This window comes from Pseudophryne corroboree, chromosome 1 (genome assembly GCF_028390025.1).
Source record: "Pseudophryne corroboree isolate aPseCor3 chromosome 1, aPseCor3.hap2, whole genome shotgun sequence".
In the NCBI taxonomy this organism is placed as follows: domain Eukaryota; kingdom Metazoa; phylum Chordata; class Amphibia; order Anura; family Myobatrachidae; genus Pseudophryne; species Pseudophryne corroboree.
In genome coordinates this window covers 347,944,744-348,088,922 of record NC_086444.1, presented here as the reverse complement: position 1 = coordinate 348,088,922, position 144,179 = coordinate 347,944,744, and the positions used below count along the sequence as shown (strand labels likewise).

Genomic DNA, 144,179 nt, shown 5'->3' with positions numbered 1-144,179 from the left:
ACTTGTCAGCACCTATACGAATAGTAATTTCACTCTCTTGTAATCTAGGCACCTCTTGCGTTCCACTGCAGCCCTCTCAAATATGGCGGTGCGTTTCACAGCGGATCACATATATTATAAATTAATCACAACATCACCTTCTACAAATCACTACATCACTATACCCCACTTGGTCTCTCGTATCTATAAATTTATTGCTATTTAAATCATCCAAATGCACTATTATTCCACCATTTTTTTGTTCAAGCACTTCCTTGTTTACAAGGGAAGTGACGTTTTCAAAATGGCGGTGCGTTTCACCACTATCCGAATACTATTAACATGTTTCCACCCTTGGTTATATAGATATAAACCCCTCTGTCGTTATAATACAGTCCACTAGATATTATTTTTGTCAATGTTCCCTTAACCACCGCAAGCAACTCTCTTTACGACGGCCGGGACTTTTCTAAAATGGCGGTGCGTTCCACCGCGGCCATTTACGGCGGTGCGTTCCAAATGCGTTCCACCGCCGTCTCCACACGCGGGGAAGCTCTTGTAGCTTGTCTTATACACTTTTTTAATCTTTTCACTTAATAGCTGGATATATATTCACTCTTGATCTCTGTATAAATGCTATCACTGGATGAATTACTTTTTTAAAGTTAATCACTCAATAACTCAGGAGTACAGGAAGTGAGGTCATAATTATTGGACATTGGAAATCACCACTCTCCGGTATAAATAGGACCTCCAGACTCACTGTGGTTATCCCCTTGATGAAGTCCAGACACTGACGGACAAAACGCGTTGGTATGCTTTGCAGATATCCAATTTATGGACAGATAAGCTTTATATGTTTTTAATTCTTGTACGTGTGTTATTCAGCCATTCTTATGTTATTGTATTAAATTTATGTTTTAAAATTTTACACTGATGTGGCTAAGAAGTTTTTACTAGTGGGAACTTGCTAATTCCCTAATGATGCCGCTTTGATTCAGACAGTGTTATGTGATATATTTATGAATGGTACACACTATGTTTTGCTGTTTTTTATTTCCATGTACTGAATCCAAATGAAGGCTGAAAGATCATTGCATATATAAACCAGATAAGTGATCAAGCTAAACTTACCACCCCATATACTTATATATATATATATATATATATAAATAATATGTGTGTGTCTCTATCCCATTTACGGAAACCCCCCCATACGAATCCTGCATTTGCCCCTGCAGGCCCACCTATTAAGCGACGTACTGCTATGTGCCGAACCCAAGCTCCTCCTCCACAGTGCTGCAAGTGTGGTGGTATGGGGCGGTACTGTGTACCGGTAAGAAATTCCCAGCCAGTACGCAGTACCGCTGGGCGGAATCCGGTCTGAAGGTCGACACTGTCTAGGTCGACAATGTTTAGGTCGACCACTATAGGTCGACAGTCACTAGGTCGACATGGATGGAAGGTCGACAGGGTTTCTAGGTCGACATGTGCTAGGTCGACAGGTCTAAAGGTCGACATGAGTTTTAAAAAAAATTATTTTTTGGCATTTTTTCATACTTAACGATCCACGTGGACTACGATTGGAACGGTAATCTGTGCCGAGCGAAGCGAAGGCACCATGCCCAAAGCGTGGCGAGCGAAGCGAGCCATGCGAGGGGACGCGGTGCACTAATTGGGGATCCCGGTCACTCTACGAAGAAAACGACACCCCAAAAAAAATTAAACCTCATGTCGACCTTTAGACCTGTCGACCTAGCACATGTCGACCTAGAAACCCTGTCGACCTTCCATCCATGTCGACCTAGTGACTGTCGACCTATAGTGGTCGACCTAAACATTGTCGACCTAGATACTGTCGATTTGATGAACCACACCTGGGCCGCCACCTTGCAGACTCTGTTTCGGAGAGAGGACAGCGCAGCATACTCCTCTCCTCTCCTGCCCCTCTCCTGCCTGCCCAGTCAGCCCTGACGCCAGTGACCGGCGGTCTCTCCTCCTGCGGCGGCAGCATCCTGTATCTTAGATCTGGCGCTGGTTTGCGAGCTAATCAGAGCTCGCGGATCAACAATCAGGAGCCGCCGCCGGACCGCGAGCTCTGATTGACTCACATACCGGCATCAGATCTAAGATACAGGATGCCGCCGCAGGAGGAGAAGAGACCAGACTGAGCGTGCAGGAGAGTCGCATGCTGCACTCTCCTCTCCCTGACATTCACAGTGCACAGCCGGCCCCAGACAGCAGCTACAATGGTGAGTTGCACTGCTGGGGGCATATCTGGCACTGTGGGGGCATGTGTATTTGGCAACGTGGGGGCATATCTTGCACTGGTGGCATGTGTATTTGTCAATGTGGGGGCATATCTGGCACTGTGGGGGTATGTGTATTTGGCACTGTGGGGGCATATCTGGCACTGTGGGGGCATATCTGGCACCGTGGTGGCATATCTGGCACCATGGGGGCATATGTGTATCTGGCACTGTGTGGGCATATCTGGCACTTTGAGGGCATATGTGTATGTGGCACTATTGGGGGCATATGTGTATCTGGCACTATTGGGGTCATATGTGTATCATGCCCCCGTTTTCATTGGCCATGCCCCATGTCACCACACCCATTTTTCTGCGCACGCACACGTTACCACTAAGATTTTTTTTCTACTTGCACCACTGCTCCTCCGCCAACCGCAGCGCCTACATCCCTGGACCTCCCGGGCTCTTTTCTATTATGCCTCCTTATTTGCCTGTCCTGGTACCGCCTCCCCATCCTCTGTGGCTCCGCCTCCAGGTCTGAGGACTTCTCAGTCCTCACAAGGCACTGAAGGCAGACACCACTGTTCTGCAGCATAGGATATCTGATTTCCCGTGGTGCTGTTATTGGCTGCAGCAGAAGCACCATAGCAATACCACAGGTATGTTGAAAGGGGGGTTAAATGATATATAATATAAAGAATAATAAATATAAGGTTACTAAATATAAGGGGTTATTAATATTATTATTATGGTTGGGTAGTCATTATGGAGGTGAAAGGGTTAAGATGAAGAGCTATTGCTTTTATTGGACTTAAAGAAGATTAAATACTGTACTTATTTTGATTGTAGTGAGGGAGGTAATGAAGAGGTTAATATATTAATTCAATGAATTGATTAGTGAGGGCTGATGTTGGTAATGAGATGGGATGCCGTTAATATCCCAGCTGTCGGGATCCTGGCATTCAGGATCCGGGAATGCCGACAGCGCTCACCAAGGCTATTCCCACTCGTGGGTGTCCACAACACCTATAGAGTGTGAATAAAACCTGTGGCAAGCACAGCAAGCCACTGCTCCCCCAGCATGGCGAGCGCAGCAAGCTCTCAAGGCAGAGGCGGAACTACCGCCAGTGCAACCAGTGCGTTGCACTGGGGCCCGCCTCTGTCCAGGGGCCCAAAGCATGTAATGAGTCAAACTGACTCATTACATGCTGCTGCGTGCTGCGGGCAACCGCTGCCCGCAGCGTACAGCCGCCCGGAGAGGAGAGGAGCAGCGGTACGGGGGAAGGAGGAGGAGGGAGGTGGAGGAGGGAGCCGCAGCAGTGCTTTTTTACTGGTGGAGGCGCTGCTGCCCCTCTGCTTCACTATAGGCTGTCTTCCGAGAACAGCCTATAGTGAAGCAGAGGGGCAGCAGCAGCAGCGCCTCCACCAATAACACAGCGCTGCTGCGGCTCCCTCCTCCACCTACCTCCTCCTCCTTCTCTACTGCCCGGGAATCGTCAAGCTGCACCGAGAGAGGGTAAGTATAATTCTTCTTTCTTTCTGTCTCTTTCTTTCTTTCTTTCTTTCTTTCTTTCTTTCTTTCTTTCTTTCTTTCTTTCTGTCTTTCTTTCTGTCTTTCTTTCTGTCTTTGTTGGGACTGCCTGCCGCTATGTGTAAAAATGGGGAATCTGCCTGCCGCTATGTGTAAAAATGGGGAATCTGCCTGCCGCAATGTGTAAAAATGGGGAATCTGCCTGCCGCAATGTGTAAAAATGGGGAATCTGCCTGCCGCTATGTGTAAAAATGGGGAATCTGCCTGCCGCAATGTGTAAAAAGGGGGAATCTGCCTGCCGCAATGTGTAAAAATGGGGAATCTGCCTGCCGCTATGTGTAAAAATGGGAAATCTGCCTGCCGCTATGTGTAAAAATGGGGAATCTGCCTGCCGCAATGTGTGAAAAGGGGGAATCTGCCTGCCGCAATGTAAAAATGGGGAATCTGCCTGCCGCTATGTGTAAAAATGGGGAATCTGCCTGCCGCAATGTGTAAAAAGGGGGAATCTGCCTGCCGCAATGTGTAAAAAGGGGGAATCTGCCTGCCGTAATGTGTAAAAAGGGGGACGCTGTCTGCCATAATGTGTAACAAGGGCACGCTGTCTGCCGTAATGTGTAAAAAGGGGACGCTGTCTGCCATTATGTGTAAAAAGTGTACGCTGTCTGCCGTAATGTGTAAAAAGGGGACGCTGTCTGCCGTAATGTGTAAAAAGGGGGACGCTGTCTGCCGTTATGTGTAAAAAGTGTACGCCGTCTGCCGCTATGTTTAACAAGGGCACGCTGTCTGCCATTATGTGTAAAAAGTGTACGCTGTCTGCCGCTATGTGTAACAAGGGCACGCTGTCTGCCGTTATGTGTAAAAAAAGGGGACGCTGTCTGCCGTAATGTGTAAAAAGGGGACGCTGTCTGCCGTAATGTGTAAAAAGGGGTACGCTGTCTGCCGTTATGTGTAAAAAGTGTACGCTGTCTGCCGCTATGTTTAACAAGGGCACGCTGTCTGCCGTTATGTGTAAAAAGTGTATGCTGTCTGCCGTTATGTGTAACAAGGGCACGCTGTCTGCCGTTATGTGTAAAAAGGGGACGCTGCCTGCCGCTATGTGTAAAAATGGGGAATCTGCCTGCCGCTATGTGTAAAAATGGGGAATCTGCCTGCCGCAATGTGTAAAAATGGGGAATCTGCCTGCCGCTATGTGTAAAAATGGGGAATCTGCCTGCCGCAATGTGTAAAAAGGGGGAATCTGCCTGCCGCAATGTGTAAAAATGGGGAATCTGCCTGCCGCAATGTGTAAAAAGGGGGAATCTGCCTGCCGCAATGTAAAAATGGGGAATCTGCCTGCCGCTATGTGTAAAAATGGGGAATCTGCCTGCCGCAATGTGTAAAAAGGGGGAATCTACCTTCCGCAATGTGTAAAAAGGGGGAATCTGCCTTCCACAATGTGTAAAAAGGGGGAATCTGCCTGCCGTAATGTGTAAAAAGGGGGACGCTGTCTGCCGTAATGTGTAACAAGGGCACGCTGTCTGCCGTAATGTGTAACAAGGGCACGCTGTCTGCCGTAATGTGTAAAAAGGGGATGCTGTCTGCCGTTATGTGTAAAAAGTGTACGCTGTCTGCCGTAATGTGTAAAAAGGGGACGTTGTCTGCCGTAATGTGTAAAAAGGGGGACGCTGTCTGCCGTTATGTGTAAAAAGTGTACGCTGTCTGCTGCTATGTGTAACAAGGGCACGCTGTCTGCCGTTATGTGTAAAAAGGGGGAATCTGCCTGCCGCAAAGTAAAAAGGGGGAATCTGCCTGCCGCAATGTGTAAAAAGGGGGAATCTGCCTGCCGCAATGTGTAAAAAGGGGGAATCTGCCTGCCGTAATGTGTAAAAAGGGGGACGCTGTCTGCCGTAATGTGTAACAAGGGCACGCTGTCTGCCGTAATGTGTAAAAAGGGGACGCTGTCTGCCGTTATGTGTAAAAAGTGTACGCTGTCTGCCGTAATGTGTAAAAAGGGGACGCTGTCTGCCGTAATGTGTAAAAAGGGGGACGCTGTCTGCCGTTATGTGTAAAAAGTGTACGCCGTCTGCCGCTATGTTTAACAAGGGCACGCTGTCTGCCGTTATGTGTAAAAAGTGTACGCTGTCTGCCGCTATGTGTAACAAGGGCACGCTGTCTGCCGTTATGTGTAAAAAGGGGACGCTGTCTGCCGTAATGTGTAAAAAGGGGACGCTGTCTGCCGTAATGTGTAAAAAGGGGGACGCTGTCTGCCGTTATGTGTAAAAAGTGTACGCTGTCTGCCGCTATGTTTAACAAGAGCACGCTGTCTGCCGTTATGTGTAAAAAGTGTACGCTGTCTGCCGCTATGTGTAACAAGGGCACGCTGTCTGCCGTTATGTGTAAAAAGGGGACGCTGCCTGCCGCTATGTGTAAAAATGGAGAATCTGCCTGCCGCTATGTGTAAAAATGGGGAATCTGCCTGCCGCAATCTGTAAAAAGGGGACGCTGCCTGCCGCATTGTGTAAAAATGGGGAATCTGCCTGCCACTATGTGTAAAAATGGGGAATCTGCCTGCCACAATGTGTAAAAAGGGGGAATCTGCCTGCCGCAATGTGTAAAAATGGGGAATCTGCCTGCCGCAATGTGTAAAAATGGGGAATCTGCCTGCCGCTATGTGTAAAAATGGGGAATCTGCCTGCCAATATGTGTAAAAATGGGGAATCTGCCTGCCGCAATGTGTAAAAAGGGGGAATCTGCCTGCCGCAATGTAAAAATGGGGAATCTGCCTGCCGCAATGTGTAAAAAGGGGGAATCTGCCTGCCGCAATGTGTAAAAAGGGGGAATCTGCCTGCCGTAATGTGTAAAAAGGGGGACGCTGTCTGCCGTAAGGTGTAACAAGGGCACGCTGTCTGCCGTAATGTGTAACAAGGGCACGCTGTCTGCCGTAATGTGTAAAAAGGGGACGCTGTCTGCCGTTATGTGTAAAAAGTGTACGCTGTCTGCCGTAATGTGTAAAAAGGGGACGTTGTCTGCCGTAATGTGTAAAAAGGGGGACGCTGTCTGCCGTTATGTGTAAAAAGTGTACGCTGTCTGCCGCTATGTTTAACAAGGGCACGCTGTCTGCCGTTATGTGTAAAAAGTGTACGCTGTCTGCCGCTATGTGTAACAAGGGCACGCTGTCTGCCGTTATGTGTAAAAAGGGGACGCTGTCTGCCGTTATGTGTAAAAAGTGCACGCTGTCTGCCGTTATGTGTAAAAAGTGCACGCTGTCTGCCGTAATGTGTAAAAATGGGGGCGCTGTCTGCCGTAATGTGTAAAAAGGGGACGCTGTCCGCTGTAAGGTGTAAAAGGGTCTCTACCTGGTGTAGTGGTGCTACTGTGCGGCGTAATTTGAATAATGGAGACTACTGTGCACCGTTTTATGAACTGGTATTATTTTGTGGCCACACCCCTTCCCCACGAAGCCACGCCACTATGTATTTTTGCACGCGCCTACGACGCGCACTGCCCCTGTTTTGCATGCAGGGGTGGGGCTCCGATGCCGTTTCTTGCACACAGTGCTAAAATGTCTAGTTACGGCACTGTTGCTAGGTATTCATTTCTCTGGCCCTGAGCAGGTCCCCCTCACCAGATCCTCTCCAGGGGTGAGGGGGTGGACTTGGATGGGATGGGGGGGGGGGGGTCCCAAAGCATTTTGCCGCACCTGGGCCCACCGCTCGCTAGTTCCGCCACTGTCTCAAGGGGACTCTTTGCGCTCACCCCGCTGCTGGCATTCTGCAAGACGGGATGCCGCTGTCAGTATATTGACAGCCGGCATCCTGTCTGCTGGGATATCATTACCATCCCATAAGTATATACGGATGAAGCCACGCTCATCGTTGCCGTATGCGCTGCACTGTGACTGTGGGATCTATTTACTAAGCCTTGAATGGAGATAAAGTCAACGGAGATAAAGTACCAGCCAGTCAGCTCCTAACTGCCATGTGTTTGAAAAATGACAGGAGCTGATTGACTGGTACTTTATCTCCGTCCACTTTATCTCCACTCAAGGATTAGTAAATAGACCCCTAAGTGCAGCTGGCGATCACATTTCATTAACTAAGAGGCATTAACTATGAGGGGGTGAAATTTAGCGGTTCAGCAATTTAGGGGCACCAAAATGATATTATATATTGTCCCCCCAACCTAAATACGTTCTGACACCCCTGTGGTTTATTTATTTAGTTCATGCTCTTTCTCATTATCGCAGTTATTCAGTTCTTTATATAGAATTTAACTGAAAGCCAGTTCCGAGCCTTCAGCACTTGGGTTTCAGCCCTTAGGCACGCATCACAATCCTTCTTGCCCGGAACTTTGCAGGAGTGGATGAACTGCATCATGTGTCTTTCAATGGCTCTGACTTCTGCTGGGGTCCAGTGTTTCCTCTTAGCACCTCTGCTGTCACCTAAGTGGGAGAGGAAAGGTAAGTCACCCTGCAAAACCATCACCAGCCAAGGCCACCCTCCACCCATTCCCACCGGTATGGAAGGTTGCACCTACATTTAGGAGTGGCTCCCTCCACTGCCACACTGTTTACTTCTTTATCGATGTGCACCACTGTCACCTCACTGGCTTGCCTCTCTGGCTCATCTCCAGAGTCATCACTTGCCACCTGGATTTGTTCTGGAAATAGAGATGGACAATGAACCCCATCACATCAGCCCACTTACAGTGTCAGTCCCTGGAGCCATCAGTCAAGTGATACCTACCATCTGCATTGATGGAGATCTCCTCCAGACTGCGGACCCTACATTCAGCCATTTTCCCTTGCTTGAGGGCCACAAAGAGCTTGCTTAACTTGGACAGCTGCAGGGTACCTTTTGGAAGACGGTAATACCGCCGATGCACCCAGAGGAAATCGGCTAGCTGGTCCATCTCATTGTCGCTTAGGTTGAGGACCCTGGAATGGGTGGCCACATGCTTCCAGAAGCGGATGGAGGACAGTGCTTCGGGATGCTTGGCCCCACACTCCGTGGCATAGAGTCGAATGCAGTCGGATTCCCTGAAATGTGATAAGGCAGCTGGCATGGCAAACATGTAGAAATTGTCAGGGGTGACACCACACTCTGCCCACTTTTTGCATGCACGGGGATAACAGGACGGGAACCTTCCTGCCTCTTTTCCCAGGTATCTCAATACGGGTGAAGTGGTGACAGAGCTCCTTCTCCATCTCCGAGAGGGCCTGGGCCACGTCGTCCTGCAAGTCAGCTGTGTGCCGTGATTCAAAGGAGAATAGTCACATCTTGGAAACCTCACCTTCCCTCCTGCGGTTGAAGAGGATCAGCTGCATGAGGGTGACCTTGGCCAGCATTCACCACTGCTTCATAAGAAGGTTGGGCAGACAACCTGTTGATGTACTCCTGCGGCCAGTCAAGGAGCTATAGGTTCAAATGCTTCACAGCATCAGTGAAGGGTAGGAGGAGTGGGGCAATCCATTTTATCTCTCGCAGGGTCTTCAGGGCAGCAGTGGAGATGAGCTCGCTCCACCTCTCCTTGTACAGTTTCCTAAAGCTCAGTGCTCTCTCCACTGTTAGGGCACTGCTCTCCATCAGTGCCTGGCACTCCATCATGGTGGAAATCTTTTGCAAGCTGTGGCCCACCTTCAGGTCCAGTGAGGGGACCTTATAGGTGTTGGTCTTGTCATCGTAGCTGGCCAGGCTCCTGGTGGCATGCACCACATGGAAGAAATGGGTGGGAAAATGAAATCTTCCATGCTATGCAATGGAGAGACCTTTATCGCATGCAGCAGAAGCCACCCCACCTCTCTGAGCATCTGGCGGATGTACTTGTGCTTGCCAACATCAGACCCTAGTCGGTTGTATAGGTGCTGCCCGAACTGCATGATGCAGTGGTCCCCCTTGATCATGGGTACCACGTCATCATAATTCATTTGGCTCAATAACTTCCACAGGCTGGTGCAAAAACCTGGTGGAAAGGGTGTGGTGTGAGTGCACAGGGACTGGACCCTGGTTCTACTGGGTTTGGGGTGGCCACCCCTTTTGCGAAGTGGGCACCTCTTCACATGTCGCCACAGGTGTCGCCTGGAGAACAGACCTTGGCAGTGTACGCAGTGCATGAAATCTTGGGGAGCTGCTGCTTGGCTGGCTGCTTGCATGGTAGTAGGACACCACTGCCCTTGCGGAGAACACCAATAATATGTGCAAAGTTCCCCCGGTGGCAAATCAGGTCCAGCTGCACTGACCATTCCCTGGAGTTCTTATCAAAGCTCAGTGCCCTTGCTACCTCCGGCTCACTGCGATGGACGGCTTCCACGTGCCTCTCAATTTTTGAGTATGGCCTCTCGCACCATAAGCAAAAGTTTTTCTTCTTGCTATATGTTCTGGAACCACATCCGTTTCAAGTAAAAACATGTACTGACACACCGTGATGCGTCCATCGGTTCAGGTTGCCCACTGCAGAGGAAGCCTCGGCTTCTTCCAGCATCTGTCTCCCGTGACAAGATGTCTCTTCCCTGCTGCTGTCATCTGAACTGCTCAACTGAGATGAGTCAGGGAGATAGTCTTCGTCACTGCCATCCGTTTACAGTCTGCCCCGTCTGCTTTCATTTCATTGTCTTGAGGAAACAAGCCAAGGACTTCCGGGAGTGGTAAACAAACCAAGGACTTCTGGGAGTGGGAGAGAAAATAAGGACTTCCGGGAGTGTGTGATTCTGTATGTTTTTTGCCCCCCAGTTTACAAAAAAAAAATGTATGCAGCTGGGTTGTTCAATATCCCCATCCACTGCCAAAGCACCAGGGGTAAAAAAAAACACACACACACACAAAACCAAAACGACACCCACCCACCCCCCCACAAAAAGAAACTAAAAAAAACCACACAAAAAACAAAAACGTATAATTTTTTAAAAAACCACCCCCAGCCCAAAAATCACAAAAAAGAACAAGAGCAAGAACAAAATGCCGGGGCTGGCAGCAGGTTTGTCCAGCCCCTGGGGGGAAAACAAAACCTTCCCCCAACAATCCCCCCCAAAAGAAAGAAGAAGAAAAAAGAACACACTCACTGAGAGCACCCTCCCCTCCCCCCCCAAAAAACAACAACACGGGAAAAAATTCCCAGGACATCGGCCATAGGACAGTCCAGTATCCCCATCTGCCATTGCCCCTCCGTCTGGCGTGAAATCCCAACAGTTAAGCCTGGGGAAGGAGCATTCCCCCCGCAAATATTAAGCCCAGGGAGGGAGTCGTGGGGGACGGGAGGACCAGGGGAGAGACCCCCCCCTCCACCACCGACCCAACCGGAGGCGCCGGGCCGCAAGTCCCCAGTCAAGTTCCCATCTGCTGAGAGATCCCGATTTATAAGCCCGGGGAAGGAGCATTCCCCCCGACTATTAAGCCCGGTGAGCAAGTGGGGCGCAGCCGAATATTAAGGCTAGGGAGGGGCCAGCCACGGGGGGACGGGAGAGACCCCCTGCCAACTGGCTAAACCGGCACTGACGCTAGGCCGCGTGCCTGCAGGCTAGTCCCCAGCCAATTACACAGGCCTGGACTCTATGCCCGCTGGAGAGCCCATGAGATCCTGACTGTTAATTCCGGGAAGGCGCATCCCCCCTCTGACTTTTAAGCCCAGTTAGCGAGTGTGGTGCCGGCCGAGTATTAAATCCGGGGAGGGACCGGCCATGGGGGGACTGGCGGACCAGGGGAGACCCCCTGCCACCCATTCCAGCTGGCATCAGCGCTGGCCCTTGCGCTGACCATGGAGTCCTGACCCTGATCCCCACAGTCAAGGCGAGGCAGAGTCATCAGCCCCCAGGGAACCCTGCTGCCCCCAAACCACCACATCCCGATCTACTCTTGGCGACTTTCATCTTGTCCCGGGGCAGTGAAAGGTTGTAAAAGGTTCATCTCACATAGTGCTACCATCATTCTCTGGAATACCATTGGAGGCACCTGGGTAATCCTGGGCCCACTCAGCACGTGGTTTCCACCAGCTCCCTCTGAAGAGGCCTCCTGCTCTCCCTTTCTCTACTGGACGGTTTCCTGCTGGCCTCACTCAGAGCCTGCGCTTCTCTCTCACACCCTGCGAGACTCGCCTCTCTCACGCACTCTCTCTCTTGCTCTACGTCCTCCCTGACTAGCCCTTCTCTCCATGGGGGCCCTGCAGCCAACTCGCCATGGCAATGCACTGGGCCTTCTCCTGGGGCTCGCGAGGAGCAGCCATCAGCTAGCCGCGTCCTCAGTACATGGTGGTGCTCATGCAGTTCCCGGGAAATCATGTGCTCTACCAGGGTCCAGGAGTCAGCTTTGCTCAGTGATGAATCCGCTTCACCGGTACCCCTGGCATTGTCGAGTGCTTGCTGTGCTGACGGACTGAGCAGACCGCACAGCCTGGAGTTGGAAACGGGACCTGCACAGTTCTGACCCAAAGCACTGGGAAAACGTCTGGGGACCGGACACCCCCGCGGCAGTCCGGGCGCGCCGTGGGCAGGAGGGTCGGGTTTACCTGGAGTTGGTCGGAGTGAGTATACCCTTCCCGATCGGATTGCGGGACAAAGAAAGAGGCCCTTCTCTCGTGTACCTTGCTCTCTCTCTTTTCCCAGCTGGACAGTGGTCACCACCTGTGTATTTCACAGAAAGGTTCTCTCGGGCATTGCGGGATGGCACCACTTTTGTGGCTCACTCTCTGATTTTCCCTGGGCTCGTGGAAGCACTCCCGGCCCAAGGGGTGCCTGTCACTCATTGGGGTGACTTGCACAAATCGCAGAACCTGGCTCAGCCCGGGGGAAAGGTAGCCTGGCAGAGCCCCCTCGCTATCTCGGAGGGGAAGGCAGGGAACGGGAGACTGGAAGACCGGGAGATCCTGCGATTCTCCCCGTCTGCCAATAGGGGGCACTGCACCCAGGGGGGAGGGAGCCGGGCCAAGCCTGACTGGCGCCTCCACCAGACGCCCAGCGGAGCCCCCTTGTGGCCTAGGAGGGGAAAGTGGGGTACAGGAGACTGGAAGTCCCGGTGAGCCTGCACTTACCCCACATCTGCCTCCGGGTTCGCTGCCTTCGGGGGAGAGGGAGCTGTACCAAGCCTGGCGGGTGCCTCCGCCGGATACCCAGCGGAGCCCCCTCGTGGCCTCGGAGGGGAAGGCGGAAATAGGAGACTGGAAGTCCCTGAGAGACTGCTCTTACCCCGTCTACAACTGGGGGGGGGGGGGGGGGGTGCTGCGCCCAGGGCCCAGGGGAGAGGGAGCCAGTCCGGGCAAAGAGAGCTTACCCAGGCTCTTGGAGCCCTGCCTGGGTTGCCTCTGAAAGGAAAGACCCCTCTCTATTGCTTTGCCTGTACAAAGTCTCTGAGCTCCAAGGCATTTCTGTCACAGATCCTTACAGGCAGATTCCAGACTAATCCAGTCTACAGTCTCTCAGCCTCATCACCATCCCCAACAGACGAAACCTTGTTACGACATATCAATATGCCCGAGGGGTTCTTTTGAGCGTAGAAGCACAGGTGAAGCAAGCGTCATTCTAGTGGGCCACACTCAGATTTTACCCTAGCTCCTGGAAGCGCGTCCAGGCACGAGGGATACCCATCCACACTCATTTGGGGGAGTTCCAGGATGGGAAATTCAACATTTTTTATTGAGCTAAGCCAAATAGCTCCTCTACAACGCCCGGGCAAATTATAGGAGGGGCCCCGTCTAGGGCCCCTGCTGGGAAAAGTGGGAGGAGGGCCCATTGTGGCATCCCCCGATGGCCACCTGGCAGAACTGCAGCGGGGCCCAAATTATGGGAAGGCGTCCTGGGCCCCAAAATTATGGGGAGGCGCTCTGTCTGAAGCTCCTGCAGGGAGCAGAGAGAGGGGGCATGTGCGGCGCCCCCGGTGGTCACCTGGTGGAACTGCAGCAGGCCCCCAAAATTATGGGAAAGTGCCCAGGGCCCCAAAAATTACAGGGAGGTGCCCTGCCTGAAGCTTCTGCAGGGGGGCAGAGGGAGGGGGCACGTGTGGTGCCCCCAGTGCACACTTGGAACTGCAGTGGGCCCCAAAAATTCAGGGATGGTGCCCTTGCTGAAGCTCTTGCAGGGAACAGAGGAAGGGTGCACACACGCTGCCCCCACCTCCGGTGGCCGCCTGGCAGAACTGCAGTACCCCCTATAATATATAAATCAATATTTTATTGGGGACCAATCAATTGCTTTAACACACAATCTGCATTGCACACTCATACACACAGTATGGTCTGGTAAATGTGATTCTCGAGGACATGCCCGATTTTGATGCTGGTTAATTGGGACATGCCGTTACTATCACCTCCTGGGGTCTGACTCGATGGGACCTCATTTCCCCACCATGTTGAAAGTCCTACCAATGTTGGTGTGCTGTCCGGTTGTGTTGGCAGCAGAGCTTCTTTTGTGTCACCAATGACACATTGGCATCTGGAGGAAAGGACTCTTGGAGAGGGAAGGGGCAACCACCACTGCTGCTGACTGTGCAGCACTGACAATTAAGAGTGCAGTGTCGGGGGCTGGGAGAGTTCCTGAGGCTTGAAACCTTGGTAGCTTTGGCCCTGGTCATCAGTAGTCCCAGCCGAAAGCATACCTCCCAACATGACCAATTCCAGGAGGGACAAAGTGCTCTGTTCCTAGACTTGCCACTTAATTTATTAGTGCCATTACCTGTGTTGAACTAGTTAATTAATAAGAAAGGTGTATCAGTTCAATTGATGGCAATCATAAATTAAAAGGGGAATCCAGGAACAGAGCATTTTGTTCTTCATGGAACAGATCATGTTGGGAGGTATAACTGAAAGTGATAGCCTTCAGGGTTTTTTTTTGTGGACTCAGTGGTGCCCCCTGTGGCTGGCACCCCTAAGCAGCTGCCTAAAGCTGCCTAATGGTAGAGGCGGTCCTGATCAAACACCTTTTTGCTCCTTGAGCCGGATTAAGACTTTGGGGGGCCTGGGGCACTCAAGACAAGGGGGTCCCTATGGACTCAAAGTGTGTGTGTGTGTGTGTGTGTGTGTGTGTATACATATATATGTATATATATATATATATATATATTTTATGTGTATGTATAAATAATATATACTGCATCTCTGTCTCTTGTTCACACACACACACACACACACACACACACACACACACACACACACACACACACACACACCAGTGGTGCCAAGAAATGGGGAAAGAGGGTGCAAATTAGCCGGGCCCAGGTCTGATGGAAGGGCCCAGTGAGGGTCCAGTAGGGGCCCAGGCCCCCTCCCTCTTACCTAACAGCAGCAGTGTGGCCATGATGGTGCTTAAAATACTATTTCTCATACGTCCTAGAGGATGCTGGGGACTCCAAAAGGACCATGGGGGTATAGACGGGATCCGCAGGAGACATGGGCACACTATAAGACTTTGAATGGGTGTGAACTGGCTCCTCCCTCTATGCCCCTCCTCCAGACTCCAGTTAGACTCTGTGCAGGGCCGTCTTTTCGTATGGGCTCAATGGGCACTTGCCCAAGGGCCCCAGGAGTATAAGGGCCCTAGCCTGATAGCTGAGGGTCCCCTCTTTCCAGGGGTACCAGACTTTTGAAAATCGGTCATGGGGAACCGGAGATATCCTGCTTGAAAGTAGTTGTCCCCATTCAAGCCTATTAATTACTCTTCCCAGACAGATTTCTCAGGTTCTGTCTTACTTATAGTTTTTCTGAGTATATACTCCAAAAGCTGGGACTCTCTCCTTTTGGTGGACACTGACAGCTTGTTTCTGCTATGCCCAGAACCAGAGATATCAGCCTTCCAGCAGCTGGTCCCTACTCCAGCTCCACACGCCTGGTATGCAGTTTTATATTTTCATTGGTGGATTGCTCTGGCTCCAGAACTCTGATCCCCAAGTCTCTGTACCTCCTGAAAGGTGGGACTCTAGTTTTTTTTATACCATTTAAAGCTAAGAAATCTATTTTCAGGAACTTGGGATATCTGCAGTCAAGCAAGCTGCACTCCAACCAGAAAATTATGATTATTAATCCCACTCCACTATCCACCACTCCCCTATGTATTAAACACCCCCTACCACCCTGGAAGTCATGTACCAGGGCCCCTTCATTCAGCCCAATGCCCACTTTTACAGTTTAGTGTTCTCCATCTGACCCCATCTGTGCAGTAAAGTAGTAATTAGCAGAAATTACTGCTCCAAGTCCTACATGCTGAGCGGAAGATAGAACACCCCCTACCGCCCGTGGGACAGCAAAGCTGATAGCACCTACCACCCCTACCGCTGGAGGATGGGTAGGGAGTCCAGTGCATTTCTGTGCCCAGGGGCCCACACTGCTGTTCAGACAGCCCTGACTCTGTGCCCAGAGAGACTGGACATACACCAGGGGAGCTCTCCTGAGTTTCTCTGAGAAAATACTTTTTTAGGTTTGTTGTTTTCAGGGAGCACTGCTGGCAACAGGCTCCCTGCATCGTGGGACTGAGGGGAGAGAAGCAGACCTACTTCTGTGAGTTTCAAGGCTCTGCTTCTTAGGCTAATTGGACACCATTAGCTCCAGAGGGTCTGATCACTTGGTTCGCCTAGCTGCTCGTTCCCGGAGCCGCGCCGTCACCCCCCTCACAGAGCCAGAAGAAAGAAGCCGGGTGAGTATTAGAAGAACAGAAGACTTCAGTGACGGCAGAAGACTTCAGAGTCTCTGAGGTACCGCGCAGCGGTCGCGCTGCGCGCCATTGCTCCCACACTCAAGCAGCACTACACGGGTTCAGGGCACAGGGGGGGGCGCCCTGGGCAGCAATTATACCTCATATATACATCCTGGCAAAGAGGTATACAGTGCATAGGCACTGTATACAAACCCCCGCCAGTATAAAAACGTGAAAAACTAGCGGGACTGAAGCGCGCCGATAAGGGGGCGCAGCTTAGCCCTCATAACTCTATCCAGCGCCATTTTCTCCTCCCAGAGATGCTGGCCCTGCCAAAACACTGTTGAATAGATCACAGTGTAAAACGCGGGGGGGCACAGTTATTTAGTGCGATATAGGTACAATTGATGCACTGTATATATATATATATATATATATATATATACATATGCATGGATAGGCACTCCAAAATGCTTAAATATGAGTAATGCCGGTGCCTCCGTGAAGATACAACATAGAAGGAAAAAGACGTGGCACTCACGGCAAGTTTGCAAAGAATCACAAGGACATCAGTCGCTGAGGTAGAGCAACGTTTCAGTGGCAATCCACTGTCGTCAGCCTGAAGGGAAGCCTGGTTGGTGATGGCCTTGTTCATATGCTCTAGGCAGGTGCCACGGGTAAGTTTACCTTTCTTGCCCTATGTTCCCTCACAACGGGTGGTGACGCATTGTGGTCATTGTGCTGTCATTTCGACCGAATAGATAAGGATTCCCCTTTCTTTGCAGGTAAAGGAAGGTAAGGAAGGTAAGAGGTCAGCTACCTTTTCAGGAACAGAAATCAGTTGGTTTCTGCCAAGTCCACCGTGGGACGTTGGGTCTCTCTTGCGGGGGCCCACACAGAAGGGACCTCGTCTAATACTCTTAAGTCAGTTCTGGAAAGAACATGGACCAGTGAGTTAAGGATAGAGTCCCTAGGGGGACATGCGGGGGTTCCAGACGGTCCCCTCACTGATTTTTTCAAATCAACCTTACCGATCCTCCTCATGACAGGGAGGTAGTATGTGACGCAATACAAGAGTTGTGTCTAGTTCAGGTCATTGTCCTGCTGTTCCGGTCGTTAAAAAAAAAAGAAAAAAAAGAAGATGTGGTTCAAGCTTTTTCGTACTCCCGAGGCCGGACAACTCGGTCAGACAAATCCCAATTTTTCCTACTTAATCTTCATGAGGGAATATCTCATGGCAAGGTTCTCCACTCTGAAAGTGGAGTAGGAAGGTCTAATTACGGTTTCTTCCGCTTTAGGCTTACCTGAGGTTTGCGATTCAGGATTGTTGTTACCATTTCACCAGGGTGATGCCGGTGGGATGGGTTTCCTTCGATAGTAAAGAGTCATATTTATTCTGTACTGGATCGCTCTCCGAATTATGGAGAGATCAAGAAGCCAAATGGTGCAAAACTTTGTTTTCTCCTTGACTGTTCTTCAACAACAGGACTGGCCAGGATCCCTGTTGGTCCCAGCGACACGGTGGTCGGCTTGGGCAATATTATTAGAGGCAGTACTGAGGAGAGTTTATTTGCTTTCATAAAATAAAAGAAAAAAAAGAAGCGCTGACAGACCTGTACCGGTGTCAATCCGTCGATACAGTCAGTTGCTAAAAATGATGGTTGGGGCCTACGAGGCCATTCAGTGGGCAGGTTCCAGACCTGAGTGTTTAACGGAACCTGTTGGACAAGTGGTCCGGTTTCCACCTGGGATAATCATGGTTTCAAGTCCAGTTTGTTGATCCTGTGGTAGCGACGCAATTCTCACTGAGGACAAGTGTCATGTTAGGTTACTTGTCGTCCCATTAACGGTCTAGAGTTAAGGGCCATTATAACAGTTTTCTACAGGCAAAAACCGGAGAAGAAAGGGCAGAAGCCAGCAAGATTTTCCGCTAGGAGACGAAAACATTTACGCGCTATATCAGCAATGTTCGTTCCAAGAGTGGACAACTGGGAAGCAGACTTCCTCGGTGGACATGTTCTCCGTTCAGGAAGGTTGAGTCTTCATCAAGCGTTTTTTTCACAGAAGTGATAAGTCTTTGGAGAATTTTGCAAATAAACAAAATGGCGTCTTGCCTCGACAAGAAACTTCTCAAAAATTTTTTTGTTACGGATCGGGGGCCCCTCAAGCAATAGCAGTGGACACCCTAGTGACACTGTGGGTGTTTCGTCGGTCTATGTGTTCCCTCCACTTCCGCTCTTTCCAAAAATGTTAAATATTATAAGAGGAACAAGAATTCAGATGATCCTCCTTGTTCCAGACTGGTCAAGGAGGGCTGGTATCCGGATCTTCAGCATTTTACTCATAGGAGATCCCTGTCCTTTTTCCTCTGCGAGAGGATCTGTTATGGCAGGGGCCGTGGGTGTTCCAAGGCTTACCGCGATTTCCATTGACGACTTGGAGATTGAACGTCGGATCCCAGCCCGGAAGAGTATTTCCAGTGAGGTCTTCCCTACTCTCTTCAGTCAGAAAAGAAGTAATGTAATAACATTACCACCATATTAGGGGGAAAATTTTGTGTCTTGGTGAGAATCCAAGAAGGTTCCTACGGAAAAATTTCCAGTTGGATCGTTTTCTCCTTTCTTTTCTTACAAGATCGTGTGGATGCGATCTTAGGTTGGGCTCGTTTACGGTTCAGATTTCAGCTTTATCGGGTTTCTTCCAAGAAACAATTGGCCTCCTTTCCAGAGTTTAATACTTTCGTAAAAGGAGTCTAACACGGCCATCCTCCCTTTGTGCCTCTGTGACACCATGGGATCTTTACGTGGTGTTGCAGTTCCTGCAATTTCTTTGGTTGAACTTTTCAGTATGGTTAAGTTGAAATTCCTCAATTGGAAAGTGGTCATGAGGTTGACCTTGGCATCCGCAAGGCGGATGTCTGAGTTGGCGGTTTGGTCTCACAAGAGCCATGTTTAATCTTCCATGAAGATAAAGCGGAGTTGAGAACTCGGCAGCAGTTTCTGCCAAAAGCGGTTTCATCGGATCCTTGAACCAACCTATTGTGGTGCCGGTGGCTACTGACGCCTGGGCGACATCGGAGTATCTCGATGTGGTTGGAAATTTGAAATTTTGGGTTGACAGATTGGCTCAGATCAGGAAAACGGAAGATCTGTTATCCTATATGCTCCCAACAAGATTGGGGTTCCTGTTTCCAAGCAGACTATTGCACGCTGGATCTGAATTACGATTAAGCTTGCTCGTTTTACGGCTGGATTGCCATTACCGAAATCGGTGAAGGCCCATTCTACCAAGAAGGTGGGCTCATCCTGGGCGGCTAACCGAGGGGTCTCGGGTCTATAGCCTTGCAGAGCAGCGGCTTCGTCAGGTTCAAACAATTTTGCAAATATTCTACAAGTTTGATACCCTGGCTGTTGAGGCCCTCTTGTTTGAGCACTCAGTGCGGCAGAGTCATCCGCACTCTCCCGCCCGTTCTAGAGCTTTGGTATAGACCCCCATGGTCCTTTTGGAGTCCTCAGCATCCTCTAGGACGTATGAGAAAATAGGATTTTAATACCTACCAATAAATCCTTTTCTCTTAGTCCGTAGAGGATGCTGGGCGCCAGTCCCAGTGCGTACTGTATCTGCAGTTATTGGTTATGGTTACACATGTTGTGTTTCCTTTTAGTCAGTCTGTTGCTGACGTTGTGCATGCCATGGCATGCGGTATGCTTTTATTGGTCGTGTTTACACACAGGTTGTGTTACATTTTCGGTCAGCATGTTGCTGTATATATATGTATATTTCATGCCGTCGGCTGGTGTTCTATTGAATGCCACGTTCTGCGGCATGTTTGAGGTGTGAGCTGGTATGACACTCACCGTGTTTAAACAATAAATTCTTTCCTCGAAATGTCCGTCTCCCTGGGCACAGTTCTAACTGGAGTCTGGAGGAGGGGCATAGAGGGAGGAGCTAGTTCACACCCATTCAAAGTCTTATAGTGTGCCCATGTCTCCTGCAGATCCCGTCTATACCCCCATGGTCCTTTTGGAGTCCCCAGCATCCTCTACTGACTAAGAGAAAAGGATTTACCGGTAGGTATTAAAATCCTATTTTTTTTCCAGTATTTTTTTCTAAGGGTACATGACCACACCTCCTGTGATTAGACCACGCCCCTTGACAAGTACCTGGGCCCATTCCGGCTCTCGACTGCCCTGCACATACCGTACTACATACATACATGCACGTATACATACATACATACATACATACAAACATACACACACACACACACACACATACCCGGGGCCGGCTGAAAGGAGGAGACAGGTTACCAGGACAACGCAGATTGAATGGAGTTGTGTGGAGAGAGAGCTCTTCCAAATAGAGCTCCCTGCAGCAGCAGCTGTGATCGCGATCTCTGTAGCGGTTTGTATTGAGCGTGAGACGGAATCACAGCTGTCTCCATCTCTGAGCCCCCTCTGCATGTGCCACTGCCCGCCCCGACGGAGCAACACTCCTGGACTATAACAGCGGCAGGACCCAGGTAGTACAGTAGCTGCAGTCCTGGATGAATAGGCAGCCACTGCATTAGAAAAGACAGCTTCTCTGTGCCTGCCTGTTGCAGATGCAGCAGCGGTTCCACTGCCCAGGGCCACAGAAGCACAGAAGGCCCCTAAGAAAGTGGGGCCTGGGGTAATGTACCCCCTGTAACACCACCCCCCCCTTAATCCGGCTCTGCTTGAGTGGGTGGATCTCTCCAGTCACACACTGAAACACCTGCTCATCAGCGCCATCTTTGGTGATACTGCCACACAATTTATATCTCAGTTGTCTGTATAATTGAAACAACCATATATCTGAATACCATCCCTGTTTGCTACCAGCAATCTCGCACAGCACGTTAGTGCCTGTGTCAGTTATGTCTATCAGTTAGTTGTCGGAAGCGACTGATTTGTAACAGAAGCCTTTGCTAATTCTGACTGGACAGAGCAAAGAGTTTAGTATACCCAGGGGTGTAGCGAGGGTGGCTCCGGTGGAGCACGAGCTCCAGGCGCCAGAAAAGTTAGAGGGCACTCTGCTAACCCCTCTTCCCTGCTGTGCCGTGGAGAAGCTGTACAGGCACCCGCAGAGCAGGAGGATCAGAGGAGGCGCACACTGAAACTAAGTAGGGAATAGGGCAGGCCAGAGGCATAACGGCATAACGTAAAAGCGGTTCTACTGTGGCATAATGTGTATAAGCAGCTCTACTGTGGGGTGTAACTTGTATAAGTGGCTCTACTGTGGCATAAGGTGTATAAGTGGCTCTACTGTGGTGTAAGGTGTATACGGGGCTCTACTGTGTGCCATAACATGTAAGGGGTACTACTGTGTGCTGTAATGTGAATAAGAGACACTACTGGGTGGTGTAGTGTGAATTGGTACTATAATGTGGCCATGCCCCTTCCCATGAAGCCACGCCTCTATTTTTTAGTTGTATGCCTTTGTTGTGCACTGTCCATATTTTAAACGTGGGGACACACAAAGGAAATTTTCGCACTAAGCTCCACAAAGTCTAGAACTGGCCCTGTCACCAATTGAGGATTTGTAAATATTTTTCTTTTTAAATGTAACATGCCCCCAATTAAGTACAGGGGAGGTGGGCGCCAAAACATACCCTTGCTCCAGGCACCATGGCACCTAGCTACACATCTGAGTATACCTGATGATCCACACAGTGTAATTGTGATTAAGCAGATGAATGCAGTTAAATCCAGCAGCAGGTAAAACTGTCGGAAGCAGAAAATGATCAAGCAGGTGCAGGCGACCGCTGTATACAGAGCTGGCCCTAGGCATAGGCAAACTAGGCAATTGCCTAGGGCATCTGGTATGCCTAGGGGAACAAGCAGCTTCTGCTGATTAAAATGATATGTGGCATGCCTATATTCCGTGTATAGCATTTCGTATGCAGATACAGCCACAGTCGCACACAGTATATAGGCATGCCGCATATCATTTTAATGAACAGAAGCTGCTTTTGCATCCTAGCCACATAGCAATGCAAATAAGATGCATTTTCATAAAAAATAGGCACCCAACGTTAACAGAGCTGCCAGTTGACTCACGCCAGGAACTATATGTGTCATTATGTGTATAAGGACATTAATAATGTGTAACATATGTGTAAGGAGCATTACTGTGTGTATTATGTTTATAAATGCATTACCAATGTGTGGCATTATGTGTACAAGGTGCTCTACTGTGTGGCGTAACGTATAGAAAGGGCACTACTGTGGGGTCTAATGTGAATAAAGAGCAATATGGTGTGGTGTAATGTGAATAAGGAGCAGTATGGTGTGATGTAATGAGAATAAAGAGCAATATGGTGTGGTGTAATGTGAATAAGGAGCAATTCAGTATGATATTATGTGAATGAGGGTGTGACAGGACGATCCCGTACGAAAGCACTTGCCGCTTTCGCGTCCCGTTGGCTGCGCACAGAATGGAAGGTCAAGTCACACGAGGCCTGACCACATAGGGGATTCCCGCTTACCGTCAGTAACTGCCTGTTACTGACTCCACCCACTGCGTTGTGGGCGGGTTTATGCTGCCACCACCAAACTCCTAACCTGCCGTGGCGTTTGGAACCACGGTTCTGCTCTGTATGTGCCGACGCACTGCCTTACCACACCTGTGTGGTGCTGACGAATCCCCACTAGCCACTTGCTAGGCCTCTACCGGTAGCTGGCGGAAGGCGGAAATTGGAGACATAGGCGTGCGCAGCCAATGTTATTAGTGGGTGCACCGCAGAAGGGGTGTGTCTAGCACCGCCTTATGGGTGTGTCTAGCACCACCTTTTGGGCGTGTCTAGCACTATTTTACATTCTCTCAGTAGATTCACATGGCTTAATCCAATTTCTCCCTAGTTCCTAATACTACAAGTAGACATAATACTCCCAAGAGAAATAAAATGAAACATAATGGTGTGACCACCGCCCAGTACTGACTGTCCGCTATGGCATAACTCTTAGTCCTAGCTGCCGCTGCACCCTATCACTGCTTACACTTCACCAACCTATCCCTGACCCAGCGGCGGAACTAGAGAGTGGTGGGCCTAGCTGCATATGAATTCACACACACACACACACACACACACACACACACACACACACACACACACACACACCACCCTTTGCACCCGCCAGCACCTACACCTCGATTTTGAGTGGGTCACTCTGAAAAGTACGAGAGATTTAGATGGCTGAACATTTCAGTTTTAATATAACACAAGTCAAGTTTAAAATATACACATGCCATTAGAGCCACATCTGCCTCTTTCTATGCCATCAACCTCCTCTGCAGGACACCAGCATTTGTCATACATGTCCTCATGCTCACCAGCTACTGACAGTAGTGCCCCTTACTCACATTACGCCACACAGTATGAGTCGAAATTCATATTACGCCACACAGTATGAGCCAAAATTCACATTATGCCACACAGTATGAGGCAAAATTCACATTATGCCACACAGTATGAGCCGAAGTTAACATTACCCCACACAGTATGAGCTGAAAGTCACTTTACACCACACGGTATGAGCCGAAATTCACATTATGCCACACGGTATGAGCCGAAATTCACATTATGCCACACAGTATGAGCCGAATTTCACATTACCCCACACAGTATAAGCAAAACTTCACATTACGACACACAATATGAGTGTCATCTATATTTCTATATGCTAATACTAAAAAAGAGGTGGTGCTACAATACCAATCTTATCATTGTATATAAATAAAGTTACTAAAAAGGAAAGAATGAGATCTATAAGTGTACTCTGGAAACAAGTGAATGCTAACATATTTATGTGGTCCTTCTTTATTTTTTTATGAGTGCATCCACAGATATTTTTTTTTCCGTGTGTGTGTGTGTGTGTGTGTGTGTGTGTGTGTGTGTGTGTGTGTGTGTAACTTCATGCATACATAGTAATAGTATATATAGTATATACATGCCCCCTGGCTGGCCTGGCCAAATACCCCCTGGCTGGCCTGGCCAAATACAGTATGATTTTATTTTTTATTTTTTAAAGAAAATAATGAGATATAAGAAAATGCACTCATTAAAATAAAAAAAGAAAAGGGATATATATATATATATATATATACATATAAATATATATATATATATACACATATAAGCTGAGCCAAGCATTCAGTAGTTTCCTGAGTGCACCGATACACTATACTGTAGGTGCACTCAGGAAACTACTAAATGCTTGGCTCAGCGTGTGTGTGTGTGTGTGTGTGTGTGTGTTTAAAAAAAATAGAGCCAAAGTAAAAAAGAATAAAAGAAAAGAATGACAGAGTATCACCCTCTGCTGTCTCAGGCTCTGCTGTGTCCTCCACTCCGGCAGCGGCTCCGAGTCCTCCTGAGAAGAACGCTGCCTGAGCTGGGCCTGCGGCGCTGGCGGGACGGCAGTGGCAGGGCACACTGAGAGCCGAGTGAGAAGGGAGGGAGCACCATGTGACACCGATACGTCACACCAAGAGGCGCAGCCTGACGTGAGTCCCCTCTGTGCGGCCACTATACACTTGCTGCTGCGCATAGTGTACATCGTCCGCGGCGGGAGGCCGGCGCTGCAGGGGGGATCGACGGCACAGTGATTATGCTGTAGCAGCTGTGGCGTGTGGGGGGTGCCGGACATTAGGGGGTGCCTGTGCGCACCAGGCACCCCCCGTGCGCACGCCTATGCTTGGAGACGTTAGGTGCTTCCCTGGACAGCCGGAGGACGGGGCTAGGTTTGGCCTAACCCTGTTGGTCACAAGATGAAGCAGTCTTCTTGAGGCAATGATGTTTATTTGCTCAATGATAAATAACCTTTAAAAAGGCTCCTCCTTATTGCTAGGGGCAACAGCATACAATCAGATGTTTCAGCAGAATAAGATGGTACAACTACAATACTACTCTGGAGGCACGCAGGTCTCCTTTTTATGTCAGTTTTCCACACAGTACCACAGGGGGGTAAGCCCTCCCTGTCTTCTCCAACCAATCTGGTTATCGCACAAAATATAAATAAATTACATTTGACAAGGATATAAGTGCAATAAAACAATATCCTTCTTCCTGTGACACAGACGTTTGGTATCAGATTAACATTCACTATTGATAAATTTATCACATAGCTTCAAAATACAAATGTTTCTGGTCATTCTTATCTCCAGGCAAACCCAGATCCCCCGTGATTAGCACCTCTCTCTAAGGAACTTACACATCAAAAGGTATTGTCATTCACACCTCTCTGCTAGGACAGGGCCATTAGCATGCCACTTCCTATTTCCAGAGGATAAGAGATGATTATTCAGACATCTATAAGAGTAAGTGCATTTTCCTCTTTAAATATACAGATGACCACATCTTGAATATAAAATAAATACAGTTAAACATGCAATCCTACAATTGTGCACAGAGCACTACATATGACATGTTAAAACACATCATTAAACAAACTTTTAAACAGTCCGTGCCCAGCGCCGTAAGTACGTTTAACAGTGACGCCAAGCGCCTATTGTCCGCAACATGGCGTCGGGCACTAGGGGTTAACCCCTTCAGTGCCGCCGCGGCCATTTTCCACGTGGCTGAGGCCTCTCCGGCCACACTCCTCCCCCCCCATTCAAGCGGGTCAACCAGGGACCCATGTCCCAACGATTTGGGTCCTGGTCCCGCAGTCCTTAATGAGGTTACCGGGAGTTCTTTGGGGGTTCAGGCTCCTCCTGACGTGACAGTCCATCCGCCTTGCTCTGAGCCTTGCCTTGCTTGTGGATAATATGAGAGTCATAAACCTGAAGAGCAAGGCTCCACCGCAACAGTCTGTCCAATTTCCCCAAGGTAGGTTGCAGCCACCCAACAGGTAGGTGGTAAGTCACCACGGTGGGGGGCCGGTTACAAACAAGTGCCTCCCAAGGTGTCCCAATTGGGGCATACCCCACCTCCCCCAATAGCAGTATACTGCTCAACCAGGCCACAGGGTGCTCCTGCCCATATGGCTCTTTCTGGCTCGGTACTGCTCCCAGTCCGTGCAGTGGCGCAATAGTTCGTAACACACAGTCCTGGTCAAGAATGTGCGCCATCAGCACTGGAGCGGGTACCCGAGCCTCCTTCAATGACTGGAATGCCAACTCGCAAGCGGGTGCAAAGTCCACTGACTTGGGAATGCCCTTCCTAGCCATCTCTGTCAAGGGGTTCACTACAGGACTAAAGTCAATGACAACGTGTCCGTAGGGCCTTACAGGTTCTAAGGTCAGTACCGGTCGGTCTGGGTGATGTGGGTCGGGGACAGCCTATGGTTGCCTCCACCCCCTCTGGTTTTGGCCTACCCCTGTCTCCTCCCACATGATGCCCCAGGCACTGCACCTCCGTCATACCTATCTGGCAACTGTCTGCCCGAACTGTCAGACCTGCCCTCCAATCCTCTTCTGTCGACCTATGACTCGGGAAACCTACCCTGTCACCTAGGCCTACTCTTCCCTCCTCGTCCGCTACCTGTGCCACAGTGATGGCGGCCAGACCACCAGCCTCTGGATCCTGTGTGGCATCCACTACAAGGAGGCTGCGTGTCTTCCCCGATCAACTGCGCACAGGCAGGGGACCTGCTATGTCCACAGCAACTTGCTGTAAAGGTTCTCCTATGGGCAGAGGCCCAGAGACAACACGACCGCTGGAGTGCCCCAGCTGCCAACGCATGGCACCAGCCTTACAGTTGGTCTGGGCGTCATCCGACATTCCAGACCAGGGTAAGCTCTGTGTCAGGCACTTCAGGGTACAGTCTGTCTCCGGGTTACTGTCCAAAGCGGTTTCGCTGGCAACCGACACCGGTTGCGCAGGAACGTTCCCAGGGGGGACCAGTTGGACACCTTCCCTATCTGGTCTATCCCCTCCCACTTTCCTGGCTACCCTGTACCTTAACCCTTCCCGCCAGGTCAAACTTCCCGCCCCAACCCTGTCAAGGCCGCTGCCAGAGTGGCACCTCATGCCTGTCGGGGATGGGTCAGAGAGTTGAGCCTCCCTAAACTCCTGCCTGTGGCCCTCAATCTCTCCTAAATTGGGACACTCTACAGGGGGATCTAGGTGGGGACTACTAGGGTCAGTCTGGTAGGGGTCAGTCATGGAAAAGTCAGGGTGGTTTCTCATACTCACCGCCGGAGTTGGCAAACCACTTGGGTCAGGAGCATCAGTGGGCACCCCCACAGGATCAAATGAGCTGGAACCGACATCCTCTGCGTTGCTAGGGGACGTAGGCATACCAGAGGCAAAAGGCATGCGGGGTCGATGTACGGATCTAGCCGCTGTAATCTTTTCCTCTGGGCTGGTTGATGCTGTGGTTGGCTGTGCTGGCAGTTGTCTAGCAGCTGTAGTCTTTTCCTCTGGGCTGGGCTGTGCTGTAGCAGCTGATGTCAACGGTGGTTGTGGAACTTGACTCCGGGGAATGGCGCCAACAAACGTAGTGACGATCCCACCACCCAGATCATTTCCTAGGACCACATCAGTTGGGAGACCATCCATGACGGCAACTTCTCGCAACTCTGGTCCAGCTCCCCAGTCCAGGTAGACTCTTGCCATGGGAACCGCTTTCTCCATTCCATCTGCCAGGGTGACCTTGGCAGTGCGACCCTGCAATACTGCAGCAGGACTTATAAGGTGGGAGCTCACCACAGTGATTGAGGCCCCAGAGTCTCTTAGGCCTTCCCCCTGCAGGGGTCCCACGTGGACCGGCTGCAGGTGCCTCCACATGTTGTGTAGGGGCTGTTTGGCCATGCAGGTGACTCTCTCCGCAGAGTGCACCTGTCTCTCGCCACACTCCATCGGACTGACTGGAGGGGGAACAGTCTCTGTAGGCTCATCTCCTCTCGTCAAACAAGCGAGCCGGGCTCCAGCACTCGGATTTAGGGCACGAGTCTGGGGTGCTTGGGATGCAGGACAGTTCATCCTCAGATGTCCGATTTTCCCACAGCCGTAGCACTTCTTCTCCAGTCGTGGCACCGATGATCTCTGATCAGTTGCAGGGACGCTGCGGTGCGGTTGCTGGCCAAGAGCACCCGGGTTGGAAGATGCTTGCTTTTGGGGGTGATGAGCTGAAGAGGGGGGTTCCCTTGGGGGTACAGTCTTTTGGAGCTGGCTGCTGGCTGGGCGCTTCTGGCCCTGTGGCCGAATTGCCACATACTTGTCTGCTAACTGGGCAGCCATCTTTAAACTGGGTGGCTCCCGATCTAGCACCCACTCCTTCACTTCTGGGGCGCACCTGCGGTAGAACTGCTCCCTGCAGATCAGGTCGATCAGTGCGTCCCATGTAGTGGCTTCAGAATCCTTCACCCACTTCACCACGTACTGCCGCAGCTGGGTGGCGAACTGCCCATGGGTGCTGCTAGGATTCTTGGGCAAGTCTCTGAACTTCTTCCTGTAAGACTCTGGAGTGATGAAGAATCGCTGGAGGAGGGCCTTCGCGACTTCGTCGTAATCCCCACAGTCCTCCGTGGCCACTCCTCGATAGGCCTCCAAGGCCTCTCCATGCAGAGTGGGCACAAGGTGTCTTACCCACTCCGACTTGGGTAAATCATGTAGTTTACAAGTCCTTTTAAAAACTTGTAAATGTCCATCAATGTCCCCATTACTGTCTGCAAACTTGGCAAACTGAATGCGTCCCGATCTGTGTACAACAGCTGACAATGGATCCCGGGGTACCACGGCCTGTGGTACCCGCTCATCACGCCACATATGGATGATGATCAAGCGCTCTTGCTCCGTTGCCCTTTCCCCCAATTCCGCTAGCCTATCTGCTAGGGTATCCGGGCCGCCCCCCCTGGGACGTTGGGATCCTGGCCCTGCTAGGGATTGCTGGGAAACATGGCTGCTGTGAGAGAGGGCGGGGCTTGTGGATCTCACCGGTTCTGTACGAAGGTCCACTGGTGGGCCGTCCTCTGCGATGCTGACGCCGTCAGTGCTTTCCACCTCCGCCCGATGGGACTCCTCCCAGCTCCTGAGCGCCGCCTGCATGACGCTTCTGGACGCGTTGAAAGGGATATCCACACCCTTCTCCTGGCATACGATCTCCAGATCATCCTTGGACATTCCGCTGAATTCCGCCATCTTGTGCGTTCTCCTGCGCTGCAGTTACTCCTCTCCTGAGTAACTCGGCTTCTCCAATCGGGTGATGAAAAGCCGCCTGGGAATATCCCACCGCTATGCCAACAATTTCTGTGACAGGACGGTCCCGTACGAAAGCACTTGCCGCTTTCGTGTCCCGTTGGCTGCGCACAGAATGGAAGGTCAAGTCACACGAGGCCTGACCACATAGGGGATTCCCGCTTACCGTCAGTAACCGCCTGTTACTGACTCCACCCACTGCGTTGTGGGCGGGTTTTTTGCTGCCACCACCAAACTCCTAACCTGCCGTGGCGTTTGGAACCACGGTTCTGCTCTGTATGTGCCGACGCACTGCCTTACCACACCTGTGTGGTGCTGACGAATCCCCACTAGCCACTTGCTAGGAATCTACCGGTAGCTGGCGGAAGGCGGAACTTGGAGACGTTAGGTGCTTCCCTGGTGTCACGATCCGGGTATCTGGACGCCATTACTTACCCTTCAGATGCCTCCTAAGGCGGGCTCAGCGTTCCAGGACCAGATTCCGCTGTTCCTGAGTTTCCACATGCAGAGTGTCAGAGTGGTGTTTTCATCAGCCGCGGCCTCCGCTGTGCCCGCGTGGTTAAATGTGCATCTATCAGCCTGGCGTCTCCTGTCTCCGGTGGCCGGCGCCGCCATTACTGTTTCCCAGACCACATGGATTACAAACCAAACTTCCCTCCAAGTGTCTGCATGGGCGCAGCCATCTTGGATTCTGTCATCTGATCATTTCCACCAATCTGCTGTTTGTATTGTTGATTTGCATAATTGCCTAGCCAACCCCTTCCTTGCTGCAGGTATAAGTAAGCTGTGCCTGAGCAAGGAAGACGTCAGTGCTTTGGTTGTCAAACCTAGTTCCTGTTTGTCTCTCTTCTATGATTGTCTTCCAGGTTCCAGCTCCTGTCTCAAGACTTCCACCATAGAGACCCGCACCAGCATTCCACCTGCGGTGTAGCCTGACTCTCCAATCCATTGTGGATTCATCTGTTTCCAGCTACAACACTACCTGCTTCCAGCCTCAGCTTCCAGCAGAATACAGCTTCCCTTAAAGGGCCGGTGTCCTTTCTACACTTTACCACTCTCCACCGGAATTATTATTTCTCCGCTCTCAAGTTCTACATTTCAGTTCACATTTCATCGCTCCCAAAGTTCATTTATTATTTAACTGGTTCCAGCCAGTATCCACTCCGTGCTAACAACAGTCTGGTTCCAGCCAGTATCCACAGCAGCTGTTTTACCTTCAGCAACCCAGCTCTTCCTGGAACACCAGCTGGTACAATCCTGGGTTATCTCCATTGCTACAGCCGGGCCTGGTAAGGACTTTCCATCTAGAAGATCATAAGAACTATCTCACACTACCAGTGCCCTGTGGCTCCTGCCATGCTGTAGTACTCAGGAACTGTATTTATTCTTTGCTGACTTTTACGTTTTCTTTTATTGCTGCTGTGATGCGGAGTTGTCATAATAAACATCATTGACTTTTATCTAAGTTGTCGTGGTCACGCCTTCGGGCAGTTATTATTCATGTTACTTACATGTCCAGGGGTCTGATACAACCTCCCAGGTTCCGGTACATCTCAGCCCCTACAACTGAGGCTGCCTCCCGTCAGCTCAGGCCCTCAGTTGTGACACCTGGACAGCCGGAGGACGGGGCTAGGTTTGGCCTAACCCTGTTGGTCACAAGATGAAGCAGTCTTCTTGAGGCAATGATGTTTATTTGCTCAATGATAAATAACCTTTAAAAAGGCTCCTCCCTATTGCTAGGGGCAACAGCATACAATCAGATGTTTCAGCAGAATAAGATGGTACAACTACAATACTACTCTGGAGGCACGCAGGTCTCCTTTTTATGTCAGTTTTCCACACAGTACCACAGGGGGGTAAGCCCTCCCTGTCGTCTCCAACCAATCTGGTTATCGCACAAAATATAAATAAATTACATTTGACAAGGATATAAGTGCAATAAAACAATATCCTTCTTCCTGTGACACAGACGTTTGGTATCAGATTAACATTCACTATTGATAAATTTATCACATAGCTTCAAAATACAAATGTTTCTGGTCATTCTTATCTCCAGGCAAACCCAGATCCCCCGTGATTAGCACCTCTCTCTAAGGAACTTACACATCAAAAGGTATTGTCATTCACACCTCTCTGATAGGACAGGGCCATTAGCATGCCACTTCCTATTTCCAGAGGATAAGAGATGATTATTCAGACATCTATAAGAGTAAGTGCATTTTCCTCTTTAAATATACAGATGACCACATCTTGAATATAAAATAAATACAGTTAAACATGCAATCCTACAATTGTGCACAGAGCACTACATATGACATGTTAAAACACATCATTAAACAAACTTTTAAACAGTCCGCGTCCAGCGCCGTAAGTACGTTTAACAGTGACGCCAAGCGCCTATTGTCCGCAACATGGCGTCGGGCACTAGAGGTTAACCCCTTCAGTGCCGCCGCGGCCATTTTCCACGTGGCTGAGGCCTCTCCGGCCACAGAGGGACACTACTGTGAGGAGTAACGTATATAAGGTAGAGTGGTACTACTGTGTAATGTAATGTGAATAAGGGACACTATCGTACGATAAATTGTGAATAAAGTTGCACTACTGTGAGGCAAAATTTGAATTGGGGGTACTATTGTGTGGCCATGCCCCTTGCCAGCAAAAACACATGCCTTTTGGTCTGTGCGCCGAATGTGCACACTGTTCTTATTTAAATTACAGGTGGTAGAAAAACAAAAAAAAGGACTGTTATGGGTGGGGAGTGATGGTGCTGAGAAAGGGGTGCAAGGTCAGAGGCGGAACTAGCGATGGTGCTAGGGGGCACCAGCCAAAATCTTGCCTAGGGCATCATATTGGTTAGGGCCGGCTCTGGCTGTATATACCAACCTTGCACATAGCATGAATAAAGTGTAGTCGGATGATGAATTGTTAGCAAGCCTGAAGCGGGCATGAAATGGGAAGTCACTGTGTGTGGTCCAGCAATGAAGGAAGCCCTTTTGCCACGATCAGGGGTGACGAGAGATCGTGGGACGATATTGAATTGTCCCTCGTTATCGCACTGATCATTTCAGTCGAGTTTAGCTGCATAAAATGACAAAACCCAACTAATCGATACGAAAAGTCCCGCTTAGGTGCCCAAACAGGTCACTTTTTGCGCATTTCAGCTCACTACCCCTGAAATTAAGGTTTGACTCGCGCTCATCTGCAGCAATATTTGAATATCTGCCACCGGGTGCTGGGACCCATGATAACATTTGAATTCCCCCCATAGAATGGGTATACAAAAACCGAAATAAAAATCCATCTAAAGCATTTCTGTTTTGTGTAATTTGTGAATCAACTAAAGCACATCGGTATACAGTAAATGAGTTCCGTATGTGGTCAGCAGAGGGCGCACCGACTGTTGTCCCAATGCAGCAGGTAATTGACCCATGTGGGGAGGGAGAGAAAACGAGAGAGGAAGGTTGAGCCAGTAAGAGGTCCTGGGTGGGGAAGTCACAGTGTCTAACAGCCCGCAGAGCTTCCCATCATTACTCTCCTATCTCGGAAGAACTGCAGCTCCCGATATGGGGACAGCCCCTGCAGCATGGATCTTTCTGATCTTTTCCCTTTTGAGTACAAACCCAGGACAATGCAAGGTAATTTCTGATCACATCATCATATTACCCTTTAAGTGTTGCATCATGACTTCAAAGCCTAGCACGCTGATACATGTTACTAAAAGAAAATAAATGTTTAATGATGTTTAAATGTCAGGAGATATTTAATATGAGGCTCTGCAGCGAGGGCTATAATCTCACCCAATATGTGATACAACACCTGGTTCTTACAATTCTATGTATGAAGTTCCATGTTATTATCAGGCAGGACACTTTTGGATGTAGGAGAAGGAAGTTGGAGCATGATACCTTTCCTCCGGAGTATGGTAACCTTAATTTGAGCTTCAAGGGTGTGTTGTTGTTGTTGTTGTTTTTTTTTTATTACATTTAGTCATAATAATCTATTTTATTATTGATATTTTACTTAAGATATATAAAATAAAACATGTTGCTAATTTATATTCCGTTCGAGCACCATGAGAGGCTGACTTCTGTTATCCTGTTGCCATACTGCCCCATGTATAGCATTAATTTATTACTCAAACTTTCCTGGTTCCATCATTCTGTGTATAGTATATATTCATGTTTCTACAAATATGCGGCATTAGCCCGTGCATTACTGACTATGCAGCAGAGCTGAGGGTTTATCCTGTGAGAGAATGTAGCCGCATGCGTTGAGAAGTAGTGTTTTGGAACCTGAGCCTGTCCTTTCTCCTGCTGCTCTTAATCAATTTCACGCCTACCTTTGCCAGAGAAGCGCACCCCCCTTTGGAATGCAGTCCAGTTATTTGAGGACACAGGGCTGCATTGATTCTGCAGCTCAATCTAATTAAAAGTGCATTTCTTGGCTAAAGGAATGGAGGTGGGTAAAAATGAAATATACATATTTTTCTATATGAAAATAAACATCCAAAATCAGGATGAATCTCTGGAGAAAGTGCTTTTTGGAATGTTTGTAATAAGTAAAGCAGTATAGTATAAATACAATCACAGCATGTGTTTCCTATATTCCTGTCTATTACTGCTGGGCCAGCCAGATATGGGACTGTTGGGTTGGCATTTGGTTGTGGTTTTGACATTAAACAGATCACTGTAGTCTGTTCAGCTGCATACAGGTATATAGCGAGATTCAGTCCAAAATAAGCAGTTATATGGGGATACGGTCATTAGGTTGTCACACTTAGGTCGACAGTCATTAGGTCGACCACTATTCGTCGACATGCATTAGGTCGACGTGGTCACTAGGTCGACATATACTAGGTCGATGTGGAAAAAGGACGACATGCATTTTGGACATTTTTTTTTTTTTTTTTTTAAACTTTTTCATACTTTACGATCCACGTGGACTACGATTGGGAATAGTAACCTGTGCCAAGTGCAGCAGTAGCGGAGTGAGGCACCTTTCCCGAAGCATGGCGAGCGAAGTGACCATGTCGACCTAATGACTCATACCCGTTATTTTGTTTAAATACATTGTATATACTAATTAAGGAAATTAATGGAAAATTGCTCTGGCTCTGTATTGCTTCAGACATTTCTGTGGTTTGTATGCACAGATGATGTTGCAGAAATATTACCATACCTCCCAACATCACCCTCTCCAGGAGGGACAGAATGCTCTGCTTCTGGACTTTTCTCTTAATTTATGATTGCCATCACCTGTTTTGAACAGGTTAATGGATAAGAAAGGTGTTTCAGCACAGGTGATGGCAATCATACATTAAGAGAAAAGTCCAGGAGTAGAGCATTCTGTCCCTCCTGGAGAGGGTCATGTTGGGAGGTATGTATTACATAATATTGTAAAATAATGGTTCTGTAGTTTTGCTTTGAACTTTTGATTGTTTCATTATTCTGTATTGAGCTGGAGAGTAGTATATGGAGTATACATTGGGTCAGCTGCTAACTTTGAAGCACAGTTGTTTTTACACTTTCCTTACAATTCTGTTAATTGCGAGTCACCAGTGTAAAGAGACATTTTGTACCCTGAACAGTTGACATTTAATCGCTTTTAGTTAGTCCACTGCTCAAACCATGTATTTGCGACATATATAGTAAATACTGTACAGATCTACTGTACAATAAGTTATTAACATCTTTTCCCTTTTAGTTGTTCATGCATATATCAAAGAAAACATTCTCCTGAAATAATGTAGGACAACACCATGTTTTGGGTTGCACAGAAGTTAGCATTGCTGCCTTACAGCACAAGGTCTTATGCTGGGTACACACTAGGCAATGTATCGTTCACACAGTCAAATGACCAATATACCACCAAGTGCATTGGCTTGTGTGTATAGCAAATATGCCTGTGCACTGTGTTGTACACAGACATATTGCGTCGGCTCTGCAGATGCCAAAATCTCTCTCTCTCATATATATATATATATATATATATATATATATATATATATATATAATTCCAAAGTCATACCGGCACTCCTAATAGGGTAAACGGATTCCTTTGCTGCGGTGCCCTCCAGGTCAACAGGTGACAAACATAGAGAGTGGAAATTGGTGGCACTCAAGCAGGCTTAATCAATGTGAAGATAAAATTTCCTTTATTCGCCTACATGTTTCGGGGAAAATCACCCCGTCCTCAGGGCTTAGACAACAATAAAAGCATGTACATATAACACTTAAATACATCACAGACAAACGACATTAGTGCAGAGATTGTACTCACCTGTCCTCACGGCGCTGCCGCCCGCCCGCACATGCTGCACACTTCCGTGTCGCTGAGCGATGACGTCACGGTGCGCCGCGGGGCAGGGAGATCGTCATGGAGACCAACAGTAAACAATTACAAGCGTCCAGAGAGCCTGTACAAAAAACATAATACAGTGAAAGACAACACATTTAAAATACATGTAAATCATCGCTTAGGGAGGGATCTTAACAAAACCTAACTTAAATAAAGTTAATAACTCAATAGTGACATATCCCCTGGTGGCCTTAACGAAAATCTGGGTCTCCAATGTTTCCTTTAGGGTCATATAACTCTTATAGTGGAGCCGGTTAATTGCTACCTGCTAACTATTAACATCTTGTCTGTTTAATAACAGAGGAATGCAATATGTCACTATTGAGTTATTAACTTTATTTAAGTTAGGTTTTGTTAAGATCTCTCCCTAAGCGATGGTTTACATGTATTTTAAATGTGTTGTCTTTCACTGTATTATGTTTTTTGTACAGGCTCTCTGGACGCTTGTAATTGTTTACTGTTGGTCTCCATGACGATCTCCCTGTCCCGCGGCGCACCGTGACATCATCGCTCAGCGACACGGAAGTGTGCAGCATGTGCGGGCGGGCGGCAGCGCCGTGAGGACAGGTGAGTACAATCTCTGCACTAATGTCGTTTGTCTGTGATGTATTTAAGTGTTATATGTACATGCTTTTATTGTTGTCTGAGTCCTGAGGACGGGGTGATTTTCCCCGAAACATGTAGGCGAATAAAGGAAATTTTATCTTCACATTGATTAAGCCTGCTTGAGTGCCACCAATTTCCACTCATATATATATATATACATCTGCCTGTGTGTATGGTTGACCGACTGACTAACTGATCCATTTTTGCTGGTCGCAGGAATCGCCATTAATTACATCACAACTAGAGTGGAAAATGTGAGTTGTGATGTGGGCCGATTGGTAAGTATGTATGCTTACCAAAATTGGTCCATGAGTCCGTCGGTTGGTGGCACCTTCAGACAAGTGTATATCCAGCCTTAATCCCAGTACCCACGGGCTGATGCATGAGAGATGTGTGCTGAGCGAACCGCTCAGCACACATCTCTCCCGCCGCTCAGCACAGCACGATCTGTGCTGAGCGTGCGGGTGGAGACGGGGGGCTGCTCGCTTCACCCATCGGGTGAAGTGAGCGACCCACTAGATTGGCCTGCATGCAGGCCAATCTAGCAGCAGCGATAGCGATGCGCGGAGCTGCGCATCGCTATCGCTGTAAGGGGTACTCACGGAGCGATCAGGCTGATATTCTAAGCAATCTAGTCAGATTGCTTAGAATATCGCTCCGTGAGTACCCCCCTTTAGGTTTAATTCCAACCAATGTCCTATCTTCATGTACTTTACATGTTCTCCTCATGTTTACTTGGGTTTTCTCGCACTGTTCAAAAACATTTTGGTAAATGAACTGGCTTCTGACAAAATGGATTGTGGAATTTAGGGTCAATTTACTAAACTGAATTTACTAAGCTGCTGTGATCAGACTGATTCTCCACAACGTACTAAGGAGAGTTTGCTGAGTGAGATTCATTTACTCATATTGGATTGTGCTTTATTTCAGTTGTGAAGCACAACATAATATGCTGGAGCTTCATAAATGTTAATAAATAATATGTGCTGATACTTTGCTTTCCTGCAAGACTGGCTGGCAGCAGTAGTAAGGCTGTGAATGTTTGCTTTTCCAAACAGTCTGGATCCCTATATGTAGGTTTGCCATAATATCTCTTTACTTTGGGACACCTATGATTTACACAGGTTCTGTGGCTGATTAAAACCAGGTGAAATGCAGGCTTGAATTTTGCCAGGCAGCCCCAGAACCTGTGTGAATCATAGGTGACCCAGATTAAAGAGATATTATGGCAACACTACTTATGTGCATAAGTGAACAGTCTTTGCTGGTTCACACATGTACAGTTGATGGGCAGTCTGGCTTTGGCTTACAGCTCCATAGTCTTTAAAAAAGTTGCTAAAGAAAATAGGAAAAATTTCTAAATATTCAAAGAATTTTCTTTCTGTTATCCAGTTTTATCTATAAAGAATTGTGTAGGCCATACTTGCCTACCTGACCCTCTCAATGATGGAGAAAATGCTCTGTTCCTGGACTACTAAGAACTACTTTACTAGTGCGTCTCATTACGCTACATACAGTATATACAGCGTCTCATTATGCTACATTATTTCATACAGTATATACAGTACAGACGCAAATAGTACAGCATATATGATCCATTTACAGTACTTTAGGAATATGTGAGCATCCAAGTCCCGCAGATAAATCAACATTAAACCAGTAGTGTACACAGACGCAAACGGACGTGTTACAAGTACATTGTTGCCTATTAATGTTAGGGATATTGTATGTTAGCGTCCTAATCCCGTAGCCATTACGGCATAATCAAAACCAATGGGCTTATTCATCTGTCGGCGGCGAAGTGTCCGAGTGGTAAAGTGTTTCGCTTCTCATGCTTAGAGTCCCGGGTTCGATTATTAAAGTACGCATGCATGTTAGTTTCTTCCAGACACTTTATTTTTTTTATATCTATCGTACTGTGGTATACTTTCACATTCAATACAAGTCTGCACACAAGTTTTACATAAAGCAGGGCAAAGCTGCAGGAGCATTTCTACTGTTAAGGTTCTATGCACCGTACGGTACACATACAATTCTGTAGCAGGGCAGACTCAATTGAAATGGCTACCGTCTGTGACTCCTTGCCCCATGGAGGCACTCGGCTATGGAGCAAGAAACAGCACAGGTTTTGCAGGCTATGGGTCAATGCTGAAGGAGCGTCACAATCCCCTAGCTATAATACACAGGGCGATAAGGATAAGCGAGCTGTATGCACGTAGCGATACACCGGACTCGATCGCATAGCACACTGACAAAATGGCCACCGCCCAATTCCCTCTGCATCATGGCAGCCCTCAGCCATGAAGCGAGCAACGGCACAGGTTTTGCAGGCTATGGGCCAATGCTGAAGGAGCGTCATAATCCCCTAGCTAAAATACACAGCGGCAATAGGGATAAGTGAGCTCTATGCACATAGCGATACACCAGGCTCGATCGCATAGCAAACTGACAAAATGGCCACCGCCCGTGAACCCCCACCTCGTGGCAGCACTTGGCTATGGAGCGAGCGACGGCATAGGTTTTGCAGGCTAAGGGCCAATGCTGAAGGAGCGTCACAATCCCCTAGCTAAAATACACAGGGGCGATAGGGATAAGCGAGCTCTATGCACATAGCGATACACCGGACTTGATTGCATAGCAAACTGACAAAATGGCCACCGCCCAATTCCCTTCCGCATTGTGTCATTGGTGTTGGTTTATGCTTTAGGGGACTCGGGCGCTCATACCGTACATGTATTTCAAAAGCATGGTATTTTCCACCGCCTACCCCTACCCCATCGCCCTTCTCCCCCCCCCTCCCCTGGGATCCTGCACAGTTCATGCAGTAGACAGGGAGGGAGTTCAGATCAGGCACAATACACAAACGCCGATGATCTACAGTACTGTGTTGCTCAGTTAGTTGCGTCAGAATGCACTAATTTATACTCATTACCGCTGTGTATTGTATATAGCGGAATGAGTCGCTCCTGCAGATTTACTCTGATTTATGTGAACCCTGTGTGCACCCTTCCATTGAATGTATTACAAAGAAAAAAATAATAATAAAGTGAATGTCACTGGAACACATAAAAAAAAAGAAAACAAAAAGGTTTGCACTTTGGAAATCGAACCCGGGACTCTCAGCGTGGGAGGCGGGAGCCTTCATCGCTAGCCCACGATGCTTCATGGAAGATTCACAAGTTCATGTGTAAAAGTACTGCAAAGAGCGATTCCTTCCCATTAGTGTTGGTTTATGCCTTAGGGACTCGGACGCTCATACATGTACATGTATTTCAAAAGCACGGTATTTAGTGCACTGTACATACTTTAAAGTCAATGAGCTACATTATTCCTTTCACACAGTTGCATCTGCATACACAATCTTGCGTCTGCATACACAAGTGTTTTAACATGTTCGTTTGTGTCTGGATAAACTATTTTTTTTAACTGTCCTGTTGACCATTGGTCACCATCTATTGACATTACAGTCATCACTGACCGTTTGCCAGAGCTTGTAGATCAATCTGCCACTATTCGATCTAAAGTACTGGATTAGTGGAGCATTAGCCACCCAGTGGTGGAGATGTGTATTGCATTCTGAGTATCTAGTCGCGCCTCAACGCGCCTGTCCGTGATTAAACTCAGCAACCTAAGCTATCACCTAGGTGTGACTAAACCTCCGTCTAGGCGCAGAAAGAGCCAAGATAATGGAGGACCCATCTGTAGTATATACTGTATATTTCACGCGGATTGAATAGCATTAGGAGCCAGGGGCGGATATAGACTTCTCCTATAGGGGGATCGGTTTTAAAATGAATCCGGACTCCTCCCCCTTCCAGTACAGTACGCTAGGCCCTAGTGATACACCATGCATACACTACTAACACACACAGACACTAGTGATACACCATACATACACTACTAATACACACACACAGACACTAGTGATACACACTAGTGATACACCATACATTACTAACACACACAGACAGTAATGATACACAGCACACATAACCCCTAGTAACACTCCATGCACAAAAATAATAAATACTGAATAGAAATTGGTTATTGGGAAATAGTTTGACCCATAAATAGCTACACATGTAAGAAGTCTTGCACCCACTCACCTGGTGTAGCCAATGAATATAGTTTAGTGCATTAATTACTGATACACAGGAATTTGTTTATTTATATATATATATATATATATATATATATATATATATATATATAAAGGCTGAGGTAGCAATGGGCTTTTAGTTGAAGGGGTGCTTTTGTATGAGGTGTCAGGATGCCCCCTTTTCCCTGGCTGGCAATGGGAAGTTTGTGAAGAACTGTGGTGTGTGAACTCCCTCTCACCCTCTCCTAACTCTGCTGCCATTTACATACCAATGGATTATTAGGATTTCACAGTGCAGGGAGTTGGATATAAGTCCGGTGCCCCCCACCCATGGACAGCTATAGCAGTGACCTGTGCCAAGCACACACCACCTCTGGGATAATCACCTCCACACTGATCTCCACCTGAGGATAGATCCAGGTTGAGTGCTGCTATCATGCTCCACAATCCTGTCTTCCCTGGCTTTGGGCACCACCTGGTCCATGCTGTTCCCAGTCTTGCCTCCGGAGTCTGGTGTAGTCAGACATGGCGGCCGCTCCTCCGCGGCTGGAGGAAACAAGGCCGCTGCGCGCGCCGCGCATAGACTTGTGCTGCTGCCCCTGGTAGCAGTGGCAGGGACACACTGGGTGGTCCCACGCGGTGTCGTCTCTCTGCTGCCCTGACTCAATGCGGCCAGGTCCTGTCCATCACACGCAGCTCCCCCGACCCCCGGCCTCTGCTGCCCGCACGAACAACAAGGGGACAGGGCTGGGTCGCTGAATTACAGGGGGCGATCGTCCTCATCGCCCCCTGCTGGACCTACCAGTGTTGAGTGCGAGCTACCAGAGTTATTCAATTCAGCGAGATACTGTCCCCGACTAGAGGATTTCTTCTCACACTCCTCCGGAGGTGTGAGCAGAAATCTGACAAAACTAAGGGCCTAATTCAGACTTGATCGCAGCAGCAAATTTGTTAGCTAATGGGCAAAACCATGTGCACTGCAGGGGAGGCAGCTATAACATGTGCAGGGAGAGTTGGATTTGGGTGTGGTGTTTTCAAACTGAAATCTAAACTGCAGTGTAAAAATAAAGCAGCCAGTATTTCCCTTGCACAGAAACGATATAACCCACCCAAATCTCTCTGCAAATATTATATCTACCACACCTGCAGTGCACATGGTTTTGCCCATTAGCTAACAAATTTGCTGCTGCGATCAGGTCTGAATTAGGCCCTAGGTCAGCAATGCTGTTTTTGTAACTGTTTGTGCACAAAAAGCATTGCGGTGAAGCAGTTTAGTCGGATAATGCCCATCCTTGCGACTAATCACCCTATTTAGTCCGGGAGTAAGGGCATTCTCCGACTTAATATTGTGCCGAATTGAATAGCTCCAGGAGCTCCCTCCTGATGCTATTCAATCCGTGTTGAATTAAAATGACCCCATAGATAGGAAGGCCTAACTTGGTGGAGTACAAATAGACCAGTTAAGCATGTGTGTTATGTTGATAGCTGGATATATGGTCATTTAGGGGGACATTTACTAAGCAGTGATAAGAGCAGAGAAGTGAGCTAGTGGAGAAGTTGCCCATGGCAACCAATCAGCACTGAAGTAACAGCTATAATTTGCATACTATAAAATGATACAGAGCTACTGATTGGTTGATGGGGCCACTTCTACACTGGCTCACTTCTCCACTCTTATCACTGCTTAGTAAATGTCCCCCTAAGTCACAGGGGGGAAAAAACATAAATAGGCCAAGTAAATGACAAACAAACAAGTACCAAAGTTACAATTAAATCAAATTAGGACTTAACAAAATAAAGTTTGCTCGCCTCCCCCTCCCCTTCTATTACACTGAAAAAAATATCTATCTATCTATCTATCTATCTATCTATCTATCTATCTATCTATCTATCTATCTATCTATCTATCTATCTATCTATCTATCTATCTCCATCATCACCCCTTGTCTACATAATCATTTATTTTTCCCCTTCCTTCCAACTCTATCCCTACCCCCTAGTCTCCTACTCTCTCCTCATCCTCATCTGTTTCCCCTCCTCCCTTTCTGCCACCCCACTTTCAGTCACTTCTGCCCCACCATGTTCCTACTACCCCACCACTCAGCCCAGTCCCCTCCTTCCATTCTGTCACTTCACTTCATCTGCACGACACTGCACTCCCTCCCTGTCCTCCTCCTGCAGTTTCCTCTTCTATCTTAGAAGCCCGCACCAACACTATGCCCGCTTAATTCCTTTCATTCAAATTAATATCGCCTCAATGCTACAGCAACCCTGATAATCTGATCTCTCCCTCAAACTCCCACCCAATATCCTGTTCCCTATGGAATGCCATATCTGTTTGTAACAAACTGGTCCTCGCACATAACCTTTTCATCTCCAACTCCATGCATCTCCTGGTCAATACAGAAACCTGGATTACTCCCTATAACACCACTTTTCTTGCTGCTTTCTCTGCTGGGGGCCTCATATTCTAACATACACCCCAACCTGGGGTCGGCAAGTCGGTGGTGTTGGGATCCTCTTACCCTCTAGCTACTCCTAACAACTCATACCCCCAGAACCATCCCTAGTATTCTCTACATTTGAGGTACATGCTATATGCCTCTTCCAACCTGTCCATCTTCGAGTAGCTGTCATTACCGCCAACCTGGCATGCCCTCCAAATTCCTTGACAACTTTGCTTCCTGGCTTCTTCACTTCCTTCATTCTGACATTCCCTCCATTATCTTAGGCGACTTCAACATCCCAATTGATATCCCCACCAAATCCCATGCCTCTATAATCCTTAATTTTACATCTTTGCTTGATCTGTCCCTGTGGACCTCCTCCCCCTCCCATTTACCTTCTCAGACCACCACCTGCTCTCTTTTAACTTATCTCTCCCTGCTACTGCATCTCTACCTTCTAAAGCTACCATCACTAAATGTAACATTGAGGCTATCGACACCACTTCGCTATCCTCCCTGCTTGACTCACTTCTCTCTTCTATGCTGTCTCTCTCATGCCCTGAACAAGCCACACCACTATACAATGCTTCCCTTACTTCTGCTCTTGACTTTGTTGCTCCACCAACCAGTATTTCCCCTTGCAGATCAACACCTCAACCCTGGCACACCAAATGCACCAGATATTTGCAAAAATGCTCACAAACTGCTGAGCAACAGTGGGGGAAATCGCGCTCTAAGACGGACTTCCTCCATTTCAAAGTTTGCTCTTGTATTTCAGTGCTGCCCTTTCCCTTGATAAACAGTCATACTTCAAGAAGCTCATCTTATCCCTGTCTTTGAACCACTGGTGCCTCTTTGCCACTCTCAACTCCCTCCTCTGCCCATCCCGCCTTGTCTTCCCTCCTCACTCTCTGCTCTTGACTTTGCCACTTACTTCACATCCAAAATTTACTCCATACGTCATCACATCCCACAAAACCATCAGTAACCGGCCACCTCCTTTCTCTTGACACCCCTCCCCATCCCTCTTACCAACTCTGACATCTTACTTCCATGTATCTGGTGAGGAAGTCATGGCCTTCATCCATTCCTCACCCCCCTCTGCTACCTCTCTCTTTTTGCCTGCTCCCATCTTGCCCACCGCCTCAATATCTCCCTCTCATCAGGCACTGCCCCCTCTGCCTTCAAGCAATGCGCTCGTTCCCCTATTCTTTTTTTTTTTCTAACAGAAGAAACTATATCCATTTGTACATAAGTTTTATAAATCAGTACACAAGTCCCCTCTTCTTAAAAAAAACTTACCCTTGATCGACACTCTCTCTCTCCAACTATTGACCCATCTCTCTCCTCCCTTTTGCCTCCAAACTCCTTGAGTGTATTGTCTATAACCGCCTTTCTTTCTTTCTTTCTTTCTTTCTTTCTTTCTTTCTTTCTTTCTTTCTTTCTTTCTTTCTTTCTTTCTTTCTTTCTTTCTTTCTTTCTTTCTTTCTTTCTTTCTTTCTTTCTTTCTTTCTTTCTTCCCACTCACCTCTTGACCCATTCCAGTCTGGCTTCCGTCCTCTCCACTCCACTGAAACTGCTCTCGCAAAAGTTTGCAGTGACCTCCATTCTGCTAAATCCAAGAGCCACTACTCTGCTTATTCTCCTTGACCTCTCTACTGCTTTTGACACTGTTGACCACCCTCTCCTTCTGCAAAGTCTTCACTCTCTTGGTCTGCATGATACTGCCCTCTCCTGACTATCCTCCTACCTCTCTGATCATTCCTTCTCTGTCTCCTCTCATGGCTCCACCCCCTCCCCCATTTCCACTAACTGTAGGTGTTCCCCAAGGTTCTGTTCTAGATCCTCTCCTTTTCTCACTCTATAAGTCCTCTTTAGGTGAACTCATTAGTTCTTTTGACTTACAATATCATCTTTATGCTGATGATACTCAAATCTACCTTTCCTACCCTGACCTCTCGCCTGCTCTCCTCACTCGTGTATCCAACTGTCTCTCTGCTATCTCTTTTTGGATGTCCCAGCACTTTTATAAACTTAACATGTCTAAGACTGAGCTGATCATCTTTCCACCCTCCCACAATTCATTATCTATTGATGGCACTACTAACCCCCAAGTGTGCTATCTTGATGTAATCATTGACTCCTCCCTCTCCTTCAAACCACACATTCAGCACCTCTCACAAACCTGTCAACCTGTCATTTTCATTTCAACATTTTTTTCCAGGATTAGACCCTTTTTCACCCAGGATGCCACCAAGACCCTTATCCACTCACTGGTCAACTCCCGTCTGGACTACTGTAATCTTCTCCTATGTGGCACCCCTGACAAATATCTCTCTCTACGCCAATCTATCCTCAATGCTGCTGCCCGGCTCATCTTCCTTACCAAACATTCTACATCCACCTCCCCTCTCTTACAAGCCCTACAATAACTCCCGTTCGCCTTCAGAATCCATTTCAAGCTTCTCACACTCACTTACAAAGCTCTCAGTCACTTCACTCCCAGTTACATCTCTGACCTTATCTCCCTCTACACTCCTGCCCATCCTCTTTGCTCTGTTATGCATGCTACCTCTGTTGCCTACTGATTACCTTCTACCACTCCTGCCTCCCAAGATTTTGCACGTGCTGCTCTTTCTTTGGAATTCAATACCTCTCGCCCTCAGACTCTCCACCTCTCTACAAAACTTCAAATGGACTCTCAAGATACACTTCTTCACCAAACCATCTCTCATCCTAAACCCTCTGTGGCCCACGCTACCTTTCTATCCCATCTGTGTCACCCCTGTCTGTGTGCCCCTCCCCTTTAGAATGTAGCTTTCACAAGAAGGGCCATCTTCCCTCATGTGCTTTTACGTCTCTTACTTATCACCTATCTTCTTTTTAGTACTCCTCTTGATGGCACCTAATCCCTCGGTTTTATGCCACTCTGATACTTATTTCAGTGTTGTCAGCTGATGCAGCCATGTTTATATACACTGTATTGAATTGTAAGTTACTGATTTCTTCTCTTTGCTTATTTGTTAATGTACTCTGTAATTGGGCGCTGTGGATCCCTTGTGGCGCCATTTAAATAAAGAAAAATAATAATCATCATCATCCGCTGTAGATACCAGGAAGTATTACATAGGAAGTTTCAAATTTGTATTTGAATAGCTGTGAAAGATTCACAATGTGCCCTCTTTTTCTTGCATTACCTCCTTCCACGAAAAAGGTAAAACAATTTAGTTTTGAAAAGAGATAATGTTGGGTGCTCAGGATGTATCCACAGCTGCAGAATAGACTTTCTCACAATAACGTTTTAAAGATTTTTCCCTCGAGTTGCTTTATTTTTAATAACGTCTCTATATAAGTTGTAATTTTTTACAATCATTATTTTCTGTACTTTATAAGTTAATACTATATAATGGAGAAATATTAAATGTGCCTTTTATAAAGATAATGCTCGGCCTTCAAGGCACCTTAACGGGTCCAGGCTATAGGGATAACCATGCTTGAGCACAGGTGACTTCATTAGTACCTCAGACAATTTGATTTAACCATCTTTGCTCATGCATGGATATAATTAGAACCTGGACTACTAGGGGGCCTTGAGAACCGAGTTTGGGAACCACTGGAAAGGATGTAAAAAAAAAAAATCCACTTAGATAAGCCTGTGGTCTATTTATACACAGAAGGGTGATCATAGGCACTTACTCTGACCTCTTCTCTGCCTGTCAGAGCAGAGCAGATGTAGGAGCAGAGGCAGAACTCTGGGAGGCAACGGAGTCATCTGCCACCGGGCTCCTGCTCTGAAGGGGACACCTCTCTTCCAATTCTGTGACACCATTGAATTAAGTTAATTGATAGCTGCCGCTGTCTTTTCAGTAGCCAATTTCCTCACTGGTCCTGCACCTTACAAGTCACACCCTCTTTATTATACTGTAGAGACACATTTTACAAGTGTCATAGCCAGGATTAGAAACCACAACCTATTACACTGGAAGCAGACACCTTACTGATGAAGCTGTTTGCTCCTGTATAGGAAATATGAGAATTTTAACTATATGAAGCTACTTCTCTGTCAATTACACGTAACTTCATACAGTTAGAATTCTCATGCTTCCTATGCAGGAGCAAATAGCTCCATCAGTAAAGTGTCTGCTGTGATCGTAACAGGTCATGGAGTCTAATCCTGGGTATGACTGCTAAGAAATGTGTGATTTAAAATAAAAGACAGTTAAATGTATACAGTACATAAATATATTTTAGAACACACACACACACACACACACACACACACACACACACACACACACACACACACACACACACACACACACACACACACACACACACCTTAATATAGGAAATAGAGGGGCACCAATATTTATCTTGCCTCTGGGCAACTGGGACGAACTTACGCCACTGTGTAGTAGTAACAGGGGGAAGCTTATATAGCACCATCTGAAGATGACATTATTATCATAGGACTCCATCTGGTATTTTGTTTACAATTTTAGTTTAGTAAATTTGATTAGATGACATTTCCCATTACAAGTATGGGAAATGTGATCTGATTACTAAAAAATAAGAAATGCAAATGTAAGGGCTTGGAGGAGAATTTTGCTAATTTTCCTCCAATTGCTCATTAGTACGTTCATGGGATTCTAAAATAATGTGAAAAGGGTGTGACAAATATGCCCAGTAGTAATGTCCTAATCACATTGCAGTGTATTTATTTATTTTATTTATTTTATTATATATTAACAATTATATAGTGCTAGCTTATTCTGTAGTTCTTTACATTTGGGACATCATTATCTGCTTGGACAGCGCTTGTGCATAACTGAATAAAGTTTCCATGACTTTTCTATGAAGTTTCTATGACTTCTGCAAACAGAAATGATGGTGGTGCCCATTTACACCCTATTGTTGTGTACCAGTATTTTAAAATGTCCCCAAGAGCCCCTACATAGAAAAGCAAGTTGGCCACTTTACTTCTTATTTGTATAGCGCTAACATAATATGCAGTGTTTTACAAGACCATTGTATCACTCACAAGAATCCCTGCTCCATTGATGCTCTCAGTCTAAATTCACTTTGGATTCTGATTTTTTATATTTTTTTAATTACTGTGCTAAATGCGAATGCTAATGCTTAAATAAAACTGATCAGTATGCTAAACGGCCTATCTCTTTGCTGGCAGTCACAGTTTTTAAAAGCTGCTTAGAGGGAAAGCCTCTGTAGCTGTTTTGTAGGGCACTTTCTTGTAGTCCTTTTTCCTTTTCAGTTGTACTGTTCAAGCTACAGGGACGGGGTGTGAAGTAAATGTATAATGTGGTCACGGCTTCTGTCCATTCATGCAATGTATTCACAGTTTACATGTCAATTGGGAGTTTGACTCTTCTGCCCAGTTTCCACTGAAATAGTTGTACAACACACCCACTGAAATAGTTGTTTAACACACTTCATGCACACTCTTCGGTATCCATGTCTTCCAGCTGTCCCAATGTTGGCATTCGCAAATCACAAAAGGAAATTCGGGAGAAATGGATGGGTTTATTCAACTAAGGGCAGGGCTGATTTGTTCCTAATTTTTCCATGTCTAAATATAGGTACACACTATGCAATTTTTTTAATAATTATGATTATTATTTATTTATTTTTACAAGAACCATAAGAGTCGATTTTTGTGTTACTGGAAGGTCCCATTATCTGCGCTACACTTTTTTAAATTATTTCTCTAACGTCCTAGTTGATGCTGGGGACTCCGTAAGGACCATGGGGAATAGACGGGCTCCGCAGGAGACTGGGCACTCTAAGAAAGAATTAGTACTACTGGTGTGCACTGGCTCCTCCCTCTATGCCCCTCCTCCAGACCTCAGTTAGAATCTGTGCCCGGAAGGAGCTGGGTGCATTTTAGTGAGCTCTCCTGAGCTTGCTATTAAGAAAGTATTTGTTAGGTTTTTTTATTTTCAGAGAGCTTCTGCTGGCAACAGACTCTCTGCTACGTGGGACTGAGGGGAGAGAAGCAAACCTACGAACTGCGTCTAGGTTGCGATTGTTAGGCTACTGGACACCATTAGCTCCAGAGGGTTCGAACACAGGAACTTAACCTTGGTCGTCCGTTCCCGGAGCCGCGCTGCCGTCCCCCTCGCAGAGCCAGAAGACAGAAGCCGGCGGATGAAGCAAGAAGACGTCAAAATCGGCGGCAGAAGACTCCTGTCTTCACATGAGGTAGCGCACAGCACTGCAGCTGTGCGCCATTGCGCCCACACTAACCCACACACTCCGGTCACTGTAGGGTGCAGGGCGCAGGGGGGGGGGGGGGGGGCCCTGGGCAGCAATTGAGTACCTCCTGGCAAAAGCAGCATATATACAGCTGGGCACTGTATATATGCATGAGCCCCCGCCATTTTTTACACCAAATCGCGGGACAGAAGCCTGCCGCTGAGGGGGCGGGGCTTCTTCCTCAGCACTCGCCAGCGCCATTTTCTCTCCACAGCTCCGCTGAGAGGAAGCTCCCCAGGCTCTACCCTGCAGACTCACAGTAGAAAGAGGGTAAAAAGAGAGGGGGGCACATAAATTTAGCGCAATAATCATATATACAGCAGTTACTGGGTAAACACTAAGTTACTGTGTGATTCCTGGGTCATATAGCGCTGGGGTGTGTGCTGGCATACTCTCTCTCTGTCTCTCCAAAAGGCCTTGTGGGGGTCCTGTCCTCATATAGAGCATTCCCTGTGTGTGTGGTGTGTCGGTACGCTTGTGTCGACATGTTTGACGAGGAGGGCTATGTGGAGGCAGAGCAGGTGCAGATGAATGAGGTGTCCCCGCCGACGGCGCCGACACCTGATTGGATGGATATGTGGAAGGTGTTAAATGATAATGTAAACTCCTTGCATAAAAGGTTGGATAAAGCTGAAGCCTTGGGACAGTCGGGGTCTCAGCCCATGCCTGATCCTACAGCGCAGAGGCCGTCAGGGTCACAGAAGCGCCCACTATCCCATATTGTTGACACAGATATCGACACGGATTCTGACTCCAGTGTCGATGGCGGTGATGCAAAATTGCAGCCTAAAATGGCTAAAGCCATCCGCTACATGATTGTAGCTATGAAGGATGTATTGCACATATCAGAGGTAAACCCTGTCCCTGACAAGAGGGTTTATATGTTTGGGGAGAAAAAGCAAGAGGTGACTTTCCCCCTTCACATGAGTTAAATGAGTTATGTGAAAAAGCTTGGGATTCTCCTGATAGGAAAGTGCTGATTTCCAAAAGGTTACTTATGGCGTACCCCTTCCCGCCAACGGACAGGATGCGCTGGGAATCCTCCCCTAGGGTAGACAAAGCTCTGACACGCTTATCTAAGAAGGTGGCCCTGTCGTCACAGGATACGGCCTCCCTAAAGGATCCTGCGGATAGGAAGCAGGAATGTATCCTGAAGTCTGTTTATACACATTCAGGTACCATACTGCGGCCGGCAATTGCATCGGCCTGGATGTGTAGTGCTGTAGCAGCATGGACAGATACACTGTCTGAGGAACTGGATACCTTGGACAAGGATACTATTTTACTGACCCTGGGGCATATAAAAGACGCTGTCCTATATATGAGGGATGCCCAGAGGGACATTTGCCTACTGGGCTCTAGAATAAATGCAATGTCTATTTCTGCCAGAAGGGTCCTGTGGACTCGGCAATGGACAGGCGATGCCGACTCTAAAAAGCACATGGAGGTTTTACCCTACAAGGGTGAGGAATTGTTTGGGGACGGTCTCTCGGACCTAGTTTCCACAGCTACAGCTGGGAAGTCAATTTTTTTGCCGTGTATTCCCTCACAGCCTAAGAAAGCACCGTATTACCAAATGCAGTCCTTTCGATCACAAAAAGGCAAGAAAGTCCGAGGTGCGTCCTTTCTTGCCAGGGGCAGGGGTAGAGGAAAGAAGCTGCACCATACAGCTAGTTCCCAGGAACGGAAGTCCTCCCCGGCTTCCACTAAATCCACCGCATGACGCTGGGGCTCTACAGGTGGAGCCGAGAGCGGTGGGAGCGCGTCTCCGAAAATTCAACCACCAGTGGGTTCGCTCACAGGTGGATCCCTGGGCTATACAGATTGTGTCTCAGGGATACAAGCTGGAATTCGAAGTGGTGCCCCCTCACCGTTACCTAAAATCAGCCCTGCCTGCTTCCCCCATAGAAAGGGAAGTAGTGTTAGCGGCAATTCACAAATTATATCTCCAGCAGGTGGTGGTACAGGTTCCCCTCCCTCAACAGGGAAGGGGTTACTATTCCACAATGTTTGTGGTTCCGAAACCGGACGGTTCGGTCAGACCCATATTGAATTTAAAATCCCTGAACATTTACCTGAAAAGGTTCAAGTTCAAGATGGAATCGCTCAGAGCGGTCATTGCAAGCCTGGAAGAGGGGGATTTTATGGTGTCTCTGGACATAAAGGATGCTTACCTGCATGTCCCCATTTATCCACCTCATCAGGAGTATCTCAGATTTGTGGTACAGGACTGTCATTACCAATTCCAGACGTTGCCGTTTGGTCTCTCCACAGCACCGAGAATATTTACCAAGGTAATGGCGGAAATGATGGTGCTCCTTCGAAAGCAGGGTGTCACAGTTATCCCATACTTGGACGATCTCCTCATAAAGGCGAGATCCAGAGAGCAGTTGCTGATCAGCGTAGCACACTCTCAGGAAGTGTTGCAACAGCACGGCTGGATTTTGAATATTCCAAAGTCGCAGCTGATCCCTACGACTCGTCTGCCCTTCCTGGGCATGATTCTGGACACGGACCAGAAAAAGGCGTTTCTCCCGGCGGAGAAGGCTCAGGAGCTCGTGACTCTGGTCAGAGAACTCTTAAAACCAAAACAGGTGTCGGTGCATCACTGCACGCGAGTCCTGGGAAAGATGGTGGCGTCATACGAAGCCATTCCCTTCGGCAGGTTCCATGCGAGGACCTTTCAGTGGGATCTGTTGGACAAGTGGTCCGGATCGCATCTTCAGATGCATCGGCTGATCACCCTATCCCCCAGGGCCAGGGTGTCTCTTCTGTGGTGGCTGCAGAGTGCTCACCTTCTCGAGGGCTACAGGTTCGGCATACAGGACTGGGTCCTGGTGACCACGGATGCAAGCCTCCGAGGATGGGGAGCAGTCACTCAGGGAATAAACTTCCAAGGGCTGTGGTCAAGTCAGGAGGCTTGTCTGCACATCAATATCCTGGAACTAAGGGCCATATACAACGCCCTGAGTCAAGCGGAGCCTCTGCTTCGCAACCAACCGGTGCTGATTCAGTCAGACAACATCACCACAGTGGCTCATGTAAACCGCCAGGGCGGCACAAGAAGCAGGGTAGCGATGGCGGAAGCCACCAGGATTCTTCGTTGGGCGGAGAATCGCGTGCAAGCACTGTCAGCAGTGTTCATTCCGGGAGTGGACAACTGGGAAGCAGACTTCCTCAGCAGGCACGACCTCCACCCGGGAGAGTGGGGACTTCATCAAGAAGTCTTCACACAGATTACAAATCGATGGGAACTGCCACAGGTGGACATGATGGCATCCCGCCTCAACAAAAAGCTGCAAAGGTATTGCGCCAGGTCAAGAGACCCTCAGGCGATAGCTGTGGACGCACTAGTAACACCGTGGGTGTTCCAGTCGGTCTATGTGTTTCCTCCTCTTCCTCTCATACCCAAGGAGCTGAGAATCGTAAGAAAAAGAGGAGTGAGAACAATACTCATTGTTCCGGATTGGCCAAGAAGGACTTGGTACCCGGAACTGCAAGAAATGCTCACAGAGGACCCATGGCCTCTGCCTCTCAGACAGGATCTGTTGCAACAGGGGCCCTGTCTGTTCCAAGACTTACCGCGGCTGCGTTTGACGGCATGGCGGTTGAACGCCGGATCCTAGCAGAGAAAGGCATTCCGGATGAAGTTATTCCTACGCTGATAAAGGCTAGGAAGGACGTGACAGCAAAACATTATCACCGTATATGGCGAAAATATGTTGCTTGGTGTGAGGCCAGGAAGGCCCCTACAGAGGAATTCCAGCTGGGCCGGTTCCTGCACTTCCTACAGTCAGGAGTGACTATGGGCTTAAAATTAGGGTCCATAAAGGTCCAGATTTCGGCCCTATCCATTTTCTTTCAAAAGGAACTGGCTTCGCTTCCTGAAGTTCAGACGTTTGTAAAGTGAGTGCTGCATATTCAGCCCCCTTTTGTGCCACCAGTGGCACCTTGGGATCTTAACGTGGTGTTGAGTTTCCTGAAATCTCACTGGTTTGAGCCACTTAAGACCGTGGAGCTAAAGTATCTCACGTGGAAAGTGGTCATGCTATTGGCCTTAGCTTCGGCTAGGCGTGTGTCAGAATTGGCGGCTTTGTCATGTAAAAGCCCCTATCTGGTTTTCCATATGGACAGGGCAGAAAAACGGACTCGTCCGCAATTTCTGCCGAAGGTGGTGTCATCTTTTCATTTGAACCAACCTATTGTGGTGCCTGCGGCTACTCGTGACTTGGAGGACTCCAAGTTGCTTGATGTAGTCAGGGCTTTGAAGATTTATGTAGCCAGGACGGCTGGAGTCAGGAAAACTGACTCGCTGTTTATCCTGTATGCATCCAACAAGCTGGGTGCTCCTGCTTCAAAGCAGACTATTGCTCGCTGGATCTGTAACACGATTCAGCAGGCTCATTCTGCGGCTGGTTTGCCGCATCCAAAATCAGTGAAAGCCCATTCCACAAGGAAAGTGGGCTCTTCTTGGGCGGCTGCCCGAGGGGTCTCGGGATTACAACTTTGCCGAGCAGTTACTTGGTCGGGTTCAAACACCTTTGCAAAGTTCTATAAGTTTGATACCCTGGCTGAGGAGGACCTTGTGTTTGCCCATTCGGTGCTGCGGAGTCATCCGCACTCTCCCGCCCGTTTGGGAGCTTTGGTATAATCCCCATGGTCCTTACGGAGTCCCCAGCATCCACTAGGACGTTAGAGAAAATAAGATTTTACTTACCGGTAAATCTATTTCTCGTAGTCCATAGTGGATGCTGGGCGCCTGTCCCAAGTGCGGACTTTCTGCAATACGTGTATATAGTTATTGCTTAATAAAAGGGTTATGTTATGTTGGCATCTGTTGTTTGATGCTCTGTTGTTGTTCATACTGTTAACTGGGTATGTTATCACGAGTTATACGGTGTGATTGGTGTGGCTGGTATGAGTCTTACCCTGGATTCCAAAATCCTTTCCTTGTAATGTCAGCTCTTCCGGGCACAGTTTCCTTAACTGAGGTCTGGAGAAGGGGCATAGAGGGAGGAGCCAGTGCACACCAGTAGTACTAATTCTTTCTTAGAGTGCCCAGTCTCCTGCGGAGCCCGTCTATTCCCCATGGTCCTTACGGAGTCCCCAGCATCCACTACGGACTACGAGAAATAGATTTACCGGTGAGTAAAATCTTCTTTTTTTTTAAGTTTGCTATTTCCTGCTTTCCACTGAACTTGCATATGTCCTCCCACAAGGAGGATGAGGTAATTAGGCTAAACCATAGGAAATATGGGCATACTATTGAGCATGCACACACTGCATGATGTCGGGACCTTTTTGATAAAATCTATTGTCAAGACTGATCGATCGGATATTTGAAGCGGAGCGTTTCTGCCCATTTTTTGGGAGCTTATTCGACGTTTGACCAAATCACTCATGCCTGCACACCATTATTTAAAACACACCAATCACCCGATAATTGCATAGTGTATACCTAGCTTAACTACTTGAGAGGTAAACATGTCTGCTCCTGGACACACATTAATGGCTTATTTAAAGCATACACAACTATACACTATTTTCCACTTAAAGTAGGCCCATTTTATTTTATAGGTTAATTTCCAAGGACCAGTAAGTGGGTGTGCAACTGCACTTGGATGACGAAAAGGGAAATGCATGTATTTTGCAGATTGTGAATGAGCCATAAATGTGATAACTGTTCACGGTAACACAGAGGTGCAGATTTGTCGGTCACTACCATGTTGAGGTAATTTGGTACTTGCTTGGAGATAGCAGTAGGAGGTGCGGGGTGCGATGCCTGCAATTGTGTAAGGCAAGTGTGCATTAGGTTTTGGATGACCTGCTTGTTGATACGATCATTTCATGACTGTCTTCATAGCATTCCTCATCTTGCATGCTGCGAAGCAGCACTATGGATAAATCTCTGACTACGAACTTATTTCAGCTAAAAAAAATAAAATCGACAAATAAGTGACAGCACCAAAAATAATGGATGTGCAGCTATTTAAGACAGTACTAATTTAAAGGTTTCATGCATTTGTGTGATTGCACCCTTCTCTGAGGAAGTGGGCTTAAAAGTCGTTTATATATGAAAACTACTTTTCGCCACAAAAATGTGTAAATGTATTCCGCAATTAGTAAAGAATGTTGTCTAATTAGTAAACTATTGCAACTTGCAGTTAATTAGTGAAATAATATAATACAGAGCAGCCCTAACATTGTTACTCTGGGAATTCACAGATTGGGGTTAGCAGAGCATTCAGGAAAATCCAGGGTTCAATACAATAACTATTGCAGGAAGAAACTGCAAACACAATCCCCCTCCCTCCCCCCCCCCCCCCTTCCCCACACAAACGTTACATAGATAATTATAATGCCTGTTAGAGGAACTTTCTTTGGCCATAGACAGAAAAGATCTACTGTTACCTAGACACCATTCTTCTACGTTCCAATCAGATCAACCTCATTTTTTATCACAATTTAATTGTTCCTCATCAAAAATTAGAAACATCATTGGTAAAAACTACCCTATTCTCCTCACAGACCAGGTACTTAGATCTGAATTGGAAAACACACCATCAGTTATATTTAAGAAATCCACCAATCTTCAACGATCCCTTGCCCCCAGTTTATTTATAGATAAAAGAAACTTGGGGGATTCTATAACTTCTATGAACAACACCCAATGGTTACCCAGAGTAGTAGGTTGTTTCAAATGTGGCGCAAGCCAATGCCTCACATGCTCCTACATTCAGAACAATTCCAAGACCTTTTCTTCCTCAGATTCATGCAACTTCGATATCTCTTCACATATTAATTGCAATAGCTCCTTTGTAATATATATACTCATATGCAAATGTAATTTAATCTATGTTGGTAGGACAACACGTAAACTAAAGATCAGATTTCTTGAGCACAGACGCAATATCCAGAAGGGCATTGTTTTCCACAGTGTCTCTCGACATTTTTTAGACAAACATCAGAAAAACCCAGAAGGTATTCAACTGATAGGCATTGAACACATCAAACCAACAGTAAGGGGTGGAGATAGATACAGAAAATTATGCCTCAGGGAGAATTACTGGATTCATAGACTGAGAACACTCACCCCTGATGGACTGAATGAAGCCATTGAATTTGACCTTACATAAATTAGACATGGCTTAGGCTTCACACTATCTTGTTTTTTCTTTTGTTTTCATCATCTGGGCTCAATAGTTCATATTTCACCTTTGTTCTTTAGTAATAATATTATATTCATATAATAAGTGGGGGATTTTTTTATGTAATTTTTTTATGTAATTTTTCTTTTTTTTTTTATGTAATTTTTTATGTAATGATTTATCATAATATACAAAAATTTATTTTTTATACAGATTACTTCTTTTAGGTTTCTTCTTTACCAGTCTTTTATATAATAACCTTCTGATCAGTTTATTAATTTTATATAAAATTAATTTTTTCTGTTTATTATTAATCTTTTTTGGTCCAGATTTCCATTTAAAACAATAGCCCAATATAAGCTTATGGATACATTGATGGATCCGCTATAACTTAATTTTTAGCTACAGAGATGATATATTCCATTCAGTTTCTCTATAGATATTGTGCGTACTCAGTGGCGCATAGAGTTGAGTGATGTTCACTCACTGAAAGTAGGAATGACACTGAGTTCGATTCCGACCCTAGTCCCTTAGCTGACAATAGTTATTTTGAATTCAGAAGTCTGTTGGTTTTTTATATTTTTTTTTTTTATTATATTTTTTATATGTTTTCTATATAGATAAATGTCTCCTCTCTAAACCTTTTTTAGGGGGACATATATGAACCTTCTCTATAGGCTAGATACATGATGTTAGAGTCCCATATTAATTGGAGATATAAAATACAAGTTAAATGATATTTCTTTTGGCAGTGCCCTCGGCCATACATAAGGGGTTAAATACTTCAGTCTGCATATCAGAGAGATTGTAATGATTCATGCCTGGACCACTATCATATGTGGCTCAGTATCTCATTTTCCTCCCATTATGTTATTAGTCATTATATATATATATATATATTTTACTAATTATTGTCATTATTATTTATAGATTTACTCTGTGTATATTTCTTTATATATTTTTTATGTATCTTATTAGCAAGTCAAGTCCGCATTAGACATATGTATACTACACTGTAAGGAGAGAGCCATATGGTTTTAATCAATATCTGTTACTAATTGGATACTAAGTGAAGACAGCTGTTTTCTCTGGACCCACCACAGTTAAATACTGGGGAACCTGGAGGCAGGAAATCACCTTTGAAAAAGTCACGTGGAGCGTGACGAAACGCGTTAGGACCCGCCTCTTGAACACCTGCTCAGGTGTCTCATATGTGTTACCATCTCAGCGCTTTCTGACGATCTCATTCCGGGCGGCTTCGAGACTTCTAAACAGCCGCTGCCGTCTCATGCTGCTACAGCCAGTTGATTCCCGGGCGGCGCTCGCTCTCCTCTCCGTGACACTGCCGCTGTGTGTGGGTAACGCAGGATTCCTGTCCGGGGACGCCCGGTAGACGGACCAACCCACTGGAGAGGTAATCGTCCATTACTCACGGACTCACTGGCCCCCCTACGTGATCCAATATTGGAATCTCATACATTGCATTTTTTCATGCATCATTACTGAGCATCACGAACGGCACATAATACCTGGTATGGAATTTGGACTTTAACACACCACATTTACAGAGGCAATTCTGTATAAGTCCAACACACTGCTGACACTGTGAGACACCGGACTGTGTTATTATTCATGCAATATGTTTATTTATTTATTTTTTAACACGTTATTATGTTTTAAATAAATCTTGCTGTCTTTTTATACTGATACATTGGCTCTCTCCTTCGTTATTTGAATCCGTCTGAAATTCAGCGCAGCCAGTTCCCCTTTTTCAGTTTTTCTTTGGCCATAGCCTGGTATAGGACATGGCTCTTCAGTATCTCTGCAGCGATATCTCATAGGGTTAGTTGTCATCAAGTTGATGCCTTTCTTATATCCTGTCTTTAGCCCAATGTCTTTGATGGGCTGTTAGAAAAAAAGAGTCTTCTGTTTAAAGCCAAAAACACATACACACAGAGCATACGTTGTCCGCAAAAGCACAGCTGCGTTGTACAGTATTTTATGTCCCTTCACTCACATCAATAGCCTGCATTGAGATAAAAATGTTAAACGGCTTGCTGTGTTACACACAGTACAATGTATTTTGTAGAGTCTCATTGGTCAGCTAAGATTTAGGATAGAGCTCTGTTGTTACAACGGATGAGAACGCATCTTGCTTTTTAGCCTCCACAGAATAGTCAGAATGCATTATTATTGGGGTAGCCAACATTTTTCTCTTTAGGCACTAACCTCTCAAGTTACAGCGCAAAACAAATGTCAGGATTGACAAGATTATTACAACGAGCATCTTTATTATTTATTTTAAATGTATAAACTGAACAAACAATTGTATTCCTAATGATCAATATTACTTTGTAAGGAAACAATTATCATTTTTATTGCAAATGTGATTTTGAACTACATTGTCTTAACAATAAAAACGTGTTTTTTTTTTAAATATGGGTGTCTAAATGTGTAAAGTCATCCTCTCTTTATCTAGGAATATTCAACCTATCTAAACATACATTAAGTATGGCTGAAATATCTTTACTTAGTAAAGGATTAAAGTTTGCACCGTCAAACCGAATTAATAAATACGAGACTATGACTTATGTAAGGTATATTCCTGCGCACTCTAGCTGCTGCCTTTAGTGGGATCCTACCCTGATGTGTCACCACACACACCTAGGAAGAATTACAATAACAAACAGTGGGATAGGAACCCGCTGGTGGCGCAAACACTGTACGGTTACCGTGATGAGTTGCCGCAACGGTCAAATGTCCGTAAGAGAACGTTGGAAAAGTCCAGAAACTTCTTATAAGTGGTTCTCATATAGATCCAAGTTCATAAGGTAATATGTAAAAAAACACAAATGGTATACAGAGATTCAATTGAAATCCCAGAAGTAATTGATAATAAGAAGGTGACTTCTTCCAGGATTCCTTATACTGTAGTGACTTTGGGGGGATGTTTCTATCTATATAGGATCACCATAGTGTTGAGGGAAAAGGAGGCTCCTCACATGTGTGCTTACTTTCAAGTACCCCAGAAAAAAACCTATAAAGGTTTCTTTAAAGCCTCTGAGAGTGAAGTCTCTTCCACCCGGTACCAGTGTATCACAGATAATCTCGTGCAATCCTTATAAAAACAAATGCTCACATTCGTGCTTACTTTGAAAGACGCCGTTCTTCCATATAACGGTTTCTTTATCAGTAGGCCGTCCTTCCATCTTCATACACTTCCTGGCTTCGTATTAGGCTCGGTATTAAGCATAAACACGAAGGGATGTGTGAAGATTCATATAAATTTATTGTAAAATTACTTAAAAAGCCAATTTGGTAATTCACCACGAACAGGAAACCAGTAAAACAGATGGAATACAGCACAGTACAACAGTAACATAAGATGTTAACCCGGGATATCTCACCGCTAACTGGCTGGAAGAACTGGTAACAGTGGTGTTCCAAAATCTCACATGCTCCACCAACGCGTTTCAACTAGTTAGTCTTTGTCAAGGTGCATGTGAACTGTTCCATACCCTCTATTTATACCTGGTATGGTGAAGATATCCGCCCCTTCCTGGGCGGGATAATATTAAAATAATTACAGCTGTATTCTAGCTAAAATATCTTTATACTGGAGAGAGAATAAACCTGTAGTACATTTCTATGCACAGTATATAAAAACATGTGTTTTAACATTATAAATGATCCTAAAAATAAATTTTTATCCTATTTTTGCGCTGTGCGTTCCAACTGTGTGGAACGCACTGTATTTCCGCCGGATTTCCGGCGGAAGCATCCTTCCCATACACGGATGTCGTGCCCCGACGGATGAGATTGTGCGGCTTCTGTCCTCCTTGTAGACGTGCCGCGTGATAGACCCCATGAAATGTGCATAGAAATGTACTACAGGTTTATTCTCTCTCCAGTATAAAGATATTTTAGCTAGAATACAGCTGTAATTATTTTAATATTATCCCGCCCAGGAAGGGGCGGATATCTTCACCATACCAGGTATAAATAGAGGGTATGGAACAGTTCACATGCACCTTGACAAAGACTAACTAGTTGAAACGCGTTGGTGGAGCATGTGAGATTTTGGAACACCACTGTTACCAGTTCTTCCAGCCAGTTAGCGGTGAGATATTCCGGGTTAACATCTTATGTTACTGTTGTACTGTGCTGTATTCCATCTGTTTTACTGGTTTCCTGTTCGTGGTGAATTACCAAATTGGCTTTTTAAGTAATTTTACAATAAATTTATATGAATCTTCACACATCCCTTCGTGTTTATGCTTAATACCGAGCCTAATACGAAGCCAGGAAGTGTATGAAGACGGAAGGACGGCCTACTGATAAAGAAACCGTAATATGGAAGAACGGCGTATTTCAAAGTAAGCACGAATGTGAGCATTTGTTTTTATAAAGATTGCACGAGATTATCTGTGATACACTGGTACCGGGTGGAAGAGACTTCACTCTCAGAGGCTTTAAAGAAACCTTTATATGTTTTTTCTGGGGTACTTGAAAGTAAGCACACATGTGAGGAGCCTCCTTTTCCCTCAACACCAGGGTGAACCTATATAGATAGAAACACCCCCCCAAAGTCACTACAGTATAAGGAATCCTGGAAGAAGTCACCTTCTTATTATCAATTGCTTCTGGGATTTCAATTGAATCTCTGTATACCATTTGTGTTTTTTTACATATTACCTTATGAACTTGGATCTATATGAGAACCACTTATAAGAAGTTTCTGGACTTTTCCAACGTTCTCTTATGGACATTTGACCGTTGCGGCAACTCATCACGGTAACTGTACAGTGTTTGCGCCACCAGCGGGTTCCTATCCCACTGTTTGTTATAATAAATACGAGACTTTTATTGCTCATAACAAGTTGGTGAGGTCATTAACACTTGAGAGACACTTTGCAAGAAAAGACCCAGAAACCACGCTGCCCCAACAATCCAAATCTGTCTTAAAAAGAAAATCTAAATTCTACCCTCTGGAATCAAAAGCAAGTTTTCCAATTTGAAAAACGCTGGAAAAAGAAGCTCTAAAACAACTACAAGAAAACAGGAACATTGTCATCAAGCAGGCAGACAAAGGAGGAGGCCTTGTAATAATGGATCAAGATGCCTATGTGAAAGAAGCCTCCCGTCTCCTCAATGATGATCTCTCATACAAAAAACTTCTGAATGATCAACAATCAGCTTTGTGGAAGAATTGAGAATTCTATTAGTACAGTCCCTTCATAACCAAATATTAGAAAAAGATGAATTTCAATACCTGATGACATCAAGCCCGGTCACACCTATCTTCTATTTTCTACCAAAGATTCACAAGACACTTGATAATCCACCCGGTAGACCAGTCATCTCTGGAATAGACTCATTGACAGCACACATGTCAGAATATATAGACATTTTTCTCCAGAAGTACGTGGTGCAGCTTCCATCATATCTCAAAGACACGAGTAGTGTACTGGACATTATATCTACGATACAGTGGAAGAACTCCTACATATGAATAACCATAGATGTCCAGAGTCTATATACCTGTATTGTTCATGAAAAAGGGATTGAAGCATGCCAGAGGTTTTTGGACAGAGATCCAGATTTATCTACACCTCATAAAGAGGCTATTTGTGACTTCATTAAGTTTATTCTTCGCCACAATTACTTTAAATTCCAGGACACCTTCTTTCTTCAGACAGCCATGGGGACAATTTTTGCGCCAAGTTTCGCAAATCTCATGGGAAGCTGGGAGGAGGACCATATTTATTCCGACAATCCGTATACCGATCAGTTGATACTATACAAACGTTACATTGATGACATTCTCATAATCTGGGAAGGTAAAGAGGAGGACTTCATGATATTCTTTAATCAGCTATATACTAATGACTACAATCTGAAATTTACACATCATATAGATAAAGTGAAAATTTACTTTCTGGATCTAACTCTATCAAGTACCAACCAAAAAATCAGCACCTGCAATTTTATAAAAAAAGTTGATACTAACAGTTATCTGCACTACAAAAGCTGCCATGCAAAGAGTTGGAAAAATAATATCCCGTACTCTCAATTCCACCGTATCAAACGAAACTGCAGCAATCCAGATGACTGCACTAAGCAACTTGAACTTTATGCGGGAAATTTTTTGAAGAGAGGCAGTACCCAGAGAATACCATCAAGAAAGCACTTGAAAAAGTACGTGATGCGAATACGGTGACTGCACCCAACAACAAGAAACTAAATGAGAAGTTCGTCCCCTTCATCACTACTTACATCTGCCAGGAGCATCTCATCAAGAAATCTTTTAACAAACATTGGAACCTCCTTTTACTTGACCCCATCCTCAAAGACATTATCCCAGCACGACCAAAAATTGTCTTTAGGAAGAATAAAAGTCTCAAAGACATTCTGGCCCCAAGTCTTTTGAAGGAAGAACCCACAAATAAAACGGGTATGCCAAAGTGTAAAGGAAACTACAAATGCGGCAATTGCAACATGTGTAGGTTTGTACATCCTGTCAGAAGATCTTTCTCTAATCACAACAACTCAAGGGAGTATTCGATCAAGGACTTCATGAACTGTAACTCAACCATGGTCATATATCTTCTAGAATGCACATGTGGCCTAAAATACGTGGGCAAAACGAAACGACTGCTTAAAATTCAATTACAGGAACATGTCCGCAACATAAAGAATAAGGTTGAGAACCATGCAGTTTCTAAACATTTTAAAGAAAAACACAATTCCAACCCCGAAGACCAGACGTTCAAAGCCATTGAACAAATTAAATCAGGAGAAAGAGGTGGAGATATACTGAACAAATTATCGAAAAGAGAGATGTACTGGATCTTCGAACTTCAAACCATGGCGCCCTTGGGATTTAATGAAGCGTTTGAAATCGCTCCTTTTCTATAAGAGATTTTAAAAAAACATTCTTTACCTCTGCACCATTAATATTTTTTAATCTTCATAAATAATTTTAAGTTATATATAAATTAGAAGAATTTTTGCACAATCTCTCACATACCACTTTATTTATCGCACTTTATTGATCTATTATGGTCATAAGAATTTTATGAGTCACCATGTCACTTTTTTATCTTATATTCTAACCAATAAAATGCACAATAGGATACAATCACTACGCATGCAGCACTGCACTAGTTTGGAACATTCCAGGTAAATTAATTATTCTTTTTCCCACATTCCAGTATTTTGGTGAAAAAACAGCTTTTTTTCCAGCATTTTGGACAACGTCAAGCTTTGCGATCTCTTGAACTGTCATGTGAACATTTGTGAACTACTGATGGAACTGCTCATTATGGATGAAAAAGAGGGGGACATATATATACATATAAAAAGAACCCCTGTTCTCCACTTTATTGTCTTTTACTGTATGCTATATATATTCATTATTTATTATTTTTTGCATATTATATTTCTATACCTTTGATTGGGTATGTTTTATAACTTATAGATCATGTTTATTATGGTGTCTTATATCAACTGTCCGTTCTACTATCTAATATGGTGGCTATTAACATCTTTAAAACATCAGGGTGCTGCAGCATCTATGTATTAGTTTATCAATGCACTGTGCGCTCCACCAGCTTTAATGTATGTTGCGCATCGTCATGGCTATGACGATGCGCTCCACAGTGCGTTCCACCGGCCGGCGGAAGCGCCTCCCTAGTTACCGGAAGTGACGCGCGGTGGACCACGCCAGGAAGCAGTTTGCGTTCCAGCGTGCGTTCCACCGCGCTACACAGCGCTATATGAAGCTATTAAGCTTAGTTTTTTAATCCTTATTAGCTACTTGGTTGTGCTCCATTTTATATATTTATGAATCTATTTATTGCTGATTTAAACAGAAGCTTGTTGAATATACTTGTTAAATAGAAAAATCCCCTAACAGGAAGTGATGTCACCAAATACCTGGCCATGTGCTGGGACCATATTATCTCTGCAGGTATAAATGGAGCTTCATTTCTCACTGACCTTATCCCCATGATGAAGTCTAATTACTGAATAAACGCGTTGGGACTGATGTACCGGAACTTCTTTTATGGACAGATAAGCCTTTTTAATATTTATTTCCTGTACGTTTGAATTTTTACCATTTAGTTGGATATCTATGGAAAATCAGATGTATTCGATCTCCGATATGGATAGATAAGCTTGTTACACTTTTTTATCCTGTACGCTTGCATTTCTTCCATTTTTCTGTACTATATGTGTTGTATTAAACTTTGTGAAAAACTTTTTAAAAAATCCCTGGCTGTGGATTTTAAATTGTGGGATTTGCTCATACCCACGAAAGTTTTTTTTATATACAACTGGTTTTATTTGTGGAAAGAAAACTGCATGAAAACTGTATGCGCTATGTTACTCTGTTCTTATCTTTTTCATGTACCTATATTGGTCCTATGACTGAAAGAAAAGTCTTGTTGTATACCAGATAAGTAGTGTCCTGTTCCTATTTACACTGGGTTTACACTTCATATAATTTTATTAGACACTAGAAGGCGCCCTTTCCTCCACTTACACACATATATATATATATATATATATATATATATATATATTCAGAAAAAGTATTATCATTAGACAAATAATTGCCTAATACGTTAAAGAAGTGCGCTCCACAGAGATATCATTTGTGTGTGTGTGTGTGTATATATATATATATATATATATATATATATATATATATATATATACAAAACAGATACTCTCCCTTTTGCGCTATTAAACAGAAAGTGAGAAAGCCCATTCCTCTATTGGCACATACATATATATATATATATATATATAAAACGATCTAGAATACAGAATATCAGAGGAACAAGTGGCTCGTGCCCGTGAGATCTACATGCACATCCTAAAGAAGTCGACAACACTTGCAAGTTTAGAATGTCAGATTTCACAACATATTGTATGGAAAATACTGCAGAAACGTTTACAAATATTTCCGTATACACTACAGTTACTTCAATGTTTAAGTAACAACGACAAACTCGTACGTCATTCTTTCTCTTACATCCTAGAGGATGTTGGGGACTCCAAAAGGACCATGGGGTATAGACGGGATCCGCAGGAGACATGGGCACACTAAAAATACTTTGACTGGGTGTGAACTGGCTCCTCCCTCTATGCCCCTCCTCCAGACCTCAGTTAGATTCTGTGCTCAGAAGTGACTGGACACACACTAGGGGAGCTCTACAGAGTTTCTCTGGAAAGACTTTTGTTAGGTTTTTTATTTTCAGGGAGACCTGCTGGCTACAGGCTCCCTGCATCGTGGGACTGAGGGGAGAGAAGTCAGACCTACTTCTTCTTAGTTCAAAGGCTCTGCTTCTTAGGCTACTGGACACCATTAGCTCCAGAGGGTTCGATCACTTAGTGCGCCTAGCTGCTTGTTCCCGGAGCTGCGCCGTCACCCCCCTCACAGAAGCCAGAAGAAAGAAGCCGGGTGAGTATTAGAAGAACAGAAGGCTTCAGACGGCAGAAGACTTCAGTGACGGAGGTACAGCGCAGCGGTAGCGCTGCACTCCATGCTTCCACACACACACCAACGATACAGGGTGCAGGGCGCTGGTGGGGGAGCGCCCTGGGCAGCAGTTACTGAAGGCTTTGTGTGCACTGGCAAAGGCAGATTCGGTGCCCGGGCACCGTATACATTACCCCCGCCAGTATAAAAAAATTCAAATTTGAGCGGGACTACAGCGCGCCGGGAAGGGGCGGAGCTTAGCCGCACAGCTCACCAGCGCCATTTTCTCTCTCCACAGCCGCTGCAGAGACGCTGGCCCAGACCTCCAAGCTCCTTACAAGTAACAAGGGAGCAAAACGGGGGGGGGGGGGGGGGGGGACACATGCAATTTGGTGCTTTTTATGTTTATATTACAGCGCAAACCACATATATTATTTATTTGTAGTATATGGGCGCTGGGGTGTGAGCTGGCATACTCCCTCTGTGTTTCTCTCTACAGTCTTCCCTGTGGGTCTGTCCCCTTGATTTGGCCGGTGTGAGTGTGGGTGTGTCGGAACTACGTGTCTAAATGTCTGAGGCTGAGTGTTCCTACCCGGAGGAAGTTACTGGGGGCGCAGAAAAGGATTTGGGAATGACTCTGTCGGCACAGCCGACTCCTGATTGGATGAATATGTTGAGTACACTGAATGCAAATGTGGCTTTATTGTCTAAGAGGCTGGATAAATCTGATTCTCAGACACAAACATGGAGGAAATCCATGGAGGACGCTTTGTCTCAGGTACAGACCCCCTCAGGGTCGCAAAAACTTTCATCTACCCAGAGGGCAGATACAGATACTGAAATAGACTCTGATTCCGATGTCGATTTCAATGAGGCTACTCTACATCCAAGGGTAGTTAGGAGTATTCAGTACATGATTGTGGCTATTAAAGATGTTTTACATATCTCTGAGGAACCTGCTGTTCCAGACACAAGGGTTTGCTTATTTAAAGGGAAAAAGCCTGAGGTGTAGTTTCCCCGCTCTCATGAACTGAACGCTCTTTGTGAAAATGCTTGGGAGTCGCCTGACAAAAGGTGGCAGATTCCCAAGAGAATTTTTATGGCATATCCTTTCCCCTCTGACGACAGGGAGAAATGGGAGTCGTCTCCCAATGTGGACAAGGCTCCATCCCGATTGTCCAAGAAGGTGGCGCGTCCGTCTCCTGACATGGCTGCTCTCAAGGATCCGGCGGATCGCAAGCTGGAGACGACATTGAAGGCCATTTTTCGTTAATACTGGTGCATTGCTCAGACCTGCTGTGGCGTCGGTATGGGTGAGTAGTGCTATTGCTAAGTGGGTTGATAATTTGGCTTCTGATATGGATACCCTTGATAAGGATAACATTCTTTTGACTCTTGGTTATATCAAGGACGCTGCAGATTACCTAAAGGATGCGGCGAGGGATGTTGGCCTCTTGGGATCAAGAGCCAATGCCATGGCGGTCTCGGCCAGGAGGGGGTTGTGGATTCATCAATGGAATGCTGATGCCGACTCTAAGAAAAATATGGAAGCTCTCCCTTTTAAAGGTAGTGTCTTGTTTGGTGACGGCCTTGCTGACCTGATGTCTACTGCTATTGCGGGTACGTCATCTTTTCTTCCTTATGTTCCCACACAACAGAAAAAGGCGCCCCATCATCAGATGCTGTCCTTTCGGCTTAATAAATACAAAAAAGGAAAGGGCTCGTCCTACCTCGCTTCAAAGGGTAGAGGAAGGAGAAAGAGGTCGCCTGCCGTGTCAGGCACATAGGAGCAAAAGTCCTCCCCCGCCTCTACCAAGTCCACCGCATGACGCTGGGGCTCCCCTGCGGGAGTCTGTGTCGGTGGGGGGCCGTCTCCGATTCTTCAGTCAGGTCTGGTTTCAATCGGCCCTGGATCTTTGGGTCTTAGACATAGTGTCCCAAGGGTACAAACTGGAGTTTCAGGAGTTATCCCCCGCCACTTTTTCAAGTCGGCCCTACCAGTTTCTCTTCCAGAAAGAGTAGTAGTAAATGCTGCGATACAAAAGCTGTGTCAACAGAGGGTCATTGTGCCGGTTCCCCCGTCCCAGCGGGGGGAAGGTTTCTATTCGAGCCTCTTGTCGTGCCGAAGCCGGACGGCTCGGTCAGACCGATTCTGAACCTAAAATCCCTCAATCCATACTTGAAAACTTTCAAGTTCAAGATGGAATCTCTTCAAGCTGTGATCTCCAGCCTAGAAGGGGGGATTTTATGGCGTCAGTCGACATAAAGGATGCCTACACGTCCCGATATATCCTCCTCATCAGGCCTTCCTGAGATTTGCGCTGCAGGATTGTCATTACCAATTTCAGACGTTGCCATTTGGGCTTTCCACGGCCCCGAGGGTTTTCATCTAGGTAATGGCGGAAATGATGGTACTCCTTCGCAAGCAAGGGGTCACAATTATCCCGTACTTGGACGATCTCCTGATAAAGGCGAGATCAAAGGAACAGTTGCTAAGAAATGTGGAGCTCTCCCTGTCGGTTCTGCGACATCACGGTTGGATTCTAAATTTGCTAAAGTCTCAGTTGATCCCGACAACTCGGCTGCCCTTCCTGGGCATGATCCTAGACACGGAGCTTCAAAGAGTGTTTCTTCTGGCGGACAAAGCTCTGGAAATACAGACCATGGTCAAGGAGCTTCTGAGGCCGACAAGAGTGTCGATTCATCAATGCACTCGAGTGCTAAGGAAGATGGTTGCGGTTTACGAAGCCATTCCGTTTGGCAGGTTTCATGCCCGGGTGTTTCAGTGGGATCTGCTGAACAAATGGTCCGGGTCTCACCTGCACATGCACCGGAAAATAAGTATATCTTCCGGGGCCAGGATTTCTATCCTGTGGTGGCTTCAAGGTTCTCACCTTCTAGAGGGACGCCGATTTGGAATCCAGGACTGGGTCCTGCTGACCACAGATGCAAGTCTCCGAGGCTGGGGCGCAGTTGTCACAACTGAGGGTTTAGGCTGACGGGAGGAAGCCTCAGTTGTAGGGGCTGGAATGAAGTTAAACTTAGATGGTTTAATCAGACCCCTGGACATGTAAGTGTGGAAGGAAACCCGAAGGTGTGACCATGACAAGCAGGTTAAAAGTCAAATGAAAGTTTATTAAACAGACTCCGTATAATCACAACAGCGTTCACAGTCAGTATTAGCAGTGGCAGATAATACAGTTCCTGGATCACTAAACCATAAAAGGTATAACAGGGCACTGGTAGGTTGCAGAACGGATGTTATAGTCCTTGGGTAGGATAACCTTACCAGGCCAGGCTGTAGTAGTGGAGACAACCGAGGAACACGCCAGTAGGTGTATGAGATGATGCTGGTAACTGGAATGCACTGTAGGAGTCACTGGACGGAACCAGCCAGATGGTGGAGACACGGAGTTAAAACTGAAAGATGCTAGGGTGCGTGGAAACAGATGAAATGAAGAGTGGTTACTGGTGGTAGTGGATACTGCTGGTAAGTAGAAATCCACTGGGAGAACACCGGCTCTTTAAGGAGGCTGAATTCTGTTGGAAGCAGGTTGCTGGAAACAGATGGGTTAATAGCTGAAAGCTTGGAAGCTGGAAGAAAACGAAGTAATAGCTGAAATCTGGATCAGTCACAGAGGATTGCAAAGTCAGGCTGCACCGCAGGATGGAAAGCAGGTGCGGGTCTCTTTGTGGATGCTGGAGACAGGAGCTGGAACCTGGAGAAACAAGCCACAGGAGAGAGAGACTGGAACAAGGTATGACATTCAAAGCACTGACATCTATCTGGCCTAGACACAGGATACTTATACCTGCTGCTATGCAGGCATTGGCTGGGCAATTATGCAGATTCCAGAGATGGTGGATTGGAGGAATTGGAGCATGTGATCAAATCCAACATGGCTGCGCCCATGCTGGAACCTGGAGGGAAAACCTGGTTTGGAATGATATGTGCAAACATAGTGATAATGGCGGCGCCGGCCGCGGAGGGCAGGAGACGCTATATAACAGTTACATGCTGGGACACATGAAGGACAGCGGAGACTGCGGGAGGCATGATAAATTACTCTGAGAACCCGCAGCAATAACACAGTAACGGCGGCGGAGGCCGCGGAGGACGGGAGACGCCATGTTGGATTCAAACATGGCGCCGCTGTGGTAGTGTCTCAGAATGACAGGAGGGATGTGCAGAGTGTTGACACAGATGAGATCCGGATTTGGAACGCTGGGCCAATCTCAGAAGACACCTAAACGGCAGGTAATGGCGTCCAGATACCCGGATCGTGACAGCACCCCCCCCTTTAGGAGTGGCCCCAGGACACTTCTTAGGCTTTAAAGGAAACTTTGAGTGGAAATTTCGGACCAAGGCAGGAGCATGGACGTCTGAGGCATTGGTCCAAGAGCGTTCTTCAGGACCATAGCCTTTCCAGTCAATGAGATACTGTAGCTGACCGTAACGGAAACGTGAGTCCAAAATCTTGGCCACCTCGTACTCGACTCCCCGTTGAGTCTGAACTTTGGGAGCTGGTGGAAGTGCGGAATGAAACCGATTTAGGATCAGCGGTTTCAACAAGGAAACATGAAATGTCCTGGGTATTTTCAAGAAGGGTGGTAACTGTAATCTGTAGGCAACAGGATTGATGACTTGTTCAATCTTGAAGGGACCGATGTAGCGAGGTGCAAATTTCATGCTGGGAACTCTCAACCTCAAATTCTTCGTGGACAACCACACACGATCACCCACCTTGAGAGCAGGAACCGCTCTACGCTTCCTATCGGCAAACTTCTTATACCTGGATGAGGCTTTAAGCAGGGCTGCGCGGACGTTCCTCCAGTTATTTGAAAACTGACGCAAGGTGACATCCACTGCTGGAACAGAAGTTGCGGGAAGCGGTTGGAATTCTGGGACTTTAGGGTGGAATCCATAATTAATGAAGAATGGTGTAGAAGAAGATGAGGAATGGTATTGATTGTTGTGGCTGAACTCGGCCCAAGGAAGGAGTTGAACCCAGTCATCTTGAGAGGAAGACACATATATACGGAGGAAGGCCTCCAAGTCCTGATTCACCCTCTCGGTTTGACCATTGGTCTGAGGATGGTAAGCCGTGGAAAACTTTAACTTGACTTGGAGGGCTTGACACAAACTTCGCCAAAATTTGGCTACAAATTGTACTCCACGATCCGAGATGATCTCTTCAGGAAGACCGTGAAGTCGGAAGATCTCTTGTATAAATACTTGAGCCAACTTGGAAGCTGACGGAAGACCGGTGAGAGGGATGAAATGTGCCATCTTGGTGAACCGGTCAACTACCACCCAGATGGTATTAAACTTGTTGCAGATAGGTAGATCGGAAACAAAGTCCATCGACAAATGGGTCCATGGTCGACGGGGAACAGATAATGGAACCAGTTGCCCCGCAGGCTACTGGCGGGAGACTTTGTGTTGGGCACACTTTGGGCAGGAGGCAATAAATTCCATAACGTCCTCCTTCAGAGTTGGCCACCAGTAGGACCTAGAAATAAATTCAAGGGTTTTCTGAATGCCTGTATGTCCAGCAAAACGGGAAGCATGGGCCCAATGCATGAGCTTCTTCCTTAGAACTGGCTTAACAAAACTTTTCCCTGGTGGAGGCGTAGAGTCCATCCGTACCGTGGAGAATGCCAACGGATTAATAATAGGATGCTTGTCTGCAGACTCGGACTCATTTTCTTGCTCCCATGAGCGGGAAAGGGCATCGGCCTTACGATTCTGAGAACCCGGACAGAACTGGAGTTTAAAGTCAAACCTAGAGAAGAGAAGTGCCCATCTGGCCTGACGAGGATTCAGACATTGTGCGCCTTTGAGATATAAAAGATTTTTGTGGTCGGTAAGTATGGTGATTGAGTGGGAAGCTCCCTCCAACAGGTATCTCCACTCCTCCAGAGCGAGCTTGATGGCCAGCAACTCCTGATCGCCAATGGCATAGTTGCGCTCAGCTGGGGAGAACTTCCGGGAGAAGAAACTGCAAGGATGTAGATGTCCATCTTTGGCCCTCTGGGATAACACTGCTCCTACTCCAACGGAGGAGGCATCTACCTCTAAGATAAAAGGAGAGTCGGTGTCGGGCTGTTTCAGAACTGGTGCAGAGATGAACCGTTGCTTCAGAAGGTGAAAGGCCTGCGTAGCTTCCTCGGACCACTTGGACGGATTAGCACCTTTCTTGCTTAATGCAGTGATAGGCGCCACAATGGTGGAAAAGTCTCGTATAAATTTTCTATAATAATTGGCGAACCCTAAGAACTTCTGGACCCCTTTGAGGGTTAAGGGTATAGGCCAATTCTGGATTGCTTGGAGTTTCTCAGGATCCATCTCTAGTCCGGAACCGGACACAATGTAACCTAGAAACGGAATGGTTTTAACTTCAAACACACACTTCTCCAATTTACAATAGAGGTGATTGACACGGAGACGGGAAAGAACCTCTTTTACCCAGAAACGATGATCTTCGAGATTATTAGCAAAGATGAGGATGTCATCTAGATAAACCACGACATGGCGGTACAAGATGTCCCTGAAGATCTCATTCACGAAGTGCTGGAAGACTGCTGGAGCGTTGCTCAATCCGAAGGGCATGACGAGGTACTCATAATGTCCGTCACGGGTGTTAAAGGCGGTCTTCCACTCGTCACCCTCACGGATTCGGATGAGATTGTAGGCACCCCTCAAGTCCAGCTTTGTGAAAATGGTTGCACCACTAACTCTATCAAAGAGCTCGGTAATCAGGGGTAAAGGGTATCGGTTCTTGACGGTAATGTCGTTCAGACCTCTGTAGTCGATGCACGGACGCAGACCACCGTCTTTCTTCTTAACGAAGAAGAAGCCTGCGCCGGCTGGAGAAGAAGATGGTCGGATGAAACCCTTCGCCAGGTTCTCTTTGATGTACTCTTCCATGGAGTGTGTCTCAGGCAGAGACAACGGATAAGTTCGGCCTCGCGGTGGAACCTTCCCTGGAATGAGGTCGATTGGGCAGTCCCATTCTCTATGAGGAGGAAGGATATCAGCAGAGGCTTTACTGAACACGTCCGTGAAGTCTTGATATGAAGGAGGCGGAACATCAGATGACCTGGGGAAGGAAGAACAAACAGGAAGAACTTTGGCTAAACAAGTCTCAGCACAGGAGGGACCCCATGCCAGTATTTGCGTAGTCGTCCAGTCAATTGATGGGTTGTGGAGACGGAGCCATGGAAGGCCTAAAACCACTGGATGTGTGGCTCTTGGAATCACTAGAAAAGAAATATACTCATAATGAAGAACTCCCACTCTCAGACGAACTGGAAGAGTCCTTAAGGAAATGACTGCGTCAAAAATCTTGCTGCCATCCACGGCAGTCAAAGAGATGGACGAGGACAGTCTCTCGGTGGGTAGGGACCACCGTTTAACATAAGCTTCGGTTATGAAATTCCCAGCTGCTCCGGAATCAAGGAGGGCAATGACGTTCCTGTAACGTTGAGCAATTTGGAGCGACACTGGGAGGTTACAATCATGAGGAGATGGAGAGGAGATCATTACTCCTAGCCGGCCCTCTCCTTGGCGAGCTAGGATCTGGAGTTTCCCGAACGTTTGGGACAGGCGTTGATAGTGTGCGACGGAGCTGCACAGTAGAGACATAGAGACTCGGAGAGGCATCTTCGGCGCTCAGCGGGAGATAGACGGGAACGACCAATTTGCATAGGCTCATCCTTGGATGGAGATGGTTGACGAGGAGGAGAAGCAGAAGATTTAGGAACGGATGATCTTCCTCGCTCGGTTGCTCTCTCTCTGAACCGTAGATCAACCTTCGTGCATAGTGAAATTAGCTCATCCAACTTAGAAGGCAAGTCTCTGGTAGCTAACTCATCTTTAATGCGTTCTGACAAGCCATGCCAGAATGCAGCGTACAGGGCCTCGTCGTTCCAGGCCAGTTCAGATGCCAGGAATTTGAACTGTATAAGATACTGTCCCACAGTACGTGTTCCCTGGCGTAGACGGAGAATCTCAGATGAAGCAGAGGAAACCCGGCCCGGCTCGTCGAAGATGCGCCTGAATGATGCTACAAAGGCAGTATAGGAGGACAGCAGGGGATCAGACTTCTCCCATAACGGTGATGCCCAATCAAGGGCTGAGCCACTGAGGAGAGAAATAATATAAGCAACTTTGGTACGGTCACTGGGGAAGTTGCCAGATTGAAGCTCAAAATGGATTTCGCATTGGTTGAGAAATCCCCTGCAGAACCTTGGAGATCCGTCAAATTTTGCTGGCGTTGGAAGATGAAGACGTGGTATGGAAATGGGCAAGGCGGGTGGGGTTACAGCTGGAGTCACTGTGGTGGACGCACCAGACGTGCCAGGTCCACGGAGGGTCGTCTGAATCCCATCCAGCCGAGTAGAGAGATCCTGGAGACAGCGGATGATGTGACCTTGTGCAGCCTCCTGATGTTCGAGTCTGGCTGCCAGTTCTTGCATAGGTCTAGCCGCTTGATCCTGGTCTCCGGCTGGATTCATATGGTCAGTGCTTACTGTCACAACTGAGGGTTTAGGCTGACTGGAGGAAGCCTCCGTTGTAGGGGCTGGAATGAAGTTAAACTTAGATGGTTTAATCAGACCCCTGGACATGTAAGTGTGGAAGGAAACCCGAAGGTGTGACCATGACAAGCAGGTTAAAAGTCAAATGAATGTTTATTAAACAGACTCCGTATAATCACAACAGCGTTCACAGTCAGTATTAGCAGTGGCAGATAATACAGTTCCTGGATCACTAAACCATAAAAGGTATAACAGGGCACTGGTAGGTTGCAGAACGGATGTTATAGTCCTTGGGTAGGATAACCTTACCAGGCCAGGCTGTAGTAGTGGAGACAACCGAGGAACACGCCAGTAGGTGTATGAGATGATGCTGGTAACTGGAATGCACTATAGGAGTCACTGGACGGAACCAGCCAGATGGTGGAGACACGGAGTTAAAACTGAAAGATGCTAGGGTGCGTGGAAACAGATGAAATGAAGAGTGGTTACCGGTGGTAGTGGATACTGCTGGTAAGTAGAAATCCGCTGGGAGAACACCGGTCTTTAAGGAGGCTGAATTCTGTTGGAAGCAGGTTGCTGGAAACAGATGGGTTAATAGCTGGAAGCTTGGAAGCTGGAAGAAAACGAAGTAATAGCTGAAAGCTGGATCAGTCACAGAGGATTGCAAAGTCAGGCTGCACCGCAGGATGGAAAGCAGGTGCGGGTCTCTTTGTGGATGCTGGAGACAGGAGCTGGAACCTGGAGAAACAAGCCACAGGAGAGAGAGACTGGAACAAGGTATGACATTCAAAGCACTGACCTCTATCTGGCCTAGACACAGGATACTTATACCTGCTGCTATGCCGCATTGGCTGGGCAATTATGCAGATTCCAGAGATGGTGGATTGGAGGAATTGGAGCATGTGATCAAATCCAACATGGCTGCGCCCATGCTGGAACCTGGAGGGAAAACCTGGTTTGGAATGATATGTGCAAACATAGTGATAATGGCGGCGCCGGCCGCGGAGGGCAGGAGACGCTATATAACAGTTACATGCTGGGACACATGAAGGACAGCGGAGACTGCGGGAGGCATGATAAATTACTCTGAGAACCCGCAGCAATAACACAGTAACGGCGGCGGAGGCCGCGGAGGACGGGAGACGCCATGTTGGATTCAAACATGGCGCCGCTGTGGTAGTGTCTCAGAATGACAGGAGGGATGTGCAGAGTGTTGACACAGATGAGATCCGGATTTGGAACGCTGGGCCAGTCTCAGAAGACGCCTAAACGGCAGGTAATGGCGTCCAGATACCCGGATCGTGACAGCAGTCACACAAGGAAGAAGTTTCCAGGGAAATTGGTCAAGCCAGGAATCTTGTCTCCACATAAATGTTCTCGAGTTAAGATCCATTTACTCCTGCAAGCGAAGAACCTTCTTCAGGGTCTCCCTGTCCTGATCCAGTCAGACAACATAACAGCGGTGGCGTACGTAAACCACCAAGGCGGAACAAGGAGCAGGGCGGCAATGGCGGAGGCCACAAGAATTCTCCGCTGGGCGGAACAGCTCATGAGCGCTCTGTCAGCAGTCTTCCTCCTGGGCGTGGACAACTGGGAAGCAGACTTCCTCAGCAGACACGATCTCCATCCAGGAGAGTGGGCTCTTCATCAAGAGGTATTTGCAGAAGTGACAAGGCGTTGTGGAATTCCTCAGATAAACATGATGGCATCTCGCCTCAACAAGAAGCTTCTGATGTATTGTTCCAGGTCGAGGGACCCCCAAGCCTGTGCAGTGGATGCCCTGGTAACTCCGTGGGTGTTTCAGTCGGTGTATGTGTTCCCTCCGCTTCCTCTCATTCCAACGGTGTTGAGGATCATAAGACGAACAAGGGTTCAGGCAATACTCGTCGTCCCAGATTGGCCACGGAGGGCCCGGTATCCGGATCTTCAGGAATTACTAGTAGAAGATCCTTGGCCGCTTCCTCTCAGAAAGGACCTGTTACTGCAGGGGCCCTGCAAGTTTCCGGACTTACCGCGGCTGCGTTTGACGGCGTGGAAGTTGAACGCCAAATCCTAGCTCGGAAAGGTATTCCCAGGAGGTCATCCCCACTCTCCTTAAGGCTAGGAAGGAGGTCACGGCAAAACATTATCACCGTATTTGGAGAAAGTATGTGTCGTGGTGTGAAACCAAAACAGCTCCTGCGGAGGAGTTTCACTTGGGTCGTTTCCTCCACTTTTTGCAGGCAGGCGTGGATGCAGGCCTGAAATTGGGTCCCATCAAAGTGTAGATTTCGGCTTTTTCTATTTTCTTTCAAAAAGAATTGGCCGTCCTTCCTGAGGTTCAGACTTTCGTGAAGGGAGTGCTGCATATCCATCTTCCATTTGTGCCACCCGTGGCACCGTGGGATCTTGAAGTGGTGTTGCAGTTTTTTATGTCTCACTGGTTTGAACCTTTGCGTAAGGTTGAGTTAGTTTCTCACTTGGAAAGTGGTCATGCTTTTGGCTTTGGCGTCTGCCAGACGAGTGTCCGAATTGGCGGCTTTGTCTCACAAGAGCCCATATTTGATTTTTCATGTGGATAGAGCGGAATTGAGGACTCGTCAACAATTTCTGCCAAAGGTGGTTTCTTCGTTTCACATAAATCAACCTATTGTGGTACCTGTGGCTACGGATGCTGTGGCAGTCCCATAATCTCTTGATGTCGTAAGAGCTTTGAAAATTTATGTCGCCAGAACGGCTCTTACTAGGAAAACAGAGGCTTTGTTTGTCCTGTATGCTTCCAACAGGATTGAAAATCCTGCTTCCAAGCACACTATTGCACGCTGGATTTGTAATACGATTCACCACGCTCATTCTTCGGCTGGGCTGCCGTTGCCGAAGTCAGTAAAGGCCCATTCTACCAGGAAGGTGGGCTCTTCTTGGGCGGCTGCCCGAGGGGTCTCAGCACTTCAACTTTGCCGAGCAGCTACGTGGTCGGGTTCAAACACTTTTGCTAAGTTCTATAAGTTTGATACCCTGGCTGAGAAGGACCTCATGTTTGCTCAATCGGTGCTGCAGAGTAGTCCGCACTCTCCCGCCCGGTCTGGAGCTTTGGTATAGACCCCATGGTCCTTTTGGAGTCCCCAGCATCCTCTAGGACGTAAGAGAAAATAGGATTTTAATACCTACTGGTAAATCCTTTTTTCCTAGTCTGTAGATGATGCTGGGCGCCCATCCCAGTGCAGACTGTTCCTTGCATTTGTATTGATACTGGTTACTTTCGGTTACACAAGGTTTGTGTATCCGTTATATTCAGCTTGTTGCTGTTGTTAGTTCATACTGTTATCTGGTTTTCCTGCTGATCCAGTTGTACGGTGTGTTTGTGGTGTGAGCTGGTATGTGTCTCGCCCTTAGTTTAACAAAAATCCTTTCCTCGAAATGTCCGTCTCCCCTGGGCACAGTTCCTATAACTGAGGTCTGGAGGAGAGGCATAGAGGGAGGAGCCAGTTCACACCGTCAAAGTCTTTTTAGTGTGCCCATGTCTCCTGCGGACCCCGTCTATACCCCATGGTCCTTTTGGAGTCCCCAGCATCCTCTACGGACTAGGAGAAAAGGATTTACCGGTAGGTATTAAAATCCTATTTTCTGTGTTTAGAACAAATTGTACTATTGTACTGATATCTGTTGTGTGACAAAAGGCTCACACATAGAACATGTATAGCTTAATCATCTAAACTTACAGACATATACTACATATCCATATAAGTATTTTGACTATATTAATAATACATTGTTTTATACTGTATAAAACATTGAAAGTGTCTATTTCTTTTATAGTGACCCTGTTCAGTAAATCTGGAATGTGTGTGTGTGTGTGTGTGTGTGTGTGTGTGTGTATCTATCTGTCTATCTATCTCTACAGTGCCTTGCTAAAGTATTCACCCCCTTTGCATTTTTCATGTTTTGTTGCCTCACAACCTGGAATTAAGATGGATTGTTTGAAGGTTTGCATCATTTCATTCACAGAACATGCCTACAACTTTGAATATTTTTTTATTTATTATTGTGATGCAAACAAATAGGACAAAATAACAGAAAACTTGAGCGTGCATAACTATTTACCCCCCTAAAGTCAGTACCTTGTAGAGCCACCTTTTGTGGCAATTACAGCTGCAAGTCGCTTTGGATAAGTCTCTATGAGCTTGCCACATCTTGCCACTGGGATTTTTGCCCATTAATCAAGGCAAAACTGCTCCATGTTGGATGGTTTCTGCTTGTGAACAGCAATCTTCTAGTCTGAGCACCGATTCTCAATTGGATTGAGATCTGGGCTTTCACTAGGCCATTCCAACACATTTAAAGGTTTCCCCTTTAATCACTCAGTTGTTACTTTAGCAGTATGCCTTGGGTCATTGTCCTGCTGGAAGGTGAACCTCCATCCCAGTCTCAAATCACAGGCAGACTGAAACGGGTTTTGCTCAAGAATATCCATGTATTTAGCACCATCCATTTTTCCCTTGACTCAAAACAGTTTCCCAGTCCTTGCTGCTGAAAAACATCCCCACAGCATGATGCTGCCACCACCATGTTTCACTGTGGGGATGGTGTTCTTGGGGTGATGGGACATGTTGGGTGTATGCCAGACATAGCGTTTTCCTTGGTGGACGAAAAGTTCAATTTTAGTCTCATCTGACCAGAGCACCTACCTCCATATATGTGGGGAGTCGTCCACATGCCTTTTGGCAAACTCAAAATGTGCCTTCTTATTTAATGGCTTTTTTTTGGCCACTCTTCCATAAAGCCCAGCTCTATGGAGTGTACGGCGTATTGTGGACACATGTGCAGATACACCAGTCTCTGCTGTGGAACTTTGCAGCTCCTTCAGGGTTACCTTTGGTCTCTGTGCTGCCTCTCTGATTAATGCCCTCCTTGCCCGGTCTGTGAGTTTTGGTGGCCGGCCCTCTCTTGGCAGGTTTGTTGTGGTACCATGTTCTTTCCATTTGAAGATGATGGATTTGATGGTGCTCCGGGGGATCTTCAAAGATTTGGATATTTTTTGTAACCCAACCCTGACTTGTACTTCTCAACAACTTTTTTTGTAACCCAACCCTGACTTGTACTTCTCAACAACTTTGTCCCTGACTTGTTTGGAGAGCCCCTTGGTCTTCATGGTGTGATGCCTCTTGCTTAGTGGTGTTGCAGCCTCTGGGGCCTTTCAGAAAAGGTATGTTTATACGGACAGATCATGTGACACTTCAACTGCACACAGGTGGTCTTCATTTCACTAACTAGGTGACTTCTGAAGGTAATTGATTGCAACAGAACTTTTGAAGGACTTCATAGCAAAGGGAGTGAATACTGTACATATGCACATGCCAATTTTCAGATTTTTATTTATAAAAAAAAAATTTTATAGAAATTTTTCTCATTTCACTTCACCAACTTAGACTATTTTGTGCAGATCCAGCACATAAAATTCAGATTAAAAAAAAAAATTATATTAAAGGTTGTAATGTAACAAAATAGGTAAAAAGCCAAGGGGAGTGAATGCTCCTATATGCTCCTATCTATCTATCTATCTATCTATCTATCTATCTATCTATCTATCTATCTATCTGTTCTATTAGAACTTTTTATTCAATAAGTGTTGTGACTGTTAAATGGAATTTGTTAATGCTATGACTTGGCGTTCTTAAAGAATTTATGCTTCAGGCTCTGTTTTTCTTATACAGGTTGAGTATCCCATATCCAAATATTCCGAAATACGGAATATTCCGAAATACGGACTTTTTTGCGTGAGAGTGAGATAGTGAAACCTTTGTTTTTTGATGGCTCAATGTACACAAACTTTGTTTAATACACACAGTTATTAAAAATATTGTATTAAATGACCTTCAGGCTGTGTGTATAAGGTGTATATGAAACATAAATGAATTGGGTGAATATAGATACACTTTGTTCAATGCACAAAGTTATAAAAAATATTGGCTAAAATTACCTTCCAGCTGTGTGTATAAGGTGTATATGTAACATAAATGCATTCTGTGCTAAGACTTAGGTCCCATCACCATGATATCTCATTATGGTATGCAATTATTCCAAAATACGGAAAAATCCGATATCCAAAATACCTCTGGTCCCAAGCATTTTGGATAAGGGATACTCAACCTGTAATAGATTTATGCAGATAATTGTTTGGTTTCCTAAGAAGACTGTAAGCTTTTGAAGCAAACTTTAGTAGTAGCAGGACATTGTGTTTAAATCATGTTTGTTTTATTAAGCTTTTGAAGTGCATATAAGCAAAACTCACAATCCCATTAATTTAAATAAAATAGTCTCAATAGTAAAAACATAACAGAAGCGTGTCCACTTATATTGCCTATATAGAGCGCTAGAGCAATACAGAATGTTCAGCAATTCAGTAAGTATCAGTGTTGTTAGGTGAGTAGGTAACATAAAATTGGAAAAGGTGAAAATACCTTGGCCACACGTGCAGTATGTTCAGTATTTGATATAGCAGATATGACACTCTCTGAAAGCCTAAATGACAGACTAGTTGAACGCTACATCGATCCGAGAATGCTGCCCTACCCCATCATCCAAAGTACTGTATATGAGATTTGTTTCAGATACCTACATATTTCAGCAAATCATTCCTTTCCGTATACAGGAATCATTCATGTTCCTTTCTTTTATTCATCAAACTCCATTCGTGAAAGTGGGGCCCCTGACAGCCAGACAAATTTTGGCTATTCAGACTTTAGCCAAAGTAAGAGCGTTACGAGTATAATGGACAGTTGTCCTTATCACACTGTTTTTAAGGTAAAGCGTAAATATAGATATGGCCAGAGAGAGGATTTCTACTACCTGTTCTAGTAATGCAGCTAGTTACTTTTGCCCAAAAGCCTCAGATCTTGGGACATTCCCACAAAAGGTACTAAAAGGTATTCTGTGAACACTCCCATTTAGGACTGTTCTGTCTACTACTGTGCATGTAGTCGGTTATTTTTATTTCAGGCTAGAACTGTGGTTTTCTAACTTCAGGACCACGGAAGAAATCTTGTAACATCATTGAATAATACAAACTCACCCTCTCATTAGAACATCTGATGCCTTGCATACCACAGATGTTTAGGATATGCACCATTAAATTTACTGACGCACATATTCTCTGCAAGATAGTGACTGTAGAATTCCATTTTCTCAACACAAATGTGTATGTTTAAAAGTAAAATTCTCCACTCCCTGTCAGTAATCTTTTACAACACAATAATGTGAAATTGCACTTCTGGTGGCGTAATGAATAAAATTCAGCTTTATGTAGAAGCTGCTTCTATATATTAATTACTGCCATTTTTATATTTTGCAATATAATTCTGAACGATCAAAAACAGTATCAAGTGTGAAATATTATTTCAGATATGTTTTTATTTTTGTTTTAATATACCTTAAATGAATTTGTTATAATGGCGTTAGTTCAGTCCAACATGTTGATTAGCAGGTCTAGTTCTAGGTTCCCGCTGGCTGCTTTGTAAATGTGCACTTTGCATGTTTGGATTCATTGCAACTCAGTAGGAACAGAATTATCTGGGGTAATATGTGAGGATTCCTTGTGGATTTCTTTGTAGTCATGCCAGTTTTCCATTTGTCTATGCAGATATCCAGCCAGTCTTTTTTTTTTAAACACATTCTCCATATTGTACATGTTAACCAGATGCTAATCATACATATTTTTTTCTTTGTTCCTCACTTTTGCCAGTGAAAGTTGTTTTTAATAGATGATATAAAAATGTCTTTGAAATGAATAGAAGCTCTGAATTAATGATTTGCTGTTGTATGATAATTATGATTTATATTGGTTCTTGCATGGTAAAAAGGAATGCAATTCTATTATGTATTGTTGCTATACGAGGGATGTTATTTACAAGCAAGGTGAACATTAATTTTTTTCAAAGTACTCGCCAGAGGAGTCTATGCAAAGTTGCATGCACTCAAACCACTTGGTGAAGCAGCTGGATCAGTCCTAAGCAGGTATTATTATTGTTACCAGTTACTTATATAGCGCACACAAATTCCGCATCACTTTACAGAGAATATTTGCCCATTCACATCCGTTCCTGTCCCAGTGGAACTTACAATCTATATTCCCTATCACATGTACACACAGACACATTCACGCTAGGGTTAATTTTGTTGGAAGCCAATTAACCTACCAGTATATTTTTGTATTGTGGGAGGAAACCGGAGTACCCGGAGGAAACCCACGCAAGTACGGGGAGAAAGGTCTCCACTGCACCTTCCGGTGACTCAAAACAAATCCCACGCATCTTGCGCTCCTGGATGCGTTCATGGGCCAGAAAATCCACCACTCTCCTGGACTTGTGGGCAGGTGCATTGTTGTGATGGAGAAGAGCGCAAGTTATTGGCCGGCGCATGGAAATGGCTTTCAGCACATGCATCAGGCATTGGTTGGAGTACCAGGTCCCAATGATGGTGTGCTGCTGCACATTTGGTATGGTACTTACATGACCAGTTTTGGCCACAAAAACAGTCACCATCTGCTTGGCCATGCTGCGCTCATGTTGGAACATCTGTGGTGGCGCACCTCCATCTGGGGTTCACCGGGCCGGCTAATTGGTCTCGGGGTCGAAACTGTAGATCCAGGATTCATCGCCAGTGATAATCTTCCAGACAGAATGTGAGTGACCGCTATCAAACCTGGTCAACATGTTGCGACACATCCGACCCTCCTCCTGCACTCAGTTAGCAGATGGAGAACCCAACATTGCTCAGGCCAAGCTTTTTGTGGATTATCAAGCAGATGGATCCGGATGAGATGCCTATCTCCTTCTCTGACTGTTCCATGGTCACCCTGGTGTCTACCTCAGCTATGGCCCACACGGAAGCAACATTCTCCACGATGTTGGCGGACACAGTCTTCCTGGAACTGTGTCCCACCACTCAAACACAGTGGTTTGGGATGGTGCAAGTAGAATTTTTTTCTTAGTAGTACTAAAGTGATATAAAAAATGGGCGTGGTCACGTGTCGTGAGTGGGCATGGTCACACAAAACTAGGGGAGTGGCTACATGACAATAGGGGCATGGCCACATTATGCCACACACCGTAATGCCCCTTACACATTATGCCAAACACTGTAATGCCCATTACACATTATGCCACACAACATAATTCTCATTACACATTATGCCACACACCGTAATGCTTATTACACATTATGCCAAACACCGTAATGCCCAATAAACATTATGCCACACCGTAATGCCCAGTAAACATTATGCTAGACACCATAACATAGTTTCTGAGGTTGAAAAAAGACAATTTGGCCATCGAGTTCAACCTATATGTGGTCTCCTATGCTGTATTATTTTTTAGGACTAATTTTGTCTGTTGCTAATGTCAGCCGTTGTGTTTATTCCTTATTCCTCTTTTTTTTAACTATAGTTCATGACTACGCACCATAACCCTGTATATCCTTATCCATTAGGACGTTATCTAGCCAATTCTTAAATGTTGACAGAGTCCGCCATTACTACTCTCTCAGGCAGGGAATTCCAAAAACATATTGTCCTTACTGTGAAAAAACCTTTTTGCCTCCGTGTGCGAAATCTCCTCTCCTCTAACCTAAGTGGGTGTCCACATGTCCTCTGTGTTGATCTTACCAAAAACAGATCCCCCGCAAGCTCTGTGTATTGTCCCCTTATATATTTGTAAATATTGATCATGTTCCAGTGGCGCACCCAGGGGGGGTTTCCGAGTACCCAGAAACCCCCTCCACTAAAAAAAAAAAAAAAAATTTTTTTTTTTTTTTTTAGCTGCATGAGTATTATTAATGACTGTCTAGCGTCCTCTGCAGCCTGCTGTCTTCCTGGTGGCACTTGCAAGTGCATTAAAAGTTTACTTTATTGTAATTATAGTACATATATATCCATGTGCCTACATATATACACATGTATATACATACATACATACATACATATAAACACACACACACACACACACATATGATATATATATACATGTGTATATATATATGTATACTGTATGTGTGTGTGTGTGTATATATATATATATATATATATATATACATGTTTAATATGCTATGTATGTATATGTGTATATGGGTTCACTACGATCTCCCGGCGGCCGGCCTCCCGGCGACCAGCATACCGGCGCCGGGAAGCCGGCCGCCGGCTTACCAACAGTGTGGCGAGCGCAAATGAGCCCCTTGCGGGCTCGCTGCGCTCGCCACGCTACGCGCGCCACACTATTCTATTCTCCCTCCAGGGGGGTCGTGGACCCCCACGAGGGAGAATAAGTGTCGGTATGCCGGCGGTCAGGCTCCCGGCGCCGGTATGCTGGTCGCCGGGAGCCCGACCGCCGGCATACTGAAGACCACCCGTGTGTGTGTATGTGTGTATATATATATATATATATATATATATATATATGTGTGTAGATAGATATATATATATATATATATATATATATATATGTGTAGATATATATATATATACATACACACACACACACACAGACACACTAGTTTTACGGACCCAGCATATACTGGGTCACCTCAGTCCCCACCCCCGTGATTGGCTCCGCCCAGTTCTGGAAACCCCCCCATGCAAATCCTGCGTTTGCCACTGTGTTCCCTCTTAGTCTCCTCTTTCCCAGTGTGAACTTGCCTAGCCTTGCAAGCCTTTCCTTGTATTTCAGTGTCTCCATCACCCTAATTAGTTTGGTTGCCCGTCTCTGAACCTTGACTAGTTCCAGGATATCCTTTTTGTAGTATGGTGCCCAAAATTGTTCACAATATTCATATTACATATTATACCACAAACAGTAATGCCTATTACATTTTATGTCACACACAGTTATGCCACTGAAACAATTTTATGTCTCACACACAAAAATGCCCCTTATAAATTATGCCCCATTGGTGGGCTGGTAGTACCGAGTACCACCACCATATTTCTTAATGGTACTTTATACCACTCCGTACCACCCTACTTTCAGCACTGTTCCACCCCAAAAGCAGCTTGCAGTCGTTCAAAACGCTCCTGCTGTCGCAGACCACTGTTGCAATCGTAGCTGATCATGGCTCTCCATGCCTCTGTTGAGCTCCATGATGAGTTTGTGAAGGAAGTGAACATGCTGACTTCTTCAGTGTATAGTGCTGCTTACATATGGTTTTATTGCTTGACAAATTTACCAGAACTTTAGTACGAGATTACAGCTCATAAACAGACAGTCAATGGGGGTCATTCTGGCCCGTATGCACGCTGCTGGTTGTTGCAGCGGTGTGAACGGGTTAGGACTGCGGATGCGCGGTGCAGCTGTGCGGTGCCGTCGCCTGGCAATGACCAGAAGAAAGAAGAAAGTGATCACTAACGCGATCGCAAGAAGATTGACAGCGGGGAGGCGGATACTCACCGTTTTCGGGGAGTGGCGAGTCCAACGCAGGCGTGTCCAGGCGTTTGGAGGGCGGATGTCTGACGTCAATCCCGGGAACCTGCATCGCTGGATCGATCGCACAGGGTAAGTAACTCTTACCCTGGTCTTGTTTTAGAGGATCTTTTTTTGCATAGCAGGGCTGCACAAGTGATCGCAGCCCTGCTATGCAGAAATACACTCCCCCATAGGCGGCGTCTAGTTGATCACATGGGCAGCAAAAAGTTGCTACGTAAGATCAACTCTGAATGACCCCCAATTTGTCTACTCTACCTGTGCGGGTGTGGTATAATAGACAGTGTCTAGTTAGACAGTAAATAGATAGACACCACATATTAGTCAGTCAAAAGGTCGACAGGGTCAAAAGATCGATATGAAAATGGTCGACGTAAAAAATGTAGACACCATAATTTTTTTGCATTTTTGGGGGGATTGTGTGGATAGTTTTATCATCTGGGACCCCTAATTGTTAAAAAGGCATCCCCTTGCTGGGCTTGCTTTGCTCGCCACGCATTTGGGTCTGGTGGCTCACTGCGCTCTCCACAAGGTTTCTAACCAACTCTGTGCAGACATGGATAGAGAAGGTATGAAAAAGTAAAAAAACATGTAAAATTAAAATAACTCTGTCTACCTTTCTTATGTCGACCATTTTCAGGTCAACCTTTAGACCCTGTTGACCTTTTCAAATGTCTACCTTTTTAATGTCGACCTTGTCTGTCTAACATATTGGGGTATATTTACTAAAATTCGTTATTTTCAGAATGAGGTTAAAGTTCAAACACGAATGACATCGAATGTGTGAAATTGCAACTTTTTGAATTTATTACGACTAATTTACTATGCTGTCGTATTCTGCATTTTCGTGTTTTCCAATGTCGATGTCATTCTTATTTTTTGGCAGTGTTTTACGGGAGTGAATAGTAAAACACTGCCGACATTAACACAATGAATCTCGGCCGGATCTGTGAGATCCGTGCAGGGCTGCATTGTGCACCTTTCGTAAAAAAAAATAAAGTGTTAAAAATAAAAAAATAAAATGCGTGGGGTCCCCCCTCCTAAGCAAAACCAGCCTCAGGCTCTTTGAACCGGTCCTGGTTGTCAAAATATGGGGAAAAAAATGACAGGGGTTCCCCCATATTTCATCAACCAGCACCGGGCTCTGCGCCTGATCCTGGTGCAAAAAATACGGGGGACTAAAAGCGTAGGGATCCCCCGGATTTTTTGAACCAGCACCGGGCTCCACTAGCCAGGTACATAATGCCACAGCTGGGGGACACTTTTATTGTGGTTCTGGCGGCCCTGGCATTACATCCCCAACTAGTCACCCCCCTCCAGCCACCCAAGGGCCAGGGGTGAAGCAAGAGGCTGTCCCCCCCCATCCAAGGGCGGTGGATGGGGGGCTGATAGCCAAGTGTAAAAAATCAGAATATTGTTTTTAGTAGCAGTACTACAAGTCCCAGCAAGCCTCCCCGCAAGCTGGTACTTGGAGAACCACAAGTACCAGCATGCGGTGGAAAACCGGGCCCGATGGTACCTGTAGTACTACTACCCAACAAAAAACAGGACACACACACCGTGACAGTAAAAGTTTATTACATACATGCACAACTCCATACATACATACCTATGTTCACACGAGGCTCGGTCCTCTTCTCCATGTAGAATCCTCGGGGTACCTGTGAAAAAAATTATACTCACATAATCCAGTGTATCTTCTGTTCTTTGTATAATCCACGTACTTGGCAAAAAAACAAACCGGAAACCCGACCACGCACTGAAAGGGGTCCCATGTTTACACATGGGACCCCTTTCCCCGACTGCCAGGACCCCCCCTGACTCCTGTCAAAGAGGGTCCCTTCAGCCAATCAGGGAGCGCTCCATTGTATCCAATGGTGGGAACTTTGCGGTCAGCGGTGAGGTTACTTTCGGTCAACCGCTGACCGCAAAGTTCCCACCATTGGATACAATGGAGTGCATAGGCGCTACATTGTATCTCTGCCGTGTGCAGCCTCACTGACACTACAGGAGCGCACAGACAATCAGGAGAGTGCCACGACGTGGCGCTCCCTGATTGGCTGAAGGGACCCTCTTTGACAGGAGTCAGGGGGGGTCCTGGCAGTCGGGGAAAGGGGTCCCATGTGTAAACATGGGACCCCTTTCAGTGCGTGGTCGGGTTTCCGGTTTGTTTTTTTGCCAAGTACGTGGATTATACAAAGAACAGAAGATACACTGGATTATGTGAGTGTAATTTTTTTCACAGGTACCCCGAGGATTCTACATGAAGAAGAGGACCGAGCCTCGTGTGAACATAGGTAAGTATGTATGTATGGAGGTGTGCATGTATGTAATAAACGTTTACTGTCACGGTGTGTGTGTCCTGTTTTTTGTTGGGTATTTTTTTAGTAGTAGTACTACAGGTACCAGCGGGCCCGGTTTTCCACCGCATGCTGGTACTTGTGGTTCTCCAAGTACCAGCTTGCGGGGGAGGCTTGCTGGAACTTGTAGTACTGCTACTAAAAACAATATTCTGATTTTTTTACACTTGGCTATCAGCCCCCCATCCGCCACCCTTGGATGGGGGGGACAGCCTCGGGCTTCACCCCTGGCCCTTGGGTGGCTGGAGGGGGGGGACCCCTTGATTTAAAGGGTTCCCACTCCTCCAGGGTACCCCGGCCAGGGATGACTAGTTGGGGATGTATTGCCAGGGCCGCCAGGACCACAATAAAAGTGTCCCCCGGCTGTAGCATTATGTACCTGGCTAGTGGAGCCCGGTGCTGGTTCAAAAAATACGGGGGACCCCTACGCTTTTTGTCCCCCATATTTTTTGCACCAGGACCAGGTGCAGAGCCCGGTGCTGGTTGATGAAATATGGGGGAACCCCTGTCATTTTTCCCCCCATATTTTGACAACCAGGACCAGCTCAAAGAGCCCGAGGCTGGTTTTGCTTAGGAGGGGGGACCCCACGCATTTGTTTTTCTTACATTTAACACTTTACCACCCCTTACCACTGATAAACATGCACGGATCTCACGGATCCGTGCTTGCCTATCAGAACATGGTCAAAAAAAGCAGGTCTATTTGAAAACTGCTTTTTTTTTACGATTTGTATTTATTCACGGCAGTGTTTGGCTATTGCCGGCAGTGTTTGTGAAATACAAATTTTTGTAAATTACCGAGTTCTAGCAAATAACAGGCGTATTTGACTGATGGTGTATTCATTCGTAATTTTTTTCTTTGACTTTAACAAAAATACGAATGCCCTCATCACTGCCGTGATTTGAGTTTAGTAAATTCCCGAGATGACACTTTGAAGAAAAAACACCATCTCGGTCAAAATCGGGAGCTTAGTAAATATACCCCATTGTGTCTATCTATTGACTGTCTATCATCCGGATTCCACCTATGCACTTTACATCCGGAAACTTTTTGCACACCCCTCATACAAGTCTCTGCTATATTGCCAGCTAGTATCATGAGTTGAAAATTACATCATAAAGAAAGTGACCATTAATGTTCATTAATATTGTATTTTGTATGTTTGTCAGTGATTTAGCCTGGATAGATGTACATGTGCAAATATGTATGCCCATGTACGAGTCTATTTGTTTTGTGATTTCTGAAGACATTGATTCTGTTTCTGTTTTAGGTATATTATGACTGTGGAGCTGTGCTGAATCCCACGGGCAAAGACCTGATTTTATCTCCGGGTTTCCCCAACAACTACCTCCCTGGCTCACACTGTTTGTGGCAGATCTTTGTGCCTGCTGGCTCTAGCATAGTCCTGGAAACTCTGGACTTCGATGTATTTGAAGGTAATGCTGAACCTTCATACGACTATTCTTCTGATCCCCATTCGCATTCTGTCCATAAGAGAGATAGGCAGAATGGTCATATTGAGGTTTCTTTGCCAAATGACCTAGAAATGATACCAACTGCAGAACAGCAAAGTCACGCAAATGAGGCCATCAACCAAGCTATTACTCCAGAGACATGGTACAAGAGTGATAAAGGAATTAAACAGCTATTAGAATTGCAAGATTTGACAAAAGAGCAAAACCTCCGTGGTCAAGGATCAGACACATCTCAGAAAGAGAGATTGTCTACAGTTACAAAAAATGTTGTCGATCTTACTGAAAATGTCAACAAACCCTTGAATTTTCTGGCTCCAGTCACTACTACTATGACAACCATATTTTTTCAACAGGTGAGTGAAGATGCAACATCATCGTCCATAAGCATGGACACTGACTCCTTCACAACAACGCCTCCAGTACTGGAAGTGTGCCCATTTGATGTTCTCTATATCACAGACCTTGTCACTTACTCCTCTCGCTTTTGTGGATCAAATTCTCCCTTAAACAAAAGTTTGACCTTTGGGTCTCCTGTTGAAATGATTGAGGTGGTTTTGGAGCTAATTACAACCACTAACCATGGCCGAGGCTTTGCCATACTTTTCTCTTACCATAACCAGTCTTTGGTGACCACTATGGGTGTTCAGGAGAGACGGGGCAGGGAAGGTGTTGTGCTGCTAGCTGTGATTGCTGCTACCATCTCGTTTGCTTTGGTTCTGCTGCTGGTGCTTTGCTTGTCTTATAGGTAAGAATCTATTTTTAAATGTTCATGTCAAATTACCAACTGTTTTTATTAACTCCATTATGCAATACATAAGTAGACAGTGCTAATATCTGCTATGTTTACAAACACATTTGAAAGTTAATATGATTCATCATGGTGAGCTAAGACCTGGGCAAATGTATAACTCTATATGGCTGTCTTGTCCTGCTGTTTGCTTACATGTCAGTGTTACTGGAAACTAGTGCATGGTTTGTGTGACCATACATGTAGTGATATCAGCAAAGTGCTATAACATCACTGAATAATGGCTGGAAAATCATTGAAGCAACCAGAAACTCAGAAGAGGCCTCCACCCAGAAATGGCACCTCTCTCCTCATGAGGCAGGCGATGGGAGAGTATTGTGCTGTGACATCACGGACACAGAGGAGCGACAGCTGGTATTTTCACAGGCAAGAACCTGACGGATGCTTCTCTTTCATGCCAGTGGCTGGCACTCAGTGTGGGAGGTGTCACACACTCCCATTCACATGAGTGGAAAATCCTTAAATTGAACGTGACGGTATTGGCTAGAATATGGCTAGCTTAAATTAATAACCACTTATAAAGCTGTGGCAAGTTTTCACTATTAATTTATGAAGATTTCCAAGGGTTATACAAAACCCAGGTACCAGGTATTGCGGCAAAAAACCCCAAACAAACAAAATCCTCTGGCCTCTATATTTTGGGAGTAATTTCTATTGAAGTAAATGAATACACAACTTCCCTGGCTCCTATGTATTATTGGCTGGCTTCTGAGTTGTATATTGTTTTATCCACCTCTGACTGACTGATTTTGTGAAATGCATCAATTTGCTATAGTTTTCATTCCTCTTAATAGGCTTACTGTTTAGCTGCTGAAGTGCTTATAATGTCCAAAATAGTGTGGAACAGAAATGTTAGTGTGTTAGTATGCGAGATCAATAATGTATAGTCCAAGCTATTTTACACACATCAGGCAGCAGTAGAATTACTTCATGGTGATGAATCTGAAGGGAGAATAAGTGTCGGAATGCCGGCTGTCGGGATCCCGGCGCCGGTATACTGTGCGCCGGGATCCCGTCAGTCGGCATACTGAAGACCACCCGAATCTGAACTGGCAGCAAGTGATCCACTTTAGTCTATAGTGTCTATTACACTTGGCTATGTCCTTTTCTTACAAGTCAGTTAGATTATGTGGGCCATCAAGCAGGCACAGGGAGGGCACACACCGTGCTGCCAATGATTGTATTTCATGGCTCATTTGTATCTGCCACAAAGAGGTACTGGACTGTATCCCTTGTTTACTGTGTGTCTGAAAGGGTCATCTTTTAGTCAGCCAGGAATTCTAACCCTTTTGGTCAGTGGGAGTTGGGTTGAAAGAATACCTTCCTTCATCCTCTTGGTCAATACCCTGCCAACACAGGAGACTGGCCAAAAGTATTCTCCACATGTAAAGCCACAATGATCCTGCAAAATACATTCCATCACTTAGATTGCAATTTGGTATCAGACATGGCCCATTTCCAATATCCATGCTTTAAATGAGTAATAGATAGAATTCTGAAGGACATTTTTTGGGGAAAATGTCATAGGTTACAGTTTCACAAAATCACAGATTTCCAGAGATGCTGCCAGCCATTTTTAAAAGAACAATACTGTTTATGTTTATTTATTATTGCTGATCGCAGCAATGTTATTTATTCAACAAATAATTGCTGAAAAATGATTGACCATCAGCTGCTTTCTAAATCCTAATAATAATAATAATAATAATAATTTGTAGTATTATCATTAATTTAGTTTGGTTATCTTTTTTTTATCATTATGGGGTAAATGTATGAAACCACCTGAAGAGTGGAGTTGCTGTAGGCAACTTTTCCAATCAGCTTCTGCCTGTCATTTTATACAATGTACTTGATACAGTGCTAACTAAAAGCTGATTGATTGCTATTGGAAACTTGTCCACTTCTCCATTATTTAGAAGGTTTGATACATTTCCCCCTTTCATGTCAATTTTCCTTAATACTAATGAGCAGTGCAACTACTGCCCCCTGAGTCAAGAGCATGACCCTGGAGCTAATGGTACCCTCTCCCGACCCCCTAACCTCTCCGCACAAGTGACAGCATAGTCTGCAGCACAATGCTAAATCCTGTTCTTGAATGAAAATTTAATTGGGTCCTTCTATGAATATAACAAAAAATTAGCCTTACACTATTTATAACAGATGTTTGAACTTTGAACACAATGGACATTATTGCCAGATTACTGCCAATAGTTTGGTAACTTTGCTATTACAGTGCCACAATCACTTCATCAAAGACACAATGCCTGTGTCACGAGACTAGAACTCTGCAGAAGACCACAACTTAATCGGATTATATAAAATGCCTGTCAGTGATCCCACCCAGTGCAGTTGTCCGCTTTATTTATTAATGTTAAGCTAAACTCGCTCCTTCTTTAAAGTACTTAAATGTATCTATTTATTGCCTTACTACAGTAATTGTTGTTTGCGACACCTCCTAAAACACAGTTCTGGTGCTGGCTTCACTCTGTACATCTTAGTTCCAATAAAAATGTTATAGAAATATTTGTAGTTTAAATCCTACAATCTCTACAAACTATATCCCCACCAGAATGGCTTCCTGCCGGGGAAGAAGGGCTAATATTAAGTGGTTGATGCTTTTACCAGAGGAATGTATTCTTGACTGGAATTGCAGTTTGTACCTAATGCCGATTCTCTGTTGTTGTTGTTGTTGTTGTTGTTGTGTTTTTTTTTTTAGGAGACATTCATGCAGAGTGATAGATAATTAAACTGTTTAATTACTTTGTCTAGTGTGCTGCATAAATTCCTAAAGCAAAGTAGATCCTACCAATCCCATTTATTTCTTTGATGTTTGTTTGTTTGTTTGTTTGTTTATATATGCTTTTGATCCCTATAACTTTATGGGAGCAAAGCAGAGCAGATTTTACAAATGTTGGCCAGCGAGGCGTTCTGGGAATTTTGAACTTGAAAGCATTCTTAAATTGCAGCACAGTTTACTCAGTGTATTTTGTGGACATTCTGAAACCCTTCAATGAATGGGGCACATGTTAAGTCTGATAGTCTTGGGCTAGGTTCTGTCTTCTTACTCATGTTTCTAGACATCTTTAGAGCAATCATTTACTATGCAATAGTGTATGCAAGATTACACTATTATTTATATTGCTATTGTTCTGTTTCTTTTATTCATTTTTATCCTGTCTACAAGTGAATGTACTATTTTTTATGCCTACTGACAGTTTATATTGTTCCTGATCTATGGAAAATTTTAATTATTATATCAGCAAACTGTATCGATAGTGCCTAATTCACAATCCAGAATGTAATGACTGTATATTACTAGATCTATATATGCCAGTAAACTGTACACAGTATATATACACATTAAAATCTAATTGAGGGCACGCTGAGAGTTCCAAATAGACCACTTAAGCCATTTGGACCTAACCCTAAAGAGGCCCATGAAGTAAAGTGGATGGCAAATTTGAGAGTCATATGATGATGATGACTGTGAAGAATTCCTGTGAAAACACATCTTCCAGCTCAATCTGTGGGGATTTTGTTTTATTAATTTTTTTAACAAATGCATATAAGCTCTGGTATCATTGGTACTATCTTTAGAATCGTCAAGATTCAACAAATTGAGACCTGGGGATAGATTTACTAAAGCTTCTAAAACTGAAAATTGGTAGTGTTGCCCATACAAAACAATCAGATTCCAGCTATCATTTCTCTATTGATTCTAGAAAATTATAGAATTTGGTTGCTATGGGCAACACCACAACTTTTCATTTTTAAAAACTTGAGTAAATCTACCCAAGATGTCTCGAATGTCTGCATGAAGGCTTGTTTATCCATACCTGTTTGGTTTGCCTACAGTACTACTCCTTTTTTGCTGTGATATTTAGATCTATTTTATAACTGGATATCCCTCTCCCACCGTCTTTCTCTTTACCACTCGGGATGTCATTGGTCACTAAAATAAGATTAATGTAACATATATGTAAACTTGAGATTTGACAGTTGATTAAAAATAATCCCCTCCCCCGCTAAAATGAACCCTATTCATGATCTGGCATGCCTACTGAACAGAGATGATGACTAGTAACCTTCGCAACCCATCAAAATGGGTTGAAGAATGTTGCCTAGAGATAACCAGCGTCTAGCACTATTTTGCCTATCTCTCTCCACCTGCCCCAAACACACACACACATCTTCTTTTATATCAGGATATTCCTTCTACTATCTTTTTGGTCTTTCTTCCACTTCTACTAATACTGAAAATCCTGTCTGGCATGCACTGTAACTCGGTCTGTTGCCTCATTAAAGCATTGTCTATTTGCAGCTTTTGCATATTTTTTCTTTTACCTGTTTGTTTGGTCTGTTAAATATTGTTGTGCAACATCCGATGCCCATCTTTTGTAATTTGATAAATTGGTGCCATCTGTATGCAATACATTAGCTAGGTTGAAAATAACCTGCATGTATCAAATAATGAATGAATGAAGGGGAAAAGAAAAATAGTATGGTAAACTCTTGAAAAACTTTAATTTGAAGTTCATCTACTTTATCCAATGATTAATTTGGTATTAATGAAGCTTCTACTTTTAGTTTTGCAGTACACAAACTAAATAGCCCATTTCTAATGGGTTGTATTTGTAAATGCCAAGTCAGTGGTTTGCTTATTTTCAGAATAGAGGACTAAGCGATTGAGATGAGTGATAAATGTTTTAACATGTATAGCTAACGTTGCTCATAATATGTGTTTGATCATTTAGGCAGAAGATATGTCCCAAGAGAGCACACAATGACACCCAGATGACAACACAAGTAGTAAGTTTGATGTATATATATATTTTTAAATATATATATTTTTTAATTGGTTCTAAAGCAATCTGAGCAAAGAATCACGCACGTACAATGTCATAAAAATATACTTATGAAGAGATATAAAGGACACATAGATGTCCTGTAGACATATGAAACTAATAGTACTTGCAGAAATGAAGAACTATATAGATGAACCACCAAGACAGTTAACAAATAAAAGTCACAATAGAAATTCAAAAACATAAATTGAGAAAAAATATACCAGTGCTGTGTAGACTAGGATTTCCCCATCAGGGCTATAAGAGGGTTATTATCAGCCAGTCGCAAGTTTAATATTTTCCATTTTGTTACAGCTAGCTAAGTTAGGTCATAAATTAATCGTTGATACCAAAAGCTTTCCAGGAGTGCTGCAGTAGTTGGAGATATTTTAGGATGATGGCAATATGATTCACAAAGTACTAAAATGAATCTAAAGGATATGTGAACACAGATATTTTTCCATAGACCATGTTTTCGTATCATTTGTGGTACTGTATTTTATTAAACACCTTTTTATCAGGGTGGCATTCAGAATACAGCCTTGGAAGTCAATGAGCTCCAGTTGGTGATAGCCGAAGATCTTCAAAACAGGGAGTTGGAATCTACCAGTCAAGGTGAGGAGCGATCAAGGTTTAATGCTATTCTGTATCATCCATCCCACATCCATATATTGTATTCACTCTGTGACATGAAATCTGTATGTACTAAATATGGAGCTCAGATGGAACCCTAGGCATAGTAAACATTTTGGAAACCTCAACATGATGATACCAGCGCTACTTCCATGTTAATGATACTAATACTGCAGCTCACCCTCAAGTAATGTTTAAATGGTCCTTTAGCTTTATATAAACCCTCCACATAAAGCAAATTTCCCTTCCTCTAAAGTCAAGGTCCCAGATCATATTGAATTCATACCCATACCTCTATATCTGAAGGAGGTATGGGTGGTTGCTGTACCAGCTGACAGTTACACAATATGATGATTGTTCACACTTTCTGACTTCAGGTAATCAGGTTACAAAATGAAAAAACCCCCCAGAAAGGTTTGTATTATTTTAGTGGGCAAGAGTAGTGCTTGTGGGATTACATAATCATATGAAACAAAATAAGAAAGTTTGTAAGAACATGACACGGCTAGAGTAAGGAAGGCATATGACAGCTGCCACCTCTACTGCAAAATGTGGGAAACGAACTGAGCAGGGCTTGTGATTACCAATGATGTTGTCACGGTTCTCTGCAATGACATCATGGAGCCAGCTTCATTCTGAATCCTCCTTCAATGAATACTGCAACCAGATAAGAGCTGCTGATGGACAGATTGGGAGAGCAGCATGATGCTGAACATGTCTGGGGCAGTGCAGAGGTTGTAATGGTTAGCATTACTGCCTCACAGCACTGAGGTAATGGGTTAAATTCCCCCCATGGCCCTAACTGTGTGGAGTTTGTATATTCTCCCCGTGCTTGCGTAGGTTTCCTCTTGGTGCTCAGATTTCCTCCCACAATCCAAAAATATACTGGTAGGTTAATTGGCTCCTGACAAAATTAACCCTACGGTCTATGTGTGCGTGTACATGTGGTAGGGAATATAGAGTGTAAGCACCACTGGGGCAGGGACTGATGTGAATAACTGGTAATAAATAAATAAATCCCTGGAGTTAGGACAAAGTCTTGACTGTGCCGGACATTTCCCTAAAATCTGAAGATGCTGAAATCTGTGCAAGGGTAGCATATGTAACACTGTTAGACAAGGATAGCAATAGTATATGCACCAAGTTGATTCTAACATATAGCAGTATTATCTCTATGCAGATGATTTCCAAAGTGACCTGTCCTCTTCAGTTCTTCTCACCATCTGTTTTGGAATGTGTTATGTCTTTCTGCTTCCATCTTGATGTAATTTTACCACCTGAAACTCAATCTTTCTGAATCAGAGCTAATATTACTCTCACCAGCCAATGGAAGTCATCTAACATCTTTTTATGTTGACATGACAATAAATCCTACACCACAAATTCTCTGCCTAGGATCATCCTTTACTCAGAATGATCTCTTTATCCCCCCAAATTCAATCTGTTTTTGAATCCTGTTACCAGGGCCGGTTCTAGACCTTGTGGCGCCCAGGGCGAACGTTTCCTTTGGCGCACCCCCACCCCATTCAAAGCAGTAAAAATATATAGTGGCATGGCTTTATGTGGAAATGGCATGGCCACATAATAGTGCCAGTTCACGCACAGCAACACCGGCTCTACCATTAGGCAGCTTTAGAAGGCTGCCATGGTCGCCGGCTCCTGGAGGGCACCACTGAATTCATCTAGCAAAAAACTGAAGGAAATCTTTGTATGCAGCCTCCTCCTTTTATACCGCGCTGGCCGCTGCTGCGGGTCTCATCAGATGCAGCCACCACTATCAGGCTGTACCACATAGTGTGTCAGCGCTTCCTCTGTGCGTACACGTGTAACATCGGGATACATACGATTTATCGGCGGACGGGGTGCGGCTGTCATGATCCCGACTACGGGATCCCGTCCACCAGTATGCAGATAGCAGGGTGAGCGCTGCAGACATGATTGCTCGCGGTGCTTGCCACAGGTATTATTTCCCTCTATGGGTGTTGTGGACACCCACAGAGGTATTCTGGCGGCGGCATTTCAACGCATTTTGGGATTCCGATGTCGGTATTGTGACTGCTGGGATCCCAACTGGCGGTATTTTAACCGCTTTCCGTAACACCAAGTCATGTAAAGGCACATAGGAGGCAGATGCAACTATGGTTCCCAAGGGGCACCCCCATTGCAGCTTCTCATAGCCCTGATACACCTCACAGCCCCTGGATCCCGGCTCTCAAGCAGTAAGCAGCACCTAACCACATGTCTGCACCCAGCAGCGTTGCTGTAATACTGCTGCCTCTTGTAAGAAGAACCCTGCCAATGATGAGGTAAAACAATGAAACAACTTTGAGGTAAGTAACCCGTAGGAGTCTCTGCGGGACCATAGACAGTACAGAACTTACAGCCAAATGGGTGTTTTGCACTTGTAAACAGCATAATAGGGAAAACACAGGCACTGGGGCACAATACAGTACATATTTGGGGGGGTTAGTAATGAACTTATAGATGGGAGGATGGAACACAATGAGAAGCATTCAAATATATGTGTGTATACACATACAATTACATATATTATGTCGGCACCCAGCCAAAAAATTTAAATTGGCCTTGGTGTCCTATACAATTCCTAACATTCCAGCTAGTGTGTATACATAGGCAGAAACAATGGTCGTCACTCAAGGATTTGAAAGTGAAGGTATATTGTGAACAAACTGTAAAGGTAAAATGTAATTTTTAAACATGTCTATGAAGTTTATGAGATCCGGGGAGTAATATGAAGCGCTGTTTAAGTTTCTTCCTCCAATTTCTTTTCTATATTGTGAACAAAGTAACAAAATGTTGTGACTTTATTTACAATATATTTTCTCATTTTAAAAGTCCTTGAGTGTTGTCCCTTTTCTCTGTACATGTAATGATGCAATTCACCCCAGCCCACCTAGTGGCCACCTGCATCTCCCCTCCGACAGGTAGGGGTGGTGGGCTTTGCCGGTTAGGGGGCGCTAGGCTGAAGCTTCGCCAAGGTTGCAGAGAGACCTTGCACCGGCCCTGCCGCACAGTAGTATCCATCGGTCACAATACGCCACACAGTAGTACACTTTATACAAGCCAGGTAGAGCCCATTATACACATTGTGCCAGGTAGAGCCCATTATACACATTACGCCAGGTAGAGTTCCTTTTATGCATGTAATGCCAGGTAGAGCCCCTTTTATACACATTACACCAGGTAAAGACCCTTTTATAATTATTATTACTATTATTATTATTATTATTATTATTATTATACTTTATTTATATGGCACCATATTGGATCCGCAGCACCCAGTTACAGAGTACATAAACAAATAGGCAAAACAAGAAAACAGTGACTTACAGTTAAAGACAATATAGCACAAGTACAGGGTATATAAATATAGCTGCATCAACAGACGACACTGAAAGAAATATCAGAGCATGCATAAAACTGGGGGAATTGGTGCCATCAAAGGGAATGTTGAAAAGAAGATAGGTTAAGTCAAGAGATGGAAAAGCACATGAGGGAAGAGGGCCCTGCTTGTGAAAGCTTACATTCTACAGGGGAGGGGCACACAGACAGGGGTGACACAGATGGGGTCGAAAGTGAGTGTGGGACAGAGGGCTTAGGATGAATGACAGCTGAGTTTAGTGAAGAAGTGGGTTTTGAGAGCCCGTTTGAAGTTTTGTAGAGAGGTGGACAATCTGAGGGGAAGAGGTAGAGAATTCCAGAAAAAGGGAGCAGCAAGTGCAAAATCTTTGAGGTAGGTGTGGGAGAGGCAACGTGCATTAGCGGAAAAAAGAGGACGGGCAGGAGTATAAAGGGAGATAACGTCAGAGATGTAAATGAGTGAGGAGTGGGTGAGGGTTTTGTAGGGGAGCGTGAGAAGCTTTAAATGGATTCTGAAGGGGAAGGGAAGCTAGTGCAGGGCTTTAAGAGAGGGGAGGTGCATACAGTACGTTTGGTGAGGAAGATGAGCCGAGCAGCAGCATTGAGGATAGATTGGAGTGGACAGAGACATTTGTCAGGGATGCCAAATAGGAGAAGATTACAGTAGTCCAGTCTAGAGCTGACCAGTCAATGGATAAGGAAGGGTCTTAGTGGTATCCTGGATGAGAAAGGGTCTGATCCTAGAAATATTTTTGAGATGAAAACGACGGGTATTATATACATTACATCAGGTAGAGCTACTTTTATGCACGTAACACCAGGTAGAGGCTTTTTATACACGTTACGACATATAGAACCCCTTGTGCACATTGTGCCAGGTAGCCCCTTATACACATTGCACCACGTGGAGCCCCTTATACACATTGCGCCAGGTAGAGCGTCTGTCTCTCTCCCTCACCTATTTATCTATCTGTCTATCTATCTATCTATCTATCTATCTATCTATCTATCTATCTATCTATCTATCTATCTATCTATCTATCTGTCTATCTCTATCTATCTGTCTATCTATCTATCTATCTATCTATCTATCTATCTATCTATCTATCTATCTATCTATCTATCTATCTATCTATCTATCAGATAGATAGATAGATAGATAGATAGATAGAGTGTGTGTGTATGTATGTATATGTGTGTGTTAGTGTGCCATTCGCTCTGCTGCCTGTGTCCCTGTCACTCCCCATCCGGCCGCATCAGTATGTTCTCCAGCTCCCACTCACTTACCCACACGCTGGGTGGAAGTGAGTAGCCAGCAGGGTGTGGGCAATTCAGATGGCGCTGGCGAGGTGACTGCGGCCGCGGCCTCGGGCTGCAGCGCTCCCGGGCGCTTGCCCTGCTAGCCTGCACCTAAAACCTCAACTGCCTATTACATATTGTATATCTAAGAAACTTTCCAGAATATGCATGTATCTCACAAAGAAAATCATAGACTTTAATTCAGGCACTCCTTATCTCCCACATTTGTTATTAGTTTCCTAATTGGACTTCCCCTAAACAGGCTTTTACCCCTACCATCTATTTGAATGCAGAGGCTAGATGGATTTTCCTTGCAAAACATTCTTCTGTTGCTCCGCTCTGTCAGTTCTTACATTGGTTGCTTGTATTGTACAGAATTTAATATAATACAATTTTAATAATAATAATTTTACAATAAAATATAAGGCTATCCGCAAAATATTTTTTCTTCATTAATCTCCCTACTAGACCTACTCCCTTTTCACAGTTTTTTGGGGCTTCACACACCCTGTAGAAATCCCTCCCTTGCACAAACCTTGAAGCATTCTGTTGAAAGCTCCTCTCTTAAGGAAGTTGCTTGTCCTCTACACAGTTCAAACAAAACTTATATCTGCCCACTTAGCACACTCTTACAACCATCTGGCCCCAGCAGGGGTGGATTTAGGGGTGAGGGCGCCCCTAGGCACAACAATAATGCTACTCTCTACCCCCCCCCCCCTTCCCCTTCTCGCACCCAATTGTATTGTTTTTATTGATTGGCTGTAAGCACTCATTTGAAGAAAGCCAATTTAATAGAATAATAATATAAAAATGCCATTATGACTTTTTGGATTTGTAATAATGTATACCTATTCACTAAGTAGGACAGGTTACAGCAGGCTTTTTCAACCAGTGTGCCGTAGCACACTAGTGTGCCGCGACCAGTGCAAGGTGTGCCGCGGAGCCAGAGCAGCATCCTGCACCTTCAGAGTGAACTGTTGGCCCGGGCTCTTCTTAGAGGATTAGTCGTGCTCCGGCCGTGACCTACAGTATGCCTTGAAGACGCGGCGTTGTGATATCACAGGTCACGGCCGCCGCATCTCACCACCCAGCCAGCCCACCCACCTGCATACACATCTTCCAGTTCTTGCCTGCATACACAGCTTTCCTTGCCCACCCACATCCACACCTGCCCCGACCGCCCGCTGCTCAGTATTCGCAGCACTCCACTATGAACAACCCCCGCCACTGAGGGACAGGGAGGAGGACAGCTGACCGGTAGGGGCTAATATTTGTTATTTTAGTTCTCCTGTGGGAACAATAGGATTTATGTGGGGAGAATAAGGATTTATGGGGGGAACAATGTGAATAATTCATGTGGGGGGCAATAGGATTTATGTGGGGAGAAATGTGATTGATTTATGTGGGGAGCAATAGGATTTATGTATTGAGCAACATGATTTATGTGGGGAGCAATGTGATTGTTTTTTCTGTGTAGGCCAATGTGTTTGTTTGTTTGTTTGTTTGTTTTACTGTGAGGGCCAATGTGTGTGTTTTGTTTTTTTCTATGGGGAACTGATGGTGCGCCTTGGCAATTTTAAAATATTGTTCGGTGTGCCGCGAGTAAAAAAAGGTTGAAAATCACTGGGTTACAGTATAGGAGGCAGTATGTGCATGTGTTACCCATTTACACTCCATTCAAGAGTACATTTCGGACTGACTATAACAAAAACAAGCATCCAAGTACCGCCCCCAACAAGTGTCACCACTTGAGACGTGCCTCCCCTGCCTAATGGGAAATTCACCACTGGGCTCCAGGCCAACTTTGCTGTGTTACTGAGTTATATGGCCCTCCAAGCACTTTTTATTCTTGCAATATGTTGCACTTATTATCTTGTATTAAAACTCTTGTAATCTTGGCAGCATTTTATTCAGTTTGTTCTTAACTGTAAATGGAATATGGTTTCACTATTAATGTTAATAATACTAGTATTTTTGCCAGGAGATATAGCTTGAGAGTGCTAGCAGTAAATCCTAAGGTTACAGTACACTATTTCTACACAATATAGGGGGTTATTCCGACCTGATCGCACGCTCAGATTTTTCACTGCGCTTCGATCAGGTCAGCACTGCGTATGCACCGCAATGCACAGGCGCGTCGTACGGGTACAAGGCGTATCGTTGCTGAGCGATGGATTGTATGAATATTCTGTTCGCGCAGCCGATCGTAAGGAGATTGACAGGAAGAGGGCGTTTGTGGGTGTCAACTGACCATTTTCTGGGAGTGGTTGGAAAAACGCAGGCGTATCGAAGCATTTGCGGGGCGGGTGTCTGACGTCAATTCCGGGCAAGAACAGGCTGAACTGATCGCAACGTTCTGAGCTACTCAAAAAACCTCACAAAACTTTTTTGTACCGCTCGGCTGCACATGCGATCGCACACTTGCAAAGCAAACATACACTCCCGTATAGGTGGCGACTATCTGTTCGCAGTGCTGCAAAAAATAGCTAGCGAGCGATCAACTCAGAATTACCTCAATAATGCTGTACTGAAGACTGTCAGTGTTTTGGATAATACAAAATTAAAATACTAATTAAGTTCAAGTAAATACAAAGATCTGTTGTTTTCTTTTAAACAGACATCAAATGGAATTTGTCTTTCCTGCAAATATCAATGAAATAATATGAAGAGGGCAAAGCTATTAATTCCAAACATTTAGAAAGGGTAATCTGGGGGTGTGTGGCTTGGCATCGGAACGCAGCAGCTGTGCAGAAACTGAGCTCCTGCTTGGGCCCTATTTAATGTGTTACCTACCCTGCTTATTTGTCCGTAGGGACCCTACCTGACTTGCTGAGACTCCCCTGCACCTGGTAGATAGGATCGCGGAGCCGGCGGGTGCATCCAGTATCCGTACGGGTTGCGGCCTGTCTGCCAGGTTGGAGCTAGGGACTCAATTTGCTCCTGGCCCGGACCGGAAGTGGAGCTACCTGTGGCCGTGGACTGCGGTGTCCTCCGTCCCTTCGCAGTTTGACTACCCCTCCTGCAGCTGCCTCCCGCCCAGCTGATACTGGCGGCGGGGGGACCCGCTGGCCGCGGCACTCGAATGTCTCTCTGCTGTCTGGCGGTGGGCGGCGCCGATCACGTGACAGGGCGCCCGGGATCCGGCGCTTCCGCCGCTTGCTCCCCGCTCCCCGCTGGGCTGAGGTCCTCTCTGCGGCTGCCGGACTGCTTCCCGCCCCCACCAACGAACTGACCCTGCTGCCTGAGGCTTGATATATGTGCTGCTGGAGCCCAATAATAAGGGCTGGCGGGCGCCATTTTACTTGCTGGCAAGGTGCCCATACAGTACAGTGTTGTGCTAGTCTGGGGGTGGCATTGCCCCCTACATATCTAGCCAAAACCTTGCTCACTCACACCAGTCACTGTCAAGGGGAGGGGCATTGCTCCGGGAGGTCTTCAACACTTTGTACTTACCTGGCCTATAGATAGAGGGTATTGCGACCACTAATTCATCACGGTGCGGCCGCATCCATTGCATTGGATTTGCTACCTGTTGGTCTCTATCACCTGCTTTCTCGCACCTACACTGAGGATGCTCCCTTCTGCTGGGAACCCCCGCAAGTGCGAATGAAGCTTCTTTGACCTCATGTCGCTCCCTCTGTTTAGTGTAATGTCATAACAAGTTTATCTATAGTGGAGCTGTCCTTTCGTTTATACTTGACCCACTGAACTCGTTTACCATAATACACGTCTCCTTTGCATTATGCCTCCTAAAAAAGTGAATGTTGGTAAAACTGCCTCTCAGGTTGCCTTCTTTAAACCGTCACCCAAACCTGCCAAGCCGCAAGAATCTAGTGCTTCCTCTTCCAAAGGACTCTCTCCTGCTTCGGCTTCTGGTAGTAGTGCGTCCTCACCGGGTCCAGCGCCTGTTAAGCATACCGCTATGGATGATAGCGACCCGCTTACGGTTGGCTCTATGAAGGCCCTGTTATCATCCTTCAAAGATGAAGTAGCTGCGGAATTTAGGGCCTCACTCCATGTGTGCCAGCAAGCTGTTGACGAGTTAGGTGGCCGGACGGATCACCTCGAGACAAAGATGGAGGAAGTAGTGGGTTCCCATAACGCTCTTATTTCTTCTCACGATCAACTGGAAATGGCGGTTTCTCTTCTGAGGGAAAAGGTGATGGAAATGGAAGACAGATCAAGGAGAAATAACCTGAAATTGAGAGGGGTCCCGGAGACTGTTTCTAATAGTTCTCTACACGATTACGCTATTGCGGTGTTCCGGAAACTGGCCCCGTCACTTACTTCTAGTGATCTCCTGATAGACCGTATCCATCGCTTACCCAAAGCTAGGAACGCACCTGCGGATGTCCCCAGAGATGTCCTGATGAGGATCCATTATTTTCATGTGAAGGAAACTTTACTACGGGCAGTCAGGCCATCCTCGGATACTGCAAAGGCGCTGGGCTCCCTTCAGCTGTTCAGTGAATTTTTCTAGAGACACTTTACTGAAACGCCGATCCTTTTAACCTATTACCAGTGTAACACCACCTCTTCATGACTTAAACCACTATCTGTTGGTCATCACTAATTTCCTATCAACTCAGCAGATTATACACTCTTATCTAATCCGCTGCATTAAAATGCCTATGGTGACACCACTGTTAGACATCTACACAGAAGGTGGATCCACACCACATTAGGCAACAAACCTTTCAATCTATTGGTGCTCAGATTAACCGACGGGATATCACCTTAGGAGACTTTGGCTATTCACTCATTGTCAGTGGACATATGTTAAGCCACTCCTGTGACTATATATAATAATTTTTCACCTTGGCAGTATTTACTGTTAATTAATCTTATACAATTCTGGTATTTATATTTTTATTTAAAAATACTTGATCTTGATTGTCACACTATATCTTATATGATCCTAAATAAAGGTTAATTTTTATTCTCATTTTTTCATAAAGAGTGCCCCAGCACAGAGTCTTTCTTTTTTTCCCCTCTTTTCAATGTAAACCCACTGACTCTGGGAGCGCCACCGACGGCATATTTACACATCAGTGTTACATTTCCGATGTCGGTCACGGACACATTTCCTCATAATAAGGTCTTGTCTGTTATCATTTACCAGTGCGGAACACCCTCTTTTTCTTTTTGCACTATTACCAGTGTTCTCAGGAGAGCCGACATTCCATATCAGTGGGGATTCCCCACTAAATTGTTGATATCAAGGGACAGCTCCACGATCGTTCTCACTAATGTGCCGGATGGCATGAAAATGTTGGAGAGATGGAACCTAGTCGATCCTTCGGACCGCAGCTCTCCTGTTCGTGTTCTTCACCAGGACTGGTCCAAGGCTGGATCGGGCTGATCCCTGTGCCGCGATATAATCTAGTCTCTCTCAGCTCCTCTACCGTTAACCTGCATTTGTTGCTTGTTTAGTTCATTGTTTACTTGGGTAGAGAGTGGGAGTTCTTTTCTATGGAGTGACGTTCCTCCTCCTGCTTTAACTTTAAACATTGTTATGACTGTTGTTTAATATGTTTGGGCGTTCTAGCTTGGGGACCCTCCGGGCTTCCCTATGCCATTTGTTGGCCTCCTGTTGTTCTTCCGTAGTGGGCAACGGATTTTGTCGCTGCTGCGGATGGCGCGGAGGGGCCCCAAGGAACGCCTTCAGTTCTTCATTTTGGGGTGACGGGGGTTTTAGCCGCTAACCCCCACGTTCATTCTCCAGGTGACCATGGTATGGTGCCTGTTTTGGCCCCTGGTGGGGTCAGTTCAGTTGTTTTTTTTCTCCCCTCTATGTTAGTTTTATTGAAAAAAAATTTTTGTCTTCCTATTGCCAGTACACGTATTCTGTTATAGTGCCTAATGCGGTTGTCATCTATTGCACCTCCACCTTTTTTTTACGATGTTTAATATAGTTTCCCTTAACGTTAAGGGCTTGAACTCTCCTCAGAAGAGGAAGCTTGCCCTTAACTACTTCCATAAACTCAAAGCTCATATTGTCGCGGTCCAAGAGACCCACTTCAAAGAGGCAGCACCTCCTCTGTTTCGGAACTCTAAATTCCCTCATTGCTACACGGCTAATGGCCCGGAGAAAAAAGCGGGTGTAGCTATCCTAATCTCCCAACAGTGCCCGTTCAGTCTCTCAGCTCAATATCCTGATCCCGAAGGGAGATATTTGATATTTTGGTTGGGAAGATAGATAGTGTAGATGTCACCCTGGTGTCCTGCTATGCCCCTAACACTAGACAGTTGGCCTTTTGTAAAAAGTTCTTCTCAGTATTGCAGACACGCTATTGGCGCACTCTTGGTACTGGGGGATTTTAATATAGTTCTGAATCCGCTAATGGATTGGTCCAGGACGACCGTGCCACATAGTCTCAAACCTCACGATCCCGCTAAAGGTTTTCGTGGATTGATAGTGGAATATGATCTTTACGACATCTGGAGATCTCGTCACCCTACGACGAGGGACTATTCGTTCTATTCACATGTCCATCGATCATATTCTAGGATAGACTTAGCCTTTTCCGACAGATGGACGTTAGCTTCCATCAGCAAAGTTGATATTCTGCCTATGACGTGGTCAGACCACTCTCCCTTGTTTTTAGCGTGGGATATAGGGGGTAGAAGGGTCGCCCCAGGGCCATGGAGACTGGGATATGGTGCCCTCTCCTGTCAGGAAGCTAGACAAGCGATTCAACAGTCTGTGTCCCATTATCTATGTGAAAATGACCCCAACGACACTTCAATATTTAATCATTGGTGTTCTCTTAAGGCTGTCGTTAGGGGGTCGGCCATACAAGTCGCTGCAAAGCCGAAGAGGGACTATAAACAGGCTTCTGATCAAGCTGAGTCGGAGGCTCTTGATTTGGAGAGGGCCCATAAAGTGAACCCGACTAATAAAACTCTTTATAGGCGACTTCTCCTTGCTCGGGAAAAAGTAAATTCCTTCTCATTGCGTGAAGTGCAGCGTAATATAGCGCGACTTAATCAGAAATTCTACGTTTTTGGCAACAAGGCTGGTCGACTGTTGGCTAGTAAATTGAGGGGGCGTAAAGTGAGGGAGCGTGTGCACCATGTTTTAGCGGTGCTAATATATCTGATCCGCACCATATCGCTGACGCGTTTGCAGAATACTATTCTACCCTCTATAACCTTCGGGACGATTTGGATACCCCCCAGCCCTCTCAAGTAGATATTGATGCTTTTCTCCAATCCTTATCCTTCCCCTCCCTAGACTCTGCACCCTGCCTGTCCCTGAGCTCCCCCTGGACAGCGGACTAAATAATGGCGACCATTGACTCGCTTCCACCTGATAAAGCCCCTGGCCCAGATGGATTCCCCGCTAACTTCTATAAATCCTTTAAAATGGAGCTAGCCCCGGTTCTGGCATCCGTGTTTGGCGAGGCCACGTTGGTTGGGCGTTTCCCGAAGGAAATGCTCAATGCACGAATTGTGACTATTCCTAAACCTGGGAAGTCTCCATCCTCAGTGCAAAACTATAGACCTATAGCCTTGTTAAACACGGATGTCAAGATATATGCTAAAAAGATAGCTAATCGTATATGCCCCTTCCTAACCCATCTTATTAAATCAGATCAGGTCGGGTTTATTCCGGGCAGGCAGGCTCCGGACAACACTCGCCGAGTCCTAGATGTGATGGATTACTATGATTCCCTTGGGTCCCCTCTTCTAATACTTTCCTTGGATGCTGAAAAAGCATTCGACAGGCTTCACTGGGGGTTTGTGCAGGCTGCGTTGTGTCGCTTTGGTTTTCAGGGAAGTATACTAGACTCTATCCTCGCCCTCTATTCTTCTCCTTCGGCGATGGTTTCAGTTAATGGATGCCTATCTGCTAGTTTTGATATCACCAATGGTACGAGGCAGGGCTATACGTTGTCACTCCTTATATTTGCCTTAGCAATTGAGCCTTTGGCGGAGACGATTAGGTTGGCAGCGGATGTTCATGGTCCTATTATTGGTGATGTTTCTCACAAAATCAGTCTTTTTGCGGACGATATCCTCTTATGTCTAACGAGACCGGAGCTCTCTCTCCCTGCCCTTCACCAGATTCTGAAGCAGTTTTCCGAGGTGTCCTATTATAAATTGAATATCTCCAAAACTGAGGCCCTCCCTTTGCATATTTCCACAGATTCTGCGTGGGCACTTCAGAGTGATTTTAGATACACGTGGCAGTCTAAATCCCTCAAATATTTAGGTATTAACCTAGCTAGAGACCGCGACTTGATCGACTACAACTATAAGCCGTTATTACAGGCCTTTGAAACTCTGACCAAAGATTGGATGCTGCATGAGGTGTCCTGGCTGGGCCATATAGCGGCCGCTAAAATGGTGCTCCTACCAAAGTTAATGTACCTCTATAGAGCTATTCCGAGACTTCTCCCTAAGCCGTTTCTCCATAAGTTTAATCAAACTCTAATCAACTACATATGGAAAGGCTCTAAACCTAAAATAGCTAGACATACCCTTTCCCTTCCGAGACTTAGGGGAGGTGCTGCCTTCCCGGACCTCGAGACCTATCAATCAGCTTGTATCCTGAGCCAGGTTAATGATTGCTTTTTATCGGGGTCCTCTAAACAGTGGGCTACTATTGAGAGCTCCATGGTGGCCCCCTTTAGGCTCCCTGATCTCCTATGGTTACCTGCTACAGTGACTCCTCGCCAGACCCAGACCTGTAAGGCAATAGCTACTACGCTTCAGATTTGGCGTAAATTTATTTCTTCTCAAGCGGAGATTGTCCCTGTCTGCTATAGCTGCCCTAATTCTTTCTTTGAACCTGGACACGTGGGCTGAAAAGGGGGTGACCTCATTGAAGGATGTGCTCCAAGTAGAGGGCCTAGTTCCTTTTTCCCATCTCCAGAGTGAGGCCAGTGTTTCATCTCAGGACTTTTATAAGTATCTCCAGTTGAGACACTGGATCCAGAGCCATATCTCATTCCCCTTGACTAATTTAGTTTGCCCTCCCCTACTGTTATCTAAACTTCAACTGACAGCTCGGAGAGGTAATATCTCTTGGTGGTACCAGTTCTTATTGTCGGGACGGGCCTATGGGAAACTGCCCTCTTTGATTAAATGGGAGAAGGACCTCTCCCGGGTCCTGGCCGATGAGGATTGGGATGTCATTTTCCGTACTTGCTTTAAGGTTTCTAAATGTGCTCACCACTCGGAAATGTTTTTTAAATTGCTCCACAGAGCCTATTTCACTCCCGAGCGGCTGCATAAAATCTGGCCTACAGTTTCACAGTTTTGCTGGAGGAGCTGCGCCTCGATCAGTGATATCTTTCATGTGTTTTGGGTTTGCCCGGTCGTGCGACCGCTCTGGAGGGAAGTATTTTCTCTGGTCGGTGAGGTGTTGGGAACTGATGTCCCTGCAGACCCTTTAACGGCTCTGTTTCATTTCTACCCAGGGCCACTGTCCCAGGGTGACAGGTACCTTATGGGACATATTTTGATTGCCACTAAGGCCTCCATAGCTCAACTGTGGAAATCTCCTTTAGTTCCCACGTCTGCTGTTATTTTAGATAAAGTCCACAGGCACTACCTATGTGAAACGGTGGAGACGGCATTTTCCTCCTCTGCCTCTTCTAGTCATATGAAGTGGTTTAAGTGGAGTGAGTTCCGTGAGCGCATGGGTCATTCTGTTATCTACAGTTCACCCATAGACTTTACTGTTCTCGATTCCCCTACAGAAAATCCCTGAGTTGAAATCAATTCTTCTGATTAGGTAGTAGACATTTTGTTTTCGTATTCCCTGATTCCGTGATTGTGATGCGGCTTTGCCCGCCTTTTCTTTTACTGCTGTTGATTGTGTCTGGCAGTTTCCCTCCCCCGTTCCCCTTTCCTCCTCTTTTCCTCTATTTTTTGTTATTACTTCTTTTTACTATCTTTGTGTTCATGTTTGATTGTATTTGATTTGTTATATGCCACTGATAATATATTGACAAAACCCAATAAAAATTATTATAAAAAAAAGAAAGAAAGGGTAATCTGCATGTTTTCTGGTTAACACAAGGTCTTGTGTCATAGTGTCCTGGGACACAATAATCCTGCTCCAGCATGAACTTGTCATGCCCGTGCTCTTTTTATCTTGTAGCTGCTGATGTTTCACATCAAACATACCAGGATGAACCGTCTCTGTCCACTGTCACAGTGACCGATTCAAACAGTGATGAAGTTTTTGTCATCTCATCAGGAAATAACACAGACCATCTCACCTTTAACACCTACCCAGTACAGGTTAGTACATATGTGTACTTTGGATACCATGTTATATTAAAAAAACAATAAAAAAAACAATAATGCAGTCATAGAAATACAGTTTGGGCCTGATATTGAGTAAACCCCAATTTTATGGCTGGAATGATGGCATCATTTTTTTAATCTCTGATAGACTCACCCATGGGTCAAACCAGCTCTGTGCCACTGCGGCTTATCCTTGCACCCCTTGGCTGGGGGCCGCTACAGTAATAGTCTATACCAGGGGTTCTCAAACTGTGTGCCATGGCATCCTGGGGAGCCGTGAGGCTTTTGCATGGGTGCCATGGGTTGGTGGTCAAGGATCAAATAAAATTTATTTATGGTCAAAGTTAAAGGCAAAACCAGTTCTAGTGGCTGCCAATCATAAAATATGTGGACAAACAGAAACACACCACCACATAACTGAACCTAAGGATGACTGGTAAAATTTGCTTAATTTAATAAAAAAAATTTCTTCAAAATTTATCAATTATAAACTTTTATCCTAGGGCTGCTGGGAAACAAATTCTGATACTCTAGGTCGCCATTATTTAAGAAAGTTGGGAACCACTGGACTAGACTGTACTGAAACCAAAATACAATTGCAATAAAGTCCTTTATGTACATCACATTTGCTGTTTGAATGCACAAGTATAAAAAGTAAATGTCCACCTGTTGCAGCCTCACTCTATATAACACTCTTCAAAAGCCCAGGTATGAAAACATATAGACATATCTGCTTATCTGTTACTGTAATGACATTGGGATATGCCCCAACTTCATTACCTACTCAGCCAGTGAGGATATCAGCCAATCTACTAGAGCCACCCATCAACTTTATGTTCCATTACTGGAGTGTAAGTAGAAGAGTGAGATGTAAATTCCAGTGGGCTAGGTCCATAGGTCCGTTAACTTATCCCAGACTCAGTGGGTTAACAAGTGTTAGCGGGATATTTTGCTGGGTGAGGAAAAGGGGCTCTAATTAAATAGCCCTGGGTGCTAAAGCCTTAGGCTCTCCACCCCCCCCTCCAGTAAATTATCACATCTAATTAAATCCTCCCCCCCCCCCTCCCACTAGTGTCTACTCAGAGCTCAGTGCAGATTGAATTATTCAGGCCAAACTAGCCACTGTTGAGCATCCTGAACAGTTTGCAAACTTAATTTCTAGATGATGTGTGGCATGGCCTTTCTACCTATGGTAATTAGGTTCTCTTGTTGATCCTGCATAGTCATCCAGTGAAGAAATAGGGAATATTCCAATTAATTTTAAGCCTAAAACACATTAGTATTAAAGACACAGCCAGCTTCTTCCTCCTTCCAGGATTCCCTTTTTAAGATCCATTTGTGAGAAGGCCAAGGATTTAAAGTAAACCAAGTTATCAAGGATCTAATTAGCAAAGAATGAGGGCAGTTGGATAAGAGTTGGTCTAATCTCAAGAGACATGACCTACATGAAACCTTTCTAAGATGATGAAGCTTCGAAGTGGTGTTTGGTATGTAAAATGAATGCTGCTGTAGCCATTTTTTCAGCCAGGACCACTATTTTATTACAAGATGGAGGCCCATTGAAATTTCGTTTGGATAGAATAATGGAAAGTTGCATCAAGTCAATAAGATATCTCGGTGGATACCCACAAAGAATTGTTTGGAAATTTTTCCTTAAAAGCCATTTTTCCTCTCTGTGATAGGCTTTATTCGGGAGTAGTATGTTATGCCGGCGGTCTGGTTTCCGGCGACCAGCATACCGGTGCCGGAATCCCTAGTGCCGGCATACAGACAGCTGGGTGAGCGCAAATGAGCCCCTTGCGGGCTCGCTGCGATCGCCATGCTGCGGGCCCGGTGGCATGCTATTTATTCTCCCTCCAGGGGGGTCGTGGACCCCCAAGAGGGAAAAGAACTGTCTGTATGCTGGCGGTCGGGATTCTGGCGCTGGTATGCTGGTCGCCGGGAGCCCGACCGCCGGCAAAGTGAAGACCACCCGCTTTATTCTAAGGATAACTGCATACAATTGCCATGGCTTGCTTCCAATCATTTTCTTCGGGAGCACTTCAGTAAAGCATGGTGCTAACAATCTGGCAAGCCTGTATTCAAAGCAGAATGGTGACAGCTCTGCTAATTAACTTTTTGTTATAGGGTTAGAAAGGGAGGCCCTGGCCGAGGCCTCTCAATAACTCTCTTGTGGCTCAGCTTTCACGGAGTCCTGTAGGTGTTAGCATTTCAAATTCTGTAGAGGTCTGGGTACTTACCCCTCAGTATTAATGGACAACATTAGCAGTGCAAATCACATTTCACTCAATACTCAAAGGAAATATTTGTGTTAACTATCATTGTTCATCCTCCACAATAGAATTTAATCCATTATGGAACAGTCTGCAGACTTTACTGGAAGAGGCAGTGACATATAATTTTCATGTGTTCCAGGGTGGCAGTTTTCTATTTCATGCTCTTCCTGTTATGAAATTCATATTGGCGTTTAAAAAACAGGATTTATGGAGGCTAAATCAATTCACTAACACAAGGCACTACCAAATGGAACATATGAAGTCCGTTTTCCATACAATAGAAAGTCCTACTTCTCCATATTCTGTCATATGTCAACATCATTGATTCCTCAGATTTATCATGCTGGATCATTACTTCTAATTCACCACTCTCCCATCATAGCCTCATCCAAGACGTAAATATGTGTTAGTATATTTAAGCCAAAAAAGCCACATTGAATTTGGTTATATTTGTCATTCATTTAAAAAAAAAATACAAATAGGAAGTCACGCCACATTGTATGAGCATATGACGATAGCAGCATGCAAGGTCACTTGCTTCATTGTCCACAAATAATATACTCTGCTAGAAGTCTGCTGTAATAGGGTTGAAGTTACCAAAAGGATAAAAGAAAAAGGGGCAGAATAGATGGGCCAAGAGGTTCTTATCTGCAGTCAAATTCTATGTTTTTAAGTAAAATAAAATCATCCAGTACATGAGCTGGTTTCATCAGAAGATTAGTCTCTGAGAAAACTCATGGCTATTTAACTAGATTATAGCCAAGCAGTTATATACGTCAATTCACTTAATGAAACTCTTAATCATATCATTGGGAACAGAGAAGGGTAAAAAAAAAAAAAACTATAAAAACTTGATATAATTAATATACATTGCCATAAATTACATGCATCACAAAATCAGAAAAATGCACAACAAAGTTTTCCAGTTACTGGTTCTGAAGTTTTGATTTACTCAAATAGATAACTGCAGCAACTCAGAACAACAAAGCCGCTCAGTTCAGCTCTCATCACAAGAGCATCGTAGCAGGAGGAATAGATGCTCAGTTGGTGCCATGGAACTTCCATCTGGAATATAATGTTTTTCTTCCTTTATTCCTGTTTCACAACTTTTTTTTCCCAATTTAAGCAGAGGATCTGAGTGTTGTTTTGGATGCTATAATGTCTGATCTCTTTGGACCTTGAGAAGAGGTCTTCCTCAAGTGGCTCACCCACAAAGTGTTTTTTTGTTTTCTATTAGCAATCATGTCTGGAATTACGTGCCCTATGGCGTAAGGAGGCTTTTCTGAACATCTGTATCACAAAGTGGTGTTGCAAACTAATCCTCCTTGAAGTAGCTTCTAATTTTCGTATCAGGAGATCATACTTCTGTCTCTCAGCCCGCAGCCAACTAACAGCAATGTATAATAATTGCAATTTGTTTATCTCTCCATAACGAAGGAATTTAGGAAACTAGATCAGCTTTTTGCTTCCCGAGGGACCATATAAAGGGCATGCTCTGTATAATCTAGAAACTGTCCGACATCTCTCAAGATGGTCCAGGGATATATTTACACATGCATGTATGAGGAATAGACATGAGGTGCTGGAAATCCTAAGGGCATATTCTAAAAGGTTGATAGCAACCTACTGGGCATGTAGACCAAAGATCATCAAATAATCTCCACAAAGTAGCGGTGTTGTCTTCTCCTCTCGCCATTTACCAGTCATTTTCTTATGGATGTGACGCCTTCGGCTGATGCTCAGTTTGCAAGAAAATTCAATCAAACACTAATTCACAAAGTTGTCACTGAGCACTGTCTTTTTTTCTTTTTCTACTGGTTGGATACCTCCCAATTGTATAAGGCTGCAATGGAGGTGATACTGAAATGAGAAAATGTACCATTGTGTTTCTTTATTTTATTTTAATTCTCCATGGTAGCCTTATATTGTCACCTGTGTTTACAGTTGATCCTTTTGCGGGGATACCATTTCTATTTGCTGTCTCTACTTGGCTGATTATGGACTTATCCCATTTGTGTAAGGCTGTCATGGAGTATTTCAAGGAAATGAAGTTAATGGTAATAATTCTCTTATTTCCCTCAAACTTTTGTTCATATTAACTTCTGCTATTCAATTTTCTAAGTGTTTGACTTAAAAGCTTCCGTGATCATTTTTATGTTGAATTTTATGGTCTAATGCCATATTTTGCAAATCCAATGTGACTTGGTGTTCAGAGTTTCTGTCCTCTTGTAAAATACAGAAAGAGCAACGTGTTTCACGTTAAACCTGTAAGATGATTTTTACGCATATTACTGAAATCCTAATAAATCAGAATTGCTCCCACGCTACTTAGCAATGTTCAGAATAATCTTCTTGCAAGTAGGGTTTACTTCTATTTCTGCAGCAGATTGTTTCTCTAGAAATTAATTCCTGGAGCAGTTTTAAATTGTTGCACTTCATTTAAAAGGAAACTGCGGTGTTGTCTTACATGAATTCTGATACTTTATTTTTTTTTATTAGACCAACTTTCCACTTGTGGAAAAAGTTGACACGGGGGTGGGGTGGTCGTCAGGGAGTGGAGACTATGTACGGTGATAGTAGTTAAAAATGTACATTTCATATTTTTGTTGCACTGGTCACCATTAAGACATAACAGTGGTGTTATCAGGCACCTGAAGTTTTCTGCCACTAATATTTTCTACTTTGTAGTGTTTTCAATTCTTTCTTTATTTATAGGAAGGAAACTTAAAGAGGAGTGTAACCAGCCCTGCATCTGTGTCTGACTGGCTCACTTCAGATTGCTCTAGTGTGGGTTTAAGTATAGAGGACAAAGCAAATGAAGTTGAAGATATAGATCCAAGCAGACAGAGGACTTGGAGTGTTCGCACATTTAACAGTCTCCTGCCTCAGCTACAGATGAAATGGCTCAGCCGGACTTCTAGTGGTTCCTTTACAAAACTGGTGGACAGTGTGAGTAACTTGAATGTAAACAGCCCATTATTTGGTCTAGGTCTGTTGTAAAGCACTTCTGCATACAGGATTTCTGGATTGCTTTTTAAATTTGTGACCTACTAGCAGTTACTGAGTAGTTGCTTCAGAGAATACATCTTATATCTGTAAATGTGAGGCCATCCACTTATGACAATAAATGAAAAAGTACACAAAAAACCCCTTGGGGAGGGGGCAACCTCTTTAAGGGTTAATGGTCCCGTTCCCCGCTGACAGGACACTGAGCTCCTGAGGGACCTATTTGCAAGCCAATCACGGCGAGCTTACAGTCCCGCAGCATGCCACCACCCCTAACAGAGCCAGAAGAATGAAGAGTGGTGACTACTGAGCCAGCGTCCCTGCTAGCGGGGCGCCGGCCATTATGGCGGCATGAGGTTATGGAACTGCACGGCTTCTAAACGGGGCGTAATGCGTATCCGAACATAGTACATAACTGCATCCCCGTACAATGTACACAGTGCCCATACTGGCACAACAGCCTTAAAACGGTTTTCTCCATTTTAAGCACGAGATTCCTCAGCCAGTATAAAAAAATAAGTGGGAAGACCGCACGCCATTGAAGGGGCGGGGCTTCACTATGAGAGGATCCAGCAGCTCACAAGCGCCATTTTCCCTCTGCAGTGGACACAGACGCTGACAGGACAGGGACGTGCAGCTCCTCAGTGTGACTCCAAATTACCTCAGCGGTACCAGGGGGTCATAGCAGGGGGGGAGCGGTTACTAGTGTACTAAGTCCCCTATCAGGGTACTTAGTCTGCGACCCGGCTAAGCTTGGCATTAGCGATAAGGGTGCTGTGGCAGCTGGCTCCAAACATCTCTGTGTCTCCCTGAAGGGCTTGTGCTTAACCTTTCCTCTGTGTGTGTGTGTGTGTGTGTGTGTGTGCTGTCACATTACATTATGTCATGCAAAGAGTGTGTGTCTTGTACCACAGAGTGTTCCTCTTCACCAGGGAACTCACTACTAGGTACTCAGGGTTCACAGACTAGCGGGGCTGAACCAGAATGGGTTAATTCTCTAAAGGGAATGATCTCAACTCTTTCTACAAACTTGTCCCGCAATGAGAAAGAGACTCAATACTTAAAACAGACTGTGGATTAGTTTATGAACAGAGACTCAGTCCTCAAGACAGCGTCTCAGTCCCCTCCCATTTGTCCGCAAAAGCGATCTCTGGCCCATATTCTGCAGTCTGGCTCTGACACTGACAGGTCAGACATGGAGGAGGGGGAGGTGGACTCAGAGGGGGGGAAGGGGGGGGGGATGCAGCTCTGTCACAGGGAATAGAGGCTCTTATAGAGGCTATCAGAGATGTTCTGCATATTCCTGATAAGGTGTCAGAGGAGTGTGAGGAATATTATTTTAAAGTAAAAATGAAGTCCTCAGTCACTTTTCCGGCATCAAAGGAATTGAATACCCTGTTTGAAGAACCTTGGGTTAATCCTGATAAGAAGTTTCAGATCCCTAAAAGGTTGCTCTCATCTTTTCCTTTTCCTCTGGAGGATAGGAAAAAATGGGAAAGTCCACTGATAGTGGACACATCAGTCTCTATGCTGTCACGTAAAATCGTATTGCCTGTTCCTGGTGCAGCCTCCCTGAAAGAAACGGCTGATCGTAAAATTGAGACTACACTCAAATCATTGTACACAGCTGCTGGGGTTGGCCAAAGACCCACTATTGCATGTGTGTGGATCACTAAAGCAAATGGTTAGGTAACCTAATTGAGGGGTTAGATTCCTTATCTAGGGGGGATGTTATCTTACTCCTGCAGCATATACAGGACTCTGCGAACTTTATGGTGGAAGTCATAAACGAAATAGGCGTGCTTAACGCACGCACCACCGCTATGGCAGTGTCGGCACGCAGAGGCTTGTGGCTACAACAGTGGACTGCTGACGCGGATTCCAGGAAAGGCGTGAAAGGCCTACCATTCACAGGAGAGGCCTTGTTCGGAGATGAATTAGACAAATGGATCTCCACAGCTACTGCAGGTAAGTCTACGTATCTTCCTTCCGCAGCCCCCCCATCCAAGAAGACTTATTCAGCTTCTAAGTTACAGTCCTTTTGGACAGCCAAGTTCAAGGGCAAATCCAGAGGTGCTTCTACGTCCTCCAGCGGCGTAAGAGGTAAACCACGCAAACCAGCAACAGCAGGTGCTCAGGAACGGAGTTCAGGCTCTGCTTCCTCAAAGACTTCAGCATGACGGTGGACCACAATGCCTGGAGGGCTGTCAGGTGGGAGCTCGCCTACAATTCTTCAGTCAAATCTGGTCAAATTCGTGCCAGGATCCCTGGGTCATAAATCTTATTTCTCAGGGCTACAGACTGGAGTTCCAAGAGCTCCCACCTCACAGATTCTTCAAATCAGGCTTGCCAGTTTCACAAGAGGCAAGTATAATTTGACAAGATGCCATCCAAAAATTGGTAAAAACTCACGTCATTGTTCCAGTTACACCTCATCAGCTATCAAGGGGTACTATTCCAACTTGTTTGTAGTACCGAAACCGGACGGTTCAGTAAGACCAATTCTGAACCTCAAGTCTTTGAACCCGTACTTACGAGTGTTCAAATTCAAGATGGAGTTTCTGAGAGAGGTGATCTCAGGTCTGGAGGAGGGTGGAATTCCTAGTGTCTCTGGATATCAATCATGCGTACCTTCACATTCCGATATGGCCGCCTCATCAGGCTTACCTACGCTTTGCACTGCAGGACTGTCACTACCAGTTCCAGGCCCTGGCATTTGGTCTCTCCACTGCACCGAGGGTCTTCACGAAGGTGATGGCAGAGATGATGTTTCTACTCCGCAAACAGGGAGTGAACATAATTCCGTACCTGGATGATCTCCTGATAAAAGCACCGTCCAGGGAAAGGGTGCTGGACAGCATTGCTCTCTCAACCAATCTCATCCAGGATCACGGGTGGATTCTGAACCTTCCGAAATCTCACCTAGAGCCAACACGGACGCTACCATTACTGGGAATGATACTGGATACGGAGTCGCAGAAGGTGTTCCTTCCGTTGGAAAAGGCATTAGTGATCCAGTCGATGGTTTGGGATGTCCTGAAGCCAACCCAGATATCGGTGCATTCACCTTCTGGGGAAAATGGTGGCCTCTTACGAGGCTCTTCAATATGGAAGGTTTCACGCACAGCTCGATCTGTTGGACAAATGGTCTGGATCGCATCTTCATATGCACCAGAGGATCCGTCTGTCGCCAAAAGCCAGGATCTCCCTTCTGTGGTGGCCACAGACTTCTCACCTCATTGAGGGTCAGAGGTTCAGAATTCAGAATTGGATTCTGTTAACCACAGACGCAAGCCTCAGAGGTTGGGGAGCAGTCACTCAGGGGGTGCAGTTTCAAGGACGATGGTCCAGTCAGGAAGTCGTCCTTCCAATCAACATTCTGGAACTCAGGGCCATATACAATGCCCTTCTGCAGGCCTCACATCTTCTTCAAGAAAAGGCCATTCAGGTCCAGTCGGACAATGTGACGGAAGTAACGTACATAAACCGACAGGGCGAAACAAAAAGCAGAACAGCAATGTCAGAGGTGTCAAGAATTCTCCTCTGGGCAGACAGAAACGCTGTGGCGTTGTCAGCGGTCTTCATTCCGGGAGTAGACAACTGGGAAGCAGACTACCTCAGCAGACACGACCTGCACCCGGGGTAGTGGGGCCTTCACCCGGAAGTGTTCAGGCGCTTGACAAGTCGATGGTGATATCCACAGATCGACATGATGGCCTCTCGTCTCAACAAGAAGCTCAAGCGGTATCGTTCCAGGTCGAGAGACCCACAGGCGGTGGCGGTAGATGCCCTGACGACTCCATGGGGTCTATTAGATGGTGTACATGTTTCCTCCACTTCCTCTGATCCCAAGAATTCTAAAGAGAATAAAAAGGGAAAAAGTTCAAGCAATTCTAATTGCTCCGGACTGGCCAAGAAGGGCCTGGTACGCGGACCTTCTGGAGATGCTCCTCGAAGATCTGTGGTCTCTTCCTCTTTGCGAGGATCTTCTGCAACAGGGCACGTTCGTCTATCAGGACTTACCGCGGCTACGTTTGACTGCATGGAAGTTGAATGGCTGATTCTAGCCAGGAGGAGGATCCCTAACAAGGTTATCCCGACTATGATCCAAGCCAGGAACGGGGTAACGTCTAAGCATTACCATCGTATTTGGAAGAAATATGTCTCTTGGTGTGAGAGCAGAAAATTTTCTGCGGTGGAATTCCATCTAGGACGTTTCCTGCTTTTTCTACAAACATGAGTAAATGTGGGCCTACGTCTGGGCTCCATAAAAGTCCAGATTTCGGCCTTGTCCATTTTCTTTCAGAAACAATTGGTTCTCTCCCTGAGGTCCAGACGTTGTGCCTCCCACGGCACCTTGGGATCTCGATGTGGTGCTGCATTTCCTCCAATCGGACTGGTTTGAACCGTTACAGGAAGTGGACGTAAAATATCTTACGTGGAAGACCGTCACACTGTTGGCCTTGGCTTCAGCAAGATGTGTGTCGGAGCTGGGGGCTTTGTCTCACAAAAATCCCTATTTAATTTTCCATGAGGACAAAGCTGAACTCGGAACTCGTCAGCAATTTCTTCATAAGGTGGTGTCTGTGTTTCACATCAACCAACCTATTGTGGTTCCGGTTGTCCGGTTGTCACCGACACCTCTGCTACTTCAAAGTCTTTGGATGTCGTGAGGGCTTTGAAGGTGTATGTGAAAAGAACAGCTCGTCACAGAAAGACGGACTCGCTGTTTGTTCTTTATGATCCCAATAAGATTGGATGTCCTGCTTCAAAGCAGACAATTGCACGCTGGATCAAACTTACTATCCAGCATGCTTATTCCACGGCAAGTTTGCCATGTCCAAAATCTGTACAGGCCCACTCTACTAGGTCGATGGGTTCTTCCTGGGCGGCTGCCCGGGGTGTCTCTGCTTTGCAGCTCTGCCGAGCAGCTACTTGGTCAGGTTCGAACACGTTTGCAAAGATCTACAAGTTCGATACTTTGGCCTCTGAGGACCTTCAGTTTGGGCAATCAGTACTGCAGGAACCTCAGCACTCTCCCACCCGGTGTGGGAGCTTTGGTACATCCTCATGGTACTAAATGGACCGCAGTATCCTCTAGGACATAAGAGAAAATAGGATTTTAATTACCCACCGGTAAATAATTTTCTCGTAGTTCGTAGAGGATACTGGGCGCCAGCCCAGTGCTTCGTTCTTCCTGCACTGTTACTTGGATAAGTAATGTTGGTTCAGCCGTTACTGTTCCTGTTTCAAGTTTGGTTAGCTTGGCTTTCCTCTTGTTGTGTGTGCTGGTTCGGAATCTCACCACTATCCTTATCTATCCTCTCAAAGTATGTCCATCTCCTCGGGCACAGTTTCCTAGACTGAGTCTGGTAGGAGGAGCATAGAGGGAGGAGCCAGCCCATACTATCAAATTCTTAAAGTGCCCATGGCTCCTAGTGGACCCATCTATACCCCATGGTACTAAATTAACCCCAGTATCCTCTACGGACTACAAGAAAAGGTTTTACCGGTAGGTAATTAAAATCCTATTTTTCTAAAAATAGAAAATTTCCAGAACCCCCCCAGCTAATAATTTGTGTGTGTGTATTGCATTAAAAAACCCATTGATATTTCTTCATGTAACCTCCCTATGAAATGTCTTTTAGGAGGCCGATTTGGGAGACGCATTGGGGATAAATGTTAGAGACTTGGCAAAATGCAGTTTGATTTGTGTAAAAGTAAAATTGATAAATTACTGTATAGATACAGGATTCCCAACCACGGTCATCAAGGCACACTAACAGTCCAGGTTTTAAGAATATCCATGCTTGAGCACAGGTACCTGTTATTTTGATTTAACCATCTGTGCTCAAGCATGGATATCACTAAATCCTGGACTGTTAGTGTGCCTTGAGGACCAAGGCTGGTTGTACCTTCCTGACTATTTTTGTGTCCAAAAATTAGGAATCTCTAACGAGAAGTTACCAATTTAATTTCCCATATTCTCCAAAGCCCCATCCCATGTGACCATAAGTGTTTTTTTCTTCTCCCTCTGGGTCTCCCAATGACAATTAGGCACCAAAACAAAATAATATGTCCCATATCTTCTGCTACCACCTGTCAGATAGCTGCTGATTAGAAACAACTTCCCCCTCTTCTCTACACTCAATAATAGCCTGCATTTAGCACATACACTGAATGGAATACATGGCCAATATAATTAATAACTCTTCCAAATCTGAATGGGTTTGGGGCCCCTAGCACGCCTCAGAAAACATACCTACTCCCAGGTGCGAATTGGCTATAGGGCCCTTTAGGGAAATTCCAGGCAGGCCGACTTGTCTGTGGGGCCTGTTTTGTGTGTCATGTGGCCCCACCCAACACATGACAGGCATGCTACTGCACTCAGTGTCACGATCCGGGTATCTGGACGCCATTACCTGCCGTTTAGGTGTCTTCTGAGACTGGCCCAGCGTTCCAAATCCGGATCTCATCTGTGTCAACACTCTGCACATCCCTCCTGTCATTCTGAGACACTACCACAGCGGCGCCATGTTTGAATCCAACATGGCGTCTCCCGTCCTCCGCCGCCGTTACTGTGTTATTGCTGCAGGTTCTCAGAATCATGTATCATGCCTGCCGCGGCCTCTGCTGCCCTCCAAGTGTCTCAGCATATAACAGTCATCTGGGGTCTCCTGTCTTCCGCGGCCGACGCCGCCATTATCTCTATGTTTGCACATTTCATTCCAAACCAGGTTTTCCCTCCAGGTTCCAGCATGGGCGCAGCCATGTTGGATTTGATCACATGCTCCAATTCCTCCAATCCACCATCCCTGGAATCTGCATAATTGCCCAGCCAATGCCTGCATAGCAGCAGGTATAAGTATCCTGTGTCTGGGCCAGATAGATGTCAGTGCTTTGAATGTCATACCTTGTTCCAGTCTCTCTCTCCTGTGGCTTGTTTTTCCAGGTTCCAGTTCCTGTCTCCAGCATCCACAAAGAGACCCGCACCTGCTTTCCATCTTGCAGTGCAGCCTTGACTCTACAGCCTTCCGTGGCTGTCCAGTTTCCAGCTATCTACTATCTGCTTCCAAGCAGCCAGCTTTCAACTGATTCCAGCTTCTACCAAACACCGGTGCTGATCCAGCGGATCCTATCTTACCAGCAGTATCCACTACCACCGGTAATCATCTTTCAGCTATTCTGTTTCTACGCTCCCTAGCATCTCACATCATTCACTCTGTGTTTTATCACCTGGCTGGTTCCATCCAGCATTCACTCCGTGACTTTAGTACCTGGCTGATTCCATTCAGCATCCACTCTGCATTTCATCACCTGGCTGACTCCACTCAGCATCCACTCCGTGTCTTACCACCTGGCTGGTTCCATCCAGCTGATACAGCAGCATACTCAAGTTACAGATTCACCTGCTACAACTACTGGCATGTTCCTCGGCTATTTCTACAACTACAACCAGGCCTGGTAAGGTGATTCCATCAAAGGACTTTTACATCTGTTCTAAACCTACCAGTGCTCTGAGAAACCTTCTATGGTTATGTATTCCAGGAACTGTGTTATTTGCCACTGTCTTTGCTAAACTTGAATACTGCTTGTTATCACACGGAGTCTGTTAATAAACTTTTATTTTGAATTTTAAACTGGTTGTCATGGTCACACCTTCGGGTAATCATTCTGCACTTACATGTCCAGGGGTCTGATTAAACCTCCCAGGTTTAATTTCATCTCAGCCCCTACAACTGAGGCTTCCTCTCGTCAGCCTAAACCCTCAGTTGTGACAGTAAGCACTGACCATATGAATCCAGCCGGAGACCAGGATCAAGCGGCTAGACCTATGCAAGAACTGGCAGCCAGACTCGAACATCAGGAGGCTGCACAAGGTCACATCATCCGCTGTCTCCAGGATTTCTCTACTCGGCTGGATGGGATTCAGACGACCCTCCGTGGACCTGACACGTCTGATGCATCCACCACAGTGACTCCAGCTGTAACCCCACCCACCTTACCCATTTCCATACCACGTCTTCATCTTCCAACGCCAGCAAAATTTGACGGATCTCCAAAGTTCTGCAGGGGCTTTCTCAACCAATGCGGAATCCATTTTGAGCTTCAACCTGGCAACTTCCCCAGTGACCGTACCAAAGTTGCTTATATTATTTCTCTCCTCAGTGGCTCAGCCCTTGATTGGGCATCACCGTTATGGGAGAAGTCTGATCCCCTGCTGTCCTCCTATACTGACTTTATAGCATCCTTCAGGCGCATCTTCGACGAGCCGGGCCGGCTTTCCTCTGCTTCATCTGAGATTCTCCGTCTACGCCAGGGAACACGTACTGTGGGACAGTATCTTATACAGTTCAAAATCCTGGCATCTGAACTGGCCTGGAACGACGAGGCCCTGTATGCTGCATTCTGGCATGGCTTGTCAGAACGCATTAAAGATGAGTTAGCTACCAGAGACTTGCCTTCTAAGTTGGATGAGCTAATTTCACTATGCACGAAGGTTGATCTACGGTTCAGAGAGAGAGCAACCGAGCGAGGAAGATCATCCGTTCCTAAATCTTCTGCTCCTCCTCCTCGTCAACCATCTCCATCCAAGGATGAGCCTATGCAAATTGGTCGTTCCCGTCTATCTCCCGCTGAGCGCCGAAGACGCCTCTCCGAGTCTCTATGTCTCTACTGTGCAGCTCCGTCGCACACTATCAACGCCTGTCCCAAACGTTCGGGAAACTCCAGATCCTAGCTCGCCAAGGAGAGGGCCGGCTAGGAGTAATGATCTCCTCTCCATCTCCTCATGATTGTAACCTCCCAGTGTCGCTCCAAATTGCTCAACGTTACAGGAACGTCATTGCCCTCCTTGATTCCGGAGCAGCTGGGAATTTCATAACCGAAGCTTATGTTAAACGGTGGTCCCTACCCACCGAGAGACTGTCCTCGTCCATCTCTTTGACTGCCGTGGATGGCAGCAAGATTTTTGACGCAGTCATTTCCTTAAGGACTCTTCCAGTTCGTCTGAGAGTGGGAGTTCTTCATTCTGAGTATATTTCTTTTCTAGTGATTCCAAGAGCCACACATCCAGTGGTTTTAGGCCTTCCATGGCTCCATCTCCACAACCCATCGATTGATTGGACGACTACGCAAATACTGGCATGGGGTCCCTCCTGTGCTGAGACTTGTTTAGCCAAAGTTCTTCCTGTTTGTTCTTCCTTCCCCAGGTCATCTGATGTTCCACCTCCTCCATATCAAGACTTCACGGACATGTACAGTAAAGCCTCTGCTGATATCCTTCCTCCTCATAGAGAATGGGACTGCCCAATCGACCTCATTCCAGGGAAGGTTCCACCGCGAGGCCGAACTTATCCGTTGTCTCTGCCTGAGACACACTCCATGGAAGAGTACATCAAAGAGAACCTGGCAAAGGGTTTCATCCGACCATCTTCTTCTCCAGCCGGCGCAGGCTTCTTCTTCGTTAAGAAGAAAGACGGTGTTCTGCGTCCGTGTATCGACTACAGAGGTCTGAACGACATTACCGTTAAGAACCGATACCCTTTACCCCTGATTACAGAACTCTTCGATAGAGTTAGTGGTGCAACCATTTTTACAAAGCTGGACTTGAGGGGTGCCTACAATCTCATCCGGATCCGTGAGGGTGACGAGTGGAAGACCGCCTTTAACACCCGTGACGGACATTATGAGTACCTCGTCATGCCCTTCGGATTGAGCAACGCTCCAGCAGTCTTCCAGCACTTCGTGAATGAGATCTTCAGGGACATCTTATACCGCCATGTCGTGGTTTATCTAGATGACATCCTCATCTTTGCTAATAATCTAGAAGATCATCGTTTCTGGGTAAAGGAGGTTCTTTCCCGTCTCCGTGTCAACCACCTCTATTGTAAATTGGAGAAGTGTATGTTTGAAGTTAAAACCATTCCGTTTCTAGGTTACATTGTGTCCGGTTCCGGACTAGAGATGGATCCTGAGAAACTCCAAGCAATCCAGAATTGGCCTATACCCTTAACCCTCAAAGGGGTCCAGAGGTTCTTAGGGTTCGCCAATTATTATAGAAAGTTTATACGAGACTTTTCCACCATTGTGGCGCCTATCACTGCATTAACCAAGAAAGGTGCTAATCCGTCCAAGTGGTCCGAAGAAGCTACGCAGGCCTTTCACCTTCTGAAGGAATGGTTCATCTCTGCACCAGTTCTGAAACAGCCCGACACCGACTCTCCTTTTATCTTAGAGGTAGATGCCTCCTCCGTTGGAGTAGGAGCGGTGTTATCCCAGAGGGCCAAAGATGGACATCTACATCCTTGCAGTTTCTTCTCCCGGAAGTTCTCCCCAGCTGAGCGCAACTATGCCATTGGCGATCAGGAGTTGCTAGCCATCAAGCTCGCTCTGGAGGAGTGGAGATACCTGTTGGAGGGAGCTTCTCATTCAATCACCATACTTACCGACCACAAAAATCTTTTATATCTAAAAGGCGCACAATGTCTGAACCCTCGTCAGGCCAGATGGGCACTTTTCTTCTCTAGGTTTGACTTTAAACTCCAGTTCTGTCCGGGTTCTCAGAATCGTAAGGCCAATGCCCTTTCCCGCTTATGGGAGCAAGAAAATGAGTCCGAGTCTGCAGACAAGCATCCTATTATTAATCCGTTGGCATTCTCCACGGTAGGGATGGACTCTACGCCCCCGCCAGGGAAAAGTTTTGTTAAGCCAGTTCTAAGGAAGAAGCTCATGCATTGGGCCCACGCTTCCCGCTTTGCTGGACATACAGGCATTCAGAAAACCCTGGAGTTTATCTCTAGGTCCTACTGGTGGCCAACTCTGAAGAAGGACGTTATGGAATTTATTGCCTCCTGCCCAAAGTGTGCCCAACACAAAGTCTCCCGCCAGTCGCCTGCGGGGCAACTGGTTCCATTATCTGTTCCCCGTTGACCATGGACCCATTTGTCGATGGACTTTGTTACCGATCTACCTATCTGCAACAAGTTTAATACCATCTGGGTGGTAGTTGACCGGTTCACCAAGATGGCACATTTCATCCCTCTCACCGGTCTTCCGTCAGCTTCCAAGTTGGCTCAAGTGTTTATACAAGAGATCTTCCGACTTCACGGTCTTCCTGAAGAGATTATCTCGGATCGTGGAGTACAATTTGTAGCCAAATTTTGGCGAAGTTTGTGTCAAGCCCTCCAAGTCAAGTTAAAGTTTTCCACAGCTTACCATCCTCAGACCAATGGTCAAACCGAGAGGGTGAATCAGGACTTGGAAGCCTTCCTCCGTATATATGTGTCTTCCTCTCAAGATGACTGGGTTCAACTCCTTCCTTGGGCCGAGTTCAGCCACAACAATCAATACCATTCCTCATCTTCTTCGACACCATTCTCCATTAATTATGGATTCCACCCTAAAGTCCCAGAATTTCAACCGCTTCCCGCAACTTCTGTTCCAGCAGTGGATGTCACCTTGCGTCAGTTTTCAAATAACTGGAAGAACGTCCGCGCAGCCCTGCTTAAAGCCTCATCCAGGTATAAAAAGTTTGCCGATAGGAAGCGTAGAGCGGTTCCTGCTCTCAAGGTGGGTGATCGTGTGTGGTTGTCCACGAAGAATTTGAGGTTGAGAGTTCCCAGCATGAAATTTGCACCTCGCTACATCGGTACCTTCAAGATTGAACAAGTCATCAATCCTGTTGCCTACAGATTACAGTTACCACCCTTCTTGAAAATACCCAGGACATTTCATGTTTCCTTGTTGAAACCGCTGATCCTGAATCGGTTTCATTCCGCACTTCCTCCAGCTCCCAAAGTTCAGACTCAACGGGGAGTCGAGTACGAGGTGGCCAAGATTTTGGACTCACGTTTCCGTTACGGTCAGTTACAGTATCTCATTGACTGGAAGGGCTATGGTCCTGAAGAACGCTCTTGGACCAATGCCTCAGACGTCCATGCTCCTGCCTTGGTCCGAAATTTCCACTCAAAGTTTCCTTTAAAGCCTAAGAAGTGTCCTGGGGCCACTCCTAAAGGGGGGGGGGTGCTGTCACGATCCGGGTATCTGGATGCCATTACCTGCCGTTTAGGTGTCTTCTGAGACTGGCCCAGCGTTCCAAATCCGGATCTCATCTGTGTCAACACTCTGCACATCCCTCCTGTCATTCTGAGACACTACCACAGCGGCGCCATGTTTGAATCCAACATGGCGTCTCCCGTCCTCCGCGGCCTCCGCCGCCGTTACTGTGTTATTGCTGCAGGTTCTCAGAATCATGTATCATGCCTGCCGCGGCCTCTGCTGCCCTCCAAGTGTCTCAGCATATAACAGTCATCTGGCGTCTCCTGTCCTCCGCGGCCGGCGCCGCCATTATCACTATGTTTGCACATTTCATTCCAAACCAGGTTTTCCCTCCAGGTTCCAGCATGGGCGCAGCCATGTTGGATTTGATCACATGCTCCAATTCCTCCAATCCACCATCCCTGGAATCTGCATAATTGCCCAGCCAATGCCTGCATAGCAGCAGGTATAAGTATCCTGTGTCTGGGCCAGATAGATGTCAGTGCTTTGAATGTCATACCTTGTTCCAGTCTCTCTCTCCTGTGGCTTGTTTTTCCAGGTTCCAGTTCCTGTCTCCAGCATCCACAAAGAGACCCGCACCTGCTTTCCATCTTGCAGTGCAGCCTGACTCTACAGCCTTCCGTGGCTGTCCAGTTTCCAGCTATCTACTATCTGCTTCCAAGCAGCCAGCTTTCAACTGATTCCAGCTTCTACCAAACACCGGTGCTGATCCAGCGGATCCTATCTTACCAGCAGTATCCACTACCACCGGTAATCATCTTTCAGCTATTCTGTTTCTACGCTCCCTAGCATCTCACATCATTCACTCTGTGTTTTATCACCTGGCTGGTTCCATCCAGCATTCACTCCGTGACTTTAGTACCTGGCTGATTCCATTCAGCATCCACTCTGCATTTCATCACCTGGCTGATTCCACTCAGCATCCACTCCGTGTCTTACCACCTGGCTGGTTCCATCCAGCTGATACAGCAGCATACTCAAGTTACAGATTCACCTGCTACAACTACTGGCATGTTCCTCGGCTATTTCTACAACTACAACCAGGCCTGGTAAGGTGATTCCATCAAAGGACTTTTACATCTGTTCTAAACCTACCAGTGCTCTGAGAAACCTTCTATGGTTATGTATTCCAGGAACTGTGTTATTTGCCACTGTCTTTGCTAAACTTGAATACTGCTTGTTATCACACGGAGTCTGTTAATAAACTTTTATTTTGAATTTTAAACTGGTTGTCATGGTCACACCTTCGGGTAATCATTCTGCACTTACATGTCCAGGGGTCTGATTAAACCTCCCAGGTTTAATTTCATCTCAGCCCCTACAACTGAGGCTTCCTCTCGTCAGCCTAAACCCTCAGTTGTGACACTCAGTACACTGCATTGTCCCCATTCATACTGTCATTCCATCCCTGCAGTACAGCAACTCTGCCATCCAGTGAAGCTGCCATGGCTGCACGGTATGTGATAACTCCTGTGCTGCCCATGTCAGGTCACTTCTACAAAAATTTTATAGGGTCACTTTTAGTTCTCAATCTGCCCTTGGTCTGAGACACAACTGCACAAAAGATGCAAGGAAGGCCGCAACTGCATACAATGAGGCCCTATGAGTAGGGATCCTACCCCCTTCATCAGACCACACTCCCATTAGGGCTGGTTTCCATCCCAATCTGTCCCTGCCTACTCCATTTGAGTTAGGTTGACTTAACTAGTTTGGTGCCCACCCACTTGAATATCTTCCTTTTTTTTTTTACTTCCCTCTTCTTCTATTTCTGTGTCTAAGCCTCTTCTCCTTTCTTCTCTATACAGTCTGCCACACCATCATCTCTCTCGCACCCCTCTATTTGTAAGATTGCTCACTGTACAATATTGTAGACTATGACTGAGAAAAACCGAAGCGGATAGAATGTCTCTTTGTTGGCGCACAAAAGGATAATTCATTAAAATATAACTTTTATTGTATACATAAAACTCATCTAAACACGAAATAAGGGCAATACATGTATTACAAAAAGTGAAAAATATATATAAAAAAATAGTGATGTTAAAATCAAGGCACGCTACCCATCTATTATATCTTAATTGATACCATGACTGAGGATGAAGTACCACACTATTCCATTAAAGGATTTATTTGAGTATTGAAGATATAATCTCTATTGGAAAATTCAATGCGGGTAAGTATTGAAGGTATAGTGTCTATTAAAAAAGATCAATGTCAGGTAATTATGAATAGTAATGAAGTATGCATGTGAGACACTATATGTATATGAATTCACTTATTACAATCACTCCGTTAATCTGGATTATCTCCAAGTAACAGGTAAGTAGTAGTAGAGTCTAGAGACAGGGCTGCGAGCATATACGGACCTCCAGTACACACCATTAACATGTATTGTAAAACACGACGTGTCAGCTAAAATTCTTGTAGTAAGTATTAATTAAATATCCAGATGTATCTTGGCAATAATAGATATAAATATAACTGCAAAAATAGTTTATCCACTGTACAAAGGTAGGTATTTATTGTGGATAAGAGCTTGCAGTTAGTTTACCAATATGTATAGTCATAACTGAGCATATATCTGAGAATTCCAAGTTGTGTGTTGTTTAAATATGTCCCACCTGCTGTAGTGGTAGTTCATTCTCACAAAACACTGCTATGTGTCTATATGATAATAATTAGACTAAAGAATGTGACAACCCATGTCTACTTAATAGCGTATAGCGAGTGTTGGTTAAATATCGACATGTCTCTTTGCCATAATAAATATAAGCATAAGTGCAGGAATAGGTAGTTTATCCACTATACAGAAGTGGGTATTTATTGCAATGAGATACTTTAAATTAAGTTACCATTGTGTGCAACCATAGGTAAACAAGCATAAGTTTGTTTATTTCCTTAAATTAGTTATATTTTAAATCTGCACTTCATCTACAAACCTGCATGAGTCTGTTTGTAGCTTTAAGTCACAATTCATATCTGCACAGTGTTTACGATTGCCTCAAGGCCCGTATACACTGGCTGATATATCGGCCATTCTCTTGAACGGCCGATATATCGCGGGTCCGTCGGCCAGTGTGTACGGCCGATACGTCTGTGAACTCTGTCGTTCACAGACGTATCGCGTCGGCCCCGCAGCACAGCCGACGGCCAATATATCTACCAATATATTGGCGCGTCGCTGTGTGTGTACGGGCGGTCGGCCGACCGCCCGTACACATGCTGCGGCGGGCGACGGTGATTGACAGCTGAACTGGGCGGGCATGTGTACACGCCCGCCCAGTTCATGATGTCAGTCCCTGATGGATCGGCCAGTGTGTATGCACAACACACTGCCCGATCCGTCCATAGATATATCTGCCGATCAATTGATCGGCAGATATATCTTCCAGTGTGTACCCACCTTCAGAGCTGGATGTTAGCATAAATTGATACAAATTTAGCAGTACAGTATGTTGGCAATCATTGCCTTCAGTGTAGAATGAGACTTGTAAACTGCATTTTAATACAATGTATCATTCCTGTTAGTAACATTTATTACACACTGGGTAATTCATAGTTGATCGCAGCAGCAAATTTGATGGCAGTTGGGCAAAACCATGTGCACTGCAGGTGTGGCAGATATAACATTTGCAGAGAGAGTTAGATTTGGGTGGGTTATTTTGTTTCTGTGCAGGGTAAATACTGGCTGCTTTATTTTTACAGTGAAATTTAGATTTCGTTTGAACACATCCCACCCAAATCCAACTCTCTCTGCACATGTTACATCTGCCCCCCCCTGCAGTGCACATGGTTTTGGCCAACTGCTAACATATTTGCTGCTGCGATCAACTCTGAATAAGGCCCACAGACTTCTGCTCTATGCCTATACAGTGGTAATCAATGTATGTATATGGGACAATAAACTTATGTGACAAATGATGTGTAATAGTATGTATATAATTTTACATATAGAATTGTTGTCCTTTATAATATATTATCTCAATTAAACTTTAATTTGGTTAATGCGCTTCTGTTGTTGCTGTGATTTTATTTACACATGCATGGTTAACTCAGATGCCAGGATTGCAGTTTGATCTAATATGTCCTTATTATATCATTAGCATCCGTGTATCACAAGCCAGTATTAATGGCGACACTATTACAGAATTTACCATATATTGCCTCTTATAGCACTTAATTCAAATACTAGTAGCTCTTTTAAGAGTACCTAAATAGCTGTCACTGAGCGATCCTGTATTGTTGTACATTCAATTATATTAACACATTGATCTGGAGCTGCCTCAGTAGCACAATTCAGCGCCGTATCTACCTATGGGCAAGCGGTGCCTGGCACACAGCGCAAAAGCACTGTGGGCGCAGGACCGCCTCCAGAAACCAGGGGGAGGGGGCACGACCACCGCCGATCGCTGCAGCGCTGGCAGTGATGACCGAAGATGTACGCCTGTTCCCTTCTCCTTCAATTGCCGCTGCCACCAGCGCTGTAGCTGTCCGCCCCCTCCCGGCTCCCCACATCCAGCCGCAGCTAATCCTACACTCAGGGCCGCCTGAAGCCCCGCCCACTGACTCGTGAACCCCCCACCCAATGTCTGTCTGCTGTATGCAGATTATTACACTCACAGCAGCAGCCGGGCAGTGACAGAGCGCTTCTAATGCGCTCTGATCACCGCTCCCCGCACCACCCGTCTTCTACTGCAGTGTGTGGAGAGGGACTCCTGGGGAACAGAACAGAAGTCGGCAGCTGAATAGACAAATAAACAGTGCAGTACACACTCTCACTCTCTCTAGTCTCTTCTCACACACACACACACACACACACACACACACACACACACACACACACACACACACACACACACACACACACACACTCCCCTCTACCTAGCTAGTGTAACATGGCTCTTCTATGGTGTAACATGTATAAGGTGACGGACGGACGCTACTGCTCTCTGTAATGTGACTGATGGCCGCTCCTGTGCGGTGTAATGTGACTGATGGACGCTACTGTGCGGTGTAATGTGACTGACGGGCGCTACTGTGCACTGTACTGTGACTGACGGGTGCTACTATGCGGTGTAATGTGACTGACGGGTGCTACTGTGCGGTGTAATGTGACTGACAGGCGCTACTGTGCGGTGTGGTGTAATGTGACTTACGGATGCTGCTGTGCAGTGTAATGTGACTTACGGACGCTACTGTGTGGTGTAATATGACTTATGTTCCTCTGTGGTGTAATGTGACTGACTGATGCTACTGTGCGGTGTGGTGTAATGTGACTGGCGGACGCTGCTGTGCGGTGTAATGTGACTGACTAACGCTACTGTGCGGTGTAATGTGACTGATGGATGCTACTGTGTGGTGTAATGTGACTGATGCTACTGTGCGGTGTAATGTGACTGATGCTACTGTGTGTTGTAATGTGACTGACTGACGCTACTGTGCGGTGTAATGTGACTGACCACTATTTTTGGCACAGGGCACCAAAATGTCTAGTTACCACTCTGGCCTGCCTAATGTCTAAAAAAGGGGGACTGCCTGCCATAATGTGGAAAAAGGGGGACTCTGCTGCCTAATGTGTAAAAAGGGGACTCTGCCTGCTTAATGTGTAAAAAGGGGGACGCTGCTGCTGCAATGTGTAAAAAAGAGGGACTCTGCCTGCCTAATGTGTTAAAAATGGACTCTGCTGTTGTAATGTGTAAAAAGGGGACTCTACCTGTCGTAATGTGTAAAAAGGGGGACTCTGCCTGCCATAATGTGTAAAAGGGAGCTCTGTGGCCACGCCCTTCCCCATGAAGCCTCACCCCTATATTTCTGTCGCGCACCTATGGCACACACTGACTTTATTTTATATATGGGGGTGGGGGGGGGGTGCAGATGCTATTTCTTGCACACAGCGCTAAAATGACTAGTTACGGCACTGGCACAATTATAATATACTTAGTTCAATAGAGGGTAACGGCCATAACGCCACGACACGAGTTTCATGGGTAAACTTTTTCACAAGCTCTGAGGCAATCGTAAACACTGTGCAGATATGAATTGTGACTTAAAGCAACAAACAGACTCATCATGCAGGTTTGTAGATGAAGTGCAGATTTAAAATATAACTAATTTAAGGAATAAACTTATGCTTGTTTACCTATATTTGCACACGGTGGTAAATTAATTGAAAGTATCTAATTGCAATAAATACCCACTGCTGTATAGTGGATAAACTACCTATTCCTGCACTTATGCTTATATTTATTATGGCAAAGAGATATGTCGATATTTAACCAACACTCACTATACGCTATTAAGTAGACATGGTTTGTCACATTCTTTAGTCTAATTATTATAATATAGACACATAGCAGTGTTTTGTGAGAATGAACTACCACTACAGCAGGTGGGACATATTTAAACAACACACAAATTAGAATTCTCAGATATAAGCTCAGTTATGACTATACATAGTGGTAAACTAACTGCAAGCTCTTATCCACAATAAATACCTACCTTTGTACAGTAGATAAACTATTTTTGCAGCTATATTTACTCTATATCTATTATTGCCAAGATGCATGTGGATATTTAATTAATACTTACTACAAGAATTTTAGCTGACACGTTGTGTTTTACAATACAGGTTAATGGTGTGTACTGGAGGTCGGTATATACTCACAGCCCTATCTATAGACTCTACTACTACTTACCTGTTATTTGGAGATAATCCAGAAAACCAGAGTGATTGTAATGAGTGAATTCATATACATATAGGGGCTCACATGCATACTTCATTTCTATTCATACTTACCTGACATTGATCTTTTTTAATAGACACTATACCTTAAATACTTGCCCGCATTGATTTTTCCAGTAGAGATTATATCTTCAATACTTACTCAAATAAGTCCTTTAATGGGATAGAGTGGTACTTCATCCTCAGTCACAGTATCAATTAAGATATAATAGATGGGTAGCGTGCCTTGATTTTAGCATTACTATTTTTGAATATATTTTTTCACTTTTTGTAATACATGTATTGTCCTTATTTCGTGTTTAGAGGAGTTTTATGTATACAGTAAAAGTTATATTTTAATGAATTGTTCTTTTGTACTCCAACAAAGAGACATTCTTTCCTCTTTGGTTTTTCTATATCCATATATCTTGTCTCTGGCAGCACCCCTGGAACTCTCTATAGATGGATACAAGTCCCTTCTGATAAATACAGGTCGGGGTATTTGTTAATTTATTGAGCTTATTATACTGGTGCAGAGATTCATCCCCATTTCTCATACGTCCTAGAGGATGCTGGGGATGACATCAAGACCATGGGGTATAGACGGGATCCACAGGAGACATGGGCACTCCAAAGACTTTTCATTGGGTGTGAACTGGCTCCTCCCTCTATGCCCCTCCTCCAGACCTCAGTTTTAGAAATGTGCCCAGGTCGACTGGATGCACTCTGAGGAGCTCTACTGAGTTTCTTTGAAAAGACTTATGTTAGGTTTTTTATTTTCAGGGAGATCTGCTGCCATCAGACTCCCTGCTTCGTGGAACTGAGGGAGCAGAAGGAGAACCAATTTCCTCAGAGTTCATGGCTCTGTTTCTGGCTGACAGGACACCATTAGCTCCTGAAGGGAACTGAACGCTAGCCGTGTCTAGATGCTCACTCCCACAGCACGCCGTCACCCCCCTCACAAAGCCAGAAGTCAGAAGACAGGTGAGTAGGAGAAGAATGATCTTCAATCAAGTAAGTGATGGCTGAGGTGCGGAGCGGCTGGCGGAAGCGCAGCGCGCCATTGCTGCCCACACACACAGATACTGCAGGGAGCGGGGGGGGGCGGGGGCCCCTGAGCAGCAAGAAAATTACCTCAAGCTGGCTAAAAGGGGGCATAAGATGCCCAGCCAGTATAAATATTGTCTTGGGTATTGTGGGGCGGAGCTTCTTCCTCAGGCAGCCAGCACACTACTCAGCACCATTTTCTCTCTCTCCTCAGGCTGCAGAGAACACGCTGGTCCTCTCCTCCACTTCTGACAAGTACAGGGTGCTATAAAGGGGGGGCACAAAGCGATTGTGGTGCATTTGATAGTGTATATTACTATTTAAAAGCACTTTAGGGCTGTGGACATACTGTGTTCACAGGCAATACTGGTGCTGGGTTTGTGAACTGGCTGCTCCTATCCTGTGTCCCTCTGACAGATTTTACTGAGGGTCTGTCCCCAAAATTAGTCTCAGTGTGTCTGTGAGTGTGGTATACACGTGTGAGGCATGTCTGAGGCAGGGAGTTCCTCCCCGGAGGAAGCCGTTTTAGGGAAACAGAGTTGTAATGTGGTGGCGCTACTGGCACACCAAGAGCCTGCATGGGTGAAAGAGCTACGTGACAGTATGCATCTGATTAACCGTAGATTAGATAAGTCTGAATCTAAGGCTGCATGCTGGAGAAAATCTGTGGAAGATGTGATTTTTCAGGATGCTGTTATTCCTTATGCGGGCGGCCCCTCTGGGTCACATAAGAGACCATTTGCAAATGTTGTAAACACTGATACCGACACGGATTCTGATTCTTGTGTCAACCATAGTGAATCCAGACAGATAGATCATAAATTGGCAAAAAGTATACAATATATGATTGTGGCTATTAGGGACGTATTGGAGGTTACAGAAAGCACTCCTGTACCTCAGGAGAAAGCTTATTTATGTAAGGAAAAGAAATCCAAAGTCACGTTCCCTCCTTCACACGAACCAAATGCTCTGTTTGAAGGGATGTGGGTGAATCCTGATAAAAAATTTCGTATTCCCTAAAGGATTCACATAGCTTATCCTTTCCTGGTTGAAGACAGGAAAAAATGGGAGTCAACCCCTGTGTTAGACAGTGCACTTTCCAGGTTGACAAAGAAGGTAATTCTCCCTGCTCCTGGCACAGCTTCTCTTAAAGAGCCGGCAGACCGCAAAATGGAAACGACATTGCAATCCATTTATGTTACCAATGGTACACAGCTCAGGCCCACCATTGCCTGCGCATGGGTGAGTCGCGCTATTGAAAAATGGTCCGAAAGCGTGTCATCAGAAATTTACACGATTGATAAAGATGAGATACTCCTTAAGCTAGGGAATATCAAGGACGCTGCCGCCTACATGCTGGAAGCAATGAAGGATATTGGACTCTTGAGTTCACAAGCCGCTACCATGGCAGTATCGGCTAGGCGGGCGTTATGGATTCGCCAGTGGAACGCGGATGTAGATTTCAAAAGAAACATGGAGGCTCTCCCATATAAAGGTGAGGCCTTATTTGGCGATGGTCTGGATGCGTTAGTCTCGGCGGCTACCGCAGGTAAGTCAACTTTTTTCCCTCTGCGCCTGCACCGGCAAAAAGGACAGACCTATCACCCGCAAATGCAATCCTTTCAGCCCAATAAATACAAAAAGGGGAAAGAAGCCCACACCGGCTCCAGGTTCCCAAGAGCAGAAGTCTACCCCTAATTCTGCCAAATCCCCAGCATGACGCTGGAACTCCCTTTCGGGAGGCCGCTCGGGTGGTGGCACGTCTTAAACTCTTCAGCCAGGATTGGATTCTGTCTGGCCTGGATCCCTGGGTGTTGCAAATAGTATCCCAGGGATACAAACTAGAGTTTCAAGACGTTCCCCCATGCCGATTTTTCAAATCGACCTTGCCAGCTTCTCCGCCAGAGAGAGAAGCAGTAACAGCGGCAATCCAAAAATTATGTCAAGACCAGGTTATAGTCCTAGTACCGTTGTCACAACAAGGGCGGGGTTTTTATTCAAGCCTCTTTGTTGTTCCGAAGCCGGACGGCTCGGTCAGACCGATCCTAAATCTAAAAGATCTGAGTTTCTTCCTGAAAAGGTTCAAGTTCAAGATGGAATCACTTCGGGTGGTGATTGCCAGTCTGGAGGAGGGGGACTACTTAGTGTCGGTGGACATAAAGGATGCTTACCTGCATGTTCCCATTTATCCTCCTCACCAGGCTTATCTGAGATTCGCAATTCAGGATTGCCATTACCAATTCCAGACGTTAGCTTTCGGTCTCTCCACAGCGCCGAGGGTATTCACCAAGGGTGATGGCGGAGATGATGGTTCTCCTTCGTCAGAAAGGAGTCAATATAATCCCTTATCTGGACGACCTCCTGATAAAGGTGAGATCCAGGGAGCAGTTATTACAAAACATATCCCTCTCCCTGTCAATACTCCAACAACACGAGTGGATCATAAATTACTCAAAGTCACAGTTGGAACCGACGACAAGGTTGTCTTTCCTTGGGATGATTCTGGACACAGAAGTTCAGAGAGTATTTCTTCCGCTGGAAAAGGCTCTGGAAATCCAGAAAATGGTAAAACAGATATTGAAACCATCAAGTGTGTCGATCCATCAGTGCATTCGGTTGTTGGGGAAGATGGTGGCGGCCTACGAGGCCATACAGTTTGGCAGGTTCCATGCCAGAGTATTCCAGTGGGACATGTTGGACAAGTGGTCGGGGTCACACCTACACATGCACAGAAAGATAATCCTGTCGTCAAAAACCAGGATTTCGCTCCTGTGGTGGCTGCACAGCTCTCACCTGCCAGAGGGACGCAGGTTCGGGATTCAGGACTGGGTCCTAGTAATCACGGATGCAAGTCTCCGAGGCTGGGGAGCAGTCTCTCAGGGAGAAAACTTCCAGGGACATTGGTCACAACAGGAAGCCTGCCTTCACATAAACGTTCTGGAGCTAAGAGCCATTTACAACAGCCTTCAACAAGCGGTACATCTTCTTCAAGACCGTCCCGTGCAGATCCAGGTGGACAATGTAACAGCAGTTGCATACATAAACAGGCAGGGCGGAACGAAAAGCAGAACGGCAATGGCAGAGGCGACAAAAATCCTCCGCTGGGCAGAAAAACATCTACAAGCTCTGTCGGCAATATTCATTCCGGGAGTAGACAACTGGGAAGCAGACTTCCTCAGCAGACATGATCTCCATCCAGGAGAGTTGGGCCTCCACCAAGAAGTCTTCGCAGAGGTGACAAGTCTTTGGGGAGTTCCTCAAATAGACATGATGGCATCTCGTCTCAACAAGAAGCTTCAGAGATACTGTTCCAAGTCGAGAGACCCTCAAGCAGTAGCAGTGGATGCACTGGTGACCCAGTGGGTGTTTCCGTCAGTGTATGCTTTCCCTCCACTTCCGCTGATCCCAAAAGTACTCGGGATCATAAGAAAGACAAGGGTTCGAGCAATCTTCATTGCCCCAGACTGGCCAAGAAGGGCTTGGTACCCAGATCTTCAGCAGTTACTCATAGGAGATCCTCGGCCTCTTCCTCCTTGGGAGGACCTGCAGCAGCAGGGGCCGTGTGTGTACCAAGACTTACCGTGGCTACGTTTGACGGCATGGCTGTTGTGCGCCGTATCCTAGCCAGGAAGGGTATTCCTAAGGATGTCATCCCCACCCATATTCAGGCGAGAAAGGGAGTAACGTCAAAACATTACCACCGTATTTGGAGAAAATATGTGTCTTGGTGTGAATCCAAGAAAGCTCCTACGGAAGAGTTTCACTTAAGACGTTTTCTCCATTTTTTGCAGGATGGCGTGGAGACGGGCCTACGATTGGGATCAATCAAGGTCCAGATTTCGGCCTTGTCAGTGTTCTTCCAAAAACAATTGGCCTCTCTTCCAGAGGTTCAGACCTTCGTGAAAGGGGTTCTACACATCCAGCCTCCATTCATGCCTCCAGTGGCACCATGGGACCTTAACGTGGTATTGCAGTTCCTTCAATAGGATTGGTTTGAGCCTCTACAAAAGATAGAGTTGAAGTGGTGATGCTTTTGGCTTTGGCATCCGCAAGGCGGGTGTCGGAATTGGGGGCCTTGTCTCACAAGAGCCCTTACCTGATTTTCCATGAAGATAGGGCAGAGTTGCGAACTCGCCAACATTTTCTTCCAAAGGTGTTTTCTGCTTTTCACATAAACCAACCTATTGTGGTGCCAGTAGTTACTGACACATTCACTGATTCAAAGTCTCTTTATGTGGTTAGAGCTTTGAAAATCTATGTTACTAGCACAGCTCGTATACGAAAACAGAGGCTCTGTTTGTCCTGTATGATCACAACAAGATTGGCTGTCCTGCTTCCAAGCAGACTATTGCACGTTGGATTAGAAATACGATTCAGCAAGTTCATACTACAGCTGGATTGCCGTTACCGACATCGGTAAAGGCCCACACCACTAGGAAGGTGGGCTCATCCTGGGCGGCTGCCCGGGGGGTCTCGGCATTACAACTTTGCCGAGCAGCTACTTGGTCAGGGTCAAACACATTTGCTAAGTTCTACAAGTTTGACACCTTGGCCGATGACCTAAAGTTTGGTCAATCGGTGCTGCAGGGTCATCCGCACTCTCCCGCCCGTACTGGAGCTTTGGTATAGACCCCATGGTCTTGATGTCATCCCCAGCATCCTCTAGGACGTATGAGAAAATAGGATTTGGATAACCTACCGGTAAATCCTTTTCTCTTAGTCCGTAGAGGATGCTGGGCGCCCGTCCCAGTGCGTACTTTACCTGCAGTTTAGTTATTACAGTTACACAAGTTGTGTTATCTTGGTTTCAGCATGTTGCTGCAATTAGTTCATGCCTGTTGGCGTGTGTTATGTTGAATGCCATGTGTGCAGCATGGTTGAGGGTGTGAGTTGGTAGATATCTCACCACTAGTTAAGTAATTCCTTTCCTCGAAATGTCAGTCTCCCTGGGCACAGTTCCTACAACTGAAGTCTGGAGGAGGGGCATAGAGGGAGGAGCCAGTTCACACCCAATGAAAAGTCTTTGGAGTGCCCATGTCTCCTGCGGATCCCGTCTATACCCCATGGTCTTGATGTCATCCCCAGCATCCTCTACGGACTAGGAGAAAAGGATTTACCGGTAGGTTATCAAAATCCTATTTCCCCCCTTTCCTTTATATGACTATGATTGATACAGGATGAGTCTCCCACATTCCAAATACAGATTTTTTTGAGCAAGACTGATTGACACCTTTCCTTTCTGATGGTTCACACAAACTTTATTTACAAACAAAATTATTAAAAATATTGTATAAATCTACCTTCAGGTTGTATGTTTATGAAACATAAATGCATTCTGTGATAAGACTTGGGTCCCATCCCCAAAATATATCATTATGGTATGCAAATATTCCAAAATACAGAAAAATCTCATATCCAAAATACTTCTGGTCCCAAGCCTTTTGGATATGGGAGACTCAACCTGTATCGGCTTTGCACGAGTTGTACAAAAAAAACTTAAATCTGTTTTATATGGAGTATTTTCATGTGTTACATAAATTCACCATTTACATTTTCTCAGGGTTGTAATGCACATGCTGAAAGTCTAAGCTCTAAGAAACCCAGAAGAGCCGGTTCTGCCATACAGATTGGGGATTATTCCACTCATCTTTACTCAGAATCTCCAGACAGTAACGCCTCCTATCCCCTCACCCAATCGGCACACCTCCAGAGAACACTTGCATCGTGCAACCTGAAGAAGACCCGCCCATACTTTGGGTTACTAAATGATCCTAACTGTGTTCGCTCTGACCAAAAGTCGGTTTGTCCTAAGGAGAACCATCATTTGTATCAAAAATCTGCAGCGGACTTTACAAGCTTCTCTAACACCATATCAGATAATGGAACTCGATCCAAAGAGGATTTGGAGGATTTTGAGAAACCAAACCCTGTTTTTGTTATCTGTGAAGAGGCAGATGACCAACAGCCTTTGGTTTTTGATGATCAATTGAGCCTTTCTACGGAGTGTCTGCCTAAAAATAATGAAATTAGTTGCAAAGTAGCTGACTGCTCCCTGGCATCCAGAGAAACTAGCTCTCATTTAAGTCCATGGATGAATTCAGCAGAAGTTCCCATTTTTCAACATGCAAAGAAAAATGTATCTTTGGATTCAGCTGGGAACTTGACCAGTCATTGTACTACTGCTGTTGGTAGACTGGAATCTGCAGTGTGCGCACAATTTCCATCCCCACCAATAGGGTTAGTTACAGAATGACAGCTAATAAAAAAAACCCAGCGTGTTTCTAAAGGTTGGCACACTAACACAATTTCAAAGGAGCTAGGAACTGATGCGACCACTACTCCGTAACCTTAAATCTCTCTCTTTACAGACTCAAGAATGTCTTAAATACTTGGGACCCTTGTGTCTGATTATAATATAGTACGAGAACAGCACCATATCTTTTCTGGGTTTTCTTCTCCTGTTTTCTGTGATGGTAATAACAAAACCGTATTCTACCGTGTTGTTGACACTGAATTATACTTAATTCATTTCCCGTTTTTTGCTGCTAGGCTTAAGCTAATGTTTGTACCCAAACTGTTTACTTACTTGTGTAAATCTCAAATCTGGAGTGATATGCAGTCATTCTGGAGTACCACAATTTAACACAAAGCAATCAAAGGGTGTTGGTCTCTATGGCAATATGTCAATTTTGCACAAATTAATCCTGGTGTACATAGCACACAATCCATTTTTCTTGTAATGCACAGTGGAATATGGAACTCTACAAAGCCACAGCTACTCAACGCACAAAGAAACATTGTTTTGAACACTCCAGAAGCCATGTCAATGAGCACAGAATGCCATTTGTTCACTGCACAATCAGCCTTTACCATACACTACTGCCATGTACATAGCCCACTCCTCTTAAACCCCTACTTCCACATACTATGGATGGGCAGTGGATGTATTCAAATAGCTATGGGTCCCAACCTAAATTGTAGTTTATATTTTAATGAACAGTGTGTATGTATGTATGTGTGTGTGTATATATATATATATATATATATACAAATTAGCCAAAACACCAGTATAATTAATATCTGTTATATACAAGATAAATAGAATTGTCAGTACATGCAGTGTTTTGTGATGTTTCCATATAGGCTGTATTTCCAAAGGTCTGTAGATTAGGTTTTGAGGGAAGGGGAGAGGGTAGAGATGTATTAATAGACTACATATAAATGAATTAACAATATGGCTTATTCGAATACATGGTAGTTTAAATAAAATAATTTTAAAGACTGCAATGTAAAGAAATTTGTTTTTGTTTTTTGTTTTTTATCGACTTTCCACATACATTTATTTTTGGACTCTTTTTATTTTTGGACTCTTTATTGAGTGACCAGGCTAGGAAGCATAGATTCTTTACCTTTAAGATAACATTTCACATTAATGCTGGGTACACACTGGCAGATATATTGGCCAATCAATTGATCGGCCAACATATCTTTTGCTGATCTGCAAGTGTGTTCAAGCAATATGTCTGTCTGTGAACAACATCTTTCAGGTATTTTGCATCTGCTGTACAGCACAGCAGATGGACAATATATCTGCACGTATATTGTAGCATCTTTCTGTGTGTATAGAATAACCATCATTGGCAGATATATCCGCAGATCAATTGAACTGCAGGTATATCTGCCAATGTATGTAAATTTACACATCATTAATTTCATTTGACACCTTTATAGCAAATGTAACCCTCAATTTGATGTAATAGAAGAGTGTGGAGTTGTTTTGTAGCTTTTACTGATGACAACCCTTAAGCTGGGTGCACACTTGTCCAATCCATGGGAGATCAGACTGTTTATACAAACCTTCTGCAGACCTGCTCACAGATTCTGCAGCCAATCCTCGCTACACACTTGTCCAATTTTTCAGCAGACCAATCTGTGACCAATTCTGCTGAAAAAATGTATTTGGCTGTGGGAGAAGGGGGATATATTTATGATGAATGTAATTCATTATAATGGTCAAGGAGGGATGGGGAGAGCATGTTAATGTTCTTTTAATAAAAATAAAAAAATACGTGGGTCCCCCCCAAAAGACA

The 144,179-nt window shown here is 45.5% G+C and overlaps 1 protein-coding gene across 3 annotated transcripts; it reads left to right on the top strand.

Moving 5' to 3' along the window:
- The first annotated feature begins 32,934 nt into the window (after positions 1 to 32,934).
- LOC135069606 (uncharacterized) lies at positions 32,935 to 143,369 on the top strand. Of its 3 annotated transcripts, none has more exons than XM_063964698.1 (7): positions 32,935 to 33,142; positions 89,547 to 90,496; positions 95,314 to 95,368; positions 95,925 to 96,018; positions 110,831 to 110,973; positions 115,971 to 116,204; positions 141,650 to 143,369. In XM_063964698.1, exons 1-7 carry the CDS (start codon positions 33,071 to 33,073, stop codon positions 142,340 to 142,342), a joined length of 2,241 nt encoding a protein of 746 aa, XP_063820768.1. In that variant the 5' UTR covers positions 32,935 to 33,070; the 3' UTR covers positions 142,343 to 143,369. The 3 variants fall into 3 exon arrangements, with proteins under 3 accessions (XP_063820768.1, XP_063820767.1, XP_063820769.1); XM_063964697.1 differs by lacking the exon at positions 32,935 to 33,142 and adding an exon at positions 33,391 to 33,429; XM_063964699.1 differs by lacking the exon at positions 32,935 to 33,142 and adding an exon at positions 33,732 to 33,965.
- The last annotated feature ends 810 nt before the right edge of the window (positions 143,370 to 144,179 follow it).

Bases quoted from the DNA above. Each gene is read 5' to 3' on its own strand.
- LOC135069606 (XM_063964698.1), top strand. From the start codon at position 33,071: ATGGGGACAGCCCCTGCAGCATGGATCTTTCTGATCTTTTCCCTTTTG. The intron at 95,369-95,924 runs GTAAGTTTGATG...CCTTTTTATCAG, and splicing joins CCCAGATGACAACACAAGTA to GGTGGCATTCAGAATACAGC. The intron at 116,205-141,649 runs GTGAGTAACTTG...ACATTTTCTCAG, and splicing joins TTACAAAACTGGTGGACAGT to GGTTGTAATGCACATGCTGA.